The 122,553-nt window shown below is 47.5% G+C and overlaps 4 protein-coding genes and 2 long non-coding RNA genes across 34 annotated transcripts; 3 read left to right on the top strand and 3 right to left on the bottom strand.

Moving 5' to 3' along the window:
• Positions 1-1,447: 1,447 nt before the first annotated feature.
• LOC120825073 (uncharacterized) lies at positions 1,448-5,370 on the bottom strand. The gene is made up of 2 exons (XR_013450605.1): positions 4,715-5,370; positions 1,448-1,770 (listed from the first exon to the last, which is right to left on the bottom strand). It is a non-coding gene; the product is annotated as an uncharacterized LOC120825073 (long non-coding RNA).
• Positions 3,868-102,260, top strand: LOC120825067 (nuclear factor 1 X-type). 28 transcript variants are annotated; one of them, XM_078080205.1, is made up of 14 exons: positions 3,868-4,145; positions 11,710-11,793; positions 35,867-36,398; positions 80,439-80,501; positions 80,825-80,899; positions 81,152-81,275; positions 81,722-81,757; positions 82,067-82,194; positions 82,836-82,910; positions 86,814-86,942; positions 90,569-90,738; positions 92,424-92,571; positions 94,725-94,813; positions 97,675-102,260. In XM_078080205.1, the coding sequence occupies exons 2-14, from the start codon at positions 11,758-11,760 to the stop codon at positions 97,687-97,689; spliced, it is 1,620 nt and encodes a 539-aa protein (XP_077936331.1). In that variant the 5' UTR covers positions 3,868-4,145; positions 11,710-11,757; the 3' UTR covers positions 97,690-102,260. The 28 variants fall into 28 exon arrangements, with proteins under 28 accessions (XP_077936331.1, XP_077936334.1, XP_077936342.1 ...); XM_040186413.2 differs by lacking the exon at positions 3,868-4,145 and adding an exon at positions 4,440-5,182; XM_078080208.1 differs by lacking the exon at positions 81,722-81,757.
• A 1,318-nt stretch (positions 102,261-103,578) lies between these two features.
• Positions 103,579-107,613, top strand: rnf11a (ring finger protein 11a). Its single transcript, XM_040186434.2, has 3 exons — positions 103,579-105,027; positions 105,594-105,766; positions 106,018-107,613. Exons 1-3 carry the CDS (start codon positions 104,929-104,931, stop codon positions 106,187-106,189), a joined length of 444 nt encoding a protein of 147 aa, XP_040042368.1. The 5' UTR covers positions 103,579-104,928; the 3' UTR covers positions 106,190-107,613.
• Positions 107,609-111,679, bottom strand: hmox1b (heme oxygenase 1b). 2 transcript variants are annotated; one of them, XM_040186421.2, is made up of 7 exons: positions 111,421-111,679; positions 110,086-110,231; positions 109,905-109,964; positions 109,017-109,128; positions 108,685-108,900; positions 108,286-108,558; positions 107,609-108,197 (listed from the first exon to the last, which is right to left on the bottom strand). In XM_040186421.2, exons 1-7 carry the CDS (start codon positions 111,451-111,453, stop codon positions 108,015-108,017), a joined length of 1,023 nt encoding a protein of 340 aa, XP_040042355.2. In that variant the 5' UTR covers positions 111,454-111,679; the 3' UTR covers positions 107,609-108,014. The 2 variants fall into 2 exon arrangements, with proteins under 2 accessions (XP_040042355.2, XP_077936356.1); XM_078080230.1 differs by having other exon boundaries at positions 111,125-111,657.
• Positions 111,680-114,445: 2,766 nt separating this feature from the next.
• Positions 114,446-116,413, bottom strand: LOC144383226 (uncharacterized). Its single transcript, XR_013450606.1, has 2 exons — positions 114,758-116,413; positions 114,446-114,651 (listed from the first exon to the last, which is right to left on the bottom strand). It is a non-coding gene; the product is annotated as an uncharacterized LOC144383226 (long non-coding RNA).
• A 147-nt stretch (positions 116,414-116,560) lies between these two features.
• On the top strand, positions 116,561-122,128 carry LOC120825065 (uncharacterized). The gene is made up of 8 exons (XM_040186412.2): positions 116,561-116,919; positions 117,463-117,797; positions 117,953-118,063; positions 118,682-118,801; positions 119,121-119,442; positions 119,542-119,601; positions 119,677-120,005; positions 120,142-122,128. Exons 2-8 carry the CDS (start codon positions 117,465-117,467, stop codon positions 121,705-121,707), a joined length of 2,841 nt encoding a protein of 946 aa, XP_040042346.2. The 5' UTR covers positions 116,561-116,919; positions 117,463-117,464; the 3' UTR covers positions 121,708-122,128.
• Positions 122,129-122,553: the final 425 nt, after the last annotated feature.

Here is a 122,553-nt window from a genome sequence, read left to right as displayed (position 1 = left end):
TGCTCCTCTGTGCCACTGTGTTTAGTCAACGTCTGTTTGATCGTTTTAAATTGCTCAAACCTCAAATTCTTTCTAATCGGAAACGGCTGAATTGTCATCCTCATTACACACTTCAGTATATAATAACTCATCCGATCAAATGTTGACCTGTTGATTAAAGGTCAGATTTGTCCCTCCTCACTGGTAAAACAATAGCCAGTAGCAGGTCCGTCTTAGTTAAGTGAACATTTATGGCCCGGGCTCGTTCAACATGTCAGTTGTGGTTTGCAGCAACATTCCAGCTCGAGGTTTAAAACTTTGGTAAACTAATTTGGATGGGGGAGGAAAGACATTTTGGGGTTTACAGACAAGCATTTAGGAGTTTAGAGAGTCTGAGCTTTGCCTGCCTGATCCCACAACGTGTTGCCCACATCACGTTGGCTCTTAAACCAGTGCGGTATCAGTAATGGCTGGTTTAGAGGCACCGCCGGGCTTTCAGTAAACCAAAGCTCAGCCTAATTGACACTCGTAGGTCGACTTACATGATCTGGGCCGATGCCCCCCACTTTGTTTTTTAACCTTTGAACTATAATATATATTATTTTCTACCGAGAAAAATTTAGAAGCAACACAACTTTCACATGGTGGGCTGTTTCTTATTTTTCACTTTGTTTTGATGATATAAATCAAGGGTTTACGCCTAAAAAAAATTTTTATGGTCTTATTATTGTGCCTTCTTTCCTTCTCCACCAACTACAATAATCTGAATGGTTGTGATGCTTTAGATTTCCTAAACAAAAATGGTTTGAGATTTGTGGTAAGTAAAATGGTCGACCAGCAGTGAACAATTTTGTTGACATTTTTTCAAAAAAACAAACAAACGGGAATGAATGAAACGAGGTCAACTGCTGTAACCATATGGATAATCAGGACATGGGACTATGAATTATTATTTAAGCTACATTAACCGACAGTAGGCTTCCTCTATGTAGCATTAATGATTCAGTGTGCAGATTTTTCTTTTTTAATGAGCATATTTTAAATTATCGGGTCAATTGTGTAAACTTGTTTAAACAAACAACAGTTTGTTAATAATAAATATATAGTGCTAATGAATATGATCTACTTTAATTGTCATCCACGTGTTGTTCTGGCGTTTTGTTTTAATTATTAGGTCACTTCTTTTCTCATATAAATGAAATTCAAGGGATGTGATTTTTTTAATGTTTTAACTTTGATTACTGGGCAGTGTTTCCGCGCAGTCTTCCAACAGATGTGTTTGCAAACTAATGCACTCAAGTCTACTTCTTCCGACAGTTTTTCTATTTTTAATTGAAAAGTGTTTTCGTGCCATTTATTAAAAAGGTATTTTCTTGAACAGTCTCGCGGTGCACATTCAATCAGTGGTGGTTTTATGTCTGGTGAACACGTGACCCGGGTAGGCGGACAAATGTTTCAATCGTGCACGTGGACAGCAAACCTTTTTTATTTTGGTCGTGGTAGATACACACCTCGATTTTATTTCGTGCTTTCGTGCGTTTTGTCACCTGAAACTGAATCATCTGCCCTTCCGCGACTTCCGGCGATTCGGTGGCGTGCGCCGAGCGCACAGTGCGGTCTGGCCGTGCAAACTGTTATTTGTAAATTAATTAGGGGTTTAAAAAAAAAAGAAAAAAGGAAAGTCGTGTTGTGGGATCATATGGGGTTTAAAGGGACATTTTGGTGTTTGTTCAATCAACTGGTCATCCTCCAAACAGGCCGTCGGGAATGCAGCCTCCCAGTTAGCAGCATCTGCAAGAAGACACGATAATTAACATCAGAACCCCCAAAAACCCTTTGGGAAGGTCATGGTATAAACTGGGAGAATCATACAACGAGTTGGGACTGATGTGAGTAAATCGTCAGAATGATTAATAGTTTGATAATGTATTTTATCTCTATTAACAATCATTTTGATGTGATTAACATTACACTTTGTTTCGTGAGGATGATGCTTTTGTTTTTGGAGTAAAAATATACTGCTAATAACTATGTTACTTGTGTTGTTATATACGTATAGTTTGTCTTAATGACTGCATGGAGTTTATCTTCCAAATATGAATTCTGAAATGGCCAGTTAAAAAAAAAGAAAAATGCATTATGTGGTCATAGGTGTCACAAAAAATACATATTATATACTTATATATGAAGGTCACCACTGTACGTTAATTAAATTGATGCAGTGAGGTTATTTTATTTTAAAAATAAGATCGAAATATAAAACAAAATGACTCAAGGTGCTAAATAGCACACATAGTGCAAAAGCAAAGTATTCAACAAAATGTTAACGTCCTTAGTTGTTGAAGTACATAAAGTCACAATGCAATGTTTTAGTGTGTTATAATAACACTTTGTTTTCCCCCAAAACTATTAAACCAACGCACACGCTGCTGTTTGGTAAATGGGCCTACCGGGCCTCCGTTACCTCAAAATCTATATAAACAAAAAAATATAAATAAGATCTCACGTCATCCCAACACACACACGCTGTCGTGTTGAATTGAATAATCCAAATTAGGCTGGGACAAAAACTTAAATCACAAATTCATTGACGGATGAATAATTGATGTGGCCAAATGTGTGGGGAGGTCAAATTCTAATTATTAATGAACCGTCATTTTGGAGAATGTCAATAGAAGTCTGATTTATTTTTTTTTTTTTAAAGGAGACGGATAACGACACTCGCACAACCAAAAATTAAATAATTTCACACGAAGACACACAGCCCAATGGCGATAAGTACTACATTAACCTGTTAGGAGGAAAATCGTTATTTTATTGCTTGAGATTAAACACACTGTCTATATTTATTTTTGAGAAGAAATCAATTTAAAATTTGAAGCCCCCAAAATATTATTGTCTATTTGGAAAGACCTGTGCGCGGGTTGTTCACCTAGAGAACATCTCTCTCTCTCTCTCTCTCTCTCTCTCTCTCTCTCTCTCTCTCTCTCTCTCTCTCTCTCTCTCTCTCTCTATATATATATATATATATATATATATATATATATATATATATATATATATATATATATATATATATATATATATATATATATATATATATATATATATATAGAGAGAGAGAGAGAGAGAGAGAGAGAGAGAGAGTTGTGCAGTTGGCTCTGTTATATATAATATTATATTGGCTCTGTTATATATAATATTATATATAATAAATGAAACTACTTTAGATGTGTGTGTACGTAGATATATCTCAAAAAGTTAAAGAAAAGCTGGATAAATCCTGTTATTCTTTGGTTTGGTGAATCCCCTTTGTTTGCAGATTTTTAAACTTTTTTAGATATGTTATTGACTTTGTTGTGCAGCATGGTGCTCTCCGCGTGCTCTAAAGACATGAGCTTTAATTTGTAGGTCTTACCAACGTGTTGAACTTCCCCTTTGCCCCAAATACTCCCCGGACCCAAAAATGACCAGAGATCGCATGTCTCTCTGGTTTCTCGGACCCTGGCTGCTGATGACGTGTGTAAGTCTCCACGACTAGCATCACTTTTCAGAAGAAAGAGCAACATCTCGCGCTCTGTAGCTACGCAGTCGGATGTGCGTGGAGACACGCTCACCTTAGATCCGTACCCACGCGGTGCTTATTAAAAGCTACCTAATGTATATCATTGTCATTACATTAATTCTATTCCAAAATTATGAGGAAAGAAAAAAAACAATCCGTTTTCTTGTATTTTAGTGAATGTGATCCTGACCCTTCGGACCTGATGCACCGTTTTCCTTGCCTAATTCTTGCTCCAGGCTGTAACATACACCAAACTACGCGGAAATCAAACTGCAGGAAGCAGCTCGGGACGTGCCCACAGTGCCACTGCACAAACCTCCGGCGCAGTGCAGGGCGGAATAGGTCGGAGCCGGTGCAGCCTTGTATAATCCCCGCAGTCCGTGATTTAGCCCCCCGGTCCTCCTAATTCCCCCAAAGCCCCAGCTGCTTCCCTGGCCGCTCCGCTTTCGCCGCGACAGACTGCACACCGCTCGCTTTATTAATAATTCACTCTGATAATTCAGCATTTCGAAGCTGCCGGTTGAAGCACAGGCACCGTAAACAACCGCCTTAATTCCCCGTCTAGTTGGAGTGTGTGTAAACGGGACGCGCGCTGCTGAAGGTGAGCTATTTACTTGCCGTTTTAATTTAATGCTTTTTTGGGTGGTTGCGGAGTGTGTGTGTGTGTGTGTGTGTGTGTGTGCGTGTGCTTTTATCTGTCGTCGCTGCCGCCGGAGCGCGCGCGGAGCTTCCATTTTACGCGCCGGAGCCGCGGCTGACGTGTCGCTGTGGAGGCATTCACGCCATCCGCGAGACTGCAGCGGTCTGAAGAAGCGCAAACACGCAAGCCGCTCTTTCATCTCGTCAGCTTTGAGGAGGAGGCGGCGAAGGACCAGGGGTGTCCCCCCCCCCCCACACACACACACACACCACACGCACACACGCAGTTTGTGTTTAGCGCGTGTGTGTGTGGAGAGAGAGAGAGAGAGAGAGAGAGAGAGAGAGAGAGAGAGAGAGAGAGAGAGAGAGAGAGAGAGAGAGAGAGAGGGGGAAAGAGAGAGAGATACGAGAGTAAAACAGATCGGACGCGCGGCGCGGGAGACAGCCGCTTTTGGACACGTTTTGGAGACAGAAGCTGCCCGACTGCACACGGGGGGAAAAAACCCGACAACAACAGAAGACACAACTTACTTTGCATCGCCTCATCCGTCCATTCGGTTTGTCGCCGCGTGGTTAGTGGTAATATTATTTCGGAAAGATTTTTTGTTGGTGTTCTTAGTATTTAGCGTCTCCAAATCTGTCGGACGAAATTTGGCGGCTGAAAGACGCACCTCGGGACTTTGGCGCAGACGTCTCCCTGACTTCTGGCTGCAGGACATCTGAGGGGCCGAGCTGCGGTAGACGGACGGACGGCCCGGAGCTGCTGTCCTCTTGCAGAGTGGACCCACTTTTGAGAGAGCGTGTTTTTTCCCCTCCCCTATCTGGGCCTAAGGCCGACTTGTTTAAAGGTTCTTTTTTTTTTTGCTTCCGGCAACAGCAAAGAGACCAAGTCTTCCTCCCCCGGCGCGCGCTCCCTCTCTCACTGTTTTTTTTGGAAGCTGAACTTTTAAAGGAAAATGGGGCATTGAGAGAGTTGGCAGATCTCCCCACGCTATAATGGTACGTGCTGTGTAACTCAATAGTTCCCCTCTGTCGGCTCTATAGGGTGAAGTCTATAGGACTGAACCGAAAGCAAACACCGCTTGTGTTGAACAGGATCCCCGCGGCTCGTCCTGAGCTTTTTGTTTCTTTGTAGAAGATCAGCACTTTAGCGTGAGATCTGGCTGCAGAGTCCGAGGCCACAGATGACGACGTTACGCACCTGCGCGCGCGCGTGTGCGTGTGCGTGCACGAGAGAGAGAGAGAGTGCGAGAGAATAAGTGTGCGTGTTTTGTGTGTATAATGACCATGCTTGCCGGCCAAATTCGACATTTCTGAACTTGCATTAATCAACCACCTTTTTTCCTCCCAAAACCTGAATATGCCGTATTGCACAACGATGTATTTGAATGCACCTCTGCATTTTTTCTTTATCATGAAATATTTATGGTGGACGTAACTCTTCTTCCTTGCACGTACCGAAACTACCACTGAACTTACATTAACGCTATTATAATCCTCGCCGTATGTCTAATATGACATGAAAACCGTTTTTTTCTCCCACATTTCATACTGAATTTGCCTCACGTTGTGCAGGCTGAGCTATTTGCGGCCCACTAAACACAGATTGACAACGTGGAGACTGATCTCCCTGCGCAGCGCAAATCGAACGGAGCAGAACACCGCGAAGAGAGCAGCGCATACGTTGGATATTCGTTATTAGGATTGCTATCGTGATGATATCAACGGGCTCCTCTCCACCTTCCACCCGGGATGTGTCTTTTTCGGTCTGAGGCCGCCGCTGCTTTTCTTTTCTTTTTTCTTTTCTATCAATGGACACTTCATTTACGTATAGTTGATGACACTTTCAAGCGACTACAGAAAGGAGGGGTGGGGGGGACACAGGCCGTCTTTGTACCCCCCCCCCCCCCCCCCCCCCAAGAGCAAGTGCCAAATGAATAAGAGCTTTTTAATGTTGATCAGAAAATCAAAGGGACAAATCTTCTGGTCTGATGATGATCTTTTTGTTCAAAAACCCCTCAGCATTTAGAAGGATAAATATTATATTTTACCATCTGCTCAAAAACTGTTGTTTTTTTAAAATCACATTTTCTGTTTCTTGCATCAACTCAACATCTAGTCCGTTTCTGTCATGCTGTATTGCAAAGCTTTTTTTGCAATGATTACTACCTTAAACTAAGGCCTGACCCACATTACAGCTGATGATACTGTTAGTGGCAATGATGGGGCTTTTTTTTAAATAGAAAATGAAAATACAGCACTTTAGATGAGAACAAAACAGAAGGCTGTGTCTGAAAATAATTCCAATTTTATTTTTGTATTTTTTTAAATGTTCCTTTGGCTCTTTAAACACACACCAGGTCAGAACTCCCTGTGTCAGACGTAGCAACACATGTAACAGTTTATAGACAAGTCGTTTGTGAAACGGCAACGTCTCACCAGTGAAGACAATCAAGTGAGAGTTTTTATTTAATTTATGACTCCATGTCGTGCAACAACTAACTCATGAATGGCTTTATTTGCCCGGGGTGTTTTTACACGTTGTCCTGAAAACATCTCGCATTCCCCCGCAGTCCCAGCAGTCCGTTTTCTCCAACAAGTTTACAGGAGCAACTTAATTCCGGTGACACACTCAAAGAGACACCACCACAAGTTTGGGCGTTTCAGCATGTTTTTGAATGTTAAGAGAATCACTACAGGATCACCTTCCAAAAACAAAAAGTCTCTGAGGTCAACACACCCATTTGCAAACGTCCACAACGATTTGAAGCGGCCTGGAAAGCTTCAGAATGGCAAATGTCCGGCCACATGTGATGTTGGCACACCAGTCATCCTCCCGTCTTTTTTTCAGTTGTGAGAAACATCAGACGACGGCTCATGGATGCACAGATATCGTAATGCTCGCTCTGTTTTGACTGCGGCCCTGTAATTTCACAGTTGGTTGCCTGCGGTTGTTTCAGGGGGAAAAACCTGCCAACCACTGAACTTGTCCATCAAATCAAAGTCGCGACTGCCATTGGTGCCGAGCTGCGAGGTGGGCAGGAACGTTGACGTGTTGTTGAACTCATTTTTATAGAGTATCGTTTTAGTGGGAAGCGGGAGACATTTGAAAGTAGCTCAACAATTTGCCCCATTGAGTCATACACATGTTTGACACTGTGTGTGTGTGTGTTGTAATGAATGCACCCCAGGTCTTGTGTGGTAAACTGCTGCTCTATTAGAACCATAACCACAAGAAAATCTCCCCACGGATCCGCGCCTCGTGCGACACAAAGGGCCGATCGTACCGGCCCACGCAGACCGCGTTGTTACAAGCACACAGCCGGAGCGGCGAGGCCTCAACGCGGCGCGGCAGCAAAGGGTCCGCGCGGTGCAGCGGTTCGTCCGCGGTGCGTCGGGTTCATACTTACAGGTAATGCAGGTGGCGAGCAACGTTGCATGGTTTATCCGTAGGCCTGTCTGCCTGCCGAGCAGGACCAGCGGCTGGCGGGCAGGACGCCAGGTCTCAGCCAATCTCGGGGTGTGTCAGGCGGAGTGTGTGCTCAAACTTGTTTCGCCGTAACCATTTTGTTTAAAAAAAAATCAGGGCAGCTATTGTTTACCTGACATGGTTTATATCTGTTACTGAGGAATTCCAAAATGTAAACCTCGCCCAGCTGATTGGCATGCAAGCACAGTTGATTCTGACCTCACACACCTGTAAAAGATGTGGCATTCGGCAATACCGAATGTGTTCATCTGCCTCCTGAGATAATCCCCAATAAGGCCCCTTGGACAAAACACCTCGTGGCATCTCCTGTGTCGGAAACTATAGTGTAATAATCGCACAATTAAACCCAATGCAATCTTCAGCACTGCATCTTGGCTGCACTCCTGGACCCACAAGTGCAGTGAAATAATTAGCCCCACTCTGCTCAGCCACCCACCCACATCCTTCTTCTTCGTTTTTCATTTTTTGTTTAAATGCAGCCCGTTCAGTTTCTCGTATTTTCCCTTATCCTCCCGGAGAAGGCTTAGCGAGAGAAAGAAGAAGAAGGAAAAAAAACATATTTTCCAACATTTCTCCCCGAGGTAGCTTTGGCAGAGACTCACTCGGCGGCCATTTTTGCCTTTCATACACTCCTCACATGCCGCGGAACAGATCGCCGGTGCGGCCCGGCCTCTTTTGAAGTGGTTGCCATCTCACGCAGGTTGGCTGGACCCCCCCACACACACACACACTCCCCCTTTTTCCTCCCATCATTCTCATCCCGTGCCTTAAACTTGGCAGGGTTGTTTTCAGCCACCAAATCATGCTGATAAGACACAATGGCGGTTATAATAATTGCGGTTTTTTGTTTTGTTAAAGACGCACTGACGGCGGCGATAGCGCTCGCGGTTGGCGACTGAGCGGCGGCCAGAAAGCGGCGCTTTCAGGGAACGAGGCAGAGGAGCGCACCAGGTGCGCGGTTCTGGCGCGCGTGCTGGTGCGTTGTCGCATTAAAAAAAAGAAGAAGAACGTGAGATGCAGCGTGACGGGGAGACAGAGGGGAGGATGATCATTGATATGTTGCCATTCACGTGCTTTAAAATGGAGCCATCTGAGAACAAATTCCACCACCGGGGCCTTTCATGCGCAAACTCTGCGGAGGTGCGAGGGTGAGAGCGCTCCCGCGCGAGCACGCGAGCCGTTTTATTCGGAGATTTCACCTCAGAAGAATTTGGCCATATGCTCGTCAACACATAAACCCAGAGAGAGAGAGGGAGCCAAGGAAAGACGAGTGTGAGGGAGTAAGTGAGTGAGAAGTGTCTTCTTTTGTCACTGGAAAGGCAGGATCGTTTACCTTAGATCAGATGGCGCAGACACAAAAAGAAAGAAAGAAAGAGAGAAAAGAAAACCAATCCTCCATCGCATCCCCTACTCCACATATTTGCGGAGTGGGAAAATCTGTCTCAATTAACACGTTTGCATTGGGTGATGACGGACTCCAAATAGGTCACTGACTCAATCTCCCGCCTCCGAATCTTCCCTCTAAAATGTTAATTAAGGAGGGCTTTGAGATTTCTTCGCTCAGGGCTGGCCATATGGGCCGGGCATATGCTCTATATATATAGTACAATATATAATTCATACACTGCTGCAGGAGAGAGTGTTTGGGGGCCTGGAGTTTTTATTTTTTTTTGGGAGAGGGAGGGCGGGGGTTTACTACAAAGGGAGTCAGTATGTTCTGGCCTCCCCGGTGGCAGGTACAGAGCTTAGCCTATTCATCAGCTTTGTGTTATTCACTGTTGCACAATGAGATTGAGGTTCATCAACACCTGTTTCTTTGGCTGACGACATAAAGAGGGTATTTAAATTCCTCTTTGCCGGTTGGCTAATATGAAATGAGAGCAAAGGATCTATTGTTGGAGTGCAGTTGCCTGTTTCCTTTTTTTTCTCCAAACAGCTACTCTGAGGTTCAAGTTAAAGGATGAGTAATATTACGGATCTCTGTATGCTCGGGGATATTCTCAAATAGTCAGCATGTCAAACCAGTTCTCCCAGTGCCGTCCTGCCAGAATGCCTTCATTCACCAAGCAGAATAGCACTGCGGCAGCCAATGACGACGAAGCAACCCCTCCCTTCCCCCCAGCGCGTGGGTGTTTTGGGGGGTTACGGCTCAGCCATTCAGTGGAAGGCCTGCAGCTGCACCTGACCCTGTTTCTGGCCAAGCGCAGCCAATCGCAGAGGCCCCTGCACACCTGATGCATTGGGGTCCGCCCGCTGGTGGCCGGCAGGCCGCCCCGCACAGGTGCTGTGGATCCTGGCCCGTTATTGTGAGCGGCCGCCAATCAGATGCGTCGTCTCATTACCGGGCACGAGCGGCCCGGCGGACCTTGAAGCGGTTAGGGTTTGTCTTCTCTGTGCGTGTGCATCAGAGCCGCTCTGCTAACCCGTTGCCGTAATGCTTTGCAGTCTTATCAGCAGGCCTCTCTCTCTCTCTCCCTCCCACTCTTATCCCGTTCCTGGCTTCGTCCTCTTCTGGAGACTCAACAATGGGCACTGTGTTTGGCACTTTAAGGAGCCGGAGGCCTCGGCTATAAAAAATATAAGAGACAAAAAAAAACATGTTTATGGACTAATAAAGATGATTAGGAATCGCACAATTGTAGAAAAATGGAAGGTTTGCGAGCGCAGATTATCTCTAATAAAAAAGCAGAGAGAGAGAAGGAGAAAGCGAGTTAGCTGTACAGACCTCTCATTGCGAAGGATATGAATAGCCTTTGTTTTCACCACAACTCGGGGCTGTGTGGTCTGCCAATGTCTGGCTCTTATTATGGGGTTTGTGTCTGCGTAAGTGGCATGCACGTGTGCGTTGGTGTGTTTGTGTGCGAGGCCGAGAGCACATGGGAGGGGAACCAAAAACATGTATATGCGCATACATGTGTACATGCAGGTGATCATATTTTCAGCAGGGTGAGACTACGTGTGCGCGCCTTCAAATGTTTCCACACGCCTGATTCGACATTTTCCCCTGTGTTCCTGTTCGCCTCAATAAACGTGGCACGGGGTCTCCGGCTGGCACAAGCGTACGCTCGTACGCTTTTTCTTTTTGTCTATGGTGTGTATCCGTTCGAGTCGTGAAATGGGATTTCACAAAACGGCACAGCGGCTGTGGGATTTGGGCTCCCCTCGGCTGAGTAGAGTGGGATACGTTGATCCAATCAACGGCAGAAACTGCAAGGAGAGCCCGTTTCACAGCTCCGGGCCCTGCCAGAACCCGGCCTGCCTGGCTGCTCAACTTAGAATACAAATGAAGCTCCCTGAATGCACACTTACACACACAGACACACACACAGACACACACAGACATGCACGCTGGTACTCAGTCTGGCCGGGGATGTGTAGTGCTAGAGTTGTTAGCAGGCGCCGTGCGCTCTGTGGGGAAGGGAGACCAAGTGGTTGTGAGGGCGTCTCATACAGCGCAGGTACATTTTGGGGATTTCTCTCCGGGTTTGATCCCGGGGGCTTCGGTGCAGGCAACTCACACCGAAACAATCTAGACTGATGAGAAAAACTACAGCTAAGGTGGAACAATATGTATTTTTTATTTTGGGGTGTAATGTGAGTGAAATAAAGGTGTAGGTAATGGAAATACAGCTCAAAACGCTGAAAACAATCCATTCAAAAAAATAATGTCTCATTCAAAAAAACATGACCCGCTTCACGATAAACCACAGGCCTTGTTGTGAGCAGTTTAATTGAGGAACCATTTTCGTTCAACCGTAGTTTTGAGTAAATATAAATATGCAGTTTTGATTTTGGGGCTAACTGTCCCTTTAAGGTTTGTTGGAGAACAACAAGTGTCCGTTTTAAAGTTAAATTATTCAAATGTTGTAACCTTTTCAATCGTTTATTCCTTCTACAGGGTTCCCAAAGCAAAAGGTTCAAGCACAGCTTAGTGCCCAAAAGAAATCTGTTGAAAAGAGTCGCTAATAATGTCAGAGAACTGTACTATTAAAATGATAAAGGTTTCAATAAATAACCACCTTTTGTTTTTCTGTAGGCTACTGACACCTACCTGGTGAACGACGATCCCACCAGAGGCCCAGGGATGCCTGAATGCTTCCTCGTGTCTGATACGTACAGGGTAACTACACACACACACACACACACACACACACACACACACACACACACCCTACAAGCTCTCTGCATCCTTCCTTGACATGTTGATGCCCCGAGGTTTCCCGCGCACACACACAAACAACCGGCACTCCATTAAAAGTACTCTCTTTAGAAAGATTTACGGCGGTTTAGAAAGAGGAGGCCGAGTACAAAGACTCATCGGGGCTTTGTTGCGCTGGAGGCTCTGGGGGTTAATGTGTCCAGGAAATGCACACGCGTCCGTACATCCACCTCTTGTAAAAAACTTCCCCGTGTGATGGACTTCCTGAAGTCGTCTGTCCACCACGCTGACGTGTGCCCGACGGCGCCTCGCGGACACGCTGCATTTCCTCAGAATGTCCACTTTTCTGACAGTAACGAAGTTGATGCTGTGCTTTACAGTAGTTTGTTGCAAAGTCCCAGGCCCATGCGAAATAAAATACCCCATGTAAAAACAATTCCTTAATATATATATATATATATATATATACACATGGAAAAAGCCTCCTGTAACGACTTCACGGATGACCTTCTGGGGTGCGCTGTAATCCGACGTGCTGCATTACAGGCGAAGAAACCATGACATCACACCGAAAAAATAAATCTCCTCTTCCTGTTGAGTACCAACACGGGCCAGAGACGCAGTAACCCGAGCCGGGTCAGTGCAACAAATGTACGCCCGGGCAATTGCACACACTTTTTTTAAAAAGAGGCAGGAGTAACACGTTGCTCACACACACACATGCTCACACTCACTGAACAGATCCGGAGAGTCTCCAGGATCCTCGGCTTGTCAGCCACAGCAGCCAGTCTCTGCGACTGCATATGCCTGCATGCATTTGACTGGCGTGCTCCCACCCAGAGCACACATAAACAGCTTACTCAAACAATATTTACACTGCACGGCGCGCTAGACGCTACGCTCACACACATTTTCCATTCCCATATTTCCTGCCCTTTTCTTCTCCTTTTTAAAAAATATTTTTGGAAAGGAGGCCTCCGCCACCTGTCTCGCACATTTAGCATGCTAATGGCAGTGTTGGTATGCTACGTCACTTTCAGTGTTTAATGGCCTAGCCACAGGCGATGGTACGGCGAGCGTGCCGGGCAGAGCCGCGTGTCAACGGGAGACCGCAACATGCTAACTTTAGACGCGCCATATGGTTTTCTCCTGCACTTTATTTAGTGGCAAGCGTTGTCCGGGGAACCGCTAAAGCCTGGGTCGCTTGAGGGGCGAGCAAGAGAAAGAGGGGGAGCCCGGGTGTTTAGTAACCCCTGCAGTTGCTATAGTGTGTTACGGCCAAGTTGCCTGTGTTGAATACCGAGATGGATGTCTGGGCCCAGGCTGCAGGCGGAGACAAAGGCGGCTAGTAAAGTCACACCGACGCAAAAGGGGTCAGCGTGCGTGTGTGTGTGTGTGCGATTAAGACGGTAGAAAAAAGACAGAGACACAGCGGGAAATTGTAATATTGATAGGAAAAGAAGGAAAGAGGTCAGTAAAAAAGAAAGCGCACAGAGAAGTGGAGGGCGAGAGAGAAAGGGAGAGATGGGGTGGACAGAGAAAGAGAAGGAGGGAAAGCACAGGGAACACACAAAGGCTCTGGGCTTTTGGGCCGGTGCCGCGGCAGGGTGTGGTTTGGAAAGAGGAGACACTATGGGAAAAGGAACGGACTGCACCTCGATGTGCTTCACTTTTACCCATTTTCATTTTTGTGTTTGCATCCTTTCCCCCTCGCCCCCCTTAATCTAATTCGCTTCCCTCGTGCCAGCATATCTTTGACCGCAAGACATTTGTGGTTGTGCGCGTGTGTGCATGTGCTGTGCATTAGATGCTTGTGTGTCTGTGGTGCGAGCGTCTGAGTATCCTACATAGGCTGAGGTCTCGTAAAGCTGCACAGCTTCATATCCCTCCCGAAAAACTTGGCAATCGCACGCGGGGTGACTTCAACCCCTGAAAACCGCTCCCTCGCGAACACACACACACACACTTTCTCCCTCACGCACATGCACAAGGCAGGGGCTTACGTATAATTGCAGGCACTCTGCCTGCATATATGAGTTTGATTAGGCTGAGGAGCAGGGAGCGGACAGGGATAAAGCCCAGCCTGATTAGAAACAGAGTGTATCGCTCCCATACAATAGGAGCCACAATGAAACCGGTTCAGACCACTTTGTCCGAGTCCAGGTATCTTTTGTCTCCATATGCATATGTACGGCGCGCTCGAATATGAGTTGGACTGGATTAAAATAGAGGAGGGGGGGGGGGACTGGGAGCAGCTTCGCGGCCAAATAAAAAGACAAGCTGGTAAATTTCTAACTTGTCGTGTGACAACTTTGGACCTTTTTTTGTTCGTGTCATTCTAGGTGCTCCCTAAAGTTATTATGACTATTCAGATGCAGACCTGCCCCCCTCCACCCAAGCTGCAAAGCTACGACCACGCTCAGGCAAAATTAACCCGCTGCAGGGCCTCAAATCCAGTCGTCACACCTTGTAAAATAAAGTAAACTCAAGTTTGGCCAACATTTGAGCCGGCGTTTGAGCCGCCTGTCCGCACACCTTTTTCATTTACAGTAACAAGAACTCAAGTTAAGAACACAGGGCCACTTGCACTTCAGTAACTTGAATCGGTTTACTGTGGAAAGCTGACGGGCCAAATCTGAGTTGTAAATGTCAAACCTTCCACGCGACATGTGTAAGTTGGAAATGGATCATTTTGAGGAAAAGGTTTTGTTTTTACCTGCTTAAGTGGTTTATTGAAGAGTGGTTAGTTGGAGGCATTTTAAAATATATACTTGTGCACAACGATGTGACAACATCTCTGTATTATTTAATGAAGGTCCCTTAATCATAAATATTGCGAGCAACGATGTAAATATCATAGTCTGTTAGCACCTCACGAAGACACATTTTAAATCGTGAGGCAAGAAATGTTTGATTTGGAGATAGAGATGGGCGATAGACGGACACTGCAGATAGATGGATTATATATTTTGGGTTAGGGTTATGAATAAATATTTGTGAGTGGAGCCCTGTAACAAATTGAAGCAGATTGCGGTGTAAATATTCTTAATAATACAGCTCTCCCATAGGAATTTAATTAAACACCATAAAACTCGACGAGGTGACTGAACTCACCGCCGAGAACCACATGCGTACTATTCCCCCCGACCCCCCGGGAGCATTCTGCCGTTTCTCGGTCAGTGTGTAGAAAAAGAGACAAGGAAACGCGACCGTAAGTCGACGATCTTTTTAAACACAGTTATAGAGTCGATGCGACAGCGAAGCGGGGAGGGAGGGAGGGAGGGAGGGAGAGAGAGGGGGGGGGGGGAGAACGACGCAGGGAGGGAGGGCGAGCAGAAACTTTCCTGTAAACTTAGTGGAGCTTTCACTGCGAGTGAGGCGGGGTTACAGCCTGGACCGAGCCACCGCGGCTTTGCAATGCGGCACCGCAGCGAACCTCCATCCAACTTTACTACCAACGACTCCAACTGCCACCTCTAGACGCACCATGTACTCCCCTTACTGCCTGACACAGGTAGGGACAAACCCAGAGGAACCCGCCGCCTCTTCTCTGCTGCGTCTTTCCTCTTCTTTTTGTTTCACCCGGCGCGCCTCCGGTTTGTGTGTTTGCGGTCGCGGCGCCGTGTTGTGCGCGCCGCTTGTCATTTGTTGCGTTTTAAGGACCTGCTCTCTCTCTCTCTCTCTCTCTCTCTCTCTCTCTCTCTTTCTCTCTCTCCCTCTTGTCTTCTCTCTTGCCCCCGTGTTTTACCTCGCTCTCCCTCTCGCGTACCCCCTCTCCCCCGTTTCCTTTTCTGTTAATGGCACTCCTCCAGCGGGCTTTCTTATGCGTCTCATCGCGCATGGTTGTTGTTGTTGTTTTTTGGGGGATTTTTTTGGGGAGAGAAAATGGCGCTTCTCCCCAAATCTATTTAATATCAAAACGGATGTCTGGAGAAAAGGGGAAGAAGGGCTCGGTGCCCTGGCAGTTTGCGACTTATTCCGGCCGCCCCGGTCGGCGGATCCCGGTGCTGCTCCGGCTCGTTGAGTCGCGGGACACTTTATTTTGGAGGCTTTCTGACGCGCGGCTGGTGACGGAGGCGTCGCTCCTTTATGCTCTCCGTGCCGCTGCACACCCGACGCCGTCCGTCACGGGGTTTCTGTTCCACCGCAGCAGCCCCGTTTAGGGAAGTAGAACGTGGTGGGTTCTCTTTTGGGGCGGTGGTGCGGGATCCCAATGCCCGGCAGAGGCGCATGGGGCGGATGTGGCGCGTGGAAAAGCCCGAGCTGCACGGAGGCAGTTTAATTCATCACATAATACAGTAGACGTTTAAAGAAGCTATGTGTTATTCACCGCAGTGACGTTAAAGACAGCACCGAATGCTTTTTAACCGAAAGGAAATCTCGCTTTTTGTTGCGCGTATTTCAGATTTGTAGTTTGGGTTTTATGGTTCACTTAAACCGGGTGTGCATGTGTTAGTTTTGTTGTAATAGTTATTACGCAATATTATACAATCTATTATACAATTAAGATAGTCGGTTGTGTTTAAATATGCAACTGTTATTTTGTGATTAAATGCACAGTGACGCATTCCGGTTTGACCTTTTCCGGCCACATCCATTTATACAGAAAGACCCTTTAGATCCAATATATTTATAACTACAGGTAATTTTAAAAGCATTGAATTGATTGAAGCATTGATGCACATAATGTAAATATTTTGATACAAGTGAGACGTTGCTCATTTCGTATACTTCATCACAGTAAGGACATCACTCTCCTCGATACGCCGCTTTTCACGGTGTAAATACTTTAAACCAAACGCTCACAACAGCAGGGGTCAAGTCATAAATAACCTTTATTGTTATTCTACATTTTCTTAATAAAAAAAGCTTATCTTTCCATGCTGTTCGAGGTTAAACATTCAAATGTATGGTTTTTTAACTCAATAGCCCGGATGCAGATATTTAGTGCAGCCAATAAACAGGAGGTGCGGTATTTTCAGGCCTTTTACAGAGCGAGATGTGAACGAACTTCTAACATCACTGTTCGTCAGAATGCAGTGTGCATTTTTGTGTGTATCTGGGGTCACGAGTTAGAGCAAAACTGAATCATCAGCGCCATAATTTATTAGCATCCATCTACGGATGTGGTTTACACTAGGAAGTGCCAGCTGTTTAGCTTCGGGCCTGCAGGTGAAACGCCTCAGTGTCTGAAGTCAGAGGTCACGGCCTCCTCTCCGTTTTCCATTTGCTGTGGAATAATTTATTAAAATGTGCCATTCCACTTATTAGTTTACATTCCGCCGCATGTGTATATTCTGCAATGGGACGAAGGGGGACATATTTACCGTTGCTTGCAGACTTGAGGAGCCGCGTGCAGGATTGCTGTTATTTCAGCACGTTGACCGAACCTCTCCAAAGTCGTCTCGGGTTTTACAACAACAAACGCGACATGTTTCATCCATCGTTTTTTTTTTTTTATATACTACCACAACATTTTACATTTGAACAATTTACACCACTTAAAAAATGCTCCCACCTTGCCCCCTTCTCTCTTTTCTTCCCATTTATGCCTCGCGACTTTCTCCCGCGTCCGCGAGTTTCAGACGGCGCGCGGGAGACTCTCTCTCTCTCTCTCTCTCTCTCTCTCTCTCTCTCTCTCTCTCTCTCTCTCTAATCAATAGTCTGTTTGATTTGCTCCGTGAAAGAAGTCCACCGGCCCCGCTGCATATTCAGCACAGATCATTTTCCAAGCCGGGCGGTCCGAGGCAAAGGTCCGCATCGAGTTTCCCCTTTCTTTCCATTAATTAAAATGAATTGGCAGCAGATCCTCCCGTGCGGGCGCATCGCATGGGCGCGTGCTGCCCATATGCGCGATACATATTGATCCGCCCGCAGCGCGTTTTTTTTTGGTGTGCGTGTGTGTGGTTTTCCTTTTCCGGATACAAAGCGCGGATGATTTGCTCGCCCTCTGGTCTCCTCGAGAACTTGTGTTCTCTTTGAAGTAATATTAACGCAGCGCTAAAAAAAAGGGGAAAGTGTCATCAAACACCTGCAATTTAAACGCTTTAAAGCTTTCATTGCCTGTTTTACTGATCTGCGGTTGGTTTGTTGTTTCTTTATGTGTCCACGCACACACACACACACACACACACACACTCGTCAAACATACTCGTATGGCAACCCCTATTAAAGCCTCAGTCGCACATTAAGAATGTGCTCGTGTAAACTAAATAATTTAAAAACAGAGAAAACATGTAAAACTGATGTAAACAATCTGCAGTGTATTTTTAATGCCGGTAAAAGCTTTGCTGGAACGCGCTGGTTGGTGACGGAACCCATCACCCCCACACACACACACATCCACCGTGACGGGAATGTCGGAGCGAGTCTTCCTCCATTCAAACTTTCAAGCGCTGCGTTTTTGTGAAATCACTTATTTCCGACTCCAGTTATGTCCACGCTCATCCCGACGAGACGCGCCGGTCTCACAAACACGACCAATTTCGGAGAAGCATCGCTGCGATTTATAGAGATGACTCGTTTAACTAATTCCCGCATAGTTCACACGCACAAACCATATTTATTTGCCTGCTCGGTTCTTACTAATTTGAGAGCTTCATATCCAATTATTCACAGATATAAAGTGTGTTTCTTTTTTGTGTGTTAGCCATGTGCAGATCGGCAGCATACAATGAAAGCAGTGCATACTGCCATGCGTCCATAGCAACAGAAACATAATGCAAAGAGGAGATCCTTGTGGAGATAAAGGCACTTATCATCCTAACAGAACCGATAGGAGGAGGCATAAAGTCGGTGTGGCAATATGTGGGGGGCCTTTCAGTCTATTCAGTTAGCTGAAGGCCTGAGTCCACACCAGGCCTTCAGCTGTGTGTGTGTGTGTGTGTGTGTATAAAAGGTGCCCGTTCGTTAATGCCGTCCCCGTGTTTTGGGGGTCGGTGGCTCTCCTGCGTCAGCCGGCGGTTCTGGTTTCATCGAGGAACAGGACGGCAACGGTCGTGCCGCCGGTGTAAGCCGAGGTGGGCCTGGGCGATCTGGTAACATACAAAGCCTTGCTGGCATCTCTTTGCACCACACACACACACACACACACACACAATAATCCTGCTCACACAGAGCTCCTCGGTAGGCACAGCGCAGAGGAGCTCTGCCGGATAGTGGACCGTAGGCAGGGGTTAAAAGTGGCCCTGCCGACTGTGCCAGGACGACAGGCGGGCCGGCAGTGGGTGGCAGGCAGAACCCAGGGGTACATTGTGTTCTTTTTACTTATTCATCCCTCTCGCTGGAGGCCGACCAGGTCCACCTTACACTGCTTGGCCCCCGCGAGCGAGAGCCGGTAGGCAGGGACGGGGGACGGAGAGGAAGTGGGAAAACGGCCCAGCATGTCCACGTCAGTGGATACATTTTGATTACATGGACGGAGACAAACAAGAAAAAGTTCTGCTTGTGGGAGGTTTTAATTAAGCTATTAAAGTTGAAGTCTCGCTCAAATATTTCAAATCGTGTTTGTCTGGTGTGTGCACAAATGGAAACATTAGTTTTTCTTTGTAGCATTTAGAAAATTCTGCCATGGAAGATCCTGCATATGGCCTCCATGTGCACAACCCCGAGATAGCTTGCGCACTGTCCTCCTCTACCTCTGTGAATGTGTGTGTGTGTGTGTGTGTGTGTGGAGGAGGTAAGATAAATCTAGCGCCATGGTCATCCCTTATCTGCGCACTCGTCCTGACTGCCCAGAGAAAACGGATTCATCATGCTGAACCGAGGCACAACAGGGTAATAGGTGGTTGACCCTGGATGGATGGGCGTGTGTTGGTGTGTGTGTGTCTGTCCATGTGAATATGTGTACCCCCCCATCCCCATGTCCTCTGCCTCCTAGTGTGTGGATTAGGTTTAAGCTGATCTACGGGCCGGTGGAGGCCGGCGGCGCCTATAGTGCTCTTATGTTGCTCTGTGATATAGTTTGGTTTGCCGAGGCGCACACACACATACACACCCTGACACGCTAACACACTCACATCATAAGTCAGGCTGAACATTCACGTGTGTTACCCTGTCTAGTGGGTATCACTTCCTAGTCTTGGCAGGGGTCGGGGGTAAGAATCAGGTGCGGTTCCGAGTTCTTCTCGGGCTTGCGAGTGAAAAGGTGCGACAGCTATCAGTGGTTGTGAGGAGCAAGCGGCGACGCGGGATGCACCCACGAGCCGCGGTGCTGAGTTCCTCCCTCCGCTTCCCCGGGACAGACTCCCCTCCACCTCCATCCCGCGCCTCTTCCTCCACCTCCTCAATTAGCTCCCTTTAAAAGAGAAGTAACGGTTAGCGAGAGATCCGCATTCTTTCAGGACCAGCCCTGTTTGTCCTTGTTGTTGTTGTTTGCCCCCCCTCCCTTCTGCTTCTCTCTCTTTCTTTCTCTCTCTCTTTCTCCATCCCCCTCCCTCCGCCGCCCGTTGGTGTGTTTTTCTCTCGTTTTGATTTTCTCAGAGGCTTTTTTTCTTCTTTTTTTCTGTGGGGGTAACCCCACTGAATGGGACAATGCAGCCTAGCGTGAAATTAAACCTCTTAGTTGGTTTGGAGTTGCTCAAAAGAGGATTTTACACATGCATGCATTCATACACCCTCCCATACGCTATAGATATAGCTAATTAGAGGAAGTACACCCTATGTCGAGCATCAAGGGCCCAATTAAAAGAGTAGGGGGAAACCTGGGCGTGCGAGATCTAGGCCAAATCGGGCCCTGTGAATGCGATCCCTGCGCCTTGCGTGTGAACGCTGCCTCTGCCCTCCTAATCCAGGCGCGAGAAACATGGACGCGACTGATACGGGAAGCCCAGTTTCAATAACATATGCGCGTCACGTACTCGGGAGTAAATCAAGAGGAAAAAAGACAAGCAGTCGGGGTTGATCGTCACCGACAGCCGAGCGTCTGATTGAGAACAGATTGAGCCGCTCTCCCCGGCTCGTCCATGTGGCGCTCTGGAAGTAGTCTCCTAACCGAGCGTCGGTCAGGCAGGCACCTCTGGAGTTTTCTGTTGTCCACGTCAAGGGCGTTGATTTGTGCGATTTAACTCGACGTGTTGTTCCTCTCGTATGGAGGGCTATTTATCGATCTCGGTTGCATTGCCGTGCGCTGCCTGGATTTAAAGACCGTTTGCGAAAAGGGACGTTACGATGGAGGTTTTCAAGTGTATTTTTGGCGCTTTGAGCACCACAAGCAGAGCACCACACAGCCCTACTAAATTAGAGAGAATGCATCTCTACGGACAATATGGAAAATGATCTAGATCAACAAATAGCCCCACACGTAAGAGGAAGAATGTGCCTTTTAGATTTTGGGGTGAACAGTCCCTTTATCGTGCAGGTGCTGGTAATACAAAGGCCGCACTGTGTAGCCACGACACCCCACTGTGTTCAATGGACTGTATGGCCATTTATTTTTTGCTTGCACCTATGTGTGTATCTGTGTGTGTGTGTGTGTGTGTGTGTGTGTGTGTGTGTGAGAGAGACCATTATAGAGCCACAGCGGGTCCACATCGCCTGAGTGGTAGGAGCCGAAATATCCACCAGACCTAACAGATGTATCTGATAGCGCACGCGGACGGCCAAGCACCAGCACTCTCACCTCCCCGTACGGCCGGGGGGGGACGCGCGCTCACGTGCTTCCGTTCGGCCCCCCCTTTCCTCCAGCTAAGCTACTGGACACGGAGGCCCGCGGTCGCACCAAGGTAGCCAGCAAATCCAGTTAGTGAGTCAGACTTTGTGGAACAACGTGTGCTGCTCTCTGATCTCCTCTCGCTCCCCCTCTCGCTGCCTCCCGTTGAGAGCGCTGGCAGCCCGCCAGCAGTGGAAAAATCTATAACCCATTGCGTAATATACCATATCTTTACCTTGGTTGAACCCTGCGCAAGATCCACAGCTGTGTGAGAGCACAAATCGAGAAATGAGTGTGTGTTTGTGTGTGTGAGGGACAGACAGACGTACACAGAGGGGCTTCTTCGCGGCTGGTTTTCAGTGTGCGCCCTCGTATAAACAGTATCACACCACTTTGATCAAATGCCGACAGCGAAATATCTTCTCTGAGCAGACAGAGCGGCTTTCCGACTTTTTCATTTTTATTTTTTGCGCCCAGAGGAAAGAAAGCCACGACCGCATAAACTGTGTCCATTTTGGACGCGACTGAGGTTTAAAAATAGGAATCAAATTAACTTCATGTTTGGCTCGAATGATATATAAGCGCCATGGCAACGACCACAGTGCTTCCAAAGCCGGTGGCAGGACCGATGTTGCTCTCCAGTCGTATCCTCAGAGTGGAAACGAATGGCCCCTGGGGGCCCCTTTGTGTTGAAAACACCTCTCGGCCCTTTTTTAAACCTCCACCACAATCGCTGTTTGGTGCGTTCGCCGTCCGTGCACTTGAAGCATCTTCTACTGTGGGCCTGTAGTGTTTGGATGCCGGTGACCGCTCGGCCAGAGCGGTTTGGATGGACGGTGATTATTATTAAATGGTTTGTAATGACTACTGATAATCCCCACATGCACTCCAGAACCCCCCCCCCCCCCCGCCCCCCATGGATCCTCTGGGAGGCAATTGTTTGTTAATGCACCAGTGAAACCTAAAAATATATCCAGATGTGTGCGTGTGGACAAAACCACAAACTCGACTCCTGCCATTGTTTTAGCTCACGCTCGTTCTTCTTTTTTTTTATTTCCCACCCTTCTTTTTTTCTTGTGTAGCCGAATAAATGGGCGGAATTTTTTTATCAAATGTGCACAGAAGCCCCCCCCACCACACACACACACACACGTTGCTTCCTTGCAGCTCCACACAGTGTCGTGTTGATGGTTGAACTGTGCTAGTGTGGTGTGGAATGGGAGGCGGCAGGCAGCTGCATGAGGGAGGTAAAGCAGTAAAAAGTCGGGTTGCACAGAGATACAGCATCACTTTTCACCTCATGTAGTACTGCATATGTGTGTGTGTGTGTTGTGTGAACGTGTGCGAGGCGGACCGCTGATATGTTTGTGTTTATTGACTGAGAGAGACGGGTCGTGGCTGCGCACACAGCGGTGTGCGGGTGGCAGGGGTCCAGGCTTCGGGGGAAACGTGTGTGTTTAAAGTACACACAGGCCTAATTATGCTGATTTAAGCATTCTTGCGGTCCTCCCTCTGGCTTGTGGTGAGTTAACTGGCACAGGGGCGTCCAGCAGAGAGCGAGAGGGAAGGCGAGGGGGGCAGAAAACAGAAAGTAAAGCTTTTTTTTTTCAAAGACGGGTATAGAAGGAGGAAAATATGGTCGTGGGACTCAACACAGTGAGAGCGGCTACGCGGAGACGCACGTCGTCGCCGGGGGAAGCAGAGGAAAAACACGCGGCGCCGTCAAACTCCCCGGGAGTTTTTTTTTTTTCCTCCTCGCTTTGGGGTTGAGAGCGTCGCCCACGCTTCATATTTATTTTTGTATTCAGATGTTATGGATTGCTCCGGGAAAAGGCCGTCCCTCTTCCCAGCAAGAGGAATTAATACTGTTTGAGCGCTCTCTGCGGGGTCTAGAAGGAGGGACTTTTTTAGCAGTGCAGTCTGGGAGGTTTGTAAGTTTAAAAAGCTGACCACTGCTAAACAAACAAACAAGGGACGATTAAAAAGCTGACCCTTTGTTTGTTGACTCCGTGCCCTCCCGTGAGTCTGCACCTGTCTGCCGTTGCTCCACCCGGGTGCGAGCACCGGGCGGTTCAGGCGGGCCGCGGCAGGAAAGAGCAAAGAGCCATCGAGGGGTCCGAAGAAATGCTCCCAATCTCTGACAAACTACTATGTGAAGTAAAATGAAGGAGGGGTCTTATGCATCGTTATTAGACAGAAAATGGAATTATAATAAAAGTCTTTGCCTGCGTGTGTGTAGTATGACTTGGCTCCAGAACCCCACGTTCCCACTGAACGCTGCATGAAAGGCCTGCGCAGGTTCCCATCCTGCCAGCCGGGCAGAGATTGATGAGGACGTTGTGCGTTCTTTCAGGCAGGTGATAAAATCCTGCTGGAGAGGCCGGCCGGGCTGCTCAGTGTCTCCGGGTTCATTCGCTGCAGCTCTGTGGGCTCACACGAGCTCCCATCTGACAATATGCTCTCACTTCGCTTACACTTCATTCCTATCTTCTTTTTTCTTTTTCTTTCCACCTCATCCTGAAAACCTCCCCTCTTTTTTTTCCTTCCTTTTGCTTCAGACGTGTCTTTCAGTTCCTACCTTACCCCCCCCCCCTCGCCGTTCGTCTCTTTTAGTTTCCCTTAGGGAGAGCCACCGTCTTATCTTGGACATGTTGGATTCGGTGAGCTTAAAAGCCACTTTACAAACTCCCCAGCTGCTTCTCCTGAGAACGGCGCACTATCCAAAACAGTTGCACCACTCGCTCGGCTTTGTCCGCTGGAATGCTTCTGATCGGGCGACTTCTTGCTCGCTCGTGGCTTCTTAATGCTAATCCTTCACCTGACTCTCCATCTTCTGCACCGCCACCCTCCGCCCGCCTTCCTCCCTCCACTCCTTCTCTGACAAAAATGCCTGACATACACGTCTCGGGTTTCTTCGGTGATGTGAAGGAATGCTAATGTAACAAAACCATATTACAGTACTTTAAAACAGGCAAATGGTGCCAAGTGCTATCTGAAGAATCAAATCCTTGCAGCGAGAGCTTTTCTTTTTTTTCCCATTGGAAACACGGACAGAAGAAACAATGGCGTTGTTGTATTCAATAATGCAATTTCTCCAGGAATTGGACAGCCTGCCTAAATAAAGACGCGGCCAAATCTAATTTGCATCCCATTTATTTAAAACATGAGATTAAGAATCTTTTTCTTTCTTTGGGCACCCAAAGAACTTGAATATTGCCTAAAACATTTCCCTATATGAGTTTCTCCCTTGTGCGCATGAATCCGGCTGGCTTGTTAGCCGTTCGGTTGGCATGGATCAAAAAATGAGTATTTGCAGAACCTCAAATACTGATATTCAGGAGGCAAAATATTTATTCAAACGCTCAAAGAGTGTAAATCCAGTTGCAGTCTGAACAGGAAATGACCCGATGAGTGGATTTGTGGGGGGCGGGGGCAGGCCCACTCTGGCGTGTGGCAGGCGTGCTGCAGTGACAGGGATTTGCTGGTTTTATTATTAGGGCCTGTGTGTGTTGTTGATGGAGTGGCTCCATCCATGTTGACTCACACAGAGGCAGCGGTGATGGCTACTGAGCACGGGTGTCAAGCTTGGCTGATGAGTCCTACTCTCTGAACAGCACTGCAAAGGCAAACCCTTTTGTGTGTGTGTGTCTGCCTTTCGAGTGGATGTGTGCGTGTGTGTGTGTGTGTGTGTGTGTGTGTGTGTGTGTGTGTGTGTGTGTGTGTCCGTCCTGACAGCCAAGAAGCCTCAGCAGCATCTGACGTGGGAGCTCTCGCTGCTTTCCGTCCAGCTCGCTCGCCTTCTGGCGCACTTTTCAGTGATACTATCTTTTCATACAATCACATGTTTATAAATGGAGACTGACTGGTATTTCATACCGGGGCCCAGTTTGCACTGAGGGTTGATAAACACGCAGAGAAGGGGATTTAGTGCTGTTAGGAAAGATGCATTTTTTTCAGGCTGCAGTGATTTCTTTTGCAAGTTCACTCTCTTTAAAAAATGTATACATGTCATTGTTGCTAAGCGACTACCAAACGGCTAACGGCCTGCAAAATAGGACCGATATAAAACACAACCTATAGATTCACCAAATAAAAGTATTTGTACATGAGCATAAGCTGTTATTGTTGGTATAGCAAAATGCACCACCATTCTAAATGCAGCACTAACTGTATCGGCGCGTCTTTTTATCGAGGTGGCCCCCCCTTTATTTTGTGTCCCCTCTGAGGACACGTACTCATTGCTGTCCGCCTGCGGTGCCACGGTGCTCCTGAGGTCTGAGCGAGGTGGTAGTTAAGGCCGGGGAAGTCAGAGAGGACATAACTGCACACACACTGTCCCAGAGGCGCCTGTCTGTGCCGTGCGTCCTCCTGTCCCCTCGCTTTGTTTAAAGACACGTCTTTAGAAAGACAGAAAAAGATATTTTTGTTTTGGAGGATAAAAGTTTAAGAAATGATTTAGCAGTGTGTGTGTATGTGTGTGTGTTTGTCCTTGTGTGTTTACACGTGGTCGTGTGTGGCCTCTGTGTGTCTTTGCGGCCTGGCACGGCTCGTGCCCCACAGGGACTGCCACTCAAAATGGGCAGAGCGACCTTTAACCTCCTCAGAGTCGGGCGCCGCTCGCTTAACCCGAACTCAAGCGCGGCAGAGATTAAGACCCGGCTCCGAGGACGCCATTTGGAACACCTTTAAATCCCCCCGGGGAAGGAAAAGGAAGGGGGGGGTCGGAGCGGGCCACCCACTCTTAACCCACCCTCCCCGTGCGCTACCAGCTAGCAGCGGGGACAAGGGGCAGTGCACAGGCAGAGGCCCAGCTCGTATCATGCCACAGGGAGCGGGCAGTGTTTAACCCTCGCGGCGCCAACTCAGCTGAGGGGCCAAACTCCAGCTCACGCGATAAGCAGAGTTAAATCTGTGCGCCTCGGTGTTGCTGATACCGCTCGCTGGTGCGTGAACAAGACGCTCATGTAAGAGGGTCGGCCGCCCACAAGCAGCACAAGCGCTGCACACTCGTTCTTTAGCGAGGAATGGCGGGGGAGCAGGCTGAGACGTTCTGTGCAGGTGGAGTTCATCATGTTAAAGGACTTGTGGAGGTTTGGCTGAACTAGTTTGGTAAATTAAACCCCGTTGATAACCCAGGGAACTGAAAAGCGGCCTGAAAAACACAGTAAAAGGCTTCATAATCAGAAAGGTTACAAACAGAATCAGCTAGAGAATTACCTTTGCTCCCGGACGTTGGAACAACAGATTTTCCTTACTCTTCAAAATATGAAATAAATGGCTGCTGTTAAAGCATGTAAACGTGAATGCAACGCTAGTATTTTTTACTTTTTCGACCCCGCGTGAATGGAGAATGTTGGTGCGCTTCACCGACTCCCCGCCCAACAATGAAGGAAGCAATCAATCACGCAGAAATAGGGAATTAATTCACAGCGAAAGGCATAAAGGATAAAGGTGCCAACTGGCTTCTTGCAAATTACACATTCAGCGCTAAGCGTCGACTGATGATACCTTGGTTATACTAACTGAAGCAAAAAAACAGTAAGAGTAAATTACAGACAACACGCTTTGCCTGGGAGGGAAGCACCAGTCAGTCACCAGTGTTTGTGTGTGAAAAGAGAAAGAGGAAAAAGGGGAGAGAGAGAGAGAGAGAGAGAGAGAGAGAGAGAGAAGGTGAAGGGACTTTCTGCACTTGTCTGTCTGGCAGCGTCTGAGGAGGAACGAGTGCACGAGTTTCAGTCTAGCTGAGTAAAGTGAGAGAGAAGGGTTGCAGTGTTGAAACAAGTAAAATAAGTAGTGGAGGAGTAGGTGATGGTGGTTTTGAGGGGCAGGAGAAAAGGGGGGGGGGCAATGAATGTGTGAGTCGGGCAAGTGGCGAAGCATTTGCATAAAGGGTGAGGGCACTCTGCCCGGCTTTTCGGGGTAGAGAGAGGTTGGCATCTCGCCTCGCCGACTGGCAGAACGAGGACCGGGGAGGAATAAAAGAATGACGGGTGGTGGGGACGGGTTGGGGGGAGGGGAGTGAGCGCGAGTGAGAGAGAGAGTCTCTCAATAGTGCATCTCTTGTGCTGCGAGGAGAAGCGGGCCTTAGCCGCCGTGGCAGCGAGGTCACAGGAGCGAGGCGAGTATCGGGTTTCATTATCTGCTTGATTCCTGCTGTATTTGCTCACCGCGAGGCCCGGGGCCCCCGCCGCAGCTCGGGGCTGCGCTCCCTCCGGGGGGCGGCAGCCCCGCAGCAAGGGGGCCGCCTCCAACGCCCCGAGGCGCGTGCAGGCGGGGTTCTGGGGTGAGACGGAAAACGCTCCCCGACCCCCTTGTGTGACCGAAGCAGAAAGCTGCTGAAATCGCTCTGAACACACACATACACACATGCACACATGCACACACTCCAAGTATCACACGGCCCACTTGACCTTATCCGGAATGGCCGCCCTTGTCGAGGGGAAACGCTGCACTCTCAGTTTTGCTCCGACGTCCTGTCGGAAAATGCCACACTAATAGTGACGTGTGTGTGTGTGTGTGTCTTAGTCCGTTTATTCGTCCATGTATGTTTGCCATGGCAACCCTCGGCAGTGTAAACACGCGCAGCGGTCTATATGCATTCACTTAGCGTGCATGTTACCCTATACCGCCCCACGCCGACGTGCTCCTTATTAGATCATTGTTTGCCAGGATCTCCTAACTTTGTTTGAAATCCATGTTTATGCCCAGTTTTATTTATACCACGATAACATCGTCCCCTCCGGGGAGACGTCCTGTCTAATTGACAGCGCTGCTATCAAGATCCAAGATCCAGTTTAGCATTAAAAGGAGTCAAGGTATAGTGTGTTTTGCAGTCCCCGCTGTGCATGATGGCGTGCGCTGGGTCTGACTTTTCTATTCCGCTGACCAAAAAACCCTCAAATATGTTTAATCATTGCAAAAAGTATCTCGATGTTGTCCAAATTGAATCCGGTCCACATAATTCCAGAGTATATAAAGGGTTACCATAACTCACTTGTGAGGTTAGAGTTATGTTTATGATTAACTGCATGAGGTGAAACTCATGCGCATGAGCCAGAATTGTGGAGAAACCACACAAACCTTATAAGTAAAACCCTGGCAGGATAAATTCAGGATACGAGAATAGAATCTTAAAAGAGCCCTCGGTTTTTATCTTTGATGTGCCGACATTCGAGGCCGAAGCCGTCTGCCCGGGCAAATCCGTCGCACAAACGTGAGAGCATATTTGAGTATAATATTACTCCGGTCTGCAGTCGTGTCAGAAGGCCCAGCTTGCTATCAGGCCTTGTGTCTCTGGAGCTCTTTAAAGCTCGCTCACTCTGTCTTTCCCCTCGCGAGCCTCATGCCACAAATGGCTTCCAGACTTTCACACATAGTAATGCTTCAGTGTGTAAACAGGCGTAATTACGAACGATGCGCCGACACACTTTACACATCAATCTGTGCTGATTGGGAGGAAGGAGAGCAGAGGAAGAGAGTCCCCCCCCACACCCCGCCCCCCTCCTCCTCTTCAGGGGGTGTAGATGAATGGATGAAAAGGTTTGGGTGGAAATAGGAGGACTGGCAGAGATATTTTAAGAAGAATATTGTGTGTGTGTGTGTGTGTGTGTGTGTGTGTGTGTGTGTGTGTGTGTGTGTGTGTGTGTGGGCTCGGAAAAGTGAATTAAAGGGGAAGATAAAGGTTTTATAAAAAGTTTAGAATAATGCGGAAAGATTTGAACAACTTTTGATTCATATTTAAAGTGCATCCAATTTAATGTTAATTGTTGTAGAGCACCTGAGTCACAGCACACACACACACACACGCACACCCACACACACAAAGGGAAAATAGTTTAGATATCCCACTCTGTTTCCTTTACATCACCACACTTGTCAATATGTGATATTTCCTAACAGATGTCAAAGTGAAATTCCAGTCGTGACATGTTATGACAAGCTGTAACCTTCATCAGCTTTCACTGTCTGTGTGTGTGTGTGTGTGTGTGTGTGTGTGTGTGTGTGTGTGTGTGTGTAATCCTTGAAGATCATCCTGAATAGTGTTAACAAAAGACTCAAAATAAAAATGTAATTGATGTATTAGATTTTACGTAAAAATGTTGCTTAATTAAAATGTTGAAAATGCAAAAGGTTTTTATTATCCACTGTTTCCTAATCTTATAGCAAATAATTCTTCAAATCAATTGATTATGAATGTTTATATAGAATAGTTAATACAATCTTGTGTATATATTCAGAAATATATGTATAAATATTACAAGTCACATGTATTTACAATAGAAAATACATGCTAAAATGATTGTTCAGGAATTTCCAATTAAACTGCAAAAATTGCAAGAGTAGGAATTTTGACTAAATATCGTTCTTTTACGGTGAATAAATGTTTGTCGTGAGAAAATAATCTTTGTGAAGTACAAACTAAAGTAACGTAACTCTTTTTATAATCAAACACTGCAAATTAAGAGATTTCAAATACATATATATTTCCATGAAAGTACAGTGTTGTTTATTAAACCACTTTCATAAATAAGACAAATGCTAATTTGTCTAAAAATGCTAAAACAGTTAAGTATCCTAATATCCTAATTTTGAAGAAATTGTATTTAATTTAAACCAGCTAATTTACATTTTAAACATGTTTTGATGGAATTTAAATAATTTAGATTATGTTGGTGGTACAAAATGCAATAATATAATATACTATAATCTAAATAAAATACAGGTAAATGCATTCATCACTCTGATTTGAATGGGAATGCATTTGTTCGGCTGCATTCATTTTGAATTTCTTTTTCGTCTTTTGCACCTCATTAATCCAAAGGCCCAGTGAGGAGACATTTAGCGGCTGTTGACTCTGCTGTCCTGTCCCTAAAGCACGAGGCATCCGGTAAACGAATGACCCGACCGTCCTGTCCTCGTGTCTTATGCACTTGTCCTCCGTTGCCATTCATTTACAGAACCATAAGATCGATATCTGCGATCCCTGCCAGGTGATCCTTATTAGGACCGTTCTCGGTGTGGGACACAGGCGGCAGCTACGGCTGTTAAATCGGATTCTATGCAAATATTCCCAAGAGACAGGAACGAATAGTTCTTATTTCCCCTCGCAGGCTGTTAAGAGTCTCTAATAGAGTAAAAAAAACAGGCAGCGTTTAAACCTCTGCACTGACTTGTGGCGGAAAGCTGCATAATGTAACACGTTTGTTTCCTCTGGTGAGAGTTTGGCTCCACGCGGCTTTTATTCACTCACCTGCGTTTAATTCTCCTCCTGCTTTTAATTCTAATTTGACTTTCCCGGTTAGTTTGACCCCCTGTTTTTGGTCTTTGGTTCAACCGAGCCCGGGCAGACGACCTCGCGGAGGAGAAAGAGGAGAAAGAGGCCATGGGACACGTGGACGTGTTTTTCGTGCTTCATTTTACTTACTTTATTAACGAATGTTTTAAATGAGACCCGACGGACGCACAACGAGGCCTCCCGCCGGAGGTGAACCGAGAGACACGCGGCCGCTGCGGGCCGGAGACTGACGTCATACCGGGGAGGAGGAGGGGGGGGGGGGGTGTTGTTATTCTCCGGTGAACACCGTGACGGAGGGGGGTTTGTTTGCGATTAGCGTGGTGTTGTTTATTCATAAAGGTACAGAGAGGGCAGCTCGCTTAAACTTAAGTAACTTAACTCATTCAGCGGCAGCCAGAACATTTATGCTGTGAATAGTTGTTAAATTAACAAAACTATAGGACGATGGGACATTCCTTGTGCTTCAAACCTGCGTGACATTTTCCTTTTTTAATATTTTTATTATTATTACGTTTTGAAGCCTCATTTCATAAATCCAGCAGGAATTTGAGCTAAATGATATATTTTATTTTCGGTCAGCAGGGCACACGTGATAAAATAGTCAGTAAAATGAGTACAACTCTTGCAGTTTTTAATTTCTTTCTTTTTTTCTCGATGCTCGGCCTGATGTAACCTGAGGTGGTTTGGGGTTCCTGTCCGGCTCTCTGAGTTTTAGTCAGGAGAGAGAGAGAGGGAGGGAGGGACTGTCTTCCCCAGCGAGGCAAATAAAGGTCGTTGTCTTTTTGTCTTTGTCTTTCTGAAAGAGATAAGATGAGCCCTCGCTCTCAATGATTGCCCAGCAGATACCTAAAGAGTCCGTGTGGCCAAGGCCCGAACAAACTGCCACCCTTTGTTCTGCCCCGGAGAACTTTGGCCAAACAAGAGAAACGCTCTCTAATGAGCTGAAGGAAATGGGAGTTTGAAAATGTCCAAAAAACACGAATGCATTAAATAGTAGGGTGCCAAACAGACTCATTTCTTGGCCAAAATCATAAAAGATCTCGCCGTTAACTGCAAATTGTGCGCAGACCTCAGCGCCTGTGTTATGCTGTTGCTCATGACGTTGCGTTTGGTCCGGTTTATGACCCCGATATAGGCCTGGCAGTGGATTTAACTGACTTTAAAAAGGGATTTTTATTTTTTAAGGATTACAGATTTTATAAAAACAGTGACAATATGTATTATTTTATAGTCGCATGGTTGCGGTCGGTTTGCCGTCCTGTGTTATACAAACAGTCCAGAAGATTTATGTTACAGAAACTATGTTGCAGGGCAGGAACTACAAAAGAGAATGTGTTGCTAGTTTGAATAGACAAAGGAGAGGTTTGGATTTCCCTTATAGTGATTGTGGTTATTATCATTTGGCCTGTCAGTAGTGACATGATGATATTACAGGAAGTGACTGTAATACTTGGCGCGTATCACTCCTTTTCTTTATATGCGGCCCATTTGTCCCAAAAAGTCTGGATCCCTTCACTCTTCTTCAAACAAGCGACAAGCTCACCTCTGCCATTGTTCTCCTAAGACAAATACGTGCAGCCTCTTTAATTCCATCTCCTCATGTTCCTGTTGCCCATCTTTTCTTTTCTTCTTTTTTCTTTTTTCTTCTCGCCTCCGCCATCTTCTCGCATTCCCACATTTTCCCCGTGTTCGGCGCGGCTGTGGGCGGCAGGCGTATGTTAGCATGAACAATCGGCACTCGGCCCGGCTCGGCCTGGTCCAGATGGGGCTGCGCAGTCCCCCCCCTCCCTCCAAACCCCTCACCCTCCTCTTCCCCAGTCAGGCAGCCAGCTAACCGGCTAGCTACCCACCCGGTTAGCCAACCAGTCATTCACCCAGCCAGTCACGTAGCCTCTTAGCCAACCCAACGCCGGGCGTGCCAGCCAGTCAGTGGAGCAGCCAGTCATCCAGGCTGCGGCTCCTCGGTCGGCCACTGACAGAGGGAGCGGGCCAGGCTAAATCTGATGGTCCTGGGCGCCAACCAGAGGACTCTGGCCTTTGTAGGATGTTCACACAGACGGCCTGTCCCGTTGCACAGCAGGGGGGGGGCCTCCACTCGCAATCAAATGTCCGGGCCCCCAACTTTGCCACATGACAAGTTAGCCTTTTGTGGCTGCCCTTTGCCGAGATTTCTGTTTTGACAATCTCCCTTTAATTCCTGTGAGCCGTCTAGAAACGGGCAGCGCAGATGAGCCGCCTCTTTCCTTTTTTATTATGTCATTGACATTTAAATACACTTCCAACGCGAAGAGGGCTTCATTCGTATTTCCTACGTGCATCAGATTATATTGAATTGATCCCGGGCGACAGCCTTTGTCCCTCAGTTATTTCTCCCATGGTGCAATGGGCACAGCTTGTCCCTCTGAGGTCGTGTGGGTCAGCCAATGAGACAGCACGCTTGCCAGGGCAGCTATACAGCCCTTTGCTCCCTCACTTTCCGCCGCTCAAGCCCAATCATGTGCCATTGTGTACTTTATAAGGCAACCTGATGAAAATATGGGCAATTTACCGCCTGCAGGACGAAACACAATTCTTGTGTCTGAATTTGAGAGCTTTAAGCAAAGCTTTGTGAATTATAGGGAAGCGGTGCAGCCTGTTTTTTATCCGCTCGCCGCGCCTTGTTAACCAGCTTAACATGTACAGGCTTTTTACACAAAGCTGTCCACCGCAGCATTTTCAGCCGTCATTGTCCACTGAATCAGCCATGAATGGGATTGCCCTCCAATTTGGTAACAGAAACTTTTAATGTGTTTCTGTGTCTGGTGCTGTTTGGGCTTTCAAAGTGGAGTAACAAAAAAAAGAGAGAGAGCGAGGGAGGGAGAGACGGGGCCAGTTTGGATGTGAGAGGGCATTTTGAAACAGGAGAGCATGTTTTTGGACGGTATTTTTGTGGTGCGTGTGTGTGTGTGGGGGGGGGGGGGCATTTTCTTCCCCCTCCTCTCTTTGTTTGTGTGGTAAATCCAGGAGCAGCTGCTGGTCTCAGGGTCTAGTGGGATTTTGGGCCTGTGTTTTCTCATGCCATCCCATGCCAAGGTGGTGTAACGCGAGCAGAGAGAGAGACGGGTGTTTCTGGAGGGGGGGGGGGGGTGGCAGGGGGTCGGGCTGAATAGGGGTGTAGTTGGAGAGCGAGCCAGTTTGTTGGGGTGGCTGTGACCACGCTGGTGACGAAGGCGATGAAGGGGAGTGTTGTAAGGGTGTGTGTGTGTGTGTGTAAAATTAATATCCTCTGGACTTTGCCTTTGCACTAGATTGGAACTTGTCTGTTTGGCTAATGACGTGCCTTCTGCCCGCACCGCACACAGTGCCCGTCTCTCTCCCCTCCCTCCCTCGAGCTCTCCCTCGCGACTACCAGCCACCAACCCCCCCATCCCTCCCTCCCTCCCTCACCACGCTTTGCTTCTCCCTCTGCCATCCCTCTCTTCCCTCCCTTTCAGCGCTGGGAGCGTGCGTATTGGCTGGGCTGTTTGAGCTTCGATGCCAAATAGGTGGGCCCTCTGCATGTTGGCACAGACTCAGTCAATGGTTAGAGAAGGAAAGTGGAGAGGAAGAGAGAGACCGAGTTGGAGAGAAAGAGGGGGAAAAAAGAGGCTGCACTCGCGTTTGCCAGCGGTCGTGCACACTCTTCCAACATTGATTCGGTCCTCTTGTTTTGTTTTTTTGTTTTTCTTCTCCTTCTTCTCCTTCTCCTCCTCCTCCTCCTCCTCCTGCGTCCGTGCCCCCCTTGTCCAGCTCTCTCTCTCCCTCTCCGTGAGTCTGAGGCAGATCCCACAGAATTGAACCAATCGCACGCGTCGCTTTGCCAAGCTTTTTTCTGTTGTTTCTTCTTCGTCAAGATCGTTTTTGCTGCATATTTTTTGCAAACAAAGAGGCTCGTTTTTGACAATTTGACTTTTTGCTGCAACATCCCTTTGGTTTTGTCCGTGCGAGACCGGCTCTCGTTTTCGATTCAGTTTAATTTTTGTAGATCCTTTTAGACAGAACGATTGCAGAACTTCTTTACACTCTCCTTCTGTTGTGCTGTTGATCAGCACCTCTCCTGCAGCTCCTGCTACAGTACCTCCTGTGTTCCTGGGCGGTTATTACACTGCACCCCCTTGGCCTCCCTACTCTTTCTCAGCCCCCCCCCCCCCCCCCCCGCTGCTTTTATTGGACAGTTTCTCAACTTCTCTTTTTGCTTATTTTTTTTCTCCTTTTGTTTTTCACTATATACGTCAGCACATTTTGATCCAACAATCCAGTTGATTTCCTCCCATTTTAAGTTTCTTTGCAATCGGCGGGTGAATTTATGATGCAAGAGCAAAATGGTAACTACCATGTTATTCTTGTTTTATTCACACAATGTTTTGTTTTGTGACGGTGACTTTTATGAAAGAATATTGAGTGCAGATGCAGTCTTTTTATATGGACAAATATTTTATGTTCATGTAGAATTTGGTGTGTGAGTTCCCTAAAATTCTTAATATATTACTTTTAATTATATAATAAATTATAGCTTTTTTCAGTATGCATAATGTTTATATTTAAAATAGTCATTTTACCTTTTGAGGGATGGAGTCATAACTCTTCGGAATTCATGATCTCTATAATTACTTTTGTGGTAGTTTGGCATTTTTTGTATTCATTACTTAAACATTTATTTTAATACACATTTATTTAGGGAGGTACGTAAATTATAAATCCGTTTAAACAAATATATTTCAAAAGTGAATATCGGTACCTCCTCTTTTATCTCTCTTTCTGTCAGTGTGTCCTTCAGTGTGATGCTTCTGTGTTAGGTAGAGTGTCAAGCATCTCTCTCTCTCTCTCTCTCTCTCTCTCCCTCAGCACCACTCGCTCATTCTCTCCCTCCGCTCTCACAGAGCAGGCGCCGCTCCTCCATGCTGCGTGCCGGTGCTAACTGCCTCTCTTCTCTCTTCCCTTCCTCACCCCCAATCCCTCTCTCCCCGTCCTTCTCTCCCCCGTTCTCCCCCTCTCTCTCCACCGCCTCCTCCTGCTTCCCACCCTCCTCCCTGTCCTCCTCCACCCTCCCCCCTTGCTCGTCCCTCATCCAGGATGAATTCCACCCCTTCATCGAGGCCCTGCTGCCCCACGTCCGCGCCTTCGCCTACACCTGGTTCAACCTGCAGGCCCGCAAGCGCAAGTACTTCAAGAAGCACGAGAAGCGCATGTCCAAGGAGGAAGAGCGCGCGGTGAAGGACGAGCTGCTGGGGGAGAAGCCGGAGATCAAGCAGAAGTGGGCCTCGCGCCTGCTGGCCAAGCTGCGCAAGGACATCCGGCCTGAGTTCCGCGAGGACTTTGTGCTCACCATCACGGGGAAAAAGGCCCCCTGCTGTGTGCTGTCCAATCCCGACCAGAAGGGCAAGATCCGCCGCATCGACTGCCTGCGCCAGGCCGACAAGGTGTGGCGCCTGGACCTGGTGATGGTCATCCTGTTCAAGGGCAGCCCCCTGGAGAGCACGGACGGCGAGCGGCTGGTCAAGTCGCCACAGTGCACCAACCCTGGCCTGTGCGTGCAGCCGCACCACATCGGAGTGTCCGTCAAGGAGCTGGACCTCTACCTGGCCTACTTCGTCCACACGCCAGGTACGTGGCCAGCTGGATGCGAGACGCGGGCGAGCAGGGATGCCAACACATAACCCGCCATACGTGCCCGCGTGCATGTGCACATACACACACAAACACATTTGCATAATTACACAGAGAAATTAAGTGAACGCAGAAACACTGTGACACGTTTTTGAATAGAGAATTCGTACAGATAAGAATCAGTGTAAAGAGACAAGTGTTAAGTTTCAAAAACACACAAAAACAATTTTTCAAATTTAGGAAAAAAATTGTTATAATTAATTCACCTAATATTAATGAATTGAGTTTTTATTTAAAAATACTTTTTTTTAAACGAACAAAGCAAACATTTACTTTTGGTAAACAGAATAAATATACCATTTTTTGCCTTTGCTCTCTTTGGAAATGGGAAGGACCTTTAGCGTTTTGTCTTCCACGTATTTTGCCGTGTTTCCTGGTGTTTGTTTACAACACGTAGTATCAGCAATAATAAAAAGAATATGCGAGTGTGTGTCAAGGGCGTTCAGCCAGCGTGCTCTGGCAAGTACCGGTTCATTTTTCTGAGCGAGGCATTCGCGGTTCATATGAGCATGTATTTGGTGTTGTTTTGTAGGAAGGAATTTGCATGCTTGTGTGTGTGTGTGTGAGAGAAAGAAAGTGTTTTTTAATGATCACCACTATCAAATTGTGTGTTTTTGTGCGTTCGTAAGATACTACTGAGTCTATTGAAGTGTATGTGCAACGATAAGGCCATTGTAGCCGGCGACTGTCATTTGGCCACAGCCCAGGTCGTGTGCAAGTGTGTTTCTTTGTGTGTGCGCGTGTGTATGTGTGTGTGTGAGAAGAGCAGCAAGTCTCCTGCTTTCAGGCCGCAGGCTGCTGCCGCTTTCCCCGTCTGCCTGAACGCCAGCACCACGCTGGACCTGCCTGCCAAACACACACACACACACAACACAAAACGCCACTGCCACAGACAGCCAGGAATATTGCAGCCACCTTCACACCCTTAACGCGTATACAAACACAGCTAAATAAAGACACGCGCATCGGATAAAAAAAAAAAGAATAAAAAAACAAGATGAAAAAACAAGTTCACTTTCACGCCTGATGCCAAACGCGGTTTTAGTCACGATAGCGCACACACACACCCATGCGTCGCGCGCACCAGGCCAAGGTCCACCATAGATACAGTGTGATACGGCCAAACATTGTTGTATCTCAGCCACCATCGCGGACACACACCCTCGCACTGGGCCAAACATCGCTGTAGCCTCCAGTGTGCGTACGCTACACACAGCCAAAACACTGGCTGTTATTACCCCCCCACATCGCACAACACACTGTGACAACCCCCATACACACACACACGCATGGAACACATTTCACAGCCAAATCCTCCAAATACACACTACCTCACCATTTGCTGGCTACGTATACATACAAACACACGCTCATGACCTAATATTATCTCAGCTGCAATTTTCTGGAAATTTCAAACAGTGACTCAACCAGCCACACACACACACATATATATATATATATATATATATATATATATATATATATATATATATATATATAAATATACACACGTATAAAGCATATCCCAGTGACTGGCCAAATACACACACCCTCACAACTGGTAGCCACTAATACGAGTGTAGCCAAATGCTATCTGCCCCCCCTCCCCCCTTCTCTCTCGCCTCGCACCAAAGTCTCAGTGCAGGCCAAACAGCTCACGCGGGCCGAGCCAAAGCCCGGCTGCAGCTCCGGCTCGTCGGCCCGTCTGTGTCGGCGATAAACCGTAGGTGGCGGCCAGTCCTCTTGTTGACTGATGAAATCTGTCCCCATGTTTTAGGGGCTTTTTTTTTTTTTACCGAAGAAAATCTTCAAAAATAATCTTGTTTGATTTTTTTAGTTATTAAATTGGAACTGCGGCAGGAATACAAAAACAACCAAATTATGGATTTTTGGGTCTGTGGTGTTTTGCAATTTAGTAACAAATGTGCATAGTCTGTTTTTAATCAGTGTCTTATGAGCCGTGCACCACTGTTAAACGCTGCTTGTCTTGGAAATAATACTCTCTTTACTACAATAGATTTTTGTGCCTGTTTAATCTTACCTCTGGAAACATGTACTAGATAACTGGCCTGCAGCTAATCCTAGAAAGACTTTCAATTGCCTCTTTATTTATGGAAGAGAAATTATTATGACGGTGGTTTTATATATTTTTCATATATAATTAAAACAAATTATTTTGTAAACTTACTGAGAGGGCCAAATTATAATCATATTATTCTGGATGAAGAAACAAAGCTCAACATATATTTATTGTGTTATTATACTACATATATACAGCACTATGAATAACACAATCATAACTATAGTGGCTCATACGATTGAGGGGGAAATATATTTTTTTTAACACACACACACGACTTGTGAATGTCTCATGAGACTTGCCCCATGTCTCAAGTCGAAGTGTCCCTGAGCAAGATACCTAACCCCTAATTGCTCCCTGTGTAAAAGCCATGGGTTTAAAGTGTAATGTAAGTCGCTTTGGATAAAAGCGTCAGCTAAATGACCTGTAATGTAATGTAATGTAATTGCCTCTTCTGACACGGTCGGCCTTCCGGGCTTCATCTTGCCGCTGTGCACCCGGCGCTGCTGTACTTTGCTTTGCACCAGTACAGTAAACCACATGGCTGCTGGGAGGGGCGGCCCAGTGCGCTGCCCATTCATAATACGGACGTAATGTGTGCGCGCTCTTATCTTATCTGGCTGACACAGAGTGCCTCTGCACGTTTATCTGCCTCCAAAGAGCTTTGCTCAGTTTAAGTCCTGTTTGGAGGCACACTTCAGACCGGTGGGTGGGGGGGCCGCTGGTGGGGGCTGGTGGGAGGGGGGAGGAGGGGGGAGGCAAACCACTGTCTGTAAACCTGTCATAACGTCACCACACTTGGCTCTCCCTTTTTTAATTCATCCGTTACGTGCGGTCACATTCTGTTTTTGTGTGCGCTCCGTGAACGACAAGATGTGCTCATTGTTTGTTTATGTTTGGTTCGGCGTTGTGTCGGTCTTTAGCATCTCTTGTCTTGGCCGCTCCTCTTTGATCCCGTGCACACTTTTGTTTTGTCTCCTTAAACATGGCTCTCATTGTCGCTCTCACAGAGGTAAAGCCTCCGCTGATCTCTTTTGTTTATATTGTAGGAGACACAGGGCGAGGGAGAGAGAGAGGGAGAGAGAGCGCGCTGGAAAGCAGAAGAGGCTGCGATAGTGATTGTTCTGTTTGGCAGCGCCCGAGCCCCGTTGGTGTGGGAAGAAGAGAAAGACGTCTTGTGTTTTGTTTGTGACAGAGTGGCAAAAAGCTGCCACGGAGAATCTCTGGGCTTGCCGTCAGGCTTTCTCCGGCTGTTCTGCAGCCAGCCAGCCTTTTGAGATCCTCTCTCCTACCGGCACATAACATGCCGCAGCCGTAACGTAGCACATTACGCCGCCGCACCACAGAACCACACACACACACCCCACCCGCCGTTTTGCAGCCACTTCTGATAAAAGGGCAACCAACCAGACAGAGAAACGTTTCTTTGAACTCTGCATCTGGAATGGCGGCAGCGAGGAGGAGCGAGAGGAGGAGCGGTTGTGGTTCGGTTCGACGATAAGAAGGATTGACCAGTATCATAAATAATGGAGATAGTGCCGTGGAAGAGCCGTACTGGTTCGCAGCACTGGTTCCTATGCGGTCCTCACTCCTCATGGTCATCCACCTGCTTCTCACAGTGTTCAGCCGGCTTTTACATGGAGTTTTTCAACCTTTGGGAAGGTTCAGCTTCAACTCAGCACATTTCTGAATAACTCAAGGTTGGAAAAACAGAAAATTAAAAAAAGTTCAGTGCACTTAGTCATATTCTGGACCTCATTTCTCGCTCCTTTCCCGTTTTCCTTTTTTTCCCTCACTTTTCTTTCTTTTGTAAGCGGTAAGTGTGATCATGAAAAGATGTTTCAAATGTGTTTCCAGTCAAAAGTGCAGTACAGGAAATTTGCAGTCAGTCCGAGGGAGGTGTGAAATGTGCTCGCCGTGCCATTTCTGCCACGACCGCTCCACAGTGCGCGCTTTACGGTGCCAGATCCCGCCTCCCTCTCGCTGCAGCAATACTCATGCCTTGGACGGCTCTGTGAGAAAGCCCAGAGAAAGACCCGGTGCTTTGGGCCAGCCGGCCCCCATCGCCCTCCTCACCACACCAAAAAAAAGCCCACTCGCTGACCACAGGAAGGATTCACTGATAATAATCTTTTTTTTTTTAAACGCGGTGGGAGGGAGTTGGGGGGGGCATCCAGACAGTCACGGCTTACGTGATGACCGGCTTTGTGCGTTGGGAGGGACACACTGATGGATTCCACAGGTTCCCACTGCTCCGCGGCCCCAGTGTTTCTTTCTGTTTCCCCTGTGAAAATAATCTGTTCTTAATTACTTCCTGTAGCTCTGTTCTGCAGCTCCCATGACATCACAAGCCTGGAGTGGACTGTTGTTGTGCGTTAGTGTTTTTGTTTGTGTGTGTGTGTGTGTGTGCATATCTTACGATGACCCTCAGAGGTGAAGTAACCACTGAGTTTGATTAAATGAAATCCCGACACCGAGGGAGCCGGTCAGGTCTGAGGCTTTTGTACTGTGTGTGGTGGGAACGGGGCCCACGCCGGCTAAGAAAAGCTCTCCACACGCAGAGCGGCGTTGGCAATCGGTAGATGTTTCGTTTAGCCGGCGGCCCGCCGATGCGGCTGCACATCAAAATGGGAAAAAATGGAGGGAGAGCCTCGTCAAATTAGAGAGACACAGAGAGGGAGAGAGAGGGAGTCTTCTCACACTACTGTTGGCTGTGTATTTGGAAAGCTAAAGGTATCGGGTTAGCCAAAGCCCTGTTGTGTGCTTATTCGCTCCAAAATGTGCACACACACACGGGCACGAGGCTAAGATTGGGGTGTCACAGACGTACGTGGATCGGTCTAAAACCGCAGGGTCTGCATTTATCTCACGAGACCATGATGACACGAGCAGACTCGAGGGAAAATAGGAAAAAGACAATGCTATTATGTTTGGTCTCCCATTAAATTGACCAGTGAAAACTGGCGTGCTCCGTGATACGGTGCCTTTGTCCTCGGAACAGCTCCCCGCTTTTACATAACCATCGTAAGCCTCTGTTCCTTTGGCCGTGTCTGACTTGGGAGAGACCAAAACCCCAGAACATTTCGGGTCCACCCGCATCTGCCTCCTTTTGTGCGAGGAGTTTGAGGTAAACAGATTATTCCAATGGAGGCTGTCATCGTGGTGGAGGAGACAAACGCAGCAGTTTGTGCTATTTGGCTCTTTTATCAGTTTGTTCTCTGACCCCCCCGGTTCTTTTTCTCTGTGGAATGAACCCGTTTCTCCTCCGCAAAGCTCTGCAGAAAGCTAGCGAAGAGTGTGTTTAGATGTTGGGATGAAAGGCAATGTTTCTTTGCTACTATATGTGGGTTTTTTTACTTTACATTTGCCTTTGTAGTATATTGTATTCCCCAAAATGTTGAATTTAGTGGTGTCAGATTTAAAGCTTTTTTCCCATCTATAATCATGGCCACAGATAATATATTTAAATACAATTGTCATAATATATTATGGTGAAACAGAATACTGTGATCTTTTTAATTGTTAAAAAAAAGAATAAATAAAATAACAATTTGACATGGGGAAACGTATTTATAAATGTTCTTAGCAATTTTTTATTTTTTTCTTAAGGAAAAAGGGTGTTTTCCCACGCTGCTGAACCCGCTTTATTACCTACTGTTCACATTTAATTAGACATTAAAAAGCATTAACCAACGTCTAATAAAAATAGGTGTGGGATAAGCTAAGCATGCGGTGATAAAAACTGCATTCTTTACTTGAGCTGAGTGGGCTCTTTTTTATGTTCTATTATTTGGGTAAAAAAAAAACCTAGAGAGCAAAGAAAAAAAAAAGTGTGGGGGCCGTTTTGGAGAAAGAAGGGAAGAAAAAGGATGAGAGTAAAAGAAAGGTTATTGAGGAAAGAGGGAGTGAGGAGCAGCGAGGGGGTGGTATTGTCTGTATTAAAACTGTGTCTTCCCAGTGCCGGGTCTCTTTTCAGGCTTTTGTAGCGGCGCCAACCATGAAATGTGTCTGTCCCCAAAAACCATATACCCACTCAGGAGGGTTTCCCTCAGAAGAGACAGAGAGGAGGAGGAGGAGGAGGAGCAGGAGCAAAGAGTGCTCGCTGTCGGGCGGGCCAGCCGGGGAGCAGGCCGGGCCCAGGGAACATGCCTTATTCACCGGGCCGCAGTCACAGCGAGGCCCTGGCAGCGGCCGCCGAGTCTGGCTAACGACGCCATTCACAGCCACATGGCCGGAGTAATGCGGCAACGCATTTTAAATTCTAACGACACATTACTTTTCTCTCTCTTTCCTATAAGAGGTGGCTTTGCTGCGGGAGTTTTTGTCACTGAATTCCAAAAAGTTGGGTCAATACTGATTTTTTTTTTAGAAATAGAAGACAACAACCTCCGTTTTGGTTTACACATGTGGGATGGAGAATAAAGAAATGATTATGTGGGCGAGTTTAACGCTGATGTTCAGAAAGTGAGAGGAGTTTGTGTCGTCGGGGCTGTTTTTGGCACGATGCGATCTCTGTGCAGAAGACGCCAAATTTTCATACACAGTCGCTGCCAACCTCCTCCCTCTGATCCTCGCTTTTCTTCTCTTTTCTTTTCTTTCCCCTTTTCTTTTATTCCTCTTTAGGGCTCAAATGAATGCCCTCCCCTAGCCTCATTAGCACCCCGGACTCCTGTTTGCCGCTACAGAAAAATGTATATTAACTTGTAAGCACAAACATTTTACTGCTCAATAGGACCATTATCCTGTTTTTTCCTGAAAGCGGGCTGTGAGCCTTCACTGAGTTGTCTTATTCTTTTTCTTTCATTTCGTACTCAAAGTTTGGCCACGAGGCATCAATATGTCTTCACACAGACTGGAGTCTCGCCATCTTCGCGCTGTCTTCACGTTTGATCAAAGGCTGATGTTTGAATTTGTTTTTTAGATTCCACTTTTCCAGTAAGAGCTTCATCACATGGGCCGTGAGGCGCAATCGCAGTTCAGTTTCTCGTTTGTTTTGTGCAAATGTATTGCATTTGCTTTATAGGACTTATTGGACTTATTCCATCACTTAAACTCAGTTCAGTTGGTTTTATGATTCTAGTTTAATTGTGTTTTTTTTTTATGCATCAACTTGATTTTGAGGGACACCATTTTTTCTCCGTGAGCGACGACCTTCATGAGGGGCGTTCTTTGGTCTTCTTTACACCGGGAGAAGGAAAGCCGTTAAGAAGAGACAGAAAGTTGGGGGTGTGTTGGGGGGGGATGAGCGAGCTCACTGAGAAGCACAACAGAATGCAGAGAATCAAATTTGGCATGCGTCTGTGTAAGCGAGTAAGCTTCAAATCAGTTTGGACACAGATCTAGGACACTAGACGGAAAGAAGAAAGCAGGATGAAACGGGATAGGGAACGACATGGGATTGAGGTGGGGGGTTGGGGGGGGTGTTTGTGTGTAGTTAGGCAGAGGAGGATGAGACGGCGGGGGGGGGGGCTTGGTGGGTGAGGTTGAGGGGTGTTTTCGATGGAGTGTCCCTCAATGACGACTTGAAAAACAGGCCGGTAAATAAATGGTGGCAGTAAACAAGGCTCTGCGCCTCATCAAAAGCCCCCGTTCATCTGCGGAACAGGAGAGTCTGTCTTTTCTGTGACGAGACGGAGAAAGGACCCACTGACGAGAGGACGGCGCTCGTTTAGATAACTGGATGAGTTTGGAGTGCAGTGGCGTTAGCGGTGTATCGCGGGGCACTCCTACGACAGTGTGTGTGTGTGTGGGTTTGTGCGTCGAGTACAAAGCGGCGTAGGGGGGTTGGTGCGCTCTTGGCAAGGATTTGTGTGCGTGCATATGTGTGTGTGTGCGTGAGAGAGAGTGCATATGTGCATATGTCTCCGTCTGCTCATTATACATGGTTACTTTTTCCAGACCGAGTGCTATGCTCTATTTTGCATGATTTACAGCCTTATGAGCCAAGCAGCAGGTCTTTTTTTATGAGGGCGAGAGAGTTTGGAAGGAGCACAGTCCTGGGATCTCAGGGACGCCCCGGTGAACCGGCCTTAGCGAGGAGCCGTGCATCGCTCGCCGCTTCAGCTGCTCATAATTCCACCTGTCAGCCTGTCGGCCAAAGAGAGCCAGGTGTACACTAAGTGCCACGGAGTCCTTTTGTGCTTTTCCCTCATGCAAAACTTTGTAATTAAGAGGCGTTGAATGAATTTATGAATAAAAAGATCACGGTTAAGTCACCTCAAACCACTTAGTGAATTCTGAGACTGCGTTCGGGGAGAGCAGCGAACAAGACGAGACAATGTGGCGTCTCATGAAAGCTTTAATTCAGCTTGCATCAGATTGTGCGTTACTTAACTTTTCAATGTTAACACTTCTTTACTCCCTTTTTTAACTCAACAATAATCATTTAAGTGGTCGTCTTGTTTATAGCGGCGGCCTTGTGGATTAATACGCAAGATGTGCATCTGTCATCTCAGCTCGGCGGATCTGACAGCCGAGCATTATACTCTTCAAATTCCAACTTCAGAGTGCTGGAAGCCGCCGCGCACATTCATCCGAGGCTCACGTTGCCAGGGGACTCTTTCTGAAGCCTTTTGTGTAGGTTATCAGCAGCATCCAGCACACATGGTCCCTCACTCTATCTTTACGAGTTATCAATGAGGTTATTGTAACGTCCACGTCTAAACGCGTCCTTTATTTTATTCGAATCCTTTTAGAACCAAGCGCTAGATTTTTAAGGTTGCCATAGCACTGGGGAACCCTAACCCCCAACCAACCTTCCCTTCTCTCTATCCTCTGTCTTGCCATGCCGACGCCCCCCCCCCCCCGCCTCCCCAGCCCCACCGCCTGTTCCCCTCACGTTTATTGGACCCAAATTTGGCTGGTACCATGGCAACCAAGGCTCCCAGGGAACCTTGCCTGGGTAGAATCCAAGGTGCCTCCAGGGCGGCACTGGCTCGGGCGCTTGTGTGTCAGTCCACGGGCTGTGGCCGCGGCAGGCCCTATGGGGCCGACCCGGGCCCCCGGCGTCGGGGGGCGCCTACCGGCTAACATGACCCACCGTATCCGGTGACTTTAGCCACCGCTTCCACTGCCGCAGCGCGGGGGAAGAGCTGGGGAAGTGTTCCACCAGTACGCATATTGATGTGGCATGGCTGGGTGCCCAATGCTGCCTCCCACATGAAAGCACACAGGATAGAGGGGGAGAGAGAAAGAGAGGGGGGGGGGGGGGGGGGGTGCATTCTCAATGTATAATATATGAGCATATATGTTTTTCAAACAATGCCTTTTTCCTACGGTGTGTAAATATTCAGCGCTGCACTTCTTGCCAAAGCGCGCACAATATTTAAATGCGTGATTATGATGCATGCAGCTCCGTGCATCTGTCGAGGCAATGTGGCTTTATGACAGAAGAGGATCGGCACACCGGCAATGTGAGCGGTAGATGAATTTCATTCATGAGCAGTTATTGTTTTATTGTCTTTACACAGTATTTTCATTCTAGTGGGCCTCCTGCGTGAACGTGAACATGCGGTCATCAGCTCTCCCCCCCATCCCTGTTTGATCGCAAACAAGACAAGCAGTCCTCGTGCTTAACGCGATCATTATGTGCGATTGTACGCACATTATGTCATCGCATGGACTGGCACCTGGAGCCCCAGCATCCACTCCCCCACCCTCACACACACACAGACACACACACCCACACACACACACACACACACACACACACACACACACACTCACACTAGTAGGGTTCAGTGGGGAGCCGTGTGGAGCTCATCTTCACCTCTGCTTTCTCCTGCGGATGCACAGTGAGCAGACCGGAGCTGCAGAGAGCTGCTGCCTCAAAGAATCTCCCCGTCTTTCTATCTCACTCTGCCACGCTGGTAACTGACAGTTTGACAAAAGCAACAACATTTATTTGGGGTAGAATCATCACATGGGCGGAAGCTGTACATGGTGTCTGTATTTAACCAGAGCGGAGTGCCTTTGATTCTGCTCAGCAAAGGCGATCTGGAGGCCAGCTATCATGAGTTAATGTCACAGGAGGACACCCAGTTTTATCTTTTAAATAAGTTAGTGAATAGAGCCCACCGCCAGAAGTCATTGTGAAGGACACAAGCACGACGGTCTTTTCCGTGTAGTCGACACAGTTTTCTCTCAGGCCGACAGAGACGCTCTCCGCTTGATGCGTTCCAGATCTTGAGTCCGCAGAGGGCGAGTACTGCAACACATTGACTCTGCAGGGAAGGAATGGATACCTCATCACCCCGCCGAGTCAGGAGCCGTAATTGGTCACGGGGTAATCAGTGCCGATCGAGTTCTCCACCCTGTAGGAAAGTGACAGCGTTGTTCAGATTAGCGGGAAGGTTTGCTGTGGGATTCAAGGACGGTTGTAGCCGCATCTTTGTGTGGCGAGCATCTCCATTCCCTTTTATATATATCTTAACCAGCTCTTTGATTCTGTCTGCCCCCCCCGTCCTCCCTTTGTGGGGACAAAGTCAGTGTTCAGCCTGTGGCAGGGAGACAGTGGATTCGTCATGCGAGGTGTGTAAGGAGATATGGTGTGTGATCCATGACGGCGCCCGCGGCAGCGTGCACGCTCGGCGCTGCCAGCCAACGTAAAACAGGCCAGAGGTAGAAAGTTGAGCGGAGAGAGAAAGGGGGGGGGGGGTTGAGAAGACATCATTCATGGCTACGTAAACAGGAGATGGAGTTGCTCCATCCTTGTTTTTTTTTAATCTTCTTTCTCTCTTGTCTCTCTCTCGCTGTGTTCCTGCTGACCTGAAATTGGGGGTTAGATGGAGGATAGTGACGGACTAATGAGCCCCCTTTCCTGCAATTACCCTCCTCTGTCCTATTCTCTCGGCTCCCCTCTCAGATTCTCCCTTCGTGTCTCCATCCTTTTTTTTTTCTCTAATTGTTGCGCTTCTCCCTCCCCTCCCTCCCTTGCCTTCTGTTTTGCCTTCTTGTCGCCGTCACCTTCTTAGAGAGCAGTGGTAAATCATGTTGGCACTTTCTTTAAAAGCAGCATGATGGTCTATTAGAGAAATCTGGTCCTGATTTGTGGCAGATAGCTATCTGAGTTATTGGATGGAAGCGCTGCTTGTTAATGAAAAAAAACTACAAAAAGAAGGCCGGGCTACGCTTCGCTTCTCTTTGTTCCCTCCTTGTGTTTTCATTTAATTGGGCTTTTAAATCTGGCCTTCTCGCCACTTCAGTTAAAATAGTTATTTTTCCTTTATTTCTTCTCTGGATCACAGTTCCACAGTAACATTTTTATTACATTTAATGAGGTTTGGAGAGGTTGTTTTCTTCATCCTGTACATGTACCCGTGGGTTTTTGGCGTATTGGCAGTGAATCCTGGTATATAGGATAATTCTTTCTCTCCACACCCATTTGTGGTCTAAACTGCCTCCTAACCACAGGGCGACCTTTGTATATATGTATTACTGTGTTTAACTGGAGGTGTGCGTAAAAAAGAACATGATTGCTTTCCCTTTCCGCGGAGCCTGGCTGCTGTTTTGATTTAGTTTGGTTGCTAGCTTACGGTGTCTTTCTTCCCACTGCGCGCCGGCCATGAAATGGAGCAGAATTCTCAAAGGTTTGGTTTTCCTTGCTGCTTTTTTTTTTGTTTCTTTGGCGCGACGTATTCACACAGACTGAACAATCCCATCCTTCACTGTGACAACCTCCTCCGGACAACAGAAGCCTGAGGAGGACCAGCAGGCGGCAGGTGCACTACAGCAAAGTGAAATTAGCACGTAACAATGTGTTAGTAATATGTGTTAGTCAACCAATCTTTCTAAAGAGTTGACCAATCGTATGTCACGTGTTACCTTCAATTAATCCAAGGGGGAAGTAATCCCTATAAGCAGCATGGTTTTTCTTCATAGAAACTAACAAACCGTCACAGATTGCTCACAGCTTTCTGCTGCATCGGCTTGAGGGCTTTACATAAAAACTGCGTGGTTGAAGCCACAATAATCGGCAACCGCCCCAACCTGTTTGAGCGGCCTTGAACAAGACCCTAAATCCCCCAGCAGCTAGTCTGTAGCCCGCCCTGACCTCTGACCCTCCTGAGCCCTGCAGTCACAGCAACGAATTTTAACAGGGGCTACATGACGTATCGCATCACCGGCGGCTCCCGGTGCCCCCGCGGCGCTCTTCCCATTAGGACAAGTGCCGAGTCGAGGATGCTACCTCCTAGCCTAGCGCCAACTGCTTCACATCCTACACTCCCAGCCGCGTGCGTGCCAAGTAAAAGTCAATCTGGATCCTAAATCCTCGACCAGTGCGCAGCGCTGACGAGTCCCAATCTGGGCTGATCCCCATCAAGAGTGATCAGCCTATAAAACGATCACGCAGCCGCCCTCCGCGTGGCCCGGTGTCACCCAGTGACGACGCGGGAGCAGCGGAGAAGGAGGAGGATGGTAATGAACCGCGCTCTGACTGTATGTGATACATGTGTGGCTGTTGTTGATTAAAAGTTGTTGTTGTTGTAATTGCGGGGCTTAAAATGCCAGGTGGCGAATGTGTCCTGCTAATCCCCTATCTAATTTCCAGATCCAGGGGTGAAGCTCTTAATCCGAAACGCACACAAATAAGCTCACTCGTAGTCTTACGGACACACATGCGCATACTCACACAGCCCTCCATCCCCCTGCTCAGACGAATAATGCACATACACTTGTTCTTACTCCTCTGTGTTTATTACTATTGAGTCATTATCTCTGTTTAGAAAGTTTAGAAATTCCCAGAAAACTTTGCCTCATAGGTGAGTACACAATGCGTTTAAGCGCGGGAGCGCATGTGCGTCACAACTCTGACCTTACCCAGCAGATGCACTTTTTATCTGTTTGTTTTTCTTGACGGAGGGAGCATCTGTGTGCGTCCTTATGGGCCTATTTGTGTAGGACGGCATTAGCTGGTGACGACGCATGTCGTCATCCCTGGGCGCACACACACACACACACACACACACACAAACACATATAATTGTATGGAATTCACTATCTTTTCCTCTCTCTGGTCTTGCTTTCTCTTTGCCCCCCCCCCCCCCGGACCGCCTCTGTGTTTACTTTTATGACCATGGCGGTTTTACAGCGTCGTTGCTGCACACTCGGCCGTGTAAAGGTGCGCTTGAGATAGAGGACGGTGACTGTGGAGATAAGAGGGCTGACTGGCGGCTCCACCCTTCACCTCGGTTCACCCCGGCTCCGCTCTGCTCTGCTGTATGTGGGTCAACCAGCGCACAGCGGCGAGCTGTGTTTCAACATGGGGAGGCCTCGTTGGGGAGGGGGAAGGGGTGTCACTGTACGATGATTATCGTATTCTGCTCACTCCACCTAAAGTTTTTCAGCACAACGGTTTCTCAGATACGTTGAACTCTTATGTGACGGTCTAACTTAACAATGGCTTACATGTCACTATGTTGATCCTGTATGTATAAAGTATTTAAATGTATTCTGTCCACTATGCAGTAGAACGTTGTTTCATTGTGCCTCCAAAACTTGATGATGAATTAGTTTCTGACTTTCTTCAGACCCTTTCTCTTTTTTTCGTCTCTCTCTCAGCCCTTCTGCCTCCAAGCGGCAGGTGTGGCGACCACGTGTAGTGGTTTACAGCCCAAGCAAAGAGGGGGGAGGAAAGGGAGGCAAGCAGGGAGGGAGGGAGGGAGGGAGGAGGAACCTGTCTTGCCCCGGGCGCAGGGTTATCCCAGGTGAAATGCCTCTCGGGACAGGGGGGCGTGGCTCAATTAAAAAGGGGGAGGGGTCAGAGGAGGAGTTTTTTTTCTCGAAAGTTTGCTGTAGTCAATAATCTGTTTGTAACTTCTTCGCACAAAAGTCACATCAAATGTTGCACACACTTATCCTTCTACATGTATGTCGCGGTATTGTTAAGCGCGTGAGTGTGAGGAAAGTTGTAAGAATGAGTGAGAGAGAGAAGGAAGAGGGAGGGAGACGGGGGAGTGACTCCTTCTGGCCGTGCTGGATGCTGAGAGAGTTCCTAATAAAGGAGAAATATGTACGTATGTGTGCGATCCATTGAGCGACCAGCACAGTGCGAAGTGTTCCCACTGACGCCGAGACGTGTGTTCAGACTCGGAGCACCGAGGAAGGAGACCTCCTCCGGGGGCTGTTTGGGGTTGAGCTGAAAGTATTAGAGAGAGGAGGGAAAATAAACCGGCAGGGTGGGGGTGGCGTGGTGGATGACGGAGAATTTCCTAAGTGCAGATATGAAAAGGGGGCGGAGTAAATGATGGAGAGAGAAGTGGGGAGGTGGCGGGAGGGGAAAAGAAAGTGAGGCCGCAGAGAGAGAGAGAGAGGGAGGGAGGGAGAGCTTCTCTGCAGGGCGGGTTTCCTGAGGTCACAGTACTGAATATCACAGAGGAATGTGGAATGCTGAAACGCTGCCAAGGCAAACACGCCGTCCGCGCCACCGCCGCCTCCAATGGCTGTCAAGGGCCGCTTTATACACACAAAGAGACGCACAATGCAGTCATACGTGTGCACGGGCATGCATATACATACATGTATAGTACAGTCATACAGGATGGCCAATGCTCACTTCTATTCTCTCAGCATCTGCAGAAGTTGTAATTTGATGTAACTTTAGCTGAGGGAACTGAACTGTGCTAATCCGAGACCACGTCTACATTACCCAACGGGGATCTTCTTGCTCTCAAACGAGCATTATTCCCAAGATGTTTTCAGTCTGTGTGTGTGTGTGTGTGTGTGTGTGTGTGGAAGGAACATTATAATGGACCGTGTCAGCGTTGCTGAAATGCGGAGAGCTGTAAGTTATTACAGCTGTAACACACACACACACACTCATGGACAACGCGTGTACAGCAAATGAGTCATTTACTGCAGGTCGGACAAGCATGTTAAAACACACTCACTCATGCGCCGATCCAGTGACTCATGCGCCTGCACATGTTAAACCTGCATTTGCGGTTTCGTCAAAGTGTTGACGGCTAAAAATACATGCGGCGAAGATGAGGAGGAGAGATCACCATTTGAAGAATTACAAAGTATAAATGTAGAAAAGCGAGGGAGGGAAGGGGGAGCGGCGTTGGCGTTCCTCCGCCATGTTCATCCCAAAGTCAAAGCGAGGAGAGCCATTTTAGACACGTGCGTTTGATGGAACCACAGAGACAGTCGGGACAGGTCCAACGGGATGAAGGACGGACAGAAGATGCACGCCGAGCGGAGCAAGGAGACAGGAATGTCTCTGTGAACGTTTTAGTGTGTGTGCATGAGCTAAATGTGTCCAAGAGATTTACTCTCACAGGTCCCCATAAAAACTAACGAGACAAATTGCTACGTCTTTGGCCCTGGTTGTTTTTCTAGCTGTTGTAAATTTAGAGGCTCCAGCGTGTATCCCACCCTTTTCCATGTGCGTGTGTGTGTGTGTGTGTGTGTGTGTGTGTGTGTGTGTGTGTGTGTGTGTGTGTGTGTGTGTGTGTGTGTGTGTGTGTGTGTGTGTGTGCGCGTGTAGAGATACGTGTCTCCTTTTCCTCCTCCGCCACCCTCCCTTCGTCTCGGAGCATGCCAGGGTCAGAGGTCACAACAACTGAGCCACTCCGTCGTTCTTTGATGTGGTTCGCCACACGGATGCATGCATGCACACACACACACACACGCTCATGCACACACATACACAAGCCAAGGTCAAGTGAAGACAAACAGCACTCACACTTAAGGCCTCGTGCCTCCGTTGGATCTTTCTCTCTCCGAAGGCGTTGACAGCCAAGGCGAAAAAAGCGGTTTCTTCTTGCTGTGCCGGTCTGTGCGCTTTGATGTGCTCTCGGTTTGCCGTGTTGCACATTTGTGGGCTTTGACAACAGCACTTAGGCACAGGAAGGGGCTACATGTGTGTGATAGGGGCGCATCTGTGTGTGCGCATGAAGACCTGGTGTACTTTACCTGTAAGGAAAGACACAACGTGTTGGGGTGTATCTTAAAGTGGAGGGTGCTTCCTTGGTGGGACGGGTCCTAGAACAGCGCAGCGAAGGGGCCATTGTGTGCAAAGAGTTTTGTTATTTATGTGTATTTTTACTTTATTTAGAACAATAAAGTGCATCCTTATTTCTATTACAAAGGTAGTTTGTAGTTTCATTCTTCAAAATAGACAGATTCAACAAATGTTGGTCCTGTTGAAGAATAAATCAAATAAACAGGGGTCATTAATCTTACTATAATTCATTAATCCACTAAATATACAATTAATATTCACTGCTCAAAGCCAACAGATTCCATTGGTAAAACAGCATTTAAAAAAAAACCCAATTCAACCTTAACAGAAACAAAATAATACTCATCAAAAATGTCTTTGGTTCTTCTCTCCAGTGTTACCACAAGGGTAAACTTGGTTGAATAATTAAATGAAACAAAACATGTATCCCCCACGTTCCGCTGAACCAAGGGACTCGATAGATTTTGTCGGACCCTCTGCGTCATTCGTGGGGACTCGGTGGCTTGGTGTCTCTTCCAGTAAGCTCTCAGGTTGGTGCGAGTGGGAAGCGTGCTCTTATATCCCAACATGAACCGTAGAGATGCATCTGATCAGGAAGGTCAAAGCGATAACACAGGCTCATTCCAGCACATCTCCTGCAGCACAATGGAGATCAGCAACAGACTGCTGTGGAGAATGTTATCACTTTAATTATTTCAAAAATGTGAAATGCTGAAGATCCAATTTGTAACTTGGCAACAGTTTGCGCGACAAAGAATCTTTCCTACCAGAATTGATGTCTCTGGTTTGAGGCAATCAGTCACTCTTCTCAAAGTCGGCCGGTTCTGTGTGCTTTGCTTCACACCACGGGACTTTAAATGAGCTCATTTGATTTGCGGCAGTGTTGGTATGCACACACATGTATTTGTTTATGCGGTCGCCCACACATGCACAGTGTGTGTTTTTCATTCTGTCCACACCCTGTCATCTTCCTCCCCCCTCTCCCTCCCCCCTGGTTGTGCAGTTGGGAGAGACGGGCCTGGAGTCAAAAGTGCAAGTGTGCCGCTCGGCTGATGAGTCACAGAGAGGCTGCGTTCCCCCAACTGTTAGTAAATATGTGGTTGACCTAAATGAGCGCAGGTCCGGTACCCAACAACTTTTCATTTCTTCTTTTGTGCGCGAGTGTGTGAGTGCACCACGCACAAAAAGAAAAGAAAACAAGTTTTCCACTGGCAGTCACACACACCTGGGATCCAGTGGTTGTTGAGGGGAGAAGGATGTTGCTTTATCTTTCTGCGTCTTTTGTTTCTCACACTTTCACCATCGCACACACACACACAACCACGGTGACTTTAACCTCCCTCCATGATTACAGGCTGTTAGATGGCAGCCTGCAGGCTGTGGTTTGGCTGGCCCTCCTCTCGCTCCATTAGGGGCACTAAGCGGCGTGTGTCACTCGCCACTTGGACGGCTGCTCTTCCGAGGTGATAGCAGGGGGGGCAAGACACATTCACACACACACACACACACACACACACACACGGCAGGTAAATGCTTTCCTGGAGGGCTCTGTCAGACTGGCACTGGTACGCTACTGCATGTGTTCAGGAAGTGTCAATTAAATTAAGTGGATTTAATGTAGATTTCAAAGCATCCCATCTCCTCTTCCTCAATAAAGGTAGGACTCCTTGCTGCAGCTAAACTTTAAAAACTTCTGGTGACTTATGTGACTCTATTTGCAGATAAGCAGCACCACATCTGCATGCTATTTTGACAATTTAACCGCAAACATGCTCTCAATTAATCCGCCTGTTTTTTTTCCCCCTCACACACTTTTTAATTTCACGTTTTGGTCCTTAAATAGTTTCACTAATTAGATTATTTCCTCCTTCACTAGCCCAGAAGCTTCTTCTACGGAATTAGACTTTTAACCTATTTCTATTTCCCTACCTGTTTTCTTTTTTTAACATCATTTTTCTGACTTTACTTAATGCTCTGTGAGCTTCTCAGTGAACAAACAAGTTTCTCCCCAGATTTAAGCTCGTTGACGTCAGCCCGTGTAAACGTAGAGGCTGGTCTGCTGGAAGACCCTCATTTCTCTCCCGGCACCTCGCTTCTTTAAACGGCGGCTTAGGCGGCGGCCGAGTGCTGACGGCTTCACCTCTTAGCCGCTTTTCCAGGGAAGAAGTGGCTTTTGCAAATTGAAGTTTCATCAAACTAAGCTGCTACGTATCTCCTCCACACGCACTTTTTAAAGAAGCTCTTCTGGACCTTGACTTGCTGACCCCTAATGACTCCGACACATTAGCGTCAGGCGCTTAGGCCGTCGGCTGTGGCTCCATCTGCCGCCACCATGCGACTCCACCTGCTCTGCGCCTAATTCCGCTTTGATTTGCTTCACCTAAGTTGACTCTTGCCCTGACCAAACATTCAGCCTCCGCCGTCTGATCTCCCCATGACTTTATCGGCGTCTACGTAGCAGAGCCATATTAGCATTAGACTCTCTGGCCCGGCCCGGCGCTGGTAATGGCTGATTAATGGAGTGGTGACAGCATCAGAGCTCCCCTCAGTCCCAAAGCGGCTTAGCCTCTCCGGGGCACGGCCAGAACACCCTGTGCCTGTGTGTTGCACGTGTGTGTGTGTGTGTGTGTGTGTGTGTGTGTGCGTATGGTAGACACCCCGCCCCCACATGCCCTCCCCCACCCCCCTCCGAACGAGAGTGAGCTGTACCTGCTGCGTGTCATCCATCATCCTACGCACATGGCGTTGTGCTTTAGCCTGCTATATGATTACCGCCGCGTAAAAAAGATCGTAAAAAAGGCTGCGCGGTTAAAGGTGTTACTGACACAAGGAGACTGATGCAGCTGTGGTAAAATAAGCACTCACACACAAAGACACACACACATGCACACGCACACACACACACACACACACACACACACACACACACAAAGGCCGTGACAAGCAGAGTTCAAATAAACTCGGGGATTACAAATCCACTTATGGTGGTTCAGCTCGGCTGTGTCAGCTGCAGCTCCACGCTCTCTACACACACACACACACACGCACACACACACACACACACACGTTGACCCTTTATAACTGATTAGAGGGAAAGTTCACCCCAGAGTTACTCTGCGCTGCTGTTTATCAGAACCTGATGATTCTGGTTCGGGAGACGTCTGCCTTCTCTCCCACGGGGCTGCAAGGCACAGAAACGACAACAGCATCGTTTTTGAATCGGCACCGTCTCTCTGCAGAAACCGTGACCCGGTTTCTCAGGATGATCCACAGGCCTTTTTGCGCTCAGCGATCCGAGGGAGTTTCGGGGGGGTTACACAAACGGCAACGAACGGTGAGAGGCAAACAGGACGGGAGCAGTGGAGAGCGAGGAGCGTCCGCTTGTTTTTGCGCGAGTGTGTACGAGCGAAAGGAGTGCGTCGTTTGAATGAGTAATGACACATATGATATTGACTTTAATCACATCTGTTTGTGTGATTTCATCCCCCTGCGTTCCCTTTGGACCTTCTTGGAACGGGCCGCTGCCAAAGATACTCTCTTGTTTAGTGCTATATACTTAAATCTGTCAAAGAGGCACTGTCGGAGCTCCATGCTGTTATGGCTCTCCTCTTCTTTTGCTGCGTGTGTGTGTGTTTGTCTGCAAAGTACACAAGTACATGCCAATGTGTGTGATGTCCTATACTGTTCTCTCAGTTGTGTGTAAGAGTCAGACGTATCCAGGGATCCCTCGCCAGCGGATACACACTCTCTCACACACACACACACACACACACGCGCGTGCACACACACACACACACACACACACAGACAGATAGACACGTTGCCAGCCGGCTACAGAGTGTGAGACGCCGCAATATCTCTCTGAGTAGGAACCTGGCAGAGGGGCCGCGTTCATCGCAACGTGTGAGACCAGAGGCCTGCAGGAAGAAAAAGTGAGACAGGCGTGTCGGGGGGGGGGGGGTGGTGCAGTTTGGGTGTTTGCCTTTGTCAGATGAGCGATGTCATTTTCCCTCCTACTTTATGAAAGACAAGGGAGGGGGAAGAGCGATTGGTCAGGGAGCATGCAAGGTGAAAGGATGCCAGGCAGATGTCAGCTCACACCTTCCCTCCCTTTTTCCTCGCATCTCCAAGGCTTTCTTCATTCTCTCTCTCTCTTTCTCTCTCTGTGTGTCTGTCTCTCAATCGTCTTTTCTCTTCCACTTTGGGGTCTGGAGGCATCACAGACCGCTCCCAGCTGGAGCGACGTCTAAAAGCACCCAAGGATATATCAGTTATTATTAAACCTGCTCTCCAATTGCCAACTACCTCATCACTCATGCGCGCACACACACACACACACACACACACACCACCTGGCAGAGTGAAGCAACTGCTTTTCTCACAGAAGATAGACGTTAAAAAAAAGGAAGAAGAACAAAAAATACCCGTGTGATTAGAAGTTGAGAGGGTTGTCGTAAATCTTCCCCTGTGTGAAGGCAAAATGGTAAACACATGTCAGAGCTGTCTTCTCGCAGTCTTGGAAGTGGTCTGCATTACGTTGATGATTCCACTACGCTCAGCAGCTGCGTCTCCATCCAAACTTCAATCAATCACACTCATTAAAGGTCAATTACCGCTACTCTTTGATGACGCTGTTACGCAACACTTCTTCAGGGCTTCAGTAACGGACATTCGACACCCTGCTTTCCACAATCTAAAATTAAAAAACTGCATGTGGAGCGCTTGATCTACGATGAAGCACCTTTCAAATGTTTGGTGCTGCCGAGGCGAGATGAATAAAACCGCAGCTGTCCTCTTATGGCATCCTTCAATTCAGATGCATCGTTTCAAAATGTTTTGATTCGATCCAGATCCATCTGTCAGAAGCATTTTGGGTTTCGGACCGCGTTGCTTCCACCTCGTCCCTCCACCTTTTCGCGGTTGTGTCAGCAAAAACTCTCTGTGAAGTTGGAGAAGGCGCCGCGTATTTTCCTCTCCTCAAAGGAAACACATCAGCTGTCGCTTCTCTTCTCGGGGCGGGATGAAAAACGGCTTCCATGGAGCAAGATAACGCAGCAAACTTGACGCTTCTTTCTGGGCCGCTATCAGCGCGCCGTTATTTTATGGCGTTCTTTACCTGTTAATCACAAAGCACCTGCGGGGAGTAGCAGGACCTGTCGTCTTGACGTACCTAGCGGTTTCCTTATTAATTAGCCTGTCTTTGTGGCTTATCAGCTTAGCGGTACATTCTGAAGCCGGGTTCTGAGCCGTCAAATATTTGACTGTAAAACAAAGTAAATGTTGGCTATACCAGGCTTCAAACAGAACCGACATGGCCTAACCCAACTATTACACGCTGGGGACAAGCCAAGTTCAAAATGCTACTTGGTTCCTCCGTGCGGCGTCGGAGAGAGCATCAACCGGCCCATTTGCTGAAGGCGAGTTCAGGTTCAGGCGTCGAACTTGAACTTAAGACTGAACCCAAACCAGAGCCTCAACGTTTGACGCGACAATCGTGACAGGAAGCAAAGAGAGAGTGTTACAGGACGGGTCAAAGGGCAGGGCGAGGGAAGCATGTGGGAAAAGGAAATGCTACAGTGCATGAATAGAAGAAAAAAAAGGTGGAGCTAAGAGAGGTCGTGTTTGGAGGTCAGACCCTTTAAAGGCACACAGGGAGAAGTTTATGGTCACGAGGAGCAGTAAAGATAGGCACTTGTTCAACATACAGTAAAGCCTCATGTCATGCTCAGTCCCACTTCAAACAGCAAGCCGGCCTTCTCACTGGAGGGAAAAATCAGACACACACACTGGCCGACATCCGCTGCCTGTGCGGCCATACATTACACACACGCACACACACACAGGGACATGCACCTTCCTGAAATGTGCTCACGCGCACGCATACCGACAGAGCTGGGTTAACCGGGTACAGTTCCTGTTGCTTCCCTTGATCAAACAATGGCAGCTCTATTACAGGCCTGACGAGCCAGACTGTGCCAAGGGAGGGAGGGAGAGAGAGAGGGAGAGAGAGGGGGAGAGAGGTCTAAAAAGAGAGAGAGCGGGAGAAGGAAAGCGAGCAGACAGAGAGATAGAAGGGGCAAAGGGCTGAATAAAAAGCTGTCTGGGAAGGAGAAAGAGAGGGATCCTCTTACATACACGGGACACGTCCTCCGAGGTTTTGTCTCCACACAACACAAGAAAGTGTATTTCTTTACCTGAGTCCGAGCCGCCACCTGCGAGGACAATGGAACATGTGCGCCTCCTTTCTCACTGCATGTCTGCTGCGTGTGCACCAGCACATGTGGGCTACAAGTCCAGTCTCCCCCGTGTGTTTGACACTGGTGTGTACAGAGAGGGGGGTCTCAGGACGTAACCTCTGCTTTGGAACAAGCCACCCTAGTGTTTCACCTCCTTCTTCTCCTCCTTCTCCTTCTGCATATCCTGCCTAGGACATCTCTCCCGGAAACGCTCCTCCTCCTCCCCTTCCTTCCCCCCCCTTCCCTTCAGTCTGGGCCTTTATCACTCCTCTGCCTCCTTCCTCTCTTCTATCTATCTGCTGAGATGAAAGCGTCTGCAGGGGAGTACTTGTGAGGGAGCATTCCCTACCAGGACTGTGTGTGTGTGTGCGCGAGTACTAATATATCTTGGGGTGTACATGGGTCTTTGTCTCTGCAAGTGTTGTCTGTGTGTGTATGTGTGTGTGTCTGTGTGTGCGTGCGTGCGATTAAAATTCTGTTGACTCTGGCGAGCGAGCTGTGTGAGGGCTCCTATTGAGTCAGAGCAGGTGGGCTCCTGCTACTACAGTGCTGCTAATCACTCCTTCCTCTGGGTGACTGACTGGGTCAGGCAAAGGGCAGCTGACACACAGACAGCCCACTGTTAATGCCAGATAGAGTGGGGAGAAGTCAATGGATGACGCGGCACCTTGTGTACTCGTCACTGAAAGGCTCGGGGCAGCGAGCGACTTAAGTCAGTGGTGCTCTGGCTGCCGTCGCCTCGTGTCCTGTAATGTGGATATTCTTGCTTTTTGCCTAACAAGAAAAACAGGTGATGAAAGCAGGAGCTACGCGGATGTAACGGCTGTCCTCGCCATGCCGATAGTGTGTCTGTTTGGACCTCGGCAACGTCACCCATCGACCTTACCCATCCTGGTTTTTGTCCATGTGTTTTCTTTGGCAACCAGTAGTATATAAGTACAACCAAATAACGTAACGACCTGTCAATCACACAGTACAGTTTGTCACAATTGATTAAAGGATTGTGTTGAAAAAAGTTTTCGACATTCTCAAGATGGCAATTCTGTGCTGACCGCGGGTCAGATAAGACAGGCGGTCGGGCGCTCGTGGACCCTGCTGGTCGGCAGACGGACCACATCAGATAGCCGGTCGCTCAGTTGGGGGTTCTGTGGGTTTTTACTCAGATATCAGGATAAAGTGTGTTTTGTCACAGTCGGGTACCTGTGGTTTGTGTCTCTTCAGCTGCTTCCAGAGAGACTGATACTGCATGTTAACATGTACTGGGACCTCAACGCTGTCCAACGCTGACTTTTGTCTGTAAAGAACAAGCGGATGTATTATAAACCTGTAGCATCTAGACTGGTGCATAAATAATAAAAACACGTCTTTATAAAGGAGCAGTGTGAAGGATTTGGTGGCGGTGAGGTTTCAGATCGAAGGCAACAAATACAGATACAACAAAAAGAGGGAAAATCCGATCCCCCTTAAATGCTCCACACTGTTCCTTCTGACCCAAGATGAGTCCACCAGACGTGACATCAGGGCCTGTGCAACACAGAGACGCACCAGGCTTTTTGATGGAAGAGGGGGAGTACGAGGGAGAGACGGCAGACGCAAAGCACTTACGTGTTTTTTGTGGATCATCTGTCTTTGTGTTCCTTTCTGACGTCTCTCAACCTTCTTCATTCCTTTTAATCTGTGAAGGTAAACCGTGTAAACGCTGCATGAAGGTATCATGGACATTTCAGGAGAGATATTTAAAAACGTGCTGTATTGAAATTTTTGCCAAGTAAAAAAAACCTCTCCTGTGTGTCTGGATCCTTATGAAACGGCATATGGACGTATCGGTTGAGTGTAGTTTTAGGTAGTTCGTGCATCCGTGTCTTAAGTATCCAGCTATCCGGTTGCCCACTGCTGCACATGGTTCAGTTCCTGCATCCACTACAAACTACGGATACACCAATCAGACCGGTTGGAGCAATCGCAGTGAAAGGAGATCACCTCTAATCTCTGATCCAAAAAAGTTACATAAAGTATTGTGAGCTGCGGCGTATTATTTCAGATACCTTGGCTGGTGACCAAGACATTCTTAAGTCTGGCAGGGAGTGCAGTTCTTTTTTTGTGTGGTGTGTGCGTGTCCCGCCGGTGCAGAAAGTACAGAGAGTTCATTGTGTCTTTTTCTGTCTGAGGAGGAGGAGCATTTTGTGTGAGCACAAACCCAAGAGCGCCTACCTCCCCCACCCCCCCCCCAAAAAAGAAAGAGGAAAAAACCCAGCCTAAGTATGTTGTAAAGCGGAGATGAAAGTCCGTTAAATAGAAATCCACCTCCTGTTTCCCCCCCTCCTCCTTCCCCTCCCTCTCTCCCACTTCCCTCCATCCATTTCTGCTCCCTTTCTCCCCGTCAGGCTTAATGCCCGCTTACAGCTCCATTTAGGCTCCATGCGTGGAAATTGGGTAGGGGATCTTGTGGGTTTTGTGTCCTTGGAGATAACCAGTGTGTGGGAGGTGACAAAGGTAGCGTAAGCCGTTTGAGTGTGTGTGTGTGTGTGTGTGTGTGTGTGTGGAGAGCCTCTGCTTTAGGAGCAGGAATAGATCTCTGACAAACGGGCGTGCGGAGGGGTACGCGTCTGTCAGTGTTGCTTGAAAAGCCGGAGGAAAGGTCATCTGAGCCGGTCGCTCCACCTTGTGTTCGATCAGCTCGCCGTCTCGGCTTCGCCTGCGTCTCGCCGCTCCACTTCGGTCCGCTCTTTGACTCGCTCGTTAGACAAACCATCCGTACTGCATTAAAGTGCACCATTGGCACCAATTGTAAAACATTGTGCAGCGATATTGACGCAGACTTTTTAGACTTTTGTTCTTTCTGTGACTTGCTTGAGACATTTGGACTGTTCTGTCCTCTGGTAGCTCGGCCTTTAGACAGTTTATGTAACATATATTCATGCTGAGTTGGACACCCAGTGAGTCAGACCCCCCCTCAGTAAATCACTCATTGCATAGCTGCGAGTATTGTGTTCGCTCTCATGGGCCAATTGCTGTCATGTCATAATTGTACTTTGGAAAGAAGACCTCCTCATGTCCCTCCTCCCTCCTCCACTCGCTGCTCCTCCGCTCCAGCTTGGCCCCCGTCAGCAGCACCAGCGCTGTCGTCATTATGGTCCCTATATCCTCGCTGGTTCAGCCTGTAATCCTCTCTAAACAATCCCTCATAGCCCTGATTCACCGTCAGCTCGTCAATAAGCCTCAATAATCACTATCAGTTATTAGGGAGCCAAAACGGGAGGATCTGCGGCTGTTGGAAAGAATAACACGGCCTCACTGGGCCTGAGGCCCCATGCTGAGCTGTGTCATTTCTGGCCTGGCATTGACCGGCAGCCGGCCTAATCTAACCATACTAACGCTGGCTTATTGATCGCGCACATTGATCAAAAGCGTGCAAGGGAGCGCGTCGCTGCGTTTTATTTTCACACAGCCCAAGCCTCTCGCCCCCCCTCCTCCCATCCCTCTTTATGCTCACTCTCTGTCTCTCTCTCTCTCTCTCTGGGGAAAGAGCCAATCAGCGAGGGCGTCGGTAGTTTCACCACGAGGCCCCCAAGTGGATTACATCACCGCCTCTGTAAACGACGCCGTCAGTCACAACGCCGTCAGTCACGAGCCGTCAGCACGTTGTTGACCGCACACGCTCCTCCGCTAGACTTCGTTTGCGATATTGGAGTCGGTTGTGACCAGTCACAGCGAGCCACGGGCCACCTTTAATCTCGCTGAGAGAGATTGGATATTGATTTTTGGCACGTCTTCTTTCTCTGCAATGAAAACGAAAATGAGAGGCCTCCCCGGCAGTTCACACAGGGCAGTACAGCACACATCTGCAGGATTGTGTAACAGGATGTGGAATTTGGTAACTTATCTATATAAACCGCGAGACGCGCATACTGTACTGCATCCCTGCCGTCCGGCAGAGTTTCCTTTCCATCTTTGGTGCACGCAAATAGTATATACAAAATAGTATATACAAAGAAGAACGAGCATATTGACATCACAAATTTGGTGCAATGGTAAATGTTTGCGGGTCGCGGAAAGTAGGGAGAAATGACATTGCATGCGTGGGGCGGCTATTGGAACATAAATAGCGAGTAAGTGAGTGAGAAGAGGCTGAACGGTGATTGAGATGGAAGTTAGGGAGAAGGAGAGAATGATGGAGAGGAGGAGGAGGAGGGAGGAGGAGGAGGGAGGAGGATAATTGCAGGAAAGGGCGATTATTACTTTGTCACCATCCCCATCCTGCAGGCTCGCAGACCAAGGCCGAGGATAAGTGAAATCATATGGCCGTCTCATCGGAGCGAGAGAGGGGGGAGAGGGAGGGTTGGGGGTGTTGATGAGCGCAGTTGGTTTCAATGTAGCTGTAAACATTCATTCAGCGGCGCTCATTAAAACAGCCAGCCCATCTCTGCTGGTGGAGCCCATATGGCTCTGCGAGTATGTGCGACTTCACTTCCCTCTGATGCACACATCGCTTTTTCTGCAGATTCTGTTTTGTTTGTTATCGCGCTCAGGTGCAAATTGGGTGGGGGTGGGGGGGGGGGGGGTACGTGGCGGCGATGTGCGCCTGAAATAATGGGTAATAAAGTGGTAAAGTGGCACAGAGCCAGGAGAAAGTCACATCAGCAGTGAGGAAAACCTCGTTGGAGACGTGGAGAAAGGGGATCACTGCGTTAGACCTGCAACTGACGCATGACTCGTCACCAACGGCGAACTCTCAAACCGGGGGAAGTAGGAGCCAGGCATGGAGCTCTGTCAATGTTTTCATCGGTGTGGAAGAAAAAAGTGGAGCCATGAGCATAGAAGGACATTCATTCCTTCGTGGAAGGATGGATTTTCTACAAACATGTCGGCATATTATTATTTTTGGTTCCATTTCATCAGGTGTCTTTTCCCGTCTAGTAATGACTAGAAAAAAGGACCTGGCGACGGATCAATTCTAGGCTTTGTGACAAAGCTTCAAAGATTAATGATTTACTTATAACATATTTTAGTACTGTGGGTATTTTCTTTAGTTTTTATTGAGTTCACATAACAATAATACAGCCTTTCTGGGGCCCTCGTATAAACGCTTGTAGTAAATTAAGATGACGTTATTGATTTTAGTTCATGTGAAATATATTTTGACTTTTTTCTGCTTTATAAGCCGAGGGTGGGGATTTTAAACATTAAAAATAACCCACTTATTTAAAATGTATGACAGATATGTAATCCTTAAACTTTTCAGAATTGACAACAACAAACCTGACTGTCACGTATTGGCATTGACACACACACACACACACACACACACGCACACACGCACACGCACACACAAGTACTAAAACCAACAACATGCAGTAGTGGAAATGACTCCTCCCGAGTTTTGTGGTTTATCATGAAACCAAAAAGTATTTTAATGAAAAACATAGCAAACACAACAGACTCGTATACGGGTGCAGCCAAAGAGAGGGCGCTCCATCCTAAAGCGGGACGGCAAGTCTCCGTCTCGTAGAGGACGAACGTAACCATTACATTTATAATAAAAGAACAGAACTAGTGGGAATAAGTAGCCTCGTCTCTGACGGATAAATGAAACCGACAGATAAACGTGGAGCTTGGTCTGCTCTGTCTCTAACCTCCGGCTCCTTTCTTTATCGCCCGCTCTCTGCTCCCTGCGAAGGGCCCTGGGTCATAAATCGCCAGCAGATAACGCTACTGCACAATGTGCACATGTGAGCTTGAAGCGGGTCACTTAGCCGTGATCTTGACAAACACGCAGACAAAGCGAGAGGCGCTGAATGGTGAAGAGCGCCGATGTACTCGTGGCAGGCGGCATGGAGGCGGAGTCCCGGGAAGCCGTCTCTGAAGCATGAATAATGTGTGAGGATCAAAACGTTGTTTCCCGTGCAACCGGAGCTCGGTCCCAGGCATTGATTGTTCTGTGTAATGGTACTTATCGTGATGAACGTGGACATTGTAGTTCGTTTTGCTTGAATCATTCTATCAGCATACACCGCTGCATTAAGTACACAGAAAAGTTAGAAGCTAAATCCTCATTTGATACAAAAGTATTAGTCGTAAACTTTAATGACCTGCTGGTTGCACCAATATAATGATGTAGAAAGAGACACATAAAACAGAAAGCTACAGCTTGAAAACATTATTTAGCAATATAGTTCAAAGTTTAATTCTTTGCTTTCAGAACTAAAAGAAACAGTTGACACTTTATTACAGAGCGCTTTCACTAAGCTTTGCGTAATCCTCGTCTTATTTCGTACGTGATTAACTATTAATTCCACAAATGAACGGCAACTTTCATACCGGCCCGCTCCGGCTCACAGCAGAACCCGTCACACTGCTGCTGGCATCATTTGGCAACTTTTCCACATTCATTTTAGTCCCCCCCCCCCACACACACCCAACCATCTCCCTGTCTGTCTCTCTGCCTCTCTGCCTGGCCCTGAGCAGCTTTATGTGCCGGTTCGGTGTTTTTTTTGGGAGCTGCTTTGCTCGACATCAATCCGAGCAGCCGGACAAGTGAAAAGGCCTTAAAACGACTGAAATCCCCCCAAAGCGGATGGAGCAGAGAGAGTACAGGCTTACGTGTTCCAGCGGGATCTACAGGGAGTTACACAGACAAGCGGGGCCAGTTGTTCCACTGTAAGATTCAATGGACAAAGTATCCCAGAAACATATAATGGCAGCAGGAGTGTCAGGGACAAATGGGGGGGAGGGGGCGGGGACAGGAGAGAGTGAGAAAGGGTAGGGGACGGAGCGAGAGGGTGGTGGTGAGATACGAAGAAATGGAAAGCACATTTTCATTATTTCATCCTGCCCCCCCTCCCTCCCTCGTTTCCTTCCATCTATCTCCATGTTTATTTTCTTCCCTTCCAACGTCCCTCACTTGTCTGTCCATCTCTCTCCCCTCCCTCCCCCCTCCCTCCCAGCTCATGTAAACTTTGCTTTCCCTCATTGTTTTTCCAGGGGAAAGTGCCTCTGCTTTTGATTAAGCCCAGAGCCCCGCTCTAAAACCATAGCGCCCCCCCCCCGCTCCTCAGCACACACACACACACACACTCAAACTGTACCAACATCATACATCATATCTCGCTATGCTGTTAAGCAGCCGAGCGGTTTGGCTTCTGCAACCGGAGACTGATTGACTGCCTTCAAGTCTCTCTTAAAAAAAAAAGAAGCCCCCGTGTTTCTCTGTGTCTGTCCACACGAACATATATACATGTATGTGTGTGTGTGTGTGTGTGTGTGTGTGTGTATATGTGCAGACACACTGAGATGAAGGAAGGAATACGCAGTAATCAGTCAATGAGAGTGGATCTCCGTACACACACACAGGTGCTGGTTTGGGAGGTGGACAGCACCTGTCTGCCAGCTGTTTTTTGTCCCTCGGGGGGGTTTTAGATGTGACTGACAGGTGAGGGGGCCTGGGGGCCGACAGCTACAGCGCAGCTGGCCGAGCCCAGATGTGGAGGAGGGACGAGATCCTGTGAGAGTGTGTGTGTGTGTTTGTTTTTTGTGCCGTATTGTGAACAGGTGACACCGACTCCTCGTTTCCTCCGTCCTTTCTCTCCGTCCTTCCTCCGACACCTCGCTGTTTGGTCCTATTTCCTAAATACCTTGTGCGCTCCTGTTATTCATCTCCGTCCCGTCGCTCAGACTGCGCTCTCCATAATCCCGTCCCTCCCACTCTCTCTCTCTCTCTCCCTCTCTCCCTCCATCTCTTCTTCCGCTCTTCTCCTTCTCCCTCTCTCTTCCTCTCACTCTTGCTGGCCTTCCTACCCTTGTTGCACTCTCCTTCCCCGGTTTCCCTCCGTCTCCCCTTTTCCACATAAAGCTGTTTTTCATAGAAGCCCATGCAGCCTGGAATAGCATTCCCCCGGGCGGTGCAGGGTGAAACACTAGACTTTTCTGAGCCCCAGCCAAACAGATGCTGGCTCTTGGAGTCCCACCAGAAACAAGCCTTTATGCTCTCTCTCTCTCTCTCTCTCTCTCTCTCTCTCCCTTTTCCTTTTTCTATCCCTGGTTTCTGGTCTTTCTGCCGTCTCAGTCCCCCGACGCTGTCTCACACTTTCCGGCTCTCGGTGTCCGAGACGCTTGGTGTTTGGGCCCTGGAGGGGTCTGCTCGGCCTCCCCTCCCTCGGACTTTCCCTCGTCAAAAAAAAAAAGTCAGGTGCCTGTCGCATTGGTGCCTCCACCTTTGAGCAACGGCTATGTGATCGAAACAATGGAAACACTGGAAATCTGGTGGGGGTTTCTTTCTCTGACTTTCTTGCCTTTATCCACCCTACCGTTTGACCCCCCCTCCTCCACCCTCCCAGTATAGCTCCTTCCTCTCCTTTTTCTTCCTTTCCCTCTCTTCCTTTCCTTGCTTGCTTAGTCTTTAAATTTGCTTGAACCCAGGGACCCCGTCAGTTACGTAAAAGGGTTAAACACAGACAAACATGTGCTCTCATACTGTATGTACACACACACTCATACCTTTGCACACAACCCCTCTTTTCACCACACACACACGCACACACACACATGCACTTTGCTGTATGGACGAGCCTGGCTTTGCAGCTTTTGGCAGGCGTTCAACTCCCCCCCGGTCTCCACTATCGCTCACTAGCTGATGCAGTGTTTACCCGAGCTGCCAGTCACAACCAAATCAAAAGCTTTCCCCTCTGAGCTGAGAACAGTCGGGGGGCCGAGGAGCTCTGCTGTGAGCGGGTATGTTAATGCTGAATGGACTGTAGCCGCTCGGGCTGCTGAATGTGACCGTCTGTGCGGCGAGCGCTGCCTCTCTGCGTCCACTCCACCTTGGTAAAGCGGGCTTTCTGATGGGCGCCCATGCTCAGGGCGCGGCGGCGTGATGACTCCTTACACGTCTCTCTTCTTAAGTGGCTTCTGCGACATGATCACTGATGGCTTGATGGATTGAATTATTTTATAAGTCAATCATCAAACATCTGGTCCTGACAAAACAGCCATTCATACCCAGCTTGAACCCTACGACCTGCGGGGTACTTAAGCCTGTTGTAAGGTTATGTAACATATTGTGGTGCCTGCACGGGGCATTACATCACTGGTTAGATTACAACAGGATCAGGTCCACTCACACACAACCCCAGCACGCACACACACACACACGCTGTATAGCTTTCTATACAGTTTGGATAAAAGCTCATAATAAAAAGCGGTATTAATGCTTTGTTGAGTGTCAAGCCTCTGTGTGTGTGTGTGTGTGTGTGTGTGTGTGTGTGCGTGTGTGTGATTTGGCATGCAGGCATTGGATTTATTTATTTTTTATCGAATTAAATTGATTAGGGTCGTAGGCTGAAGCTAAGCAAAGCACTATTAATATGGATTAACCATACAGCGCATTCAAAAACCACGGTCCAGTTCCTGTGTGGCCGTCAGATTGTGTGTGCTGGTGTGTGTTGGTGTGTGTTGGTGTGTGTTGGTGTCCGCTGGTGTGGGTCAGCTGGGGTTGAATATGGGGATGATGTGTGGTAAGGAGGTGAATTAGATTTAGAATTAGAATTAGTGAGGAGAAGACGTTAAGCGGGATGGGCTTACAGGCTAAACTCTGCGAGGTGGTGGTGGTGTTGGCAGGGGGGGGGGGGGGTTGGTCCTTATGTAAACATTTATACACACAAATCACGTGCGCACAGCAGGCTTAATCAATAGATAAATGCTCTCTGCTGGGATGCGTGTGGAAGGCTGAGGAAAAGGGACAAGGGATGGGGAGGGACAAACAAGGACATGCACACACAAATGTTCTGTGTGTGTGCGTGTGAGTGACTTGTACCAAAAAGACTCAGCCTCTGTTGTCTGGCAGAAGCCCCGGAGTCCACTGCAGGTCGTCTGAGGGCCCTTTTTCTGGGGTCAAAGAGCGAAGATGGCAAGTTCAAGAGAGGCGTGCTTACGTTCACCGATCATAAACACACACCGCAGGGACACTCCATGTCTCTCTCTCTCTCTCTCTGTTATTGTCCCTCTCTCTCTCTCTCACACACACACACACACACACACAGGCAATGACCCTGTGTGACGCGGTGCGGCTCCCCGGCGAGTGCCTATACCACCAGACAGATGGTGGTCTGCTTTACTGTACATCTACTTCCTGATTGGTTTATCTGCCCGTGTGTGTCACTGCCAACTTGTTTGTCCAGACTCCAAGCTGTTGGGAGTTCTCCTCGCTCTCACGGTTACCGCTATTGCCGTTTGCTGGATTAGCTTGTTGACATGGTATGTGTGTTATTATTTAGCCTCTCCTGTAGACTGACTTTTCTTCTTCTTCTTCTGTTTGGGGGCCATCGGTTCTGTCTTCAAGCAGTAATCTTCTCTCTTAATCCATTGCTAACTCAGCAGGCGTCGGTATGTAGGCGTAGGCTGTGTACGGACGTGATTTGGTGCCATATCGTTCTTTGCAACCAGAATTTGGTACAACCGCCGCAGAATAATACATTTTCGTTGGACAAATATGCTAACTTGTGAAAGATCAGAAACACGGACCATTGTGAGAGCTGTCAATCACAACATTGCCCGGCCCTAAAGCCGCTTTAGGATTTTAAATGGACCAAATGAACATCGGGTGTCCAAGAAGACTCGAAACAGAGATAGAGACCATAAACTCTACAACTTAACTATGTTTACTGGACAATGTAGTCATTTTCATTGTAGACTTCAATACGATCTGACTTATTTGTACAATCAGTCACCCTCTTCTCGTTCGTTTTGGGCACTTTTCAGGAACCAAAGTCGCTGCCTTGATGTTCATCCACCTGCGTGTCGGCCTTTTTAGGATTGTTGTTTTTAACGGTGTTGATGGGTTCACGTGTTTCCGCCATTAGGAGGAATGTTTAGCTGCAGCCAGCTGTTGATGCAGAGCTCGCTCTTATTAATCAAATCAACATCCGTGCACACGCAGCATTCACCTGAAGCAAAGATTGCAGGCGGACAGACACCAGCCCGTCGTCCCCCCGTGAGACTCACGACTGACTTCAGGCTCGCCGTGGCGCCTGGCTCCAGCTCCCTCACATGACCTCACCCTTTGCCCCTCGCCACTCGCCCCCCTCTGCCCTCACCCGGCCGCACAATGGACAAAGAGCGCCTCAAGAGCGTGCACGGATGTGTGTATATGTGTGTGTGTGTGTGTGTGTGTGTGTGCGATAACCCACTGGCTCTTTCATCTACGACACACGCTGTGTGTTTGCGTCGTTCAAGTGCGCGCACGGTGAGACAGGCTGGTTAAGACGGCAGCTCGGCTCACTCAAGGGCACAAGTTCACCGACTGCTCTGCCGTGTCCTCCTGCCAACTGCTCTCCTCTCCCTCGCTTCCTCTCTTCCGTCGCCCTCCCACATTCTCCCCGCGTGGCCTCTAATCCTCCGTCTGCGTAGCAACACTCGTCTCGCCGATGCACATTGACACGGCGCAAAATGAGCGGACGTCAACCCCGTCAAGCTCCGCCGCCATTGGCTCGTACGGTCTGACATCGTGTCTGCGAGTGTGTGTTCACACCCCCGAGCGCACACAAACTCCCATGCGCGCGCACATAAGCACATTGAAACACAGTGTTTGCTCTACTTCCTGCGTTGAGCTGTCTGGCTGGCATCATCTCCAGCGCCGGTGCCAAAGGGTCAAAGGTGACCACCGCTTGGCAGCATTGGCCCCACGTCCTTCCGCTCCTCTGTCTGTGTGTGTGTGTGCGTGTGTTGTCAACGTGACAGCGTGACCTCTTTGATAAAGTTCGCTCCCCTGGCGTTTCTCCTCCATATACATTCAATATCATATACACGGCCTCTGTGTCCTTCACTGTTTTCACTCGATTTGCCAACAGCTCCTTTCCTGCTCTCCTGCTAGCATCCGTGCTCCTCCTCTTCTTTTGATCCCCCACCGCCCGCCCACAGCCCTCTTACTTTCTGCCTCCCACCCTCCCTCTGTCCTCTTGGCACAGACTGACAGGATTGAGTCACTTGGATTGTTCTTACTTCCCAGTGAGACACATATTGTGTCGGCGTCCAGCCCCTGTGTGTGCTGTATGCTAACAGCCCTGAAGGGAGCCACGGCGTCCTGAACACCTACTGTGAATGGCAGCGTGTGGCGCTGCCTGTTGAAATTACTTTTTTTTTATGTATGACTTCATTTTCCTTTTATTGAAAAAGTTATTTTCCCAACAGAGATGATTTAGATTATGTCTTTTTTTCTGCATTCCCAGCAGAGCAATCATTATTTTCAGACGCGCTCAAACGGAAATCTTCTGTCTCGGCTTTCATCGTTACATTTTCTCTAGAGGAAAGAACTTAAGAGATGCTCTGTAATTGGGTCTCTGTCTTTCTAGTGCACGCCATTCACCCAGCTGACTTACTGACGTATTGTTATGTTCATAAAGTGGCACATTTGCGCAGAGTTTTCATTGAAGTGTTCCTCGGGAGAAAAAGACTTGGCTGCAGGAACAATGTTTGTTATCACGGTTATCTCGCTGGTGCTTTTGGAGGAGTTGGCAACCTCACTCAGTATCACTTTGTGTGTGTGTGCGCGTGTGTGTGCGCGTGTGCGTCTCTGTGTTGAGGATGTTTTCTCACTCTTATCGACATGTCCTTGGCTGTGCAAGTGCACCAGCCTTCTATTAGTGTAATTCACTTTCTTTTATGTGACTTGAAAAGAAATGCAAATAGCTCGGGGAGATAAACGTGTGGAGAAGAGAATAATGTGCGAAAAAACAAAGATAATTACACTCTCCACAAATATAATGTTAAATAGGGAAGCTTGTGGGCAGAAAGCAGGTGGTCAACACGTCACCCGTTTAAAAAAACTCGAGGGGCCGACGTGTCGATGCAGAAGATAGAGACACACATGAAGGGTGATACAAGAGAGAGAGAGGGGGAATAGAGACAAAGACAGTTCCAGCGGGACAACATGGGAGAGGCTTACCTTGATGCACCCCTATGCTGGCCAGACGGGAAGTGTGTGACCCCCCAACACAAAGACCCTCAGTGTGTGTCTGGGCCAGGAGAAAGAGGGAACCGAGGGATCCAAGCCTCAACGCGGGCCTCTGCACCGCGCTCCCTCTGCGCCACGTCCAAGCTGCCCTCACCGCCGTTCTCCTTGAAGTAAAACCGCCCCCGCTGACCCCCGTGCATCCTGCCACTCTCCCTTGGTCGGGTCTCTTCTCCCCGCTTCCTTCCCGTTTTTGCCTTCATCATTGCTCTTCTCCTTTTCTGCAAACATGTGTTTTGTCACAGCGCCTCGACACCCCCCCTCCAGCTCACATGTGTCCCCTCTCAGGCTGCCTCTTTGTCGTAACGGCGCTCGGCTGCAGTTGGAAAGTTGATTCGAGAGCCTTTCATTTGACTGCTCTGTTTTGGATCTCTTATATCTAAAGGGCAAAACGCAGCAGGGATAAACTCCCGCTCACATCTCAGTAATATTCACAGCTCCATATTTCACTTTTATTTTGTTCATGTCACATCTCTCCCTCTCTCTCCCTCTCCCTTTTCATCTCTTTGTCTCCCTTTTCACTCTGTTTCTGGCCTGCTTGTCTGCCACAGTGGATGAGAGGGAAGCCTGAGCGAGCTGAGGAGCCGGGCCCAGGGCCTTGTTGCTTTATTTGCATTTCCCTGTGCGCCGCCGCATGTGCCAGGAAAACGCCACCCGGTGGTGACGACCTGCTGCTGCAGCCGCCCCGTTCCACGGGGTCCGCCCTCCCCTGATGTTTGCATCATGTGAGAGGTAGTGGAGAGAGTTTCCTCCACTCCCCCCCCCCCCCCCCACCCTTTTCCCTCCTGTTCCCTTTCTCTTTCCCTTTCCGGCCTTTGTGCGGCTGTATTTATTTGGGCTGCGTGGAGACACCGGTCCTCGGCGCGCTCCGGGCCCCCACGCGGCTGACGCCTTTAAAGCTGAGTGGAGATGGAGGTTGACAGGGTAATAATGCTGTTGTCAACACCGCTCACAGGACAGTAATATCACTATCAGCTCAGCGGGGAGGGGGGGGGGGGGGGCGTTCACACTCTGTTAGGCTGGGTCGTGAACCGTGCCGGGGGCCCCTAGCCTCCAACACACACACACACACGCTGTACGCTTGAGCCTCTGCTAATGAAGCCGCACACGAACGTTAAACGCTCCGGATCACAGGCAGCGAACGCAGGTTTAAACACACACGCTGAACACACACTCCTGCGCATGTCCACATTTTCCATCCACATGTTCTGTTTAATACGTCCTCGGGATTCCATGCGAAGTGTTACTTTTTCAGCAAACTCTCTGTGCGTCAAGGAGATTTATATATTCAAATTGAATCAGCTAAGTCGGGCACACTTCATATCAGAGCCTTGTGTGCTTTCTCTTCCTGACACGTGTCAGCTGGAGGAGTGCATTTGTACAAGTGTGTGTTTGCATGTTTGTGTGTGTGTGTGTGTGTGTGTGTGTGTGTGTGTGTGTGTCTTCTTGTGTCTGTTTAAGTAGGACTTCTGCTCCTTGAGCCCTAGCGGTCCTTCAGGACTCTGAGCGTCTGTCCAAAAGCAAGTCTTGTCAGCACGACTCCAATGCACAGAATCTCATTTACACTCGACTCTCCATATTAATTATGAATCAGAGTTGTGACCGAGGCCTCTGTTGCCGCGTCGCATAGCAATGATCACAGTAACCAAATGGGATGCTAACAGCATTGCCTATCCACACACATGCTACTATTTCACCACCAAGCGTCAAAGGGAAATTACAACACACACAATATAATGTAGGTTCTAGTGTAGTTTTGCATAGAGCCTTGTGAATGAGTTTGCTTTTATTTGGCTCTCTTAGGATACACTTAAGCTTACAACACACACAGACAGACAGACAAAGAGTAAACTCCCGCTCTGCTCAGGAGGACATTACTGCACCACACGCTATTTACAGAGCATGTAGCTCACTGCTGTGCTCTGAAATCTCAAAGGATTGGATTATAAATTACATGGATGTGACTTTTGACATGGCAAGTGTTTGCAGTATCAATGTTCATCACATTAATACAGTTAACAGGCTGTAGTTAAACTGTAGTTGGAATTCCGTACATCAAACCTCTGTCCGGACAAAAATAATTCCTCTGACTCCGTTTTAATCCTGGCGGTTTCATATTTCAATATGCGTAACCTAGAACAAGCTCACAAGCTTTTAAATAGCGGCAGTGCATTGTTTCACACGCTGCGATTTAAGGAAACAAGCCATGGCACGAGTGCGGATATTAAGTCCCTGACTCATTTTCGGCTCAATGCAGCGAAGTGGCAGAGGAGGGCGACATGAATGAAAATATTTTAAGCCTCGATAAACTGGGCTTTGAGAGCACCTTTTTAATGAAAAAGAACAAAATGATCCAATGATGGGAGTCGAGTATCAAACCTTCGTTGATGTCATCGGGACAAACACGCCTAAGTTAGAAGGAACAAGGGACAAATGCAGCTTACACTTTGAGAGTTTTACACGAATGTGTGAAACCAGGCGTGATTCATGCTCACACACAGAACAGTGCATTCACACATCCTGTACTTAAGTTCATAACTCTCTGGGGAAGTCATTTTACACCCCTCTGAGTAACCGGTTGGCTTAAAATGCCTCAAGTGAATGAGCTCAGCCTTTTAACTCAAAACTCAATGGCTTTTTATCTCCTTTTTCTATTTTTTACCACAAGCTCTGCAGCAATTAAGCACTTAAGATCTTTATAATTGTTACACCTTGGGTTGTTCCATTGTCTCACTCTTGGTATTTCCCAAAATTGATTTATGTTGGCCATTGGGTACTGGCTAATTTAATATAATCTGTCCCGTTTTGGGGATTCTACCTCTGCGCCTACAACCTCGTAATTAGCCTCGCTTATATTGTAGCGGTTTGGAAATACCCCGGTGGCTTCACAAAGCCATAAACTTTGGATAAAACATGTCTGGAGGAACAGTTATGGGACCCAGTTTTTAGGACCCGCGCTCGGGTCTCCACCCAGTGATGCAGCCGCATTACGCCATGTGGTGACACAGGTCCACGGTAATCTGCATCCAGCCGCCAAGAGGTGATGGTGGGGTGAGGATAAGAGGATGAATGGAGAGAGGGGAGAACAACGGGAAGGAGTGAGCAGAATAAATAAGGAGGGGGTGGGGGGGGTGGAGGGGGTGCATGGGCATCCAGCCAGCCACTCAACACCCCACCCTTTCACTATCATCCCCTTCGCCCGTTCCCTGCGAGTTCACGCAATCTATCTCGACCCACAATCACCTCCTCTTCCCTCCCTCCCAATGCATTTCTGCTCGTTTCCCATCCTCCATGCTCCCAGCCTTGTAATCCCCCCCCCCCCATCCTCACCCACTCGCTCCTCCTCCTCCTCCCCTCCATCTCTAGTTTTTTCTTCCCATCTCTCTCTCCTGGGTCTCTCTTGCCGTGGTGCGGTGCTGTTGGCAGAGCGTGGGCGCAGGCGGCACACAGACGGGAGCACAGATGGGCAGCAAGCTGCGCAGGGCGGCCAGGCACACCTGCTCCACACACACACACACACACACACACACACACACACACACAGAGCCCTACTCTACCACCTCACCCCACAGCCTGCCTGGCACAGTGGCACAGTGATACAGGGACACAAACACAAACACACACAAGCATACATACATACATACATACATACATACATACATACATACATACATACATACATACATACATACATACATACATACATACTGGCATTGATTTGTACATCCAGTGCGTACACACAAACGTTTGTGCATACATAGTTAATATACTACGCAAACAGTGTTTGCTATACGTAATACTGCATTTCACTTCCTTATAAAATCTATTTGTGTTTTCATTTCAAATGGTCACATTCACATCGTCACTGCGCGCGCACACACACACACACACACACACACACACACACAGTAGGAACAAGAGTTGTAAACATAAAACTAGAAATATACCCTCATATGACACATACTTAAATTATTAAAGTATAAAATGGCAAAATATATATATATATATAAATAAATAAAAAATAATAAAATAATGTCCAATAAAAGAGCTGAGTGAACATCTGTGTGGGATAGCCGGGGGGATTAGGAGGGTTTTGAACATTTTAAGCGCATTAAGGATTAAAAAAAGGTCAGAATGTTTAGCAACATACCGATAAACCTCTTAAGCGAAACCCAATTGGGAGGCTGTACCGCGTTATCCTGTATTTTGGGGAGGAGAAGCGAGCAGAGGGGAGTGGAGGCGGGATGTGGGGGGATGTGGAGTTGACATTTGTTCCAACAAGGAGGGAAATCTCTGTCTAAAAGCGACAGTCGCACACTGCGCATATGGACACGCGCTGGTTGGATTTGGCCACAGAGTACACTTGTTGGTTTTGTACATTGATGTAAGGAGCGTGCGTGCGTGTACTGATGAGTCGCTCACAGATGACCATCACTGTTTATGCATCTGTCAAACAGCGGCACGCCACTGCAGGGCCCGCTTTCACATATTTTAACCTCGGCTCTTACTCTGGTCTTCATCCTGTGTTTATATCAGCATTCCTCTTCTGCATGAATAAATTCAATCTGTTGATTTTTTGTTTTTAACTGTAGGGTGCATGAATTTGTTTGGTAAAATATGTTTGTTTTTTTTGAGGTTTTTTTTTTACCACTGAGCTTAAATTTGATCTTTAGCTTAAGGAGTCACAGACATGACACAATCTCCGTCAGTAAACCTCCCGATCTGAAGAGGTCACTGAGCCACAACCTAATCCACAACTGTTGGATGGGCGGTGGCTTGGTTTTTGGTTGGGTGGTCGGTGCCACTTTGTTTTTGTATGACTCTTGCGATTAGGAGTACAGCACGTTATCAAGGGGAAAAGAGTAGAGTGGGGAAGAGAAGCAATAGAAGAAGCAGAAGAATGATGAGGAGGAAAATACGGCACGGATTGAATTAATTAATGGATCGTGAGAGGGAGAAAGCACCCACAGTGTGTGTGGGAGGGTGGGGGCACATCACATCATGGTCTATCAAGGCCACGATGACTGGGGGTTGTGTTGATTGCAGTGAGGGTCGGGAGAGTTGCCCCGAAGCCTGCAGGGAAACTCTGTAATCAGCAACCAATGACAGCGGCCGTCACGAAGCAGCAGCCGCAAAGAATCACTGGAGTAAGAAAAAGGACTCACCACCACGTATCCGCGCGCCATGTGCTAAAGGGCTCCATGTGAGCAAACATCTGCTCATATTTCTTGCTCCTTCAAATTTTTGGTTCAATATCAGTGCAGGTTTGCGCCGCCAACCGCTACCAAAAAGGCGATTCAGGTCCTTTCATCTTACTGGAACTGGATCTCGCTGTCTCGCTTATGTTGGCTCCACAATACAGAGCTGGATTTTGTGGCACAGAAGCGCAACTTTCAAATGAGTTTTATTCTGATGGATTGCTGAAAATGTCTTACTTGCTCTCGACCTCAAAATTCTTGCATCGCAAACTGTTTTTCGTGCACGAGTCGTGAACTAAGCCACGTTGAGTGAATTTTGCCATCCAGGGCCGGGAGGGACTGGGGATTTGTGTAAAACCAGGGGGAAAAGGAGTAGATGACACAGTACAACAACCCAACACTTTTACAGACAAAAACGATGAATGTCAATCCTCCAATGTCTAATTGCGATTGCCAAACAGTGGTTATCAAAAAGGTGTGCCTTTACATGTGCTTCCTGTTTGTATCTGCACAACGTCGGGTCAAACAGTAAACATGTTTAATCTGTGCGTATTTTTGTTTCAATACACTGGTGTGAGGGGGTAGGCTGAAAGGTTAGAGATGGGGTTGGTGTCGGTGAAGGTGGAGGGGTATCCAAAGGGGACTGCAGGACTATGATTGGGATAGCTGAAGGGAGGGCTTTGGGGGGCTGCGGTGGGAAGATAAGGGCCTGGATGTGTGGTTAGGAGGCTGGGGAGGGAGGGGGCAGGGCCGCTGCTGTTGTAGGCAGCAGCTGGCAAAGCGGTGATAAACACCAACCAGTCCTCCTCTGTCTTGCCACCTTCTCCTTGTCCTCCTCGCTTGTCTATCCAGCTGTACGATGCACCGTTGGAGACAGCGGTGACACTGATTTCCAATCAATGATGTAGCGCTGTGTTAGTTGACTGAGCGGCCTGAGCGCAAAGAAATGGAGCCAGAAGCATTAAAAGCTCTGGTTTCTAAATGTTTTCTTATTGATCGGTCTTGCCTGAAGGCCAACAGCACGCCGTTTAATTAGGGTTTCTATTACTTATTGTGTTATACACTAAATGATACTAAGTATCACGGAATTATGGTGCCCAAATAAAGATACCATTCCCACAGTGTTAATTACATAATTCTTCATGGTGTAAATATGTTATTATAAGGAGGTCTGAACTTGCTACGAGTTATAGGACTTTGTAACATTTAGCAAGTACCAGGAACCGACAAATTAAAACCATTTTCCAGACAAACACATTCCACACTTCATAAGAGTAAAACAAAAAGACAGTTACCAGAGAAACTAGCAACCAGGTGTTTACCAACTACAGTATCAAGCCGCACTACAAACGAAAGTCACTTTGAGTCGCCCTTCAAAACAACAAACGTGGCTATTGTTGTTACTCCCGGCTGTTGCGCAGGTAGCTTGTGGGAGACGCAGGTAGGCTGTCCAGTCGTTAGAATGACACAATTAAACGGGCGTCCTACAGTCACAGTGCCCGGATTTTGTCTTCGATTTGACACGTTGATTGCACGCAGGACGTAAAGAGATTTTACGCAACAGTGACAAAAATATTTTGGAAGAAGATAACTGCGCCTTTGAGTATAAATATAAAAGTGACAATAGAGCAACAATAAGCTAATAGCAGCAGGCTACGTGACCTTTGTCGGCTGAGGTCGTACGTTCCCTTTGAAGTGTTGTTTGTGGTGGCAAAGCGTACCGTGCGACCTCGGCATTAGACTCAGATATCCCTCCAGCATACTGCAAATACAGTAAGGTGGCTGTGCGTCTGCCCAGTGCATGTATGGTGTGAGAAATGGGGCGTTTACAATATTGTAGAGCCCTGTGGTGAAATACTACATGGCGGCAAAAGGTCCAGTGAAGTTGGGTTGTTTTTCTCAACAGCTTTCATTGGCCATCATATATGTTTACTCTTTGAGTGTGTACCTCACTGTTTGTCCACGTAGGAGTGTGTGCGTCTGTGTGTGAAAATGTCTGGGTGCTCGCGCGTGTGCGTCTGGGGGTGGGGGGGGGGGGGGGGGGGCGCAGCCTCGTATGTTTGGAGTGAGTGCCGTCAGTCAGCTGGAATGTGGCGCTACCGCCAATGCTAAGATGGCTGCCAAGCTCTAAGATGGCTGCCAGGATTACACCCAGCCAGTGAGAGAGAGAGAGAGAGACGGGAGAGCAGCGAGAGATCCTGCATGAGGAGAGAGGGAGAAAAAAGAAGCCCTCTTTTCATTTTCTGCTCTCTTCATTTCTTCCATTCTAGCCGTTGTCTGTCTCCCCCATCTCTCCCTCTCTCTCCCTCTCTCCCTTATTGTGGATAAGCAGTGCTTCGTAGGCAGCGAGACAGGTCTGTTATTGTTTCTCCTCAGTAATCTGTGGCTTAGTGTGGCTGCAAGGCAAGTGCTGCTGGCAGAGAGTCCGCGTGCTCTGTTATCACCTACAGCCTGGAGATAAACACCTCCTTCAGCTAGCGTGCTAGCTAGCGGCAGCCCGAGAGAGAGGCCCCCGAATGGCCGCCGAATAGCATCGGGGTCCCGGCGCGTGTAGATCCACGGGAAGCATACACACATCCTGAGTTGTGTATTTGTAAACGCACACACGCGCATGCACACGCGGGACATCTTCCGTTTCCACGTCCCGGACAAGCATACGCTGTCTCCAGAGCGACTTTTCTCAGCACTCGAGTTTCACTCTGCAGCTCCTCCAGGTCTAATTGTGGCCCTTTGTTGCCAAGACTTGGCGTGTTTGTGTCTGCACATGTGAGTGCTTTCGTCAACCAGTCATAACAGGTGCGTGTGTGTGTTGTGTGTGTGTGTGTGTGTGTGTGCGTGTTGCTCTGCTGTCATTTGATCCCAAGAGGAAGAGTTCTGCCTCACCTCAAACAGACTGTCGGCCAGGACTGGCATGGTCAGCTTTCACCCAGCGTCTGTGTGTTTGTGTGTGTGTGTGTGTTTATGCAAAGCATACATCATGTATTAAAGGGAGAAGCAAAAATGAAAGGAATAGCTTGAGAGAGAAAGTTGTGTGTGTGTTGTGTGTGTGTGAGGTGCTCTGTTTACGCAGACAAAATCCCTACCAGAAAGAAGGTATTAAACAGGATTAAGGCGAGGGATATGATTGCGTGGTTAGATACTAAATGGCAGCACACTGTAAATCATTGCACCTTAAGTCAACAGGGACAAATGGAGGACGGGAAAGAACATATATTATTATAAATATTCCATATAAGACTGTGACAAAGAAATGCGTGAATTCACACAAGATGTATATCATACTCCAGCACATACTGCAAGTCCCTCTTGTTTCCTCTCACACCTCAAATATCACAGCCTTGGCAGCACGGACGCACATGCACAGCTATGAATCACAGATACATTGTGCACTTACAAGTATGTTTTTCATTTTGTATTTTTATTTATTATTCTTGTAGCATGCAAACCGGATCCTAACCGTTTGGTTCTCTCTCTCCTCCCCTGCTGCTGTTTCTGTGCAGAATCCGGACAATCGGACAGCTCCAGCCAACAGGGGGACACAGACATCAAACCACCGCCCAATGGTAGGTACACACACACAGACACACACACAGATCTATGTCCAAACACTGTCAAATCTGCATACCAGAATTGATTCTATCATGCTTATCAGTCTTAACATATTCCCGTTATGGATCCAATTAGCAAACACACTGGCACAGATGTTGTTCCACAAACAAAGTTGCAGATGGCTGCCTTCCGAAGGGATTGCTATTTTTCAGGGTTTCCAATTTTTGTTTTTTAATCTTTCTTTGTTCTAAACACAATTAGCTGATTTTCTGATGCGGTGCTATTTTAGTGCAAAGCTTCGTCGTGTCTGTCCTGATCACATAACTCTTTTCCACAGGGCACCTGAGTTTCCAGGACTGCTTTGTCACCTCGGGGGTGTGGAACGTGGCAGAGCTGGTCAGAGTGTCGCAGAGTAAGTAAGCACCACACTGGCTTCTGTGGCTTCAAGCATATTTGTGTTGTGGTTAGTTAGATTAGGTAGTTAGGTAGAAATTGCAGCTATGCCATTATGATCACCTTCTCATAATGTTCAAACCCGTGCATGGAAGCACAATGAGACCCAATGTAATTCTATGGATGATTATTTTTCCCATCTGTACATATCCTCACCCATTTTTCTATTTTTTCTCCTTGCAACTCAATCTTTTGGTCCTCTCCCCATCAGCACCCGTAGCCACGGCGTCAGGTCCTAACTTCTCATTGGCTGACCTGGACAGCAGTCCCAGCTACTACAACATAAACCAGGTGGCTCTGGGGCGGCGCTCGCTCACCTCCCCTCCTTCTACCAGGTACAGCGGCGCGTGTCAGGCGGCGTTGCGTGTTGCCACGAGCGACCGCCGTCCGGCATTAGTCGAGTCCTGAGGCCGTGTGGCGGTAGTGCAGTGCTACCTTGGTATGGGACTGGCTGTGAAGCCAAGGGCAGAGCGGAGGGAAGTGTGAATTCACAGTAATATCTGCCAACCGCGTATCGCTTCGTACCGCAAGGATGACTTTACTGGCGAGTAGGGTGCCGCTTTTCATTGAGTTTTCTGGCTATAAATGGCATGTAGTGCCACAGTCCATTCCCAGTCTTGGAATCTGTCCTAAACCTTTTTATATATACTGTATGTGTGTGTGTGTGTGTGTGTGTGTGTGTGTCCATATTGGCTGCTCTCCTCTTTATGAACGTGTGATGCTCTTTTTCTTAACTTGTCTCTTTCTCCCTTCCTACCTCGGATGTCTGCTGGCATTTTAGGTCTGAGGTGGAGTTGTACGCAAACCTTCCACGGAGGTAGTTATGCACACCTACAAACTAACGAGACACACGCACAGAAACACACACACACACACAGTGAGAAAGGGAGAGAGTGTTCCTGTGTGCCAGACTCTACTTCCTGACTTTCCTTTTTGTTTCCTCACTATTCTCTCATGCTGCGTCTGTGCCGTAATGTTTAAGTGCTTGTTTCTATGATTCTTTCTATGATCTATTTTATCCGTGATACACACACATTCCCTGATGTCACATATGTAAAATAAAATCATGCCTCTTCCCTCTTCCTCTTTCCGCCCACCTCTCCTCCTCGCTCCCCTGTGACCTTAGCTCTACCAAGAGGAAGTCATTAGACGACAGTGAGCTGGAGAGTCCCACGGATGAGGTTTTCTACCCGGGACGCTCGCCTGCTGCCAGCTCCTCCCAGTCCAGTGCGTGGCCCAACGACATGGATGCAGGTACCCGTCTGGACCCTCCTTTATCCAGCACCACTCCTGTCCCCCACTAACACACTACTGCCTGACCTCACCACCACCAACAAAGTCCAAACTGGTGGTTCCGCCTGACTTAGTCTCTACTCCACACCCCCTACCTCCATCACCTCCCAGGATCTCAGATCCGTCTCCCCCCACTGTTCAGTAAACGGGTTTAAAAGCATCATCATGTTTTAAATCACAGTCTTGGCCTTCTTTGGTCACCTCTTGTAAAACTGTTGTTATTATTATAACCTCAGAAAAATTGAATTCATCCTGGATGAATGGTGCTAAATGCAAGCCGCCAAATAGCCCCAGACATTGTTAAAATCAACGCCAAGATGGATGAAGCAGCCTGCATTAAGGCTCCGTGTCGGTGTCTCTATTGTTTTGGCCGTAACTACCATACCTCTGTGATTCAGCTTTATGGACACCAACGTCTCTATTCTTCCTCCTCAGTAATCCCCCCCTAAAACAACCCAATATAAAACTCACTTATTTACATTTTCTCATCCTCAGCCTGAAGTCATAATCCCTCATCCAGTTTAACTGATGTTGTGTCATTCACGCTTTCTCCTTCTCTCTCGCTGTCCCTGTGTGTTAACAATACCCTTCTCCACTTTCAGTTCAGCATCATTTGGCGAGTGTGCAGGAGAGGAAGATAAAACATGAAAACGATGGCGTGCAGTTTCCTTACCATGGTTAGAACAACATTGATTACACTACTTTGATACTTGCTTGCTATCTATCAGCCTTCATGTAGCCATTCCTCTGTATCTCTCTCTCTCTCTCTCTATACATACAAATAATGTGTATAATATATACTGTGTATGTGTGTTAATGTTGTATGTGTATGTGGTAACGGTCCCGCTAAATGAGACCACATATTTGAGTCTCGATACCCGTATTTTTAGCGATTGTCGGATTGATTTTGATCAGGAATTTCATCTTGCCGTTGAGGCTGAAACATGCACCATCCCGGCTTTACCTCCACCCATTGACAGATGTCTGACACCACCAAATGGCTCATTCACACGCTGTGTGCACATGCACAGTGACACGCTCACACACTTCTAACCCCCCCCACGCGTGCAGACGTTCGCACTTCGAAGCACATGCTTATCGTGCTGCCCACCCCTGCAGGTGTTCAGGTGTCTGCCTCGCCTGCATCCCTCTGTCGTCCCGTTTCTCCCTCGCTTCAAATCCCTCATTAAGACGCTTACCGGCTGTGGATCAGAGGTGTAAAACCCTTCCTCCCTTCAACCCTCCATTCCCGTCTCCCTGCTGTCTAATTGAAAACGTGTACAGCAGGAGGGACCTTGGGGGGGTTTAGAGAAAACATGTCGGAGGAGAGAAGGAGGAGAGAGAAGCAGAAAGCAGGCAAGTGGGAGGTGAGAGCGGGAAGAGAGGACAACTCAGGGTAGCTAATGAGAGAGATGGGTTATCGGGATGGGAACGAGAGGAGCCAAAAGCCCTGGTTAGGTTTTGTGGGTCTACGCGCACTCGAGGCTCGGCGGCTGCTCTCCTGCTCCCGCTCCACTTAGCTGTAAATGTAATTAAGAGGCTGCTCATCAGAGCCACAACAGGGGCTGCTGCACGCCTTCGCGCACCAGAGCCTCATCTATTTTTTCTCTCCTCAGTCTCCCACTCCCTCTCTCCTCCTCACTGTGTCCACCACCCCCTTACTCTGCAAAGTGCACCACACACAGACGCGTTCGCCTCCTAATGAGTTTGGCAAATTGAGGTGTGGAATAGTGTGCAAATCTGGACCCTTTACCCAATTATTTTACTAAATCCAAGTGACGATTTAGGAAGCGAAAAGCTTTTGTAATTATCGGCCATTTCCCTTTTTTTCATGTCATGTGTGGGTTTGGATATATTCTCTTAAATTCTTCAACAGTAGCTAGCACAAAAAAAAATGTTCCACGCCCGAGAGAAGCCAGAGCGGAAGGGAGATGGAGGACTGGAGTGAGTACAGAGTGACTGGTTTCGGTACAGTGTGTATACGATTCCTTTCCACAAATTTTCCCACCTGCCACAGGCAAAGCTCATGTGGGAATTCCCGCCCAGGTGGGGGGGCGGTAAACAAACAAACACAAACACACACACACACAAGCGCTCTTACAAACAAACAAACCAAGGGGCTTCTTAAAAAAAAAAAAAGAATTGTTTAAAAAAATCGTCAACACACTGACACACAGGTGTGCCTCGCCGTCTGTCCACAGCGCCGCCGACTCCCCCCGACTCCCTCCATCACCAACACACGCTGATACATGAAGACGCATCCATACATACGAATCACACAAAAGCCGTTGCTTACTGAAATACACATGACAGATTTTTGCACACTATCACACGGCCCCCACACACACACACACACACACACACACACACACACACACACGCACACACACAGCTGAAGCATGGTCCCAGATGGTGTTTCCGTGTGTGTGTAGCCTTGGGATCCGTGAGGATGCAAGAGACATCTGCTCCACAGGGGCTGGGAGAGGGGTGGGGGAGGTTAGTGGAGGCAAAAACTACCAGGATTTCATATTAGTTCCAAATGATTGTGGATTTTGCTGGGACACCAGAGACTGGCGGCAGCGGCGGTGGTGGTGGTGGGGGGCTTTTTCTTGGTGCTTTGAGTTAAATGTTACAGGCCCGTAGAGGCGTATGGCTGGAAGTGCATATGTGGTTTAAATCACCCGGGGGAGAAGAATTCCCTGACTTTCCCCCACTTGTTTAAACCACTATCTCCTGTCTTTTCCTTCTGTGTCTGTGTGTATGTGTGTGTCTGTCTGCGTCTGTGTGCTTCTGAGGCGCATCTGGTGGCAGGCCTGTTAGTGCAAAGAGACAGAAGGGTCATCCTGGGAGCGCTTGATTGGTTGCCAGTGAAATACTAAGGGTTGCCAGGAGAGGAAACAGTGCAGTTGTGACCAGATCAGTCTCTGAAGCACCCGAGTACCGTCTTTCACATTCCCACGGTGTTAGCGCCTCGCTGAAACGTCCCATATACACAGATGTCAACGTCCATCTGATGTTCTCTGTGTCCTACAGCCTCTGAGGTCGATACTCCAGATCCATTTTATGCTTCCAAAATAAAAGAGCATAAGTCTTAAGTCTCCCTGCAAACTGTTTTATTCAGTTTTCGCTCCCCCCACTGTGACCGTGTCATAGCAATCACTGCTAACTGTTGGTGTCAGAACTGGGATGGGGGTTGTCTTCATGCTTGGAATCTGACTGACAGTACAATACGCCCCCAGACTCCCGCTACAGTGGGGGCAGAGAAGAAGAAAAAAAAAGGAGAAGAAATATATGTCTGCAAAAGACATAAATGGTTCACACATATTCACTCCCACCTGCTTGAGACTTAACTCTTTCTCACAGGGAGGGAAGGTTTTGCACGCCCCCACACTCCCATAGACTTTCACACTTCTCCAGCTGGAGAACTGAGGAGGAATCATATTTAATGCCTTGTTTGATGCGGAGGGGGCCACAGAAATAGACTACAAAACAAGTCTTAAAAAAAAAGTTTGAAAAGGAACAGCATCACATCACTCACTTGTTAGGCGGATTAGAGGAGAATTTACCGGAGAACGTACATTTTTTACTGTTTCATCAGTTAAACGTCGTTGTGGCATTGGGCACGCGCTTGTGCCGTATAGACGTTGAGTGTGTGAGCCAGTGTGTGTGAGCGAGAGATAATAACCATATTTAACATCTCACGACATTCCGATTTCATACATGTCGTCAGAGCAACGCATTGAAAAACAAGACCGCTGCTGCATTTTTCACAGGTTCCGCTTCGCTCCCTCGCTCCCTCGCATATTTCCATGTCTCCCACGTCCTTCTCGCCTCTCTCTCCCGCTCCCTCTGTCTCCCCTCTCTGTCCGTCTGCTTGTCTTTCGCACTCAGCAGCTGCCGTGTCCATACTGTACAGTGTGTGCTATTTCTGAATGAAGCCTTCTTTCTGGTGCAGCCAGCCCGTGAGCTGCACCCAAGCCAGACCGCAACTCGCTGACTGCGGCTGCACGGTCGCCACGCTCGTACGCAGAGAAAGCCAGCAGTTGGCACCCGGCAGAGAGAGAAACAGAGAGAAGGAGATGAGACAGTGAAGTAAAAAAAAGAACAAAAACATACAGTGGCACAGGGAGGTTTTTATAGCGACAGATGTGCTTTGGCTCCGGAACAAAGACCAGATCCAGAATTGGCTTTTGATATTTCTCCCCGTTTTTTCTTTGAAGACGTGCAGTTAGGATTTGAAATACGGCTCAGCCCTCAGTGTACGACTAGAATGCTGGGAATCCTGCAGTAGATCTCTGAATGACTCGTAACAGCCTGGAGTCATTGAAACTAATAGGAGCCATTGGCCACTATTCAGGAGGACGGTGATCAATGCACTGCCGTCAACCAATGAGCAAAATAAACTAATCGGGGGTCCCCTTCAACAATCTAATTGATATATATATATATATAGAGGGATATATATTTCTTTAGTGGGGCAATAAAAGAAGCAACAATTTTATTGATTAAAACCACCTCTCTGTTTTCCTCCCTCTTCCCCCACCCACTTTTTTTGTTGATCCCATTTTTTTTTTTGCCAGGACTGTCCTCGCCTGGTTCACTTAAGAAGCCGGGGAAGTTTGATTTCAACGCCCTGACTTCCCAGACGAGGTCCCCCCGCATGGCGTTCACACACCACCCGCTGCCTGTGCTGGCAGGAGTGAGACCAGGTGAGAAGCGCTGCCATGAACCCAACAACCCCGACTCCCCCTCATAGAACCTGAAAAAGAAAGAGAAGGAAAGGGAGTGTCAAACGTGATGCTAGAATTGCCAAAACAAAGGAAATTGTACCAGCGCTTGCCTGAAAATAAAAGTCCTAAACATACCTGGAACCAAAATACAACTTTAAAGTCCAAAATACAACTTTAAAGTCCCACAGCTGCAACTGCTGAGAAGAAATTTGCCCGCAGAGTTTCACCTGTTCAGTGTTACTGCTGTCATCATGGCTTGGCATATATTTCTCTCCCTCTCTTTCAGTCTCTCTCCATCCATCCATATTCGTTTGACCATTACCTTTGTGCCTCTTGTGTTTTTAATATTGTCATTGCATGGTACCATCGCTGCCGCCATGCCTTTGTGACTGATTTGCCTCACATCTTACTGCTTCATGCATCCACTGTAATGTTCCTGCATTTAAACTGACAAAGCTGTTTATTCCCATGTAACGCACTTGGCCGGGTGTGTTCATTTACCAGATGGAGCTATAAGCCCACTTTGACCTTTAATTTATTTAGTAAGAAGACTAAACGCTCAGTGACATTTAAGTAGAAAGCAAGGAGTCTCTGTCCGTGTGTGTGTGTGTGTGTGTGTGTGTGTGTGTTTGTGTGTGTGTGTCAGATCTACCTGACACTTGGTTGGCGGTTCTGCTTAGAACCCTGTCGAGTGCCTCGTCGAAGTTGGTGCAATTTGGACACGTGACACGGTTGAATATCAATTCAGTCTGAAGGAACTAGCGAGCGGCGCTCTGTGTAGCGGGCGGAGCGGCGGGTTAGCTGATGGATTCTGGATCCGGTTACCAGACAGTTTCCCCCGTCTTTAAGAAGTGGATGAAGTCACCATGAAGCCATTCGTTGTTTTATTGACTGTTTATTGACCGTGATTGTTTAGTCATTTTTTACCGTTTTGAAACCAGAAGAGACACGAGAGGGTCGAGCCTCACACACTGTGAGAGGGTTAAAGTTGTAAAATGAAAACGCACAAAAGCGGTTGCCGTGGTAGAAACCTACACAAGGGAGCCCCACACTAAAGCATATCCTCCATTTCACTCTAAATGGGACCATTGCGACTAAAGGAGCATCACGCTTTATTGAAATAGAGTTGAAACTAGACAATAAACCCACGTTTATTTTGTTTACTGAGGCAATAAATTATGTTCCATACAATCTGAGATCTTTTTGTAACCAAAGGAGTCGCCCCCTGCTGGCTTTAGGAAAGAATGTAAGTTAAGTGCACTTCAATGTTCTGATTAAAAACTACTCAATTGTATACGTAAGAAGAAGACATCCAACAACCAGTAGATCTTAGTTAGGGTTCTTCCTTGTGTCGTTTTTTTAATGCGTGTGTGTGGAGGGTTTTTTACTTTCGAAGGCACAATTGTAGTTTTACTTTTGTTGAAAGACCTGGGACCAATTGAGCCCACATTACAGCAGTGGATAAAATTCTTTTAGTATCTTTGTTTTCAAGGTCTTGTTTCATGAGAGGTATTTAGGGCAAGTTCTCCTCATAAGAGCTTTTTCGCTCCTACACAATAACCAACATGGTTTCTCCATCTCCAGTCAGAGAATTCCCAAAGTCTCCAAGATCTCAAGTTTGCCAAAAAGTCCCTGTAGGCTGGTCTCACTTTTCAAAGAAATGAATATGTCCTCCCCTCTCATTCCATTTGTCTCTCAGAGGGATGGTTTGGTCCACAGCCAAACCAGATCTACCATGTAAAGGTCATTTGGACTCATTGCCTTGCATGCTGAGGCATATTGAATTTATAAAGCACGGACCGGGCCGGATCTCTCACCGTTAAACGCTGTTGTTCATCTGCACGGAGCGGTCCTGTGCCCTTTAGAGGATTCGGAAAACACCGGATAGAGTTTTGCACTTGAATCGCTTCCCTACTTCTTCTCCACCTCTTGTTTAGTGCGCGAGCTGAAGAGGTGCGAGGGACCGGCTCAGGTATTCCTTCTTCCCCAACTAACTTCTCACACTCTTCAGAGTGCACCGATGGCTGAGGGGTGTTCGTGTAACAGAGAGGCTGTAATGAGGCCGTGTTAGGGGATCCTGCATGGTCGCATTTGTGCGCCCGTGTGTGTGTGCATGTGCGTTTACACTCTCACGGAGGACTCTCTGTGCTAAAATGGCTGCCGTCCAAATGGAATGTCCCTCGGAGGCCTTGGTTCTATAAAGAGACTGGAGGCCGATGGGAGCGGGGGAAGCAGAGAGCGATGGAGAGAGAAATGGGGGTAGACAGAGAGGGGGGGCAGTTAGCAATCAGCGCTCGCCTTGGATGGACCCGAGCTGTTTGCTGTGGTTGTGTAGGTCTAGTGAGTGTGGGTGTTCAGGAGTAAAGGCTGCATGGTTTATTTCCAGTTTTTGGCTCTTGGCTGACGTGGAGCGCTGCCAGACTGACTGTTGTCTGATTATACTGGAGAGTCCGCCATTGTGACAATGAGTACACACACGCACACACACACACACATAAACTTACGCGCATAGATACAGTAGCGCATTCAGACGGACAAACAGGCATCAAGGAAAAACAGACAGAGACTCGCAGAAGACTCGAGCACTAAAATCACAGGAACACCCAAAACTGCGAAAGTTTGAGCGAAGCGGCCGTCGCACACTTTGTGCACGCAAGAGACGGGAGGTGACAGACATGGTCACAGATGCTCGTTCGACAGGCTGCCGCTCACCTAGCAGCTTGCCTCTTTTGCTTTGGTGTGCCAAATTGCCAAAGCCATAGAATCTCAACAGACAAGACAGGCAGTGGAGCCTATTGTGTGTGTGTGTGTGTGTGCGGTTGGCTTGCTGGCTAACTAATGTCTCTGGGAGGCGTTTTGTGGTCGGTTGGAAGCGGGGGGGGGGGATTTTCTCTCAAGCTACAAACTACTGGGCAGAACCGCGCAGTGAGGATATGGTGCTGATTGAGTAGAACAAAAGTGAAACCAGTGTGTGTGTGTGTGTTTGTGTGTGTGTTGCGCTGTCAAACCCCAATGATTTGTTTGTGTGTGTGTGTTGGAGAGAGAAATTGAGAAGGAGCAGAAGGCAGAAAGTACTGTAACAACTCCTTTGTGTGTGAGTGTGTGTGTGTGTGTGTGTGTGTGTGTGTGTGTGTGTGTGTGTGTGTGTTGGTGCCAGGCTCACCAGAGGTTCAGAGAAATCTAGTTGGCTGATTCACACAACGAATGGCACCAGATGTTGCCCAATAGCCAGGGATAATGCCAGTTATTTGTAGGTAGGAACAGCTTCAGTCAGTCACCCACAAGAGAATGTCACAGCTATTTCCAACGCTGTGACAACCTGGTCATTGTCGCCAGCTGCGTCGGTGCTTTGTTGAAACAAATGCATGGTTTTAAATCCCCTTATAGGTGTGCATGTTAATCGGATATCATAGTATGCATAGTGTTATGTGTGCTGAACATCTGTTCTGTGTTGTTAGTAGGAGAAAACAATGAAATGACCCCAGACTCATTGTGCGCTTGTTTTTTTCTCTTTGTCCTCCTTTTGGTCTCCCGTCTCCTCGCTCTCCCTCCTCTCCTTTACCACGACGGTTTCCTATCCCCCTCTTTCACTCTTCCTTCCTCAGGGAGTCCCCGGGCCTCAGCCTCAGCTCTGCACTTCCCCTCCTCCTCCATCATCCAGCAGTCCAGCCCGTACTTCACCCACCCCACCATACGCTACCACCACCACCAGGACCCGCTTAAGGAGTTTGTGCAGTTTGTGTGCACCGACGGCTCAGGCCAGCCCAGCGCACAGGTAGGTGCTCTGCGGGTTCAGCCAAGGAGGGGTAGGGAGGGGGAGGGCAGGGGGGGTATGCGGTGCAAAAGTCCACCACACTGATACGAGTTCCGTTTTTATTTTTGTGGAAAATGAGTGAAGGAGGTGCGACACGAGGAAACAGCAGTATCACAACTGTACGCAGAGTTCCCGCTCCGTCCTATTGTGTAAGGTGTACATGCGTAGGTGTACAGCCTTAGGGTGGAGGCGCGCTCTCGGTCTACCGGTGGGACGGTGCTCACCTGTGTGTGTGTGTGTGCCTGCTGGGGCAGAGACAGCAGTGGAGAGTTGTGAATGTTAAACCCCACCCCTCGAGTGCGTAGGGAAATGGTAAGGAAAACACTGCATGAGCAACGAGGTCATGTGACCAGCGGCGGCATTTTAATGAGGTGAAGCAACTTGGCCGAGGAAGAGGGAAAATGTTTTTTAGGGGCAAACCCATCAACGAGAGGAGGCAGCCAGATAAACTAACACTCCTCATCCAAACCACATTAGATGCCTGATTCGCTCAGCGGCGCATCGCGCCACACCGACTCCCACAGTTCGTCAGAAGAAGGGTGGAAAAAAATCGAACAGGTCATGTATGGCTTGGGGCTGGAGATCCAACTTTCCCTGGAAGACAACCGAAGCAGACATTAAAGACCACTGGTGCGTTCCAATGGCCATTTCGCAAGCCCTCATTGACCCGCCGCCACGGTGAGCGACGTCCCTTCACTCTGGAAATGCTGTTCTCTGCAGGGGCGCGTCTTTCCCCGCCCCCTTCCTTGACCTGCCATCATTTCCTCTACACATGGCGGCAGCACAAGTAACCGAATCCGATTCACCTGAAGGCAACGCGGCGTGACAGACGTCCACGCGGCGATAGTGATGAGGACATAGGCGCATGGGTCAGGGGGGGGGAAGCAGCAGGTGCTTATGAGTGGCCGAGGAGGAAAGTAACTGGAGCCCGGAGGGGGCTTTTTGAGTTTTTTTGCGGGCGGTAGAACGGCGGTGATGGGAGGTGCAACCCTCGAAAGGCCCGACTGACGGGCCGCTCGTAACTGAACGTCGAACGTGCAGATAAGCGGAATTGCAGGATTGTTTCCAGGCACGCCCACTGAGGTGGAGGGTGCCGGTACCACTGTAAACCTCTACTGTAAACTTGGCCTTCTGAGCAACTTTGAAACCACACGTCAGGCCCTTTTCATTAGTTCTCATTACTTCACACACACTGAAGACGCTGTGTGAATTATGAGGCTGCACATCCACTGAACACACACAGACACACACCCTTTTCTCATTGCGGATCTCCCTCTTTTTTCTCTATTCCTAGATTACGCAATAATAACTTCTCTTGTGTACAAATCCATTTTTCTTTTCCCCTTGTGTGTTGGCAAAGTTCATCACTTTTCCACATCTTATCTACCTCACAAAGACTGATGTTTTATTTTTGCTGATCTCTCTTGGGTTTTTTTCGGTTCTCTGAGCGTGACTACTTGTTTGGACACTGTTAGCATCTGTCTATATATGAGTGTCTCACATTGAGACTGTGTGTGTGTGTGTGTGTGTGTGTGTTTGTGTGTGTGTGTGTGTGTGCGCGTGCTACTTCATGTTGTGTGGCTCCCTGTGCACTGTATATTCTTGGGGTGTGTCATGCTCACCCTGTCTGTATGGTCCGTCTGCAGCCTAATGGAGGTGGCCAGAGCAAAATGCCGGGCTCCTTCCTGCTGCCCCCGCCACCCCCGGTGGCACGCCCTGTGCCCCTCCCCATGCCCGACTCTAAAATCATCAGCACGCCCACTGACGGCGGACTCAGCTCACCCGCATCTCCGTGTAAGTCACCCCCTCCCCACTCCTACCACCCTCCACCAAACCCCCACTACTGCCCCAGCCTCCCCGCGGACTCCAGATTTTAGCCTCCACCAGGTTAGCCAGCTCCGATTTGTCCTCCGTTCCCGAGCCCCGCCGCATCAAGCTTGTTAGGCTGGCACAGACGCGGCCGTCCCAGACATCAGCGGCCCGGGATTTCTACGATGCCCGCCGAAGTCTCTCGCAGTCTAGCTGGTGCTCTGCTTCCAGTAGGGTCGCAGTCCGTCAGTCGAACGCTCAGCAGGCCCAGGAGCTTCACCCCTACGTCACCGATCGCCATAAGCGCCGCACTGTACTGTGCCAGTCAGATCCAGTTCTGTCGGGGCAGAAGTCACGCCTTTGCCAAACCAGAGATCTTCCATTAAGCTTCCTATCTGCCTCTCTGGCTCTGAAGTTAGTTCTTCTTCTCCTTCCTCAGCTATACTTTCCTCCTTCTCTCTCCTGAAAACTAACTCTTTCTCTCTCTTTTCTCCCTGGTGTTTGGTTTCCTGCAAGCACCACAGTGAAGTGTAGTCTCTCTCTCTCTCCCCCCCTCTCTCCCTTCCATCGATGTGTTGTGTAGTTGGGGGAGCAGAGCCAAGCAGGGCCCTGTGCACGTTGCCTCTGTAGTCACCAGCCTTTGATCGAGGCAGACTTTGCATGTCTGTCCGTGTCAGCGGCAATTCAATCGACCTCCTTCTTCTCCTTTCTTTTTTTTGCCCTCTTTATTTGATATGTTCTCATATCCTCCCTTTCTTTGTTTTTTTTTTGTTCCTTTATTTCTCTCTTTTTATCTTCTTTTTTTTAAGGGAACAAAATTAGGGCAGTTGGCGTGGACTCCAAAAAGAAAAACGAGGGAAAAAACATCATGCCCCACTTTACCCACCCAATCCCCTCGCCACCTTCACACAAATCTCACAACAATTTAAAAATTGAGAACAACAAAAAACATGGAAATCACAGAGTAACAAGAACGACCCCATCTCTCCTAACATGAATGATAGAGTGGAATCAAACCGGTCTAATTAGTGCGTTACTGGGGGAGCGGGAGAGAGGAGTGTCACCGGGGGAGCGGTGAGGCTCTGGTTGGTTCCACCCAGGCAGGTGCAGAGCGAGAGTCGGGCCACGGGAGAGGCACACCAAGCGGGGGCACTGGACGGAGCAACCGGGGGCCGTTCTCCTCCTTTTGTTTTTGACTTTTTTCTCCTCTTCCTGTCCTATCACACCCCCCCCCCCCAAACCCCTCTCCCCACTATTTCACTATTTATTTATATGAAGATCTATATAAATAAATATCAACCTCTCCGTCTCTCTCCTCATTCCAGTGACTGTTATCACTGTGTTTCTTTTCTTTTATTTATTTTTGATCCTCTCTAATTTTGTCTCTGAGTCTCAAGATAATGGTAGTTACGCTCATAAAGGCACACACATGCATATGCTACACTCTCACCCTCAGTCATGTATCAGTTTTCAGCCCTGTCAATGTCACCCCTCCCTCACACCCCCATCCCCTCAACCTCAGTTAAGTAATGCACAGCAAAAAGTTCCACTCAGCCGCCACGTTGGAGTCCAAGTGATTACAACTGCCCTAAATTTGATCCTGTGGCGTCACCGAACGGTGTCCCTTTGTGGTCACGAGGCTCCTCTCAACCCATTAAACGCGAGTGGAGCATTGGTCGCCACTGGTGACGAGCACAGTTCCTCCATCGGACACCCTGTTATTAAGGCCACGGTGGTTTTTCTATGATTATGGAGACTTACTACTGAGGCCAGGGGCTGCTGAGGAGCGCCTGTGACTAACAACGCAGCCGGATTCTGGGGAAATGGCTTCTAAGTTTTAGCGCTAATCACAACAAAGTCAACATGTCCCTGTTGAATCAACGGTTGAGTGAAGGGTAATAACAATGAACCTGCCCACGAAATGACAATAAACGACCCACGTGACTAATGGGGCATCAGTATCGCTGACCTCGGCTGTCGTTTCCCAGTAGACCCTTTGACAGTGATTCCCAGTCGTAGTCTGAGCAGATATTAAAACACATAGATAGCGATGATGAGAGCATCAAACTCTACTTTGAGCTCGGTGTGTATGTGTATGTGTAAAAAGCATGTACACACTTGTCTCTCTCTGTTTATAGCATACTCCACGCCAGGCTCCACAGCTCCCAACCGGTTTGTCGGCATCGGAACACGGGACAACTTTCTGAATATCCCCCAGCAGACTCAGGTACCCCGCCCACCTCCCTCATTTAATCGTCATTCTCACAACCTCCTCCTTGTTTCTGTGTCCTTTGTTTCCCTTTTGTTTTTTGTTTTTGTCGCTCATCACACACTGCGAGTGTGACTCCGCTCTGTTGCTGTAGGCCTCTCCAGGTTTGCAAAGCATGTGATTCAGAGTGAAGGTTGCATAGAAACATAAAGATACCGACGTGCAATGGCTCGGCGACGTGCTGCTCTCTGTGGCTCCGCCCATAGTACCGGTGTTAGTTTGATTATTCCTCGCTACACAAGCTAAACCAGGCCTTATTCTGGGCCGGCCAATCCCAACGCAAAGGCTTATTCTTCAGAGCTGTCAACCACGTTGCCCATCGGGGGACGCAGTTTACTGAGCACTGTGTGGAGATGGATCTGTTCACGTGGACGCTAAGCAGCTGCTTTAAAGAGCAGATGTTACGCTTGCAGGTCAAAAGACTCACTTCCATCAAAACAGAGCAAAGGCTGTGTGTTGTGGTTGAAAGCCAAAGAAAAAGAGAAAAAGTGGACCTTGAATGGAGATTTTCAAAATATTTTCAAGGTCAAGAATAAAAAATACTTTTATTTTTATCTTAATATCTTGATTCATTTATCTTAATAATGTACCGACTGCAGAAATCATCAATCGTCAACGCTCTCCCCCCTACATTGACACGTGTCGCCCATCGCGACGCCCTGATTGTTTCAGTTTCAGTATTGGTTTACAGTGTCTGCACCACAGTGAATGCATGCGGTGTCAGCTGGTTTTCGGCTCCAGCAGCGTTGATTTATCTCTCCTCGGCCCCACGGTGTGTATTAGGGCAGCGTGTGAGGCCGGTAGTGAACTACATTGTGGTTTCGGGCTTTGGCTGCGCGCCGCCGCTGGGCTGCAGTGTCTTGGGCCTCCTCCATCACCAACACAACTTTTCTCATTAGGGGCTAACCGCACCTGCCTGCAGCCAACTCGGATCTCCTGTCCTCCCCACACATGGAAACAATCTGCATTCCTCCTCAGCAAAACTCTGCTGCTCGGCGCACCCCCCCCCCACCCCCACCTCCGTTTCCCTTGCTGCATCAGCAGCACTCCCTCACTTTCTCTCCTGCTGCTCCCTTTAGTATTTTCGAGATCCCCACCTGCACCACTTTCCCATAGATGTAGACCTGGCACCGAAGGGACGTGCAAACACCATCCAAATGTGCACGCGTACGCTCGCGCACACACTCTTGCATGCACACTCCAACCCTGTGCCAGAACTCTTGCCCATCGCCCGCCCCTTAAAAACAACAGGGCTTGTAGGACGGCTTACATCTGCTCAAACCACTTATCGTACCCTGCTACTGCTCATCAAACCAACACTTTGAGCGTTTCCTCCGGGTGTGTGGCGCGCACAGCCAGAACCTGGGCGGTGGTATCGACTTGCTCCCAGTTAGACGAGCCGAGTAGGTCAGCAACAGCACCAGCCAGAGTTAGTAACGGAGGTCTCTGCCGATCCTGCTGCTCTCTGGCATATGCGGCGCTTCGTACGGCGGCCCTGCCAGCGCGCCTCGCCGCCTGCTAAGCCAACCAGCCAAGACGGCGGGAGAGCGTCTTCCCACTGCTTGTCAGAGCGAGACGCACAGAAAAGCTGGTCTGAGGAGCTCTCTGGTGGTGAGACCTCGGCCATGCAGGAAGGAGAGAGGGAGACGCGTGTGAAGGGGGAGAAAAAGTAGGAGGGACCGAGAGAAAACGAAGGGAAAAAGAAAGAGAGAGGGAGTTAGTTGAAGCTCACTGCGCTCCACAGTCACGTCCCGGCTGTCTGGTTGCCCGCAGCAACCAGACATGATGTCATAGGCAGTTGAACTTGGACTGGGGGGGGTCACTTTCCGCTGCCAAGGATTACACTGGGAGAGCGGGAGTAAGCGAGGGAGAGGAAAAGAGAAGGGGGTTAAGGGAAGTCGGAGCCAGGAGGAGGAGGACTTATCTGCAGACTTATCTGCAAACAAAGGAATCATGGGTAGGAAGGTGGGAGGCAGAGGTGGCGGAGGAGAGACGGGAGGTCGAGGAAGGGGAGGCGGTGGAGGGGTTTGCAAACCCTCCTCGGATTTGCTAGAATGGGCGGCAGGGTATGGGGGGGTACAACAGAGAGTTTGCTGTTAAAGGTGGGGCGATCCTCCGCTCCCCCCCAGGACCGAGGCCCTGTGGAATGTCAGCGGCGGCCAGAGCGGCTCGGCCTGCGCCAAGAGCCTCCCCTCTGCCCTCTTATCAAACCGAGGAACCGGATCTCTGGAGTGGCTGTACAGTGTAGCCTGAGACCACTTGGGGCCCACGGAGCAGAGCCGTATTAGGAGGATCGGCTGACATGTAAACTGGTAGCGCATGACAGTGCTCCTCGTCCCCGCGTTCGCTCACTGGAAAGCCATTCAGTTGAGGGACAAAAAGACTGCTGCCCTAACGCTATTTCTAACTCCAAAACAACACGAGTGATTTTAATGAGGGAAACGCCAGAGTCAGCCCTCTTAAAAAACGGCAAGCGGGGAAGTTGAGGTGGTAACTTTTGTGGGACAGCTGAGCTCAGCGGGGGGGGGGGGGGGGTAGAAGGTCGCCACCTGGTGGTCGAAGGCCACCTTGGCTTGTTACACGGCCTCCTGGATGTGAGCACTGTGCGGGTTCTAACATTGTATAAATACATAAAATGTGAAGGAATAAACATTGTTTTGTGTAGAAATAAGACTTTTGCTGTGTAAGATGCGGTTCATACCTCACACTTTTCACACTCGGTTGCATCCCCCTAAATCTCCCTCCTTTATTTATGGCAATATGTTAATCTGCTGATGCTGTTTGAAGCCTAATCTCTTCTTGTCTTTTCCTCTCCACAGTCCTGGTTCCTCTGACGAGGCCTCTGAACCAAGAGCTAAAATTGTGTCATGAAAATTGGAAATTTGAAACACAAACACATCACCGCTGATTAAGAACAGAATGCTGACACTAGAAGGTCTTTCTCTCTAGCCAACACTATTCAAAGTACTACTACAGAACAAAAGAAATACAAAAAGGACCCACACCAGCCCAAGTGGACCCTAACACCATTTGAACGTTCAACCCCCCCCTTTGTGCAAGAGGCTTCGATGAGATTGAGTGGACAGACTCGGAATGCAAGGAAGAGGAAGAGGAGGAACTGCCTCACACACACACACACACACACACACACACACACACACTTCACCAATATCGGAAAGGAAACACAATATCGCAACCTGACAAATGACCAATCATTCATTTATTGTTCCTTTTATATATATATATATATGCTTTATTGTCTCCAACTCCATGGAAACTCCATGCATTGGCCGGCACATCCCGAAAGAAACAAACCGTAGTGGTGAACGGCGAAGTTGGATGTGCAAGTTTCAAAAAGATCGCCATCCAAATTAGTTCCGCCTCCACGTCTGTGGATTTCCCATCCGACCGCCACCGCCCCGCCTGCAGCTCAGCGCCCCGCCTCTTCTTGTTTGCCAATTGGCCAATCACGGTGACGCCATCCGACGGTGTGACGTACATGCAGTAAGTGGCTAGTCTGTGTGTACCTGTCAGAAGTACCAAGGCGTCCTGCTGCGGGGTAAGCGATGGCCGCGAGGCGTGAACACGCGGCACACGATCATAACACTAACGCTACATGTGCCGTCCCCCCCCACACCTCCTATGCACTATTAATTTTTGATAAAGGATGAGCGGTATTGCACGTCGACGGTCCGATGAGCGATTAGAGAAGCGAGTCGAGGCTGTGGCTGCTCTTACGGTGGATTCTAGGCCCTGTAACATGCAGCACACGCACACATGCACACGCACAAACACAGGTGCACACTTGCAGACAGCACAACAGTCATTTCATCATCTTATTATTCAAATTTCATTTTCAGTAATGCACTCGCATCATCGGCTTCATATTATTGGCTATTATTGGCTTTAGGTGTTTTTTTGTGATTATTTCTTTTTTTTGGGGCCAGATTTGTTTTTTGTCGCACTTGGATTGTTTTAAACTTCTCTTGCATGTCATAACACTCTTTCATTTTCCATAGTTTGCAGCGTTAAAACGGATTTCAGCTTATCAGTAACATTAGTTTCTAAAATCTCTCGCGTATGGACATCACAGTAACAACAGCTCATCACATGCAGCCCTTGCATTGCTTCATCCCTTTAACCCCAGAGGACTACACACACACACACACACACACAAACCACGCACAAATAGAATGCACTCTAACACCACCAACAACTTGACATAAAGTAATAAAGGGAATCCTTTATATTTGGTTCTCCAGACTGCCTTTGTTAATGGTTTTTCATTCACTTAAGATTTGTCTTTTTTAATTTGACATATATATTTTTTGTCTACGTCAATGTTGACATTGAAATTTGCCATCGCTATCATTCTCACCATGACACAATCCGACAAAAGCCAGCCTCACAAAATAACTGGACTGCCTAGCTGTTCTATTTTGCAGGGATAGTAAACGGGGCTTGGATGTCGCTCTAAGCCGCTCTAGTAACATTAGCTCTATCTACTAAAACCATATATCAAGACTATAACAATATATGACAGTGCCTCTGTATTCCCTTCATTCAATTAGTAATAAACTCACTTCAGGTTCTCTTCCCACGTATAAGCTAAAGCTATGCTGAATAGCGTTGGTGCTTGTTTAAACAATCGGCCGAGGACAGATCTTTATAGAGGACTGCAAACCTTTTTCCTTTTGTTTTTTTGTAAAGACAGAGAGAGAGAGAGATCTTATACATATATATTTACAATATATACTCCTTTTTAACTCTTACTACATGAGCTGATTGGCAGTCTAGTTATTTTCTGACCAACTTCCACCGCACCCCCTTCGCGCGCGCACACACACACACACACACACACACACACGCAACTGTTTCAGTGATATCTGCTCACTGTTACCAGTACGAATGAAACGGCACACGCCATGGCCATCCGCAGCGCAGCATCGTAACGACTAAATGAACGTGTCAAAAAGAATTGACAATAGGTTTGAAGAAAAAAAAAGTGTTTGTTTTTTGATGGAAAGTATTATTATTGAAAAATATGTGTCGATTGAGCCACGTGCAATGCATTGGGTAGATCATTGTGTTTGTCTGTTAGAGATTTTTAAGAAAGCTAAGAGAAAAGAGAAAAAAAATGTATTTGTTTCAAGTCCGTAAGCACCGGGACTCTAAACCAAGGGGCGACGAAAAATCCTAGTCTTTGTAGGTTGGGGGTATTTGTTTTTATTTCCTTTGTCTCTTTTTTATGTTTTATGTGTAATCAATTGTTTATAAAAAATGTGGGAGGGCTTTAGAAAAAAAAGAAATTCTACACAACTTTGGGGAAAAATATTCTCTATCAGATGAAATTTGGTGCTTTAACACTATAAAGTACATTCAAACCTATTGTACATGAATGGTAATGAACAAAAGTAACAGACCATTTAGGGAACCGCATTATTCCTCTCTATTTTTATTCTTCTTCTATTTGTATAGAGTGGGGGGAGAGGTTCCTAATCCCTAAGGTTGTGACACAAAAGGCATTTTGGTTCAACCTTTTAGAGAAAACGAACAAACTGTCAAGAAACACGTGTGACGACTGCCTGAAAACGCACCAGCAAACAACGACAAATCGACCCGCCCAATTCAACTCATTTTTTATCTCACACATGAGCATAAACACACATCCAGACCTCTTTTATGCCCACTATCACGCTTCTGGATCTAGAGCCGGATAAAGTCCACCCGGGTGAGTTGGCACCCATGTGCAATGGAAAGAGTAACAGGTCAGACGTTTGGCTTCCTGCGCACATAGCAGACCACATAAGGGGTAATAGAAGCTTGAAAAGCCGAAAAAGAAGTGAGATTGAAAGTATTTCTAAAACAGGTGAGCCTCTCCCCTGTTCAGCCCCCCTCCTCTGTAAATTACTCTTATAGTGCTTGTGCTGTAGTGTATAGTTTCCCAGCAGTTAAAGGTTGTCCCTTAAAAGTGCCTTTTGTTCACAGACTCCATTTTGTAATCCAGATCGCACCCCCCCCCCCCCCCCCCCGACTGGAGGTAACCGGTTGGCCCTGAGTGCTGCGAGGGGGCCCGAGGTCAGCGCTCAGGGACGACTTTTTATTTCCTGCCGCCTTCAAAATGAATCTCCTCCATTGTACCACCCCTATATCCTCTCTTCCTTTTCAAAGCCGTATGTGTGTGTATATATATATATATACACACACATGTGTATGTGTATATATCTAGTACAAAAGGAAACTGGTGTGAATTAGTTCTTTACTTTTTATTGATGAATGACAAAAAAAAAAAAAAAAAACCTTTTTGGAAAGGCAAAAAAACTTGTTCTCGTTCAGGTCTTGCTTTTTTCTTCCCCTCTGTCTCCGCTGTCTTGTTTTCTCTTAGACACTGGGGTAGTCTGTAACTGTGTGTCTGCCTCTCTCCCCCTCTGTCTCTCTCCCCCGTCCTCTCCGCTGTTGTGGGAGGGCGGGAAGAAAAGAAAAAAAAAATTATTGCCGAAAAAACTTTTGTCCGAGCAGAATGCAGTTAGCTCACATGTTATTCTTGTCTGTACGCTTCACATTGTATTACCATACCCATCTTCTTCAGCTTCTCCATTCAACAGCTAATGTAAGTGAACAAATTACGCTGACGGGCTTTTGGGGGTGTCCTTGGGTGGGCTAGGAAAAGGACGACTGGGGTTTGGGTAGAGGGTGGTACCAACTGCTCCAGGATGTTGGAAAGGGGCTGCTTTGAGTAGGATAAGAGTTTAGCTATTTATTTTTTGCCGTTGTTTAATTCCCCCTATTTTTTATTTTGGTTTCATTTTAATTTGGATTTCTTTCAATATTTGCTATCGGGGTATGCTGTCGTTTAGGCTCTCTTCAAGGGACGCCTTTGGACTGTAAATGAAAGCTGCAAGCACCTTATAAACGGACTTGTCCTGCACGAGGCTGAAAGAGGGTGTCTTTTCTGTATTTCCAGGATATATCGACATCCATTCAAACCAATCTCATAAAGTGAAGTATTATTGTTCGCCAGGCCAAGCAGTATTATCCACTTACAACCAGATCGATTAAAAAGGCCAGCGTGAACCAGGTCCCTCCGATATGGGAGGAAGTCCCTCCATTAGTCTCCTCTGAACCACCTCATGCCGGACTGCTCTGTGTCTTTGTTCTGTCGTTCTTTTTGTTCTCTTTATCTTCTTCGGCGTGCGTGTATGGTTATCGGTGTAATAGGCAGCACCCTAGGCCCTCTGACCCCCAGCTCTTTTGCACCTCAGTGCAGCACCACTTCTTTGTGAGAACACCCCCAGAGCTCTAGGTGAAATGCATGTGTTAATTACAGTTTCTTTTCCATAAGAAGAAAAATACAGTTTGAGAAGAGCAGCACCTGATTGAATAAAAAAGGATGTTCTTGACTGTACCATCTTGCCGTGTGCCATGTCTTTATTTCCACAGACCAAATACAAGGTAATGACTATATAATAATAAGATACAAGTATAAACGTTTATGTTACAAATGCAGCATTATTATAAACTGATATATTATGTAGAATTGTTAACGTATAACATTCAAATGTTGTAAATCAACTAAATCACAGTGAACATTATACTTTCACATATAGGGATTATAAAGCCTTAACATCAAAGTCTTTTAAAATTGCTATAAATTAACATTTTACCATTGAAATAAACAATACAAAAAAAATGTAGTAATGTAATACTTACAGTATATATTCAATTTAATTGCAAAAAATGGGATTTTCCACAGTATTGCACAAAATCACACACATGTTGAGAACGTAAAGGAAACTCAGGAAACAAATTAAAATAGAGAGTTTAAAATAGGATCCGCGGTCGAGATATCTTGGCATAAGGTCAAGTAAAAGTCAAACTCCATAGACTTGATCCTATTATCCCCCCAAAAAGGTGAAACACATTCACAAGGACAAAGAAAGGAAAATAATTGGATTTGGCCAGTTTGTGTTTTTTACAACCGATTGGATGAAATAAGCACAGTTTCTGTATCTGTAAGTGTTTCTGTATCATCTGAAAAAAACTAAAATAATAAACCGCAGAGTTTCATCCATCTCTGTGGTATGAAGTATTTTTGGGCCGCCTGGAGTCACATGACGGAGCCGGAGGTTGAATGGCCACTATGTAAAAGGACCTTCCAAGCAGCATTCTTCCTGGTGGCTCATGTGTTAGAACTGTTGTCTGGGAGTTGTTTTCCTCGAGGTGATACACATTGCTCAGTGGGCGGTGGAGGACTAGTACTTTGAGTCTGGTTTCCACATGATTGAGGAAGTGGTGGCGGTAGAGGCGCTGGTGTCCAAAGGTTTAGAGATTGATATTAGAGAAAGCCAAAGTCCCACTGTTAATACAATCCAGGGGTTGTTCTGCAGGTTTTCTGACTGCTTTACTCTGCAGCTGCTCTTTTTAATCAAAACAAGTACAGTATATCAGCCTTACTATCTGTTCCTGCTATCCTCGACCCACCACTTGTTTTCTCTTTCTAGTCAGGTGTGTGTGCTAACAGGTCGATGCCAAGATACCAAACAAACATGACTAGATGATCTTTCAGGTGTGCCAACTCATCGGGGATGAAAAAGGTGACAAAGTGAAAAAGCACATATGGAAGGCAAACCTAACCTCTGCCTCAATGAAGGGGGCGTGCAAGAGCCTGGAAAATGGACTTCCATTCCAGTGACGTTATAAATAAATAATGGGAGACCAATGCCAGAGCTAAAAGGTTTGCTTCAAACGACGGGACATAAGATAACTCGATCGACTACTCACATTCAAAGACAAATTGCTTTGGAAATGTTCGGAACCTCAAGAATAGATTTCGCTTTGGACGAACAGAATAAATATTAGCAAGAGGGAGGGAGGGGGCTTCTCACCCCTCATTCGCTAACATTACATTGATATTAGAGCGTTGATTTCCCATTATTTATTTTAGGATTTTTTAATGTGAAGGTAAGGTAGGTACATTTTTCGTCGTTTTCTCGCTTAGATTTTTCCCGAGAAATAGACACTGTATCCGATAACACCGTTATTGTAACCAACAAAAATGGTTGATGTGATTTGCGAGGCGTCTGACAGCCAACTGTCTGACATTAGCACGTTAGACTACGTTAGAAAGACTTGGTCTTACTTGGAGGACCGGACCGGACCCCCCCCAAAAAATATTTTTATTGCAGATCAACACGAATCACACAAATGACCTATTTTGAAACAAAAACGGCGAATTTCGCCGAAAGGTTACAAGTTTGCACCCCTGATCTTTGTATTATTGACATGTCACAGAATTATGTTGCTGGATTCCTGCATGAAAACATTGCTTTGTGTATCCAAAAGCAAAACTATATATGGTATTGGAAAGGAAGACCCCTCTTTCGCCGATATCTGCAACTCACAACACGACAATGTGGATTCAGAGGTAAAATATGTATTTTTGATTCAAGGTAAACTGTCTTTTTATTAAAAACATAACCCGTTCCTCTTTCTTTAAGGTGATCTATACGATTTTGTGTAAATGCTACAGAACGAAACAACTACTCTTGGTGTTGCAATTGGACACCAAATTACTTTTTAAAAACTTGTTAATGTTATGATTCCCCTATAAATATATATTTTTATTCTGAATGCGCCTGAGCATCGTGTGGCTGAAGGCGGAAGTAGTGTACGTACCAGTGACGTAGTTCCGGTTTACTGGTTTTTCGTAAACAACAAGAAGGTAAAACGCAACCGGACACGCCAAAGAACGCCTCGAACCTGACGGTCAAACTCTTTGTCACCAATCTTCTAACCGTGTATTACATCATTGAGCGTTTATTCCCCGACGAGAGCGACTTCGTTTCTCCTGTGGTGTGTCCCTCGAGCTCTTTGTGGGATGACAACAAACTATCCGCTAACAGCTAGCTAGGCTAACAGCTAGCTAGGCTAACAACAGGCTAGGCTAACAGTTAACGAGGCTAACGCCAGGAGGACGTGCTAAAACGTTAGCCAAGTAGCTCAGCTCCCGCTGACGCTTGATAAAGTGTCGCCCCCCTCACAGCGGAGCGGAGTCTCATGGTGGTCCCGGCTCGATGGGGAACTGCCTGTTTTCTCAAGGTGCGGATGACCTGTCTCTACTGAACGAGTCGGAGGGGGGCAGTCTGCCCGGGGAGCCTCCGCCGCCCTACCAGGTGAGCTTGTGGGGCTAAAGTTAAATACACCCCGGTGATTTTCCATCATGTCACCTCGGTAATTGTATTCCGTTAAAGGTTAACTTCTGTATTTTAAAACTTGAATCATATTTCCACTTGTTGAGATGACGCTGCAGACTTCAGCCTCTGAACGGGCTGCTTTTTCACTTTTGATGATAATCACGATTATCCCAGATCAACTCATTGTTTGTGTCTTTTGTTATTAACCACGATATCTGATAAAGTTTGTTTACGGTTGAGGTTATTCTTGTTCCAGTTACCATTGTAAGCAAAGTAAGTCATACTACTCCACAATGCTGACACAGGTATCTTAAAAGTTAACAATCAGAGACCCGTTTACCGAGCGGTGCTTTGATTTTGTTCCTTGCTGCTCGAAGCACAGGAGCATCCTGCTAGACATCTAAAACTGAAGTGATCACCCTGACAAACATCAGCCTCGGAATTCCGCTGTAATGCCGTAATTCAAAGGGAGCAGCTAAAGTCTTTCCTCGATGTAGACTCTCTTCACAAATGATGCCGATTGTCTTCTGTTGCTTCCTCCCCAGGAGCGCGAGCAGCCTGTGCAAGTGTACCATCCCACCCCAGGAGAGAGTCGCCTCGCTTACCAGCTGACCGAGGAGGAGCAGGTCCGCATCGCTCAGCGAATTGGTCTCATCCATCACCTCCCCAAAGGCGTCTTTGACCTGGGCACTGACCCCTCCGACAAGAAAGTTAAAGAGTGGGTCAAAGATATGTGTACTGTTATTCATTAAAGTTATTTCCCATTGTTTGTTTGTTGTTGTTTTTGATCTAACTCAATGAACTGGCTTTATTTTGGTATTGTGTTCGCTGATAAGATCTTGTCTTATTCTGTACTCCACAATGTCTGCAGGATTTGAATAAGTGATTTGACCTAAGCGGATTTTCCAAACCTCACCTCCATACATAAAGATCATGAACTCAATCTCTCTCTCTCTCTCTCCCCACCAGGTGTGTGATCTGCATGATGGACTTTGAGTACGGCGACCCCATCCGGTTCTTGCCCTGTCTCCACACCTACCACGTGGACTGCATTGACGCGTGGCTGATGCGCTCCTTCACCTGCCCGTCCTGCATGGAGCCGGTGGATGCAGCGCTGCTGTCCTCTTATGAAACCAACTGAGCAGCCCGACGACGGCTGCTCGTGCCTAAAACTAACCGCACCTTCTTAGCCAAAAACCTTTGTTTGAAAACGGTGCCCCATTGCTTAGTCTGATATGCACCTTTTTAGGGCTTTTGAAACACTTTGCCTTTAACAGTAGGAAGATGTGCCAAATTAAGCTAGATGAGGAATATAGAAATCTGTACACGTAGCAAAATATTACTGCAAAGTAATGTTGTTTTTGTACGGCTGACCGTCTTTTTTAAATTTGTGATATTTTGACGTTAATGTCTCCATGATCTACATCCCCTTTCTAGACTTATTGTGCAATATGTGCTGCCAATGGAGAGAAGGCAGGATATTTGTCTCAGTCCAGTGAAGTTTTTTTGTCTTTTTAAAGAACAATGTGACCTTGAATGTGACAAAAACAAATGGCCTCTTTACTGATATGCAATGATCAGGACACTGAAAAACAGTGATGCTGTGTGGTCCCCTGAATGATATAGAACGGTCTCCATTCAGATGCAATTTTATTTGACTACAGTTGTGGGTCCTTTTAGTTCCTTCTTACGCTGATTTCATAGATGTGGATCTGTTTTTGTTTTCTTTCTTTTGGCCTTCCAACACTATGAACCGTCTCCTTTGCTTTAACTTGAGTTTGTGTTTTCTTTCAAAAAGCAGTCCTTAGTGTGTCCTTTTAATTGTTTACTGCAAGTAATATATACAAAGACAAGATGTGCACGTCGGGGTGCTCCTCGCCTGTAGAGTGTGTAGGTGATTGTGTGATGTGTGTGTTGTCTGAGGAGACGGCGTGTTCAGTTTGGCATGTCGAGGTGTCATTGTGAATCGTTGGTTGTAAACCTCGCTGTAGTTCGCTCGTTTTCTAGTTCCAGGCTGTTGGGGTTTGTTTTGTGGTGTGAGCCTTCTTATACAGCACGTGATCATCTCCTGGGTCTGGTCAAACCAAACCCCTTTCAACTATTTGCTTTTGAACGTGTACTCTGTGATACTGGCTTTATGATGTACAACACAAACTGTGTTGAATTGTGAAAGTCTCGAATGCAACGTGAAGTAGTGTTAAAACCACATTAAGAAATGATACGAGTACAGTGAATTTACCATTTTAAAGCATTATTTCAGCCTTTAGAGATGTGAACAGCATATGTGATAAGACTTTTGTGATTTACTCAGGCTGCTGGGCCTTTTACGGTTAAGGAAAGCCAATTCCTGTGAAGTACAATCCTCTGACATGACTTTTTCTTCTAGTTGTCCTCTTGGGGCAAATAAATACCAGCACTGTACTGATTTGTATCACTATGACTGCGGCCAGAAATGAAGCAAAGGGATTTGCTTTGGCTGCTGTTAGCAATCAGTTTGGGTTTTAATTTATGATGTGTGCCACCAGAGTGCAGATTTATTAAAATAAAAGAGGACACCAGATTTCACACATTGTCTTTTATTGTGTGTCTAGCCATCAGCTTTATTAAATTAAACAGGAGCTATTATACGGATGAGCCGCAGTGTCGTTCACACTGCAGGAACACGGCCGGCGTGAGCAGTGAACCAACGAGGCGACGGACTGACGCACACAAAGAGGAAAAATGAAGAGGCGCTTTGGTTTTTTACAAAATATTTTTATTTAAAAAGTAGCGTATTTACAGTATTAGCTCACCTTCATGCACAGTGATAAACAGTGACAGAAAATCAACCTTGATGCAAACCTAGATAATAAGGTTCCCAGTCAAATCAAAACACGTATTTTACAGTATTTGATCCTTTACAGGCTCTTAACAGTAAACTAACCGCAGCAGACAAACGCCTTTGATTTACTGCTGTGTGATCGTCTCTAAAAAGCATAGATTCCAATGCCGACGGTGGCCACAGCCACAAAAAGTCCCAGCAGCGCCCTGAACAGCGGAGATGATTGGATGATGGCTCCGGGGATCTGGAGCATCTTCACCGGTGTGGAGGAAGTCTGCAGCTTGTTTTTAGGGGCACTCAGCAGCATCTTCTGCAAATCCTCAAAGACCTGAAGAAGAAGAAAGAAAAAAAAGTCCATCAGCTGATTCTGGTTTACATGGTTTGGACATCTAAGTTGGGTTTTCACCGCCGTGTACCTGGATGTTGAGCTCGAACGCTCTGACCGCCTCCTCCAGCACGCCGTTTCTCTCCTCCTCAGTGAGCTCCACGCTGTTCATCCGGCTGCGGTACAGCTGTTTGAAGCGGTTGGGGCTGGAAACGCCGGGGAAGGCAAAGAACGACAGACCCTCGCTGCTTCTCAGCCCCATGGACTTCTGGGCGATTCGACCCAGGACCTGTCCTCCTGACAGGTCTCCTAGGTAACGAGTGTAAGCGTGGGCAACCAGGAACTCAGGGTTTTCTTTACCGATCTGAAAAAAAACAAAGCAGGGCGAAGAGTTATTTCAGTTTGAACAGTAGAGAAACTAATTATATATATATATATATATATATATATATATAATCAGTGTGGTGTAGTCGGAAACTACGAAACATACCCGTCTGAGCCTGTGGCAGTATCTTTTAGTGGCAGCCGGAACAACAACCTTCTCCCTCCAGTCCGGGCCGTAGAAGTACGCCAGGTCTTTTTCGACAGCCTCCAGTCTGGCCAGTTCAGCGGGGAAGTAAATGGGGGCCACGCTGGGGTGGTGGCAGTTCCTGTCCATCTCCTCCTCCAAGGCCTTGTACACTTCATATAGCGAGCACAGGAGGAGCTGAAGAAGAGGAGGAGGAGGAAGGGTAGGGTCAGGACAAGGCCATCCCAGTAGCTGATACAAAAACCTATGAACAACAGAACAACAAAAGAAAAGGGATTCAAATGTTGTGTTACCTTGAACTGCGGCAGGGTGACTTGTCCCTTCTGGAAGCTCAGCATCAGCTCTGTGTTTTCTGCCCGGATGTGACTCTCCTTTGTCACCCTTTTGATTTGTTCGGACAAATCCCTTAAAAAAAAAAAAAAAATGTCACTCCAAAAGCACAGAGGATGAACATTGCGTCTACACATGCTTCATGTACCGCTGATAAACCTGGTTACTGCTAGTGCTGATACAACTTTATCTGTCAGTGTGTTTACATGATGGTATAATTCGAATTTGTGCTTAATCGGACTATGCTATCTTTCGGGCGGAGGTGCTATTATCCCAATATACATGGCAGTGAATAAATCGAATCATTGGCCGAAAGCATGTCATATCCGATACGATAGGTGGCAGTGTTTTCATTACAACTAGTTGTAATACAGCCATTTGCGCTTGACCGCTTCACCACTACCAACAACAACAACATTACGAGAAAGATGGCGAACGGAGAGCAAGGTGAATTTACATCCCTCTACTATCTTTGCATGATGTTAATAAGTGTACAGCGAATGCGAATGGCGCTATTGGCTGATTTGATGACGGAGGGAAGATGCCATCGGGATCTCAAGCATGTGCAAAGACGCAAAGTCCAGTTCCTTATCCAATTCACGGTTACATGCCGCAATAGTCGAACTATCAACTGGATCGGATCGAGTTATCCAGGGGTGTTAATCGGATCGTAGTCGGACCGCACATAGTCGGACAAAGGTGTTTACATGAAACGGATTATTCAATTTCAGTCCGACTAAGCCAGTTATTCGAATCCATGTAACCACTGATTCAATACAATAATCTATGAGCACTTCAAAGATAATCACGGCCCGTTTTAGCATTTCTTTAAATCACAGCAGCTCACTCACCTGTCTGTCATCTCCTCTGCTGTTTGTGTCGTATTCTCCTTCTCTGTCTCCATTGTGAACCTGGGAAAGAAAATGAAATATTGAGATGCTTTCACATCTTGCATACGTGATCACCAGCATGCACATTCAAGATCAACAGGTTACGGGAGTTAGAATGAGAGCAGCGCCGTGTTTCACTCACCAGTAAGGCTCTGTTAGTTCTCTCTGTGAAGGCAGTGATTCACTGACTCCTCGCTGGATCGCAGTACAATGCAGCAGGCGGCTCTCCCCCCTTTTATACTTTTCCCCTAGTCTCCTCCCACCAGTAGCTGAATGAAAACAGGAACTCTGCAAAACCACAGCTTAACGTGATACAGCAACTTCAGCAACAACAGTGGGAGGGACTGTGAGTTAACGTGATGCAGCAAACTTGGAGGACAACTTGGAAAAGTTCAGAGGGAGGGACATGCGCAGGGAGGTCTTTCTATGGAAGGAGAGGAGGAGGAGGAGGCCCGGGGGCTAAGCATGACAAAGCGGGATCAGGCGCGAGGAGGAGGAGACTCTAAATATGACCGTGTGAGTTTCTAAAACCGGAGACAGGAAGTGTTGAAACTAGGACTAATGTTCCAGTGAAAAACAACAACAATCACATGATTCTCTAGAGACACCAACAGTTTTTCAGTTCATCTGAAACATGAACAAGTTTAACCACTTAACCGGATCACTGATAAGTTCAGCGACGGTCACGTGGGAATAAGGAAGCGATAGTGAGATCAGATGTGAAATATGCCGCAAAACATGCTGCCGGCATGGTTTTAACCATATGTATATCAAAACATGTTTTAAATATCACAGCTGTTACGACCATTGAGTAAAGGCTGGCATGAAACATTTCATTTGAAGTGAATTGATGCAAATGTGTAGAAATTCCTATAGAACATTTCTATAAAGGAGCAAAAGGGGAATTAGTGAGAAGAAACGTATACAAAAGAAAAAAACACAATTGTCGAGAGGATTGGCTAAATAACTGCAGACTGATGCCCTCTGTTCAGCCAGCTGCAGCGTGATCTACTAATAAGTCATCCATTCGACCAGATAAGCTCCCTCACTCCGGACCTTAGCGTGAGTCAGCGGGGAGACGGGCCGACGCTAACTGTGAGTCAGCGGGGAGACGGGCCGACGCTAACCGTGAGTCGGCACTTCACCCGCCGGCCGCTTGTGCTTGAGACGTGCGACCTCACCGAGGCGGAGGACCGCGTGGTGCCTGCGTGCGGTTGTCAGCCACGTGCTTGCTGGTTCTTTAGTCCACACCAGAAGTGCCCCGCGCGACCGGTTTCCTAAATCAACGTTAGTGTTCAATGTCCTGGAAACGTCAACGACGGACTCTGTCATTTGTAATAAAGTGACACTTCACTACGACACGTTACTTGTCATTTCAAATTGCAACCGACACTTTTTAGTTGTAATGCTAACCAGGTAAAACTAACTAACTCAACCAGCTGGCTCGGATCCAATTAAATTGCCGACATCGCGTTACCTTGTTAACCGTCGTTATTGCTTGTTTTTGCATACGGTACCAAACCCTTCAGATGGTAGAATAACTAAGCTAACTCCGTCCATTTAGCTTAGTAAGTATTTCCCTGGTCGTGTGTTCAAGTTCAGGTCAATGACTCCTCCTCTTGTACACTAGTTCGTTCTAGCACGCTCTAACATCTAGCAGAACATAGTGTGCTGTAACTGCTGATCTTCCTTCATCAGGGTTCCCGCGGGTCCTTAATTCTTAAATGAAAATTCGGGTAATTAAGGTCTTTCACGTTAAGTTGCTGTATTACTTTTTTTTGCCGGTGCGCTTAATGGCGACAAGAAAGCACAGTGGCGCATCGTAAAACATCTAATAGTTGATTAATTTAGTATTGTGCGAAATGAGTCTCCGCAATTTAATAGCTGTTTACGGTACGTCGGCTACAGACGCTGACGTCAGGCTGCGTGTCGCCATTACGCGGTTGTCGATGTGAGGTTGAAAATGCAAAGAAGATGGGGAAGTGCAAATTTAACGACAAGTGGATGGAAGATGATGCATTTAGGAGGTGGTTGGCGCCGGTTGAAAACAACAATGAGGCAATGTGTAAACTATGCAAAAATACCTTTTCATTAGGGACCATGGGGCTCAAAGCCGTCGAGTCGCACATGAAAGGAGGAAAGCACCAGCGATACGTTGCAGCAGCTAGCCATAGCGGGGCCAGGTTAATCCCTGCATTGTTTGCAGCACGACCTAACGACGTTACAAGTTCACACGCCACCTCTCAGTCGGCTGTAACAAGTTTCATTTCAACACCAGACACCCAAAAGGCAGAGGTACTGTGGGTTCTCCATACTGTGACGAGGCACAATTCATTTAAATCTAATGATGACATACGTGGCGTCTTTGCTGCCATGTTCCCCGATTCGCAATGCATTGTGTTGTTTAGTGTAATCCAAATTTATGTATGTTATGTTGGCTCTGTTCTGCATCACAAAGGAATTACTTTGATTGTTTACATCTATATTGGCCAAACAGTGTTGGAAGGGTTATTGTCAGTTATTATACTGTCTCCTAAAAACGTTTTGATTTCCATTGTAGGAGGCAATAAATTGCGTATTCCAAAGAAATTGTGACATTTTTGGGTCTTAAATTATATTTGTTGAGGTCTTAAACAGGTCTTAAAAGCATTACATTTTACTTTTGAAATGGTGCAAGAACCCTGTTCATGGTCAAGTGGACAGATTAAATAATCACAATCTATACTGAGTTAATTCTGTCCGATAAACTTGATCCTTACTTTGCATCATAAATGGGACTCATACTTTAATATCGCTCCGTCTCATCCTGTGTGCAGAGAAGCAGGCCCACCGAGTGGAGACCGCCAAAGAGCCAGAGGAACAACTTCAAAGATGGATGTGGAGGAGCCGCATCTGGATTTTGAGGAATGTAGCACCCAGAGATCGCACATCGGCCTGCACTGGTAGTTGGTGATAGTTTAGGGAAATTCAGGTTTTTAAATGATGTTTCACCTGCAGCAGAGTAACAGTTTGGAGATATGACAAGTAACACACGTGCTGTATTTTGAAATCCCCTTCTGATTATTAATACTTTGGCATCAATATGTTATGTTGCATCATCAGAGGTCTGTTTGAAGCGGGACCATACTTGGCCGTGGCGCTTTTGTTCTTTTTGGATGATGCGATCTGAATTCCATGCGTGTGATTGCTTAATATTCACCGTTGTTGCAGGGAGCGGAAGGCCTGCTCAGCCACAGGGATATGAACACCTCTGGTAAGGTGCTTCCCAGGTACCATGCCTCCACTGTGTAGATGTACCTGAAAGTGTTTTTGTTTATGAACTCACAAATTCGTCATGGCTCCAATACAGTCTTCGCTGAAAAAAACATGACCGATGTTATAAACACGATGCAAAAATGCAGGAAGGGAACTCCATATGATGAAGATATGTTGTTGTTGTGTATGAATATGTGACCTATAATGCAGATAATATGGAATCCTCTGGCCTCCCCCCTGCTTATCCAATCTGTTTGCCACAAGGCCAATGGGAAGAAAGAAGAGGAGATGAGGTGAGAGAACAGATGAGATTTGATCTATTTAACCCTGTTAAGTTAAATTTGTCTGTAATTTCATCCTTGTGATACTCATAATTAAACGGTCCCTTCCAGGATATTCAAGACAAGTTGCTGCTTTCCTGTTGCACAGCAGAGCTCCACATTGAGCGGGTAGTTAACGTCCTTAATCCTTAACGTCGCTCATTTTATGTCTTGTTTTTATACTTTTTTTTTTTTTTTTTCTTCCTCCCAGGTGAGTCTGAGACCCATAACTGAGTACTGGGTGTACTCTGATGACCAGCATGACCTGGCTGACTGTGCTGGAGGCGAGACCTTCATCACCCCCCCCAGCACCCCAGTGCCCCGCAGGCCTTGCCCATTCATACCCGTTCCTGGTTCACTGACAGCAGATGCTTGTGCAGCGAGCTCTGGGGGGACGAGCGCCGACACCTGCGCCCCCATCAGCTCTCTGTGCCGAGCCACCTGTTCAGACCGGGACGCTCTCAGTCCTGGCTGCTGTGACGGGGATCCCGTCTGTGCTGCAGCTCACCTCCACCTCTTGGGAGAATCCTTGTCCCTGATTGGACACCATCTTCAGGAGACAAATGTGTGTTCCTAAACCTTTTTCAGTTATGTAACCCTTTTGCATGATTATCCCCAGGGAAGCGAAAACTATTACCGCACTTGTGTTTGCCCTCGTTGCAGCAGTTGACAGATTAAGGAAGTTTATGATTGCCTTGAATGACAGTAAACTGCAAACTGACGCGTTGTGGGCGGAAGACATCCCTGAAGACGTAATTCTATTTAAACATCATTTTCTGTATGAATCATTCCTGACTGGTGTTGTTTTAAACTAATTAATCTCTACAATGCCTGCATTTTGCCTCAGTGATTTACGAGTCATCTAACCTACATTATTACCTGTCATACAGATAAATCAGGATTGAGATTAAGCTAAAGAGGATGTTCTATTTGCGGTTCCTCACCATCACTGCAACATTTGTTCCTTTCACACCTTACATGATTAATCACCATCTCTCGGCCTCTTTCTGCAGAAAGCGGTGAGCGCGTCGAGCAGCGCGTCTCTGCTGCTGGACTCCCTGCTGTGTGCCGTGGCTCCTCTCATCGGCCTCACCGAGCAGGTACCAGAGCTGAGGAGCTGCACTCGCCACACGCTGGTGAGAGAGTGCAGAACACACATCACACTCTCTCCCCTTCACAGATTTAATACAATTTTATTTTATTTTTTTAAAGCGCTCCACTATGGAAAACATTTCCTACCTGATGCCCGGGTTGTGAGTGTTGATGACCCAGTGGCCTCCTCACTGCACATTATGGTGGACGTTATGAGTTAGTTTGGAAGATGCGTCTTTAATCTGTTTTATTGTACAAGAATATTTGTTTTCACTATAGAAATGATACAGAAGATATTTGTTGTTTAATTAAAGTGGGTGTGTAAAGATTGAATTATGCTGCTTATTACTGACGGAGTACATCTTCAAAATGAAGATTTTCTTTCTCCTTACAGTGGAGAAATGTTACACTAGAATGTAAAACTTACAGAAACTACCAATCAATAAGTTAGTTTCAAGTGATGCAACTGTATCTTTAGGCCCTGATATAGGCTACTAAAATAAATATGACCTCAAGTTCATATCTGTGCAATCATAATAAACAAGAATAAAGTAAGTAGTGTAAGGAAATTATTGTTAAGTTAAAACTAACTGAAATCAAATGACTGACTCATTTTAGATGTTTAAGCTGTTACATATCGACCAAAAAGGACACGGCGCTGCTTTATTTCTGTCCACTGTGGCGACACCGAAGCACAGAACTGAAGCGACTGACCTTCCAGGAGATGGCGCCCTGCAGCAATCCCTGAACTATGAGGCCCTGCTTTTCACACGCACTCTTACGGAAGCCCATTTCCACCATAAAAGAAGGGTTAGAAAGTCAATATTATGACTTAAGATATGCGCATGCGCAGGATCCTTCGTTGTTTGGTACATTGACATTCCAAAACCTCTTGACGACTTCTTGTCAAAAGCGACCAGCGACCTTATCTGGTTTTATTGGAGACTTTTGTGGTGTTTGACGTGACTGAAGCAGAAACCTGGCGGCTCGCAGCAGTCCAGCTGCAGTCGGAGCACAGAGGAGACGCACGTCGCGTCCAGACTGAAATCAACGCGCGCATGCACAATGCCTCTGATTCTGCAGCGTCTTTCCTCATTGAGAAATTGGCAACACTGGTCCAATAAATCACTAAATCACGATAACTACGGAATGAATAGCACCCGGAACGTATTTTATCTCCCTTTTAAATTTGATTTATTTTGTATGGAAGCCCATTTCCGCCACAAAGAAAAGGGTTAGAAAGTCAAAATTATGAGATTAAAAGTCGAATTTATGACTTTGTTGGTGAAGGTCTACGGTCACACAGAGTTTAACAACCTCTCGCTGACCAGCTATTAAACCAGGTAGCCCGAATCTGTGAATATCTTGCCAACTTCACCGAACTGTAAACGTTCTGCGGACACTTGCACCAACTCACTCCACCCTCATAACAAACAGGGAGGACAGGGACGTCCACATTTTAGCGCAGTCTAAAGTATCTTCGGTATTTCCAAACTGAACTAGAAGAAACTACCATACTATTCTATTGGAACCATATTTTATATCTGATGTCAAATGTTGGTCACAATTTATGGGATAAGTTTGTTCCAACCTCCAATGAGGCCAATGGACTCATGAATTGACCATATTTTATAACCAGTATACTATGAATAATATTACCCCTCTTTAATTGCTGTAATATTTCCACACCTGAAATTCCAGACCAGACTTTTTATTGCACTCGAGGTTGAACTGATTTAAGATGTTGGCGTTCATCGGTCATGGTGACCTCAACTCAATATTTCAATGGGCTTCCAGGTTACCAAACACTCCGTGTTGGTGGAACCGTCTCCATCCCGTGCGTAGGATGCAGCAAAGTCGAGTTCCTCCCTGATTTATTCCGACTTTACATCGCCAACTCGCCCTGAAGGAACCTGTCATTAACCGAACGGCTCAAGCGGTGAAGTTCATGTTCATTCGACAGCTCGTGGGGTGTGGTGGATAAAGAGTGAGGCAGAATGATTCATGCTGGCTTGGATGGATCTCCTCCGCCTCCTCTTGGAATGCTCGGCAGCCCGCGGACAAAAGAAACCTGTTGCACACGGAGAAAAAAAAACCATGTACTTCTGAGTGCGTTCCTGTGGGCTCGCGTCCACATTTTGGAGTGGTGAGACGGGTTCCTCCCTTAGACGGCAAGTTTCACCTGCGTAGGCAGCTGTTAGTCGTCGACATGTACGGTTCAGGTTGAGTTGTCTGGAGAAGCGAAATCATTCGGCGAAAAACTGAATAAACCGCACGCAAGAAGACGTCTCCTGATCCCAACACTATCGGTAAGTATGCTTCTTTATTGTTTGAACGATGCAGCTGTTTACTGAACCAGGTTGTACTAATGTGGGAGTTTATCTAACACAGCAAATTGTAGATTAAGTTTGCGTTTCATGTGATTTTACAATGTTGCATGTCCATTACTTCTTTTTATACGTTTGTGTGTATTTGTAGGCGGATATGTTTAGTGCATAGTCCATCCACACAGTACCTGTCAAAAGTTTGCTTTCTCAAACACGTTTTTTGTCCAAACCTTGGACTGGTTTTATACATTTCCTGGTAGAATGTCGTTGGACAGGACTTTCAAGGTGTGGTGAAGCTGAAAAGAGATGCAGTTGGTGAAGCAGCAAGGGCTTAAATAAAATGAGAACTTCATTCAGGAACCCAGATATTTCTCCTTCCTGCCGGCAAATTCTATTTTTGCAGTTATATTTGCATGTGTTTCCATCTTTTACAAGTCAAACATTTGCCCCTAATGCAACCTTTCATTCTTTGGTAGTGCAACATGTCACCCCTCCCTTCTCCCCCCCTTGTTCCTCTCCTTCCAGCTATGAGTGAACTCTTCACAGGGAGGAACTACGGGTCCTCGTCCCCGGAGCTGAGACTTGTCCTCCTGGGGAACATCGGGTGTGGGAAGACGTCCTCGGCCGACAACATCCTGGGCCAGCTGTCCCCGGCCTCCCACGATGCCTCCAGGAGCTGCCAGCTGCGAACGGGCATTACCGAGGGCAGGAGCGTGACGGTGGTGGAGGCGCCGAGATGGTACTGGAGCGGCGGCAAGATGGAGGAGGGCGTGAGGAAGGAGACGCAGCGAGTGATGACGCTGGTTGCACCCGGCCCACACGCCATTCTTCTGCTGGTGCCTGTTAACCAATTCACAGAGGTGGACTCCGTTTGCCTTTCCACTTGTCATTTCCTTCACGGTATCATTTAGGTTGTTTTAAAAGACCAGTGTTTGATAACTGTCTCCTAATATGAAAGACTAAAGGACAATGAACGATTGGTGGTCCTAACATTAGTGGTCTTTGTCTTTCTCAGATGGACAGTCTTGTTCCGGCAGAGCTGGAGGACGTGTTTGGGGAGGATGCCCTGTCCCACACGATAGTCCTGTTGACCTGTGGGGACTACTTGATGGGAAAAACCGTGGAGGTATTACTTGTATACTCTTTCTATAGTGTGCTGAAATATGCATTTTAAGGTAGATATACGGATAGATAATCACTTTATTTACCCTGCAAGGTGAAATATTAAAATGCACAATATATAAGAGAAAATATAAAAGCGTTACATTTAATTAACTAACAAATAAATGGTGCAAATATCTAACCAAACAAACCGTTTAACTGTGTTCATCGTTGTGATTTGGCCAGAATTGATATGATATAAAGTCTTGCTGCAGTGGGCGGTGGAGGGATTATCCGGGTTCTCCAATGTGGAGAATAAGTCTTCTCTCCACCACCTTTCCCAGTTTTACCGATGATGGAGCCGACTATCTTAACCAGTTTGTTAAGCACTTTTTTACTGTAAATGTTTTTTTATGTTTACTCCACTCTTCAGCTTTGCTTTTTGGGTTTAAGAGTTAAAATATTGTACACGGACAGACAGGAATAAGCGCAGTTTGTCTGATGTCATTTGGTGTGTACTTTCTATCAGACATCTTATGCGCTCGTTTCCAACCGGTCATCGGGTCCAATATGCACGATAGAGACGGTTTCATATTAACAGGAGCGGGAGGTAACACGTCGCTATCCAACATGTTTTGCTCAGGAATACCTGCAAAAAGAACACCAGGGCCTGAGGCAGGTGGTTGAGCGCTGCGGTGGGAGGTACCATGTCTTCAATAATCGCCAGAGACAGAACAAGCAGGTCTGCGAGCTGCTCGGAAAGGTGAGACGGTGAAAAGCGTTCTACTTTTATAACGCACTACACATAGCAGAGCTCGGTTTTGTTTTTGCGTGAGCGCTCATGTTTTCCCGGCAACGCCCTATTTCACACCCAACAGTCAGACAGAGCCGTATTTTGGACTAGTTTCAATAATTAGGATGAATACATTGTAAATTTAACAGACGGAAGAGTGTTCTTCATTTCATTTTCATTCATTTGAGATTAGTTAGTAATTATAAAACATGGCCATATGTGTGAGGATAAATGTAAGGATGGGGGACATGCCTTTTAATGCATTGTTTTTTTTAATTTAAATTATCAGGTGGATGATATGGTGTCGAAAAATGGTGTTTTCTATATGAAAACAGTCCATGAGAGAGAGCTGGAACAACGGGTTAAAGACAGAAAGCGAGAACTTCTGGAAAGTTATAGAGCTCAAAAGGAGGAGAGAAAAGAAGCTGCTGCTTCAGCGCATTTCCCAAAGCCAGAAACACTGAGGAGTCTGGAGGACACCACCGACAGTGTGGCCGTGAGTCAAAGATCTAACGGGCTCCACTCAGCTCCAGCGCCACAACAACAGTCACCTTTAGAGCCGCACAATGACAGGCGGGCCATCAGTACGCCCAGTTTCAGACTAAACACAGGTCAATACCATCTTTGCACCCAGTGTTGTTCTAAATCAAGATAAAAAAAATGAACGTGAGCACAAAACTGGAGTTATATTTACTGTTTTTCATCTGCAGATGGCGCTATACTCTCTCAAATGTCTGAGGTTAAGTCGACCCCAAAACTGGTCACGACTTGTAAGTCGCAGAATTATGTCACGCAAAAGTGCACCCAAAGAATTTTTGCACATTAAACTAATTGATTGTTTTCAGTTCACCAGAGAATAAACAGTGTTGAAGAGCGATCTCCCGAGGCGTCTCCTATCTCCTCTCCTCATTCGCTCGCCTTTTCCTCCTCGCCGACCTCCACCACCTCTCCGGTCTCGCTCCCCTCACCCGTCCCTCCTTTGCCATTCCTCGCATCAACCTCGCCTTCATCCCCCACGGAGCTGCGTCTGGTGCTGCTCGGGCGATCGGGAGCTGGGAAAAGTGCAGCTGGCAACAACATACTGGGGCGGAAGGAGTTTGAGTCCTGCCCCGACAGCCTCACAGCCATCACTCAGGCCTGTGAGAAAAAGAAAGCGCTGGTCAACGGAAGACAGGTACGTGATGAAGGTGCTCTGTCTTCATTTTCCTTTCATTCCACATGCAACTGCCAGCATCTTTGACACGCTGCATGTTTTGTGCCATAAAACAGTCTAGTTTCCAGAGATGAACTGTCCTCTCTCCCTCCTGCAGGTGGCGGTGGTGGATACGCCAGACTGGTTCAATTCAGAGCAAACTCCAGAAGAGGTGCGAGCTCAGATCTCGTCCTGTGTGGCGTTGTCCAGTCCTGGTCCACACGCCTTCCTCCTGTGCGTCCCCTTGGATCAGCCTGCAAAGACCGAGCTGGGCTCCCTCAAGGCCCTCGAGACCGTCTTCGGCCCCGACGCGGTGCAGAGGCACACTCTCCCGCTCTTCACTTATGCAGATAAACTGAGGGAGAGCGAGAAGGTGGGGAAAGACGGCGTGGAGGCGTACATCGCTAGTCAGCGGGGGGATTTGTTAAAGATCGTGGAGAAATGCCGAGACAGGTTCCACGTAATGGAGCAAGGAGGGGACGGGGGGAAGCGAAGGAACGTGGAAGAGCTGCTGGAGAAAGTTGAGCAGATGGTGAAGGAAGCTGGAGGAGGGTGCTACTCCCACCCTGCTTTTCATGAGGCGGAGAATATACTGAGGCAGAGACAGCTAGAGATAGCAAGGGAGAGACTGGGCGAGAGACCAGAGCAAGACCGGCCGATCGGCTCCGAGAGGCGAGGGCAATATCCCTTCATGCAGCCAGTGGCTGAGGCAGAAGAGGAAGTGAGAGAGGAGGATATTGAGCAAACAAGGGATGAGGCGGAGATGAGCATGAGGACGATGCATATCGAGAGCCTCCCTCCCATTACGCGTTCCACCATGTCCCCTTCACTTCTGAGCTCCGTTATGGAGAAAATGCAGACAACCGCAAAGATGCTTCCCAAACTGTTGGCGGATAGCTCCGAGTGGGCCGGCGAGGGAGCAAAGAAGGTGAAGGGTAGTGGTGTGTGGGGGAAAGTGGGCAGCGGAGCACAAAACGTCCACCAGAAGCTGCTCGATAGTCCTGTTTGGGGGAAAGTGGGAGCTGGTGCCGGACATGTGTCCAAACTAGTAGGAGGTAGAGTTCCCAAGGTAGTGGTGGACGGCTCAGCTTGGGTGGGATCTGGAGCAAAGTCAGTAGCCGCTAGTCCGATGTGGGGCAAAGTCGGCTCGGGTGCCACAGTAGTGGCGGACAGGTCCATGCGCGTCGGCGCCGGCATCGGAGCCGGGGCGAAGAATTTGGCGCAGAGTCCCGTGTGGGGAAAAGTGGGCTCCCAGGCCAAAAGTGGAGCTAAGCTGATGGCTGAAAGCTCCGTGCGAGTTGGAGCCGGGATCAGTGCCGGTGCAAAGAAGGTGGCAGAGAGTCCAGTGTGGGGGAAAGTGGGCTCCGGAGCCAGAGCAGGGGCCAAAAGGGTGGCGGAGAGCCCGGCGTGGGAGAAAATCGTGACTACTGCTAAACAGGTGCCAATGGTAGTTATAGGGGGCGCACTGCTGGGTCTGGTGCTCGGCGTGGTGCTGGCAGGGGTGATCGGCGGAGCTGTCGGGGCAGCTGCTGGGTCTGTGGTAACCGAAGTGGGCAGACGGAAATTCAGAAAGGGAAGCACGTTAGAAAAGACGGATGAAGCGGCAAGAAATGTGGAGAGAACGGCGAACGACAGCATAGACTCTCTGTTAAAAAAAGGAGAAAAAGTATTGAAGACTGAATGAACAGCTGAATACGTCATGTATTTAAAGTGTTTAACAAATGTTGACAAAATGTGTTTCCTTGTTTCTATTCAATTATTTTGTTAAGTTTCATTTCAACAGAAAATTAATGAGAATTATTTTTTACTAACACGAGAATTTGTTCTAGCCATATTTTGATTTCACTAAATTAACTTGCTAAACTTGGCTCATTTGTTAACGAATAACATTTGTCTCGTATATTAGATGTTGTAAAATCCATGCTGTAATGCAATTCTTTTCAAACTTGATCTGTCATTTAAACATCTGTATTGGACATATACATTCAGCAGCTCCTCCAATACTGTGCTTCTTTTACTTATATTTTACAAAACATACAATGATTATGTGTCTTTGTCTTAAGTGATGCAAATATAATACAATTTAACTTAAAAAAATAAATAAATGTCATTGCGTTTTTCTTGCATTAACTAAACCTCTACTTTTAAATAACTGCACCTCCCTTTTGGAACACTCGAGCTCTTCACATGGGACCAGCAGTTTTTAGTGTGCGCGAGACTGATTCGAGTCGAGCTGCTGATATTTCTGCCAGTGACTGAAAAATTGGCTCACTGGAGGCTACAACGTTATCTCTACGTCCCAGGCTGACCGCCGTCACCCTCCTCGGCCTCCTGCATCAAAAGGGGGAAAGAAGGCTCACGCAGCATCGGTGTCTGTTTATTTCTAAACAATGCTTTTGTTTTTATATATTGGTAAAAGGCTGTTTTAAAATACCTGAATTGTGCAGTATCCCTTGTTTGACCTCTGCCTCGGTCCTCTGTGGTTTAATAACGAAACGGGGGACGGGGGGGAGTGCACCCTAGCACAGGA

This window comes from Gasterosteus aculeatus, chromosome 9 (genome assembly GCF_964276395.1).
Source record: "Gasterosteus aculeatus chromosome 9, fGasAcu3.hap1.1, whole genome shotgun sequence".
Taxonomy (NCBI): domain Eukaryota; kingdom Metazoa; phylum Chordata; class Actinopteri; order Perciformes; family Gasterosteidae; genus Gasterosteus; species Gasterosteus aculeatus.
The sequence above is the reverse complement of the archived record's forward strand: the minus strand, read 5'-3'. Positions and strand labels throughout refer to the sequence as shown.

Coding starts and splice junctions, on each gene's coding strand:
- LOC120825065 (XM_040186412.2), top strand. CDS start 117,465: ATGAGTGAACTCTTCACAGGGAGGAACTACGGGTCCTCGTCCCCGGAG. Junction 117,798..117,952: donor CTGTTAACCAATTCACAGAG/GTGGACTCCGTT, acceptor TGTCTTTCTCAG/ATGGACAGTCTTGTTCCGGC. Junction 118,802..119,120: donor TCTGCGAGCTGCTCGGAAAG/GTGAGACGGTGA, acceptor TTAAATTATCAG/GTGGATGATATGGTGTCGAA.
- rnf11a (XM_040186434.2), top strand. CDS start 104,929: ATGGGGAACTGCCTGTTTTCTCAAGGTGCGGATGACCTGTCTCTACTG. Junction 105,028..105,593: donor AGCCTCCGCCGCCCTACCAG/GTGAGCTTGTGG, acceptor CTTCCTCCCCAG/GAGCGCGAGCAGCCTGTGCA. Junction 105,767..106,017: donor TCCGACAAGAAAGTTAAAGA/GTGGGTCAAAGA, acceptor TCTCCCCACCAG/GTGTGTGATCTGCATGATGG.
- hmox1b (XM_040186421.2), bottom strand. CDS start 111,453: ATGCAAAAACAAGCAATAACGACGGTTAACAAG. Junction 109,965..110,085: donor GAACTAACAGAGCCTTACTG/GTGAGTGAAACA, acceptor TTTCTTTCCCAG/GTTCACAATGGAGACAGAGA. Junction 108,198..108,285: donor CGTTCGAGCTCAACATCCAG/GTACACGGCGGT, acceptor CTTCTTCTTCAG/GTCTTTGAGGATTTGCAGAA.
- LOC120825067 (XM_040186413.2), top strand. Junction 80,900..81,151: donor GCTGGTCAGAGTGTCGCAGA/GTAAGTAAGCAC, acceptor TCTCCCCATCAG/CACCCGTAGCCACGGCGTCA. Junction 81,276..81,721: donor ACCTCCCCTCCTTCTACCAG/GTACAGCGGCGC, acceptor CTGGCATTTTAG/GTCTGAGGTGGAGTTGTACG.